At 36.0% G+C, this 144179-nt stretch overlaps 1 protein-coding gene and 1 long non-coding RNA gene across 4 annotated transcripts; one reads left to right on the top strand and one right to left on the bottom strand.

The window, feature by feature from the left end:
- The first annotated feature begins 68523 nt into the window (after positions 1-68523).
- On the top strand, positions 68524-139011 carry LOC148225506 (uncharacterized). Of its 3 annotated transcripts, none has more exons than XR_015807764.1 (5): positions 68525-68781; positions 82897-83029; positions 123111-123291; positions 129712-129892; positions 138058-139011. It is a non-coding gene; the product is annotated as an uncharacterized LOC148225506 (long non-coding RNA). The 3 variants fall into 3 exon arrangements; XR_015807765.1 differs by lacking the exon at positions 68525-68781 and adding an exon at positions 81742-82036; XR_015807767.1 differs by lacking the exon at positions 82897-83029 and having other exon boundaries at positions 68524-68781.
- LOC148225507 (uncharacterized) lies at positions 113688-128862 on the bottom strand. The gene is made up of 4 exons (XM_088176412.1): positions 127577-128862; positions 126246-126327; positions 120700-120794; positions 113688-114023 (listed from the first exon to the last, which is right to left on the bottom strand). The coding sequence occupies exons 1-4, from the start codon at positions 127653-127655 to the stop codon at positions 113923-113925; spliced, it is 357 nt and encodes a 118-aa protein (XP_088032538.1). The 5' UTR covers positions 127656-128862; the 3' UTR covers positions 113688-113922.
- Positions 139012-144179: the final 5168 nt, after the last annotated feature.

Genomic DNA, 144179 nt, shown 5'->3' with positions numbered 1-144179 from the left:
ATCACTCTGCAAAAATAAAGTAATTACATGTAGGAACTGCTCTTCCTAAGCTTTGGTTGTTTCTGCCAGGGTTGTACTTGAAGCTAATAGATACTTCAGCCACTCTGAGTTCCTGGAGAATCCTATACGGTGAGAGAAGGTCTGTGGAATAGGGGTCTTGTGTCTTAGAAGATGCTTGCAACAAAATTATCACTTAGGATTTATCCCAAATAAGTTTAGGATTAATCACCTGAGGGTACCTCACCTATCATCTATATTAAATAAAACAAAAAGTCTCTCCAAAGAGCAGTTCAGTTCACCTAAGACTCAAGCACTCTGAAGGTTCTTATCTTCCTTCACTGATTACTTCCCTGCCTAGAGTGGCTGGGGTACTAATTCAGTAACCACTTTATTTAGCAACCATTTCAGGTGAATACAATAGGTCTTAATATCCTATTTACATTTTTTCCCCTAAATGCATTGATAAAACTGCTAATATTATGGGGGAAACAAAAACGTAGTGGTTTACTTTTTGCACATCTTTCTAAAGAGAGACAAAATAATGCATAATTTTTCAAATCAGACACCATTCACAAAGTGGGGGTGGGAAGAGGAAGTCTGTGATGAGACTATTGAATGAGAAAGCCAATGTAAGTTTTAAAAGGAGGAACTTTTCTCTTTTACAAAGAGACAGAATGAGTAATTTGGAAAGGTTTATAAGTACAGTATAATTCTCATAAAGACATGTATTTTTTGTATTGATCAGTTTCTTGGTCAAAAAGTCCAACAACAATGTAACAAAGTAAAATCAAAATAAAAAACAACCAGACATCCTTTTCAGCAAAAAAAGGTAAGAAAAAACAGAATAAAAATGAGAAAAAAAAAGAGAAAAGAAAGAAAACAAGGAAAAAAAGGTACCACTGTTGAGAATTCTTGGTTGTTTACAAACTCAAAATTCAAATGTTTTCATCAAAAGCTTATTCCAGGCAGCAAATGAAGTAATCTTTTTGGAAAGTAATAGGATTTTATTCTCATGAGATCCCCCCACAGAGAGGTGGCCACTTCTTTAAATCAGTCAGTCAGGTATGATGATACCTCAAATCCCAGCTGCTTGGAGCAAATAAATAATAAATGAAGATGGCATTTGAGTCTGAAAAATCATCCGTGAGGTCGAGATCCTTCCTTTTGGTGAACTCTGTAAGATGTGTAGTGTGGAAGCAGAAGCTAAAGGTTAGGAGCTTGACCATGCACTGCACTTCGGCTTGTAAGTTCAAAAGTGGCTACTAACCATGAACCAAACACATCATTGAAGGCTGGGGTTTTTGTGTTTCTTTTTTTTTTTTTTTTCCCCCTACCCTTCGGTCCTTATAGTCTAAGGTTTGCTTTCACTCCAGGGGAGTAGAGAGTCAGAAAATGCAGGAAAGAAAAGTTAGCATTCTTTCTGAGCACAAACCTGCTGCTAAGCTGGTATTTTGTATTGATTTTTCCTGAAGCCTGTAATCTTGAAAGCTTGTAACAGAGGATGAGGTAAATATCATTTTATTTGCTCAAATAGGTTTAGATTAGATTGAGATGAAAAACTAGAGACAAGCCAAATTAGGACTGAAAGCAGCAATTACAGATTATTGTTTCCAGCAGTAACTAGAATAGGTTATTTCACTGATAAAAAGGGCTTGCTGAAAGAAAGAATAGGTGATTTTCCTTAGAGCCTTAAAATAATATCAAGAAAAGAACAGACAAGGAAAATATAAACAGAAATTCATAACAAATTTGTTATGCCGCATGTTAAAAAAGTGAGACCACCTGTGGAGCAAATTAGCATGTGGTTTATTGAACTTACTTAAAATGCACAGCTTAACAATATATACTCAGAATACATACTTCTGCATATATACAATATGTGTGCTTAGAAAACTAGTAATATACTTTTCATTGTGTACATTTTTTCTCGTCTTGTTGAAAAACAAAGCACACCATACAGCCTGGAGGATAATAATAAAAATCAGCTCTTAAAAGTAATTCCTTCGATAAAATAGTTTCTGAGGGGGAAAAAAATGTGTACAAAAGCGTTCAAATGATACTGACAATAAGGCATGGAATTTAAAAGGCTTAACCATGTCTTATCTTAGAGTCTGTTTTATTTCTTCATCTTCTGAGCACTTCAAACATATGAGCTGTTATTCCATCTTTAGATCAGTAACTTTGAATTGTTCTACCTGTCATTCTGCAGTGACTAGCACAGCTAGATGTCATACAATGATTGTTTGCACTTTCATTCTTTCACATTAAATGGCAATCATCCGGTCCTTTTGATTTGTTTCTTTTATTTAGCCCTGAAGTTTTTACACTAGAATCTCATTAAAGCTGAACTAGTATATTCCTGTCAAGAAACTAATGGAAAAAGTTTAAAAGAGAAATATTTCACCTATATTGTCACTTACTAGTGGAGTTGCATTTATCAAGATTTGCACAGTTTACTTCCTGAGTATACGTTCTTCTGGCCTTGTTCACTTCTCTCTCCTTCTCCCCTTCACCCCCTTCTATTGCAAAATATAGAATGATATGCTCTAATAAACCAGACACCTTAATAAAATAACAGCAAAAAGAACAACAAATTTTATCTCCTGGAAACATTATTTTTTCTTCATAGGACAGGTATCTCCTGTTAGTCAAGGATATTGTCAGAGAATTTTCCTATGCAAAGAACTAAGCACTTCATTGAACAAACATTGTTTACAGAAGTATAACTATGTCTGAGTTACAGGAACAAATAAATTAAACAAATCCTTTGCTGCTGATATTTCCAGGCATATATGATAATCTTTGTCATCCATGCAGACAGCTAAGTCCCACCCTTGAAAATAACTCTACAGCCTTTTTCCCCTCCAGCAACATTTCGTTTTTGATCCAGGTAAGGCCACTAATTACAGCATCTAAAAAATTGATAGCTGAGCTCTTCATAAGAGTTCTTGAATTAGACAGAAGTTATTTATGCAGAAGTATGGTTTGCTGTATCAGGAAAAGAAAAATCATACAAGGCCCATTTAATCTATGGTATGAAGGACAATGAAAAATATATCCATTCAATAAAGAATCTTCTTTTATCTTATGCTGCTGCACTGACAGATAAGAGAAATATATCATGTGGATTCTGATCCCTCTATGAGTTCCAGAAAATAAGATAAGGGTCTGCAAAATGCTGGCAAATTAATCCCAGTGAAATTACTAACCATTTTGTCTAAAGATCCAGTAGTCAGGAGGGATAACTTAGAGGTCACCTTTACTATTAACGTTAAGGGTTTTCTAGCTGGTATTGTGGCATACATACATTGTACATCTAAATGCCCGATCTAAAAATGAATTCCTCAGCATTTCTGAATATGCTCCATAGATTTAACTCAAACGATGCAAGGATTTTTCCTCCCATGTAAAACGTGCTGTTTTAAGCCCTCTGTCTCCCATTTGCCTGTGCATAACTGACGACCTCTTCCTTAGAAACTTAAATGATGTGCAAGCTGCTAGATGTCAAAGGATCCCTGCGGTTTGAACACAAAGATAAGATAGTACGTATTAATAAAAAATATGAAATTACTCTGACATGTAATTGTTGCAGAAAATGCCTATTTAAGAAATGCATATATAAGAAATAATGACCAAAAGGGAGGGCATTTCTCAGCAGTTAATGACTAGATAGAAAAGTTAATGGCTCCAGGTGAAGCCAAGGTCGCATAACTCAGCCTGTCATTAATAGCTTGGAAATGCCCAGCCAGGAGGTCATCACTGTTATTATGAGCCATAGGAATATAAAAATATAATGAAAAAAAAAATAATTACCCTTTTGTGTTTTGAAGAGTTAGAAGTAAAACTGTAGGTTGCCATGGATATGTTGTTCTGTTTACTAGAGTTATATCCTCTTTGCAGTTAAAGGCCAGGGTTGCAATTCAGCATGGTGCTAGCCAAAACAATTAAAGCACAGAGCCCAAAAAGCAAACCTCAGCATACTGCAAGATCAAGGATCAGGCTTATAATAAGTGGAAAAGCATTCCCTCAGGTTTATTTTCAGCAATGAGTACTTCTGAAGCAATAATTCTAAGGTAAAACCTGCCTCCTAATAAATTTATTTCCTAATTCTCTCCATTTAAATTATATCTGGTTTATAACTATATTTTTACAGTTTTGCAAAAGAAATTGATAATATACCAGTAAATCATTAAATTCTACCTTAGTTTCAAGTTTCCTTTCCTTATTGATTTTCATAATAAGTTGTAGTTTGCTTATTCACTCTTAATATTTTTAATTAAGTGAAATATATCATAGATACCTATCTGTGTTTTGAATCCTGTCAAAATCAGGAGTCATATATCTTTTGGATGGAGTTGCAAAGATTAGGAATTTTTATTTTTATTTTATTTTATTTTAATATTCTTTATATCTGTTGCTTCTTCCCTGGTCTTAACTGTTAAAAGAAGACAAGTAGCCTTATCCAGCTTTGTTCATTATCATACATATTGTGCATGTCTCAATCATATCCTCTTTTTGCCTTCCATATCGGCCTACATAGTATCAAATAAAGAAGAGAAAAACACAAAGACGTGCAAAACACTCCCAGAGTTTTCTAGACCTTGTAGCTTAAAACATGGAATGGGTACAAGTAGGTACATTTAAAATGCAACTCCATATTCTAGGCAAGTTTAACTATAGGAGGTGATAGTGGCTAATTAATCTGTTCAACACAGAGTTCTGAAAAGTACTTTGAAAACATCTAAGCAAATAATAATTTAGAAAAAAGCTGAAAAAATCCAAGTGTGATTTTCATAGAATTCATATGCATAATTCTGCTATCATGCAGCAACATGATGTAGTTTTTTTGTCAGAATGGTTTTGAGTCTACTTGACACAAATGTCTTTCACTCTTGCTGATGGCATAGACAGAAATATGCATACCACAAAAACGTCCTAGAATAAGTACAGAAACAATAAAAATTAGGCTGATTTGTATTGCTCTAAATATCTCAGAAACATATCATTCTGTAGTGGCAAACTATCTCCAGTATTCATACTAAAACACGCTTATTCAAAGACATTTTCCTTTGGATTTATGTAAGACCAATTAAATTACCAAGAAAGACCAAGAATTAGAGAAATAGAGATAGACTGCTCCCAGCAATCATAACACTGTAACTGAGACCAGAGTTGGATACTTGAGAACTGAATATATTTACACAGTAATCAATTATATGATTCTCATTGATGCTAGAATTACTTGGATCAAATTATTTCCCTTTACTGAGGGAAACAATGGTCAAAAACCAACCAAATCTAAAGATAGGTACTTGCATATATGTAGGCACATACAGATATTATGTAAAAAATATTTGAAAGACAACCAAGGATATTGAGAAGCACCCCTTAATATTTACAAATCCTGTATGTTCAGACACTCAGAGAGATTTCAAATTACAAAGGTAATCCACAAATCCTGTTTACCATCAAAACCTTTGTGCAATAATACAGCTAGTTCAATGCAGTTTTTGAATTTCTACTATGTGTCCAGCAGAAAAATGCTTACAGCCACTATCATGTCCTTCCTACCCAAAAGAGGTTTACAAAACAAATAAGCCTTCCAGAACAGTCTCATGATTTGCATATACAGGGGTTCTCAGTAGAAAAATAGAAATAGAGACATTCTAAGAAAGAGAACCCCCAATATTAGTCTTCTTTTTTTTTTAAACCCTAGAGGTAAGCACACTGAAGGGGTCCAAAATCGATGTATCCATTGCAGGCAGGAGTGTAAACCTCATAAGTATTCCTACGGTCAAAATCAGCACTAATTATTCACTTGAAAAGCAAATGGCATCTCAGAACCTAATAGGCTCAAGATCCTACAGGCTTTTCTATACAGACAATGTTTATTCCCAGGAAAATGTCAATGGCTTCATTTATGTAAAAGTGTGCTTCTAAAGAAAGAACCATTACTAAAATAAGTTTCAAGGTCTCAATTCAGTTTCAAGGACTGTTGTGGGTCAAAACCAGCAGACAACTAAGTACTCTGCAGCTGCTCTTTCACTTTCTCCCATCCATGGCCCAAGTGGGATGGGAAAGAGAATCAGAAAAGGCAGGCTAACATAAGAGAGGTTTAATAAATGAAATAAAGTAATTAAAAACAACAGTAATGACAATAATTATTCTAATAAGAAGGAGAGAGGGAGAAATAAAACCCAAGAAAGATTCACATTGCAACTGCTCACCTCCTGATGACAAATGTTCACCCTGTCCCAGAGCAGCGATCAATGTCTTCTGGCCAACTCCCCCAGTTCACACATTGGGCATCACACTCTGTGGGATGGAATATCTATTTGGCCCTTTTGGGTCAGCTGTCCTGGCTGTGCTCCCTCCCAGCATCTTGTGAATCTGCTCACAGGCAGAGCACAAGACACAGAAGTCCCTGATTTAGAGTAAGCACCACTTAGCAACATTTAAAACATTAATGTGCTATCCACATTATTCTCAACACTAAATCCCAAAACCACAGCACTGTACTACATACTAAAGCACAATATTAACTCTATCCCAGCCAAATCTAAGGCATAAGATTTTGAGGAGCTCACTCCATTGGAGGGGATACAGAGGAGGTTGATGTCAGTCATTTGGAAATGAATGGAAAGGAAGTAAACATTTCTTTGTTGAAAAAGCCCAAAAAACAACGAACACACCAGCAAGACCTGTTTGATTCTATGAAGACAGATGCAAGTCTAATAAAGGTTTACATTAGACTGAAAATAGATTTTAACTTCATTCAGAAGACATTCATCTTAGTGCATGTCCAAACACAACAATCATTTACTCAATCTGTATTTTTCACAAGTGGATTAGGATAAGACTACAGAAAGTCTTGAATATGGGATAAGCTAATAAATCTGTATATTAAACTGACATTCCAAAACATAGCTGGTCATAATTTAACAGAAATAAAGCTACTATCTCAAATCAAGGAAAAAACGAGAAAGGCGAATAAATCTGAAACCATCGAGAACACTTGTCATTATTTGCATTTTAAAAAGTTATATTGTTGGGATTAATATTTATAATGTGTTTAGGCAGTACTTTGCCAGGAAAGACTGTCCTATAAAAAGGTTAATTTGAGACTATTGGTCCGAATTAGTGAAAAAGTATTTTTGCCAGTTTGCTTAGTATCCTTTAGTAGCAAATATATCTCAATCCTCCAGTCAGTATGTGAGGTAATTTAAAAATAGTAAGGCACATCATGATGTGACAGTGCACTAACCTGAACCCTGAAGTGCAAGTGTTTTACCCTCTTACAAATGAATATTTCAGAAAACTTCAAAATAGAGACTGTCTATTAGAAGCAGAAAAGAAATAAAAAGAAATTTAAAAAAATAAATACATGAAACAGGAAAAAATAATCAAAACAACCATTCTCTGTAATTTAGAGAGAAAACTTGAATCTTTTTGGTGAGAGATTAAACGAAAGCTCTTCAGCTAGCCTGCTTATCTGGTCCTTGCAGGTAACCCTTTTTCCTAGTCTGGTTTTCTGGTTCAGCTTACTTAGAATCCACCATTTCTTAATTCTACAATCTCAGCCTCTAGAAAAACTTCCACTTTCCAGAAGAGCATATGAAAATTTTGTTCTACCATTTTTTATAACTTGCGGTGTTCATAAAGCCACAGCTTCTGGACATCTGATTACTACATGTCTTTCAGAGCTTTCCTAAAAAACCTAACAACTCTCCCTCACAAACAAAAAACCCCACCAAGCCAATACTCTTCCCGCCACAAAATAAATTAAAATAAAACCGAAACAAACAAAAAACAAACAAAAAAGAAAAAAACCTCTCTTACAGAATTCCTCTCCTCTCTATTCTGGCAGCTCCTGGACATAAACAGTCTTGATGCATACTAAGGTCAGCACAGTACTGTTCCTCATTAATATCTCTCCTCATATGACCATTTCTGTAGCATCAAACTGTTGAAGTATGGTTTCTTACAGTGAAAATTATTTCACAATCAAAGCATATGAAGCACAGTTTTTTATCTCTCTTATAAAGATTACATGCTTCAGATGCAAAGACAGTGAAAAGGATTTGAAATATTTGATATTTATTTGATGAGTTATTATATTTGAAAAGGGACATTTTCACTCACAGATTTGAATTTTACATGTGGCTCACATTTTATTTAGGGGATGGAGACAAAATGAAAAAGGTGAAATAAAATCCTGTGGAAGGGTGTTCCTCAGGTCTGTGTTTCATAAAATAAATTCCCTTATTTTTTACATTGCTCTTAACAGGTCGTTGCTAAGATTTGCATCTTCTCTCTCAGCTGACCTCTTTCAAGATACTCTGGCATTTGCTGCATTTCTGGAAGAATAGCTTTGTGAAATCAGAAGTCTGTGTGATCAGACAAAGCTTTCCAGCCATGCAGTTCTGTTGCTCTAATCCACACCTACTGACATGCCAACTTACCTTGATATGATTCCTGTATGAGAATTTAATCAGTTAGAAAGATGCAGAAAGAAAGGACTTAGAAGCTGAATTCTACTTAACAGTCAGGCAAAAGGAAGAATTATAGTGCAGACTAACATTTTTTGTTCTGTATTAAAGTAACTAAATGAGTTGGGCAATTCCTTTCAAGGCACCTAGAAACATTTATTAACCCAGTCTTCACAATACCTTAGTAAGTTTATTTATTATCAGAGAAAAACACAAAATGCATTTTGCTTTTAATTAATGACAGCTCTTGCCCCTAATATAAAAAAAAGAAAGAACGAAAACCACCTGTACAGCGTCTCTTGAATTTTACAAAGCAGAGAAGCAAGATTAAATCTGTACAGCAGATCTAAAGAAAAAGGAATAAATAACCTGGGGTAAGACCTCTGGAGACCAATTTAAATGGAAACTGAAAAGCAAAGGGTTCAATTGGCCTCCTATACATAAACATATCTTTGGATTTATTATAATTACTTTTAAAGCCAGAGAGGATCCCAAACTGATTTATGAACAGTGTAATAGCTGGGATTGAAATATCAGGATGGGTTATAAAAAGAAGAATATCATCCACATACAGTATTCATTTATGTTCCTGTTTGTGTGCATCAGTAATGATACAGTAAGTTTACGACATTTCTAAAAGCCTCAGGAAGTGTTTTGAAAGCTAATGTGAAGAAAAGAGGAAAAGATGGACAACAAAGCATAAGTACAATACTCAGGAAAAAAAAAAGATTCAAAAAGACTGTGGAAATTTTATTTGATTTTATTTTTTCCTGAGGAATATTAAAGTTCATAACCAAATCTCCAAATAGATGTCTAAGCAGTTCAGTTTCAGCAACACCCAGAAAGTGTAGCCTTTTTATTCACATCAAATACTATCATTGCATCTAGGGAGACTGCAAGGGCATTATTCTTAACCTTGTCTGACCAATGCATTAGATTACTCTCATAAAAATCTCAGAAATACCGGACCTTTATGTAACAGCCTGCTTAAAAGCTGTTTCTATCTTATGGCAAGCTGAGTTTGAATAATCCTGTTTACAATGCATTTCCAATTGCCTATTTTTATTTCAAGTATAGTAAAAATGTGATTTATATTCCTTTTTTTTTTTTTGTTACATTGTAAAACACAATGACCCTTGTAAAAATGCATTAGAGGTGCTTCTAAAAGAATTCAGTCATCTGCATGTACCCTGAGTCTTGATTAATATTCTAGGAAATCTAGCTCCTCATAATAAGGTTCCATTTTATTTTTTAAAAGTTCTGGGGGAAAAAGAAAAAAGCAGCATAAGAACTTAATATTTATTTCTATTTTCTTCAATTCCCCTCCCCCCACAATTCATTTAACTGCTTCTTTGTAATTTTCATATCTCCACTATAAGAGTATCCATGTCTGGCAAGATTGGCCTTAATCTTGGACAGATGGAGGGAAAAGGAGAGAAGGGTAAAGAGGAACATGTGTGAGCATGTGTGTGTGAGAAAGGCCACTGCAAAATTTCACATCAGTATGGACTATTCAAATGGATTTTCGGCACCTGCAGCTACCATTGAAGTAAATAGGAGTTCTGGGAATTGGTAGGAAAAAAAATCCTTTAAAAACTGCAAACCCACAAGAACACGAGTCCTAACATGTTTCATATTAAATTACAATCTTCATAATTACTCACAAAAATATTCTAATGTTTCTTTAAAATGATTGCTTTCTAAGTATCTATGGTCTATACCTTAGGCCTATGGACTGGCCGTTTATTTTTCTTCATATTTGAGGAAAGAAGAGAGAATCTAATTTCTGAGAAAAATAAAGCGGATTAAGGAGCAATAATCATCCATCCTTAAAGTAGAGATGGCCGAGCTTCAGAAGCAAGTTTTCCTGTTTCTGGTATTAAAAATAATAATAATAATAAAAATATATATAAATAAATCCCCATTCTCATTTTTCCTTATATATGTTTTTCATCTGCAGGTAACACAAATGCTATTCTGGAAGAAGAGGTTAAATGCATTAGAGGTTCTGTGATGTTAGTTGATCTAATTTAAATCCATGAAATACAGAATTTCTGAAATTATCTAAAAAAGAATTATGAAACATGCTTCTCTATTTCTCACAAAAAGAGTGATAAAGTCTCACTGAATTTTTCTTGCCATGTAACACGCTACTAGAACTTTGAAATAGCAGATTTCTGTTATTTATAGTAAATATTTAAAGTTCTCTATTTTTATATCATTATATGGTGACAATTTAAGGGGCTGATGCCCTTTCTTATTTTTGATGTATAAAAAGCTGTCCAATTCAAAATATGTGTTTACAGGTCATTACCTATTTCAAATCATGAAGGCCTTCACAAGTTTCCAAAAATTCCTCTTCAGTGCTTTTCTTCAGTGTTTTTCATCTACTTTGGAAGACAGCATCTTATTCTCAATTAGATCAGTAGAAAGTCTAAAAACTTACTCAGGCTTTCACAGAGCAGAGGAAGCTGTCTCCTTTACCCTGCATATCCTTTGTCTCCATTGGCATGGGTGGTCACTGTTGCTCACTTTCCCCCTGAGTCTTAGAAATACACATCTAGCAAGGCAGTTGGCCCTTAGGAGTTTCTTTGAAAAAGGGGGTTCCAAAGAGCAAGTCCTTCAAAAACTGGAAACCCACAAAAACACAAGTCCTAACATGTTTCATATTAAATTATGATCTTCACGATTACACCCTTTTGCAACTCCAAGTGATAATCATATTCTGTGACTCTCTTTGCTGGGATACACCTCATGATCAGTACAACATATTGTACCCCTGTATAGAATGGGTTTGCCTAGTTTCTGCTCTGTGCTGATTTCCAGATCCTAGGCCCAGATCCCGAAAATAAGAGGAATTACAATTTACTAGGTTTATCACTCTAGAACTTACTCCCTTTAGCTAAGGACAAAGGCAGATTTGTATTGAAAACTAGCAAAAGGAGAAAAATGAAGGTATAGCCACTTGAAAAGCTTGCACAATTTCAGCTTCTATAATGGTGTGGTACAGGCATTGAATACATTTCTCTGTGTGGACTGATACTCTTATCTGAAGGAAAGAATGAGCATTTATAATATCTTGACCAGGGACACTGGAGTTTTGTTACACCCACTGGTCTCTAGAGTTTGTCTCTGGATGAAAGTAAATTATATGCATTTTAGTTAACATGCTCTTATCATTTCCTATAACTACATGTAAAAATTAACTCTCAAAATATGTGTTTATTTTTTACCCTATGATGATCATTAAAAGATAATTTGTGACTACTGCAGTGCTTAGCAGGCAGAAGGGAATTGAGCGAAGGGGAAGAGCAAGTTTTGCTGAGTAGTAAGAGAACAAAGATGGAAATACTTGTCCCTCAAACTGTATGATTTGAATATAACCATACATTTACTTTCACATTAGGAAAACAGCCGTTGTTATAATACTGAATTCAGAAGACAGGAAAGGGCAACTAACAGGGCAGTGTGCAATTTCTGTGTCTTTGGTACAGCTGCGTACGTAGAATTCCAAATGGAAAATTATCAAAGGAACATTTGTCTCCAGCCTTTTTGTAAGAGTACAAACCTATGAGAGCAAACATACACTAAGCACTGACATTTCCCCACATTTTGTAACCGCTTTTAAAACATCTGAACTTGAGCGAGATGAACTATCTACCTGTATGTAGGTAGGACAAATTTGAACTACTTAGTGTGAGAACAGCAGTTTGTTTAGCACAACTGTGTTATTTGCTACTGCTAACTATGCCCCATCTCCTACTTTACCATATTTATCATCACACACATTTCTAGAGTGATAGACACCACAGTGTCCGCTCATTCTTTCTTTGCCATCCTGTGATAGTAGCAAGCATTATCTGTTTCTCACATTTTTGAGATGATGAATGGATCCAAAATCCTTTCAGATTTTCAGAAATAATGAATTAAAAATATTTTTCTTGACATTATAAGTGTTGAAAGCATAAAACCAAGTCCTTTTGCTTTTCTCTTGTAGCTGTGTGGTCTGGATAACCTAGTGAAGTACAATTAACATTGAAAACTTCAACATGTTTTCCTTGCCTTTTACGGTTTTGTCCTTCCTAGTTCATTTTGCAGTCTGCACTGGCAGGGTCAGTCTACGTAAGTTGTCTTCTTGCTCCATATTAGATCTCAGCAGGTGGATAGGAAATTAGGAAAGATAAAGACTGGAAAATGCAATATTTTTCTGCACAGTAATTAAGCATAGAACAAAAAAAATAATAGTTTTTGGGTTTTTTTTTAAGATGGCTTATTCACAGATTTTCTGTAAATAATTCAGCTTAAATATGAGTATAAAATTATACAAATACTGGGAAGCAATGTTGTGGAATATGCTGATTGAAACCAAAATTAATAAATTCAATCAATTCTAGATTTTCAATCAGTTCTAACTTTTTCCACATTCCATTATCTTTGACCTTGCAAAAACACTGTCTTTTGTTTAACTTAAAGTGTAATACTAATTCAGTTGATTTACTCATGATCTTCAGGTTGAGAAATGTATAAACATACATAGAATTAGAAACTTAATTTATTTTCCTGGAAACCAATTAAGTTGCAGATAAATGAACTAGTCAAAAACAAAACCCTTTATGGAAAACTATTTTGAAAATTGAAATGGTCTTCTGAAAAAATTTCATTTAGAAGCAGTCTATACCAATGTGATTCTGTTTCGTGTTATAATGTTATTATTTTTTTCCACCACTAATGAAAATGGGTCCAGTTTTATAATACCAAATTTTGCTAATCTTTATATACATGGATACCAACACTTTTCTCCTTATTGTTTAAGAAAATTTATCTATCATATAAAATAAGCAATTACCCCATTCTGATTATATGGTTTCTGAATCATCCGAGTTTAGCTAAATTATAACATACAGTCAAGAATGAATTATTTTGATTTTGGAGAGAGGGTAAGTATTTTCCTAGCCTTCCAAACCAGCATGCAATGTGATGAAATGCATGGTGATATTTCTATCATCTGAAGTCCACAAAGTACATCAGTGTTATTCTCCTTACATGGTAGCCATTAAAGTATTCTTGGACAAATACTAAATAATATTTAAAAGAACTTATATTAAGACTGTTCCCTATGGCATTCCTACATTAGTGCATAAGCTGCAAACTGTATTAGCCTCTTCCTTTGCCTTAGCTGACTCTCAGAAGACAGAAAATTAACACTAAATGTAGTTCTTGAACCTGAAAGATTCTTTAGCTATGTGTAGTTTTTAAAGACTTTTAGTGCACTTATCTAATAGCCTTTATGGTGGGGGAACTGCATCACAGTTAATGATTGTTCTTTTGAATGTTATTTATGCATATGTGCCATAAGTACCTCAGTAAAGAAAGGAATGATTTCCTGGGAAGGACAGATAAAATGGACAAGATATTAAACATGAAAAAATCAGGAGTACTTCCAAATTATACTTGAAAAAATCAAAGGAAATAAAAAGAAGAGAAAACAGCATTAACAGCATTAGGAAGAGCTCCCTGTATGTTATGATTGTCCACTTAAAATTTGCTTCACATAAGTTACACTCAGGAAAGCAGTTTACAAAAAGGAAAAAAAAAAGAGAAACAACTCAAACTCTATTGAATTAACTGTTAAAAATCTCTTCAAGATTACACAGATGTGTAAAGATTTTCTCAAAGACAAAAACTAAGTGCCCCGCTAACAGAAGCTCTCTAAATTGTATCAAAACTCAGTTTATATTCCCACAGATGTCTAACAAGCTGTGTATATGGTCTTGGATTATAGACTGGGAAAAATCAATAGCTTGCTGTCTCAAAGGCACCAATATAGATTATGAATCACAGCCAGGAAGTTGTCAGTGATCTCGGCTGCCAACAGTGCTTCAGTAAAGATATTTGCTAGCTCATATTCTTTTAATGTGCACCTTTCATATATGAAACAGAGCAGGTCACTTTTTTGATGAGGAGGAAAAAAAAAAAGAACAAAAGGGAATTTTAGGCAAAGATGTAGCTTATCACACAGTAATAAGCATCCAGTCCTGTATAAATAATGGCCTTTTACCCAAAAGTTGAGGGGCTTTTCTTTGTGGGGTTGTTTTGTTTTTTTTGTTTTTTTTTTTTTTTTCCCAGAGTAAAGATACTCACACACCCATATACCCACGCCATTTTTCTCTGTTTAGGGTATAAATTATTTCTATCAGTTGAAACTAGTTCATAAGTTGAAAGTAACAAAAGAACAAGGAGAAATTAAGTTTTTTTAAAAAATCATATTTATCTATAGGAATATAGAAGATCAACTCAAGGAATGCAGAGTTTTTAATGTGAGAAAGCCTCTTGCATTGCAGCTGCACAAATTGTCCATGAAAATAATACACTGTCACTGCTTTTCAAAGTACTATATTTAGTAAAATTATAGAGCCTGTAAATAGAGAGGATTTTGCCCCATTTCATTTTTTCCAGATACATTTCAATTAAATAATAGGTACAGAAGGAATAATCATGCTTCTTGTAGTAAAAGTATATTTTGAGGTATTCCTAATATGCAGTTAGGCATCTAACCTACATGCACAAACTACACTCCACTGGCTATGTAGAGAATGGAATTTATAAGTTCTAAGCCTTCAATATAATATAAACTAACTATTTCTGTGACCAAAATAATAACAATAAAAAAACCCAACAAAAACCCAACCAAGCAACCAAAAAAAAAAGAAAACCTACCCCAAACCTATCTCTCCAGCACGTGACCATTTGTTGCTACACTAGAGTGCTATTGTGAGTGAAGGCTCTGGGGTTTGTCAAGTTATGACAGCTGTAAGAACTTGAATATACCAATAAATCAGCCCTTGGAAGATACACCAAGTTAAGAGAAATCAGCTGCAGCATTTTAAATTGCATGGGGAACAATGTCCAACCCAGAACAAGTGATCATATTCAGATAAAAATTTTCCCATAGGCTTCCTTATTTGGAAATGGTATAGATCTGGAGTGAGCATGTGGGGAGGCATGAACTTCCTGTGCTGTCCATATTTCTTCTAGTTTTCCTTCCTACATTACATCTGAACCTTTTCTACTATGTTGAGGGGTATAGATCATGAGGGTTGAGGAAAAAGACTGTGAAGAACATTTAAATTCAGGGGTACTGTATTTTCCTTTGATATATTTTCTGATCATAAATCGAATTTTTTTTACAGTATCAATAGCTTGGGGACTTTCTTGTGGTTGATATGTGTTGTGAAGTGACATCTTACAGGAGCCTTCTGGTACTTAAAAGAGGCCTACAAAGAGGCTGGAAAGGAACGTTTTACAATGGTATGTTATGACAGGACAAAGGGCATGGTCTTAAACTGAAGGAGGGTAGGTTTAGATCAGACATTAGGAAGAAATTATTTACTCTGAGGGAGGCAAGACACTGGAACAGGTTGCCCAGAGAAGCTGTGGATGCCCCATCCCTGGAAGTGTTCAAGAACAGGCTGGACAGGGCTTTGAGCCACCTGGTCTAGGGAAGGTGTCCCTGTCCCAACAGAGTAGTTAGCGCTAGATGATTTTTAAGGTCCTTTCCAAATCAAATCATTCTATGTTTTTTATGATTCTAGGAAACATTGACAACATTGATTTCCAGAGTAAATCTATCAGTAAAAGGTAAGGAACCATTCAAACAGGCTGGCATAGAATTGATTAATCCACATGTAAGAAAAATATTGCAGGAATAGTTGTAATGTGGTTAACCAGTTCTCTCCTCTAACTACAGTTACGGTAAACTTCACAGATGTTCAACTCTGGATCAACGCATTAGCAAATGGATCAAAACTAAAACTAATTTTTGACTTGCCTATTTGAATAGGACAGAAAATTGATGACAGAAACTGGACAAATCAGCATAAGTTTTGCACTGCAGGCAGTGCAAGCAAAAAGAGTGAGAATAATTATTGTTATACAAATAAGATAACATTTCTGACAGAGGAATTCAGACTAATTTTCTGCATGAGCAATGTTCCTCAGGATCCTGCCCATCTTGTGTTTTGCATCAACTGCCTTATCCAAGGGCATATTTCATCATCACTTATGCTTTTACACTACCCAAAATTGTGATGGCAAAAATATTTCTAAATAAGACTTAGTTCTTGGTCTGTGTATGAGAAACTTCTACCTTTTAGTTTTAGGACTTTTTAATCCTAAACATGTGGTCTTAGAATTCCCAAAATTATTTGGTCTAAGGACAAGTTTAATTAACAAATTAGGCTGAAAAATGGTGTGGAATAAATCAGAAGTGATGAAAACAGACTTCAAGTATTTATTGAAGAAAACAGAAAGTTCTTTAGATGAAACTGACAAGTAAACTACTCATTTTCTCTTGGGAATAAGAATATGGAAATTATGCCTTTTTTCAAGTAAAATAAAAACTGTAAAATAAATCTGTGTTAAATTGTATTCTTTTAATGATCTTTCAAGCAACAATTTGTAAATTTTTAGACTACAAGCAACATTCTTAGTAAAAATTGCAAGTATTTAAGGTAAAAAATGAGTCCTTTCTTTGCTTTATTACAAGCTTCTAGGATTCACAAAACCTCCATTAATGATTATTTAATAACTAATTATTCATTACCTAATGAAACAGCAGGTTATATGGCTCTGTAGCAGCTGTAGAATGATTTTGTTTGGAAAAGACCCCTAAGAAAACTAACAGTTACCCTAACATTGCCAAGTCCACCACTAAACCATGCCCCAAGTGCCATGCCTACATGTCTTTTAAATATCTCCAGGGCTGGAGACTCACCAGACTTATGACTGGCCACCCACTGGAGGTGACTCCATCCACCACTGCTCTCTGGCCCTGGCCATCCAGTCAGTTTTCTACCCAGCGAAGAGTGCACCCATCCAAGCCACGAGCAGCCAGTATTGGCAGGAGAATGCTGTGGGACACTGTCAGAGGCTTTACTGAAGTCCAGGTAGACAACACCCACAGCCTTTCCTCATCTACTAAGCAGGTCACATCATAGAGGGAGATCAGGTGAGTCAAGCAGGACCTGCTTTTTACCAGCCCAGGCTGGCTGGACCTGATCATCCCATATCCAGTCCACCCAGGCTCCTCCATCCACGTCTCCGCTCACAGCTGGGTGATTGCAAACGTCAGACACTCCCTTGGACTACAGGTTTGTCCCTCTCTTGGACTACAAAGGCCCTAGTGGGGGGTGGTATGGCAGGGTGTGATGGGCACCTTTCTGGGGACTGGGATAGCCAAGGCTGCCAGCCTGAACGTGGGAGCTGGGATCATTCCCAGCAAGAGGAATCAGGGTCAGACATATACCCAGGATGGCCAGAAAAGACTAAAAAACCTCATGGAGGATAATCAATATAGATTCTCTGTGATTAACAGGCCTCCAACTTTTCAGACATCACAGCACAATTACACTATTCAAGACTTCTGCTGACTTTGGGAAAAGTCTTGCTTAAAGACTTTCACTGGAATAAGACTCCACATTTTGTTGGAACATGAAAAGTAGTAACAAATAGCTACAAAACTCTTCATTTTGTTATGTATAAAAATAAAAAGACTTTCAAGTACAGGAGCACTGCTGGATCATCAATACTAGAGCTAATTAATGCAGAAGAGACATCACTGATGATGCAGGTGAACTGAATTTCCTTCCCAAGGAGCTAACAGTCTATGTTACTGCCACTGACAGAAATCCCCTCCCTTGATCATTGCAGAGCTGCTCACAACACAGGTGGCAGTAAAAGACTATCCACCCTTCAAGCACTCATTAAATGAACCTGAAATATGTCCTGCAGCCTAGGAAAGACTAACTCCATTCTGCTCTAGTTTCTTCATCTAGTACTCTTGTGAGTACTTTGGATGAGCCTATGCCTCTTAATCTTGATAATACACCTTTCTCTTTGTTTTTTAGGACCTTCTTCATCTCTAGCTCTCTTGCCAAGAATGAACAAATTGTATGGTAAAAGAGTAGCTGGATCTTGGTAGAGCATATTAATGTCTTCAAATAAGTTACTAGGAAGTGTGTTCCACTATGACACAATACTTTACTAGATCTGATATAAAAAAATTAATCAAATACATATTTAGATGTACATTTTCCATTTGATCAGGTCTAGCATTTTAATGTTTATCTTTTAACACAGTGATGATGTTAGCCACTAGTTTTAATTTGTGTTTGTTCATCATAGTCCAGTCTCTTTCATGTGGTAAGAAATACACATTTCTCTAGAACTCCTCTCTTTTCCTGAATGGAATGTAAAAGCTGGAATAAATATTTTTTTGCAGCTGATTTTTCTCCCTAACCCTTATTTTATATGCATTCTGGTTTTGGTTTTTGTGTTGGTTTTCAAAGTTGGTTTTTTTTTTTTTTTTTTTTTTTTTTTTTTGTGATGTCTCCAAGTTCTTTCACCAGCTTTCCATTAAAGAAGATGTTGAAGTCTTTAGATCTATGATGCTGTACAGGCTCCATTTTTAAAACATGTAAATTTTTTCTTTGTGTTTGGCTTTATTTTATTTTTCTAGACCAGTGACTTTAGAACTTTTAAGTGTGCTGAATAAAGAATCTACCTTACAGAGCATGGGATCTAGACACCTTGTGTGAATCCACACAGGCAGGTGACCAGAACTACAAAACTATGGCTGAAATGCAGAGTAAATTTATTTAATTTCCTCTCTGACTGGAGGATCCTGAAACAACACCTGGACAGCAGAGAGACAAAGGGAGGGGGCAGGCACCGTAGGTTCTGGTCCAGTCCCAGTGGGTGGCAGGGCTGCTGTTTGCACCCATTTATCAAGGACCCATGCAGCCAGTAGGTTGCCACTGTGCTGTGATCACCCCTGAGCTTTTTATGATCTCTGAGCTTTGATCTCTCTCCCAACAGGGAGCTCAAGCATGTCCGTGAGAGTGCCTCCAAGTTTCTGTAAACACTCATGTTATCTCTGCACAGAAATTCTACTTCTCAAAACAGACAAAGGATAAACAGCAGTAGGAATAATATATGGTTCCCCACACTGATATTCTCCAGGCCTTGGTATTCCCAGCTGCCAGGTCATTTGAGCAGAGCACACCCTCCTTGCCAATCTTCACTTTTAACCCTTTCCTCCCAGCAGACCTGAAGTGGTGACTACACTGCATATTGTATACTAATTGTACAAACTTTAAGTAAAATATTTTTTGTTCGGTTGGTTTATGTGGTATTAAACATAACCAGTGTGTATGCATACTACTTTTTAAAAGCAGGGAAGAGAAGAATGAACATTACAGAGGGAAAGAGCACAGAGCACAGGAAGATTTATGTTTATATTCTTACAATATAGGAAACTCATTCTGCATCATCCAATACTGAATTATCTGTCATATTAAATTGTGACATCAACACCAGAAGTGATTTCTAGAGATGATTTTATCTTTAGTTGAAACTATTTACCTGATTATAGAATTTCTTTGTAAGAAATGTTATGCTGTTATGTACAATAATACTGTATTATTGGTCCATAGCTATAAAAACCTATGAACCAAAAGATGTTTCTACTTCATCCAGTTTCATTTAAGATTAAATATATCTTAGACAGTTCTTTCCAGAACTGACACTTTTTCTGCAGGAAAATAGTGTCATTAGTATCTTTTGATTTTACCCTGACTTGGTATTTTCTGCATTTTAATTTTGCCTCTCTCTATTTCAAATATCTATCTAAAAATAATGACACAATTTTATCCAAAGATAGCTAGGAGATAATTTAGGGCAATTCTTCGCTAGCATAATACAGATGGATTTGGCATGACCACATCTTCATTAAACATCTCACTGCTGCTGGTTGCACTGATGGGAATGGAACAGAGGGTGTGATACTGTTTCATCCTCCATAAAACGGTTTCACAGAAATCTTTATACCTACCTTATTTAATATAAGATAGAGTTATTTCTTTGTAACGTGTAATGCAGGAAATTTCAAGAGACTAGGAGGTCACATGAAGCTTTGAAAGACTGCCTTCACTGCATCCACAGGTCAGGTGCAGCTGAGTATCTGACCCATTTACCTTTTTCCCCCCAGTGTTTCATGCACTATTTTTGTTGGTTTCCTACTAAAAGAGCTAGTTTTATGACATCACTGATGATGGACAGAAAGATACTTCACACAAGTGCCTTTAGAAGTAGACTTCCTATTTTCATCACAACAGTAACATTAATATAAACAAGAAAACCAACCTAAAAAATAAACGTTGAACATCTTTGATTTTTTGTTTCATGAAGAATTTATGATTGGACTGCATTGTTTTCAAATGTCATCATAGCTTTTCCTTAGTGGACTCCAGTGATCCTTGTGGATCCCGTCCAATTCAGAACATTCTGTGATTCTGTGACTATTTATAAAAAAAACATTGATCCGATTAGAAATCACTTCTGGAATGAAAACTACGGAATCTAATGAAAAACTACTCAAAACTAAAACCACTTAGAGAAATATTTTTCTCTTGCAAGGAGTGTGTCGTGCCTCTCCTATTTCTAAGTAATCATGCATTTATGAAAATATCCCAGCAGAGAACTCGAGAGTTCTAGGTAAGAAGAAAGCTAAATATGAAGAATCTAAGCCTAAGCAGGGGAAAATAAATAAAATAAAAAATTATTATTTAAAAAATTATTATTATTATTAAAAAATAATGCCTTTGTGATCTTGTTATAACTGTCTCAGAAGACCATGACTTTGATACAAAATTAACTGCAATTATTTGCCTGAGAAAATAAAATTTAATCCTGTGGAATAGAATTTCCAATAAAGGAGTATATTGCCAAGAATTGAAGATAGCTTATTCTCTTTAGCTAAAGCCTTTACTTTGTTAAAAATTGAAAGGAAAAATGGTATCAAAATTCTCAAATATTACCTAGAAATGAACAGCAAATAAAATAAAATTCCATTGAACTCATCTTTTGTATAGCTAAATTCACAAAACAAAATTTTTAGCAAAATTTGGATGGGAGTCTTGATTTGTTTCATCCAGAAAGACTGCACAGTAATTTTCTCTTCTAGCTTTCAGATGACTGGAATGAAGAAAATGTTCACAATATTTGTTATTATTCAAATATATAGTTTTCTTTTCTCCTTGCTGAATCTATTTTTTAGAGGTCAGAGCAATTTGAGGAGTTCTTTGTCCTTCCTTCAGCTGCTTTTCTAGATCTTTTTCTGATATATTCTGTTATGTAGTCAGGAACAACTCTGTCAGTTGTTCTGTAAAACATGTAACATTAAAAGCACATAAGGTCCTGCCAGTATAATGTAGTCATCCTTGTAGGGAGCAACAAAATAATTGTGCATGGGAATGCTAAAAGCTTTTTTGAGTACGAATTTTAAAGGTCTTTCTTTCAGGTTCTTGACAATATCTACGGAACAACTGTATAAACAAGAGTTCAAATTAGTGATGTTATGCATTTTTTCAGGGAACTCTGACTCTCATTGTTAAAATAGCTGCTAAATATTTACTAAAAGGAGAACAAATTTGATGGTTTTACATGTGATAAATTATTTAACTGGCTATAACTTTCTTAATTTGGAGTCAGGATAATGAAAGTGAGTTACTCACAAACACAATATGACATGCCATCCATCTATTTCAGAAGGGCGAGCAAGACAATATAACTTGCACCACCACAGAAATTTACAAGCCATCTCTTGGCTTTTGACATTATATTTTTGCATAAAGGTGTAAGAGAATAAATTAAAATATAGTTAATATGTAATTTTTAATTTTAATATTCTCAAGTTTCCTTTTAAAATTAATAAAATATATGAGAATTTATTGGTTTGTGGATTAGCTCCTAAATCCCTTATGTGTTGAAATTCAGTTCTTGATAGAAGCTTTCACATTAGCATTTTATTACATTCTTTTGAAGCAAATTTCCTAATTGTCCCTACTTACTATACATGTATGCATATCACAGACAATTCTCATGTACCATAAACTGGAATTGTTTTGGATAAAATCCAGCTGTAAGATAGAGTCCATAAAGCACCTGGCAGACTCCAACACCAGTCCCTGGAACCAACAGGGGCTTTTTGAAATCAAATTCCCTGAAATCTTGTGCAGTATGAAAGCGCGTTCCTTCACATCACTGTTCATCGGTTCTTACTAAAGGTTTTCTGCAAGAATTAAGAATGAAAGAGCACCCCAAAAAAGCCACAAGAAGGCTTCCCCTTTGGGGGTTTAATTATTACAATAAAAAAAAAAAGAATTCTTTAGTAGGAAATTTTCACTTGGATGCAAGGCAAAAATGTGGGATTTTTTAACTCATCTGAACTCATGTTCTGCATTGTAATGAACTTTACATTTAACTTTCACATTTAGCTACATTCCAGAGGGAGAAAAACACTCTGTTCCTCCTGACACAATTACTCAAGCTCAAACTAGACAGCCTATGTTGTGGAATCTGGATGACTCCTTAGGGTGATAATGAAAGCAACACCTAAAACAGAGACATCAGACATTCTTCAGTACTATGAATATTCTTTGTACTATGAACAAATGATTTTTTTTTTTTTTACAAAACTTGACAGAAAACCCCAAAGTATCATATTAATGAAGTAATAAACATAAAAATATTTTTAAAAATAAATCAATAAATTAAAAAGGGAAAGAGATTTTTTTCTCTTTAAGATAACAAGGGGCAGTATTTTCAGAAATCTGAATAAACAATTCCAATATTACCTCAAAGTGATGAACTTAAGTCACAAAAGGCAAGTTTTCAACAAATTCTGTACATCAACTGCAAACTTCTATGGCTGATGTTACAGCTAACACATATTTCAATATCTTGGATCATTTCAAGTTAGGTCATATATATGTATATATACAACAATCTCTCCACTGTACCATGCAGGCTTACCTTGAATGATAAAGGGCAATATTAGCATAAGATTTCTCTTCACTGCCTCACTTGACTTAGATAGTGTGTTTGAATTACTGGGGCTGAACTTCCCTTGAGTGAAACTACAAAAAGAGGAAAAACTCAACACTTTTAGTTGCTCAGAGTGACCTCAGGAGAAACATAAGTATGTCAACAACTAGGAACTCGATGGCAGGTTGTTCACACTGATGCATCCTGGGAAGACGAGGAAAAATGAGGGTAAACAGAAAGAAGAAAAGCTCATACTGGGTGTAAAGAAAAATTGTTCTTAGTGAAAACAGCCAAGCACTGCAAGTGACTTGAGCAGTCTCCATCCTTGGAGGTTTAGAGCCGACTAGATAAAGACATGAGCAACCTGATTGGATCTCACAACTGACCCTGCTTTGACAAAAAGGGTGGACTAGGTACTTCTTGAGGTCCCTTCCAGCCTCAAATATCCTATGATGAACCTATGGTTCCATACTATATTGTTTTATCTCAAATGGTTAAATCCCTACTGAATTACAAGTTCTATGTTACAGCAGTGCTTATTGTTCCATCTGTCTACCCCACTGCAACAGTCCAAATGGATCCAATTAAATAAAAACTTATGCTAGATAACACACTATTTATAACTGGGAATTTATAATCTTATGCAAGATATTTTTGTGGGTGCACTGAATCATCCATCACAAGCAGTCATTCCTATTTATCAGTCAGTGCTATTACCTGAGTGCTTATTTTTATGAATACTCTTATGTGGAAAGAGAAGGCCCATTCATACAAGTTTAAATATTACCACAAGATTCTACAAACTTATAGCCTAAAAAAAAAAAGAGCCTAAAAAGAATGCAACAATGTAAATTATATCTGGAGATTTTTTGTTGATTTTAAAAAGGTAAGTATTTTCTGTTAGCCCATTAATAATGCCAGTCTTTCTTTTAGTATCTTAACTCATCAGAACATTTTTGTGAATCACTTTAAATATTATAAAGGCTACTTATTTATCTATTTTCAATATTTAACATTGTGTTCTTCAAGGTGCAAGAAATCAAGATCTCAGGTGTTTGTGCACAGTTCATTTTTTTTCTATACACAAAGAGGAATCTTAAATATGAAAATTGCCCCACTGTGATCTCTTTTGTGCTTCTGCTTACTAGGTCAAAACTTGCACTTCTACTATGGTTAGAGAAATACAAAAGAGACCTAGCTCTTATCACAACAGAAATTACTGTTTCTGTTTATAGTGCAGCTGTATGTGCTATGCATACATGTGTACAAGTATATGTATATATATATATGTATACATAACCATGCAGTTTGCAATATTGATCCGTTTCTGTAATGGTCTAATGCTGTTTTCTGCTAAAATGATGAGCATGATAATTTAGTATGCCACACATAGTCTCCCTCCTACCTTTGCTAAGTTTTAGAGGACATTGACTTTGTGCAATTTTCTTTGACACCAATTCAAAGGACTCTACAGTAAAAGGCATCAGGAAAATCAGGTACAGAAACATTAGACAATAATGCATTAAGTCTGATTTCTTGCTAAAAGTAAGCACACACTGTTTTTCAAATCAAGATGTTTCAAAGGGAATGGAAGGGTATATAAAAGAACTGAAAACGTTATAATATCATGGATATAACTGACCAGATTAAAATTTCTTATAGAATAGGATATTTGCTATTATTTTAATTATATTGCAAATATAAATAGAAGAGACTGGAAAAAATTTCCAAATTTGTTTTCCGACCAAATGTGTTACTTCTAAGTCTGAATTTTTCTCCCTTGATTGTAGGGAAATTGGATGTATTCAGAGCATCTGAAGATTTGGTTTTTGATCAAAAATAGTAAGACTTCAATTCAGAAAAATAATGCTGTTTAAAATGGACACTTAAACATTGCATATAATGAAAGTACAAAGTACAGACATTTAATAAAATTAAATGCATATTCTCTTTCAGAATTAACCTGTATGCAGCTAACACAGCTCTTACTCTTAATTACAATGCCTTCCACTCTGTACCCTATAATGGCAAGTGAGATTGACATGGATGTCTTTACTATTAATACCCCAAAATGGATCATTCAGCCATGGCATACAGCTTTTCTCAAATGGAGGCCTTTGCTTTTCCAGTCTGACAGGATTTTAGGAATATTTACTCTATTTCATACTTTACTCTTAAAAATTTTCCCCTTGCTTTTTGCCAGGGTGATTGTATAAACGCAGTAGTGGCAGTTGTTGCTGTGCTACACAATTTGCCCATAGATCAGACATCCTCGTATCTTTTAAAGAGTATATTAAAAATTAATATGAGATCTTTCAGAAATAATCTAACCATTTCTATGTCAGTTCTCATTACATGACCTATAACAATGACTGTTCTAAAAGTTTATATACCAACTATTAGCAGTATGCATTACGTTAATTAAAAACATTTATCGTAAATTTCTTGGTAAAATTTATTTGGAAGTGCCATGTTTCTGAAATTATTCTGGTGGCTAAACACACAAGTTCACTGTGGGAGCTTGTCTGGACTGAGAGCATGCACACAATGTAGTAGATTTGACATGAAACCTATGGACACCTGCACTTTTCAGAACAGATGCTAAAGGCAGGCCAGAATTCACTAGTGAGTCTAAAATGCCATGAGGCATCTATGCTCTGGCACCTGAATCACTCTCTTCAGTTCCAGAATCATGAGAAAACAAACAAACAAACAAACAAACAAACAAACAAACAAACAAACTTTTCTATGTAGCTTTTCTTTTGATTAAAGAATGCTTCAGCAAGCATGAGTAAGCACTTCAAAATAGGGAAAATACATAACCAGGTTAACTATGAGCAATTATAATCTTTATTTTGAGATCTTTATATGCCCAAGTAAGACGTCTCCTACCAACACACTAAAATATTTTATTTCAAGTTCACATATATTTGTCTTTTTTATGGTAACTTAAAGGGTTTATATTTCTTCAGTAAATCAGTATCATATGTGAGTCATGAGTCACAAAAGCAGTGTGTCATATTCAAGAGACACTTCTTTATAATCAAAGAAATGCACTATATGTTTACACTGTTAGTGGACATCCTTTGGTGTACTTCAAGGTGTAAGTTACCTATGAAACTAATTGAAGTGCACATCATGTCCAATGTAACTTTCTATTAATAACTAGGAAAGGAAGTAGATTGGAAAATAGGATGAAATGCATCTTGGGTTCATCAAAGGCAGATCATGCCAGACTAACCCAATAGCTTTCTTGATAAGGTAACTGATTGTCCAGACAAGGGAAAATCAGTAGATCTAATCTGTCATGACTTCAGAGCACCTTTTGGTACAGTGCCACTTTCAAAATTATTTGTTAAGATGGTAAGGATGGGAGTTAATCCAGGAGTTGTAAAGTGGAAATAGGTAGGTAGGAAATAAGAAAATAAAAGATGAACTGTTCTAAAAGGAAAAGTGTTGTGCTGAAAGGAGTTCTTCTGAAAATAGTACTGGGTTCAATCTTTCCAATGCTGATCTTGATGCAAAAAGCTCTGCAAGCACGTGTATACATTATCAATAATCATCATCATCAAGAAGAAAAAAAAGGAGAGAGATGGGACTTCTAAGGTAAAAACAGTAAAGATGAGGGACTAAACTGCATTTGTCATTGAATATTTGAAGTGTTCCCACATCACAACTGGGGACTCAAGGCTCAGGAAAGGCTCAGAAGATCCAGAAGAGGTGGCCAAAGGCCAAGATCCAGAAGAGTTTAAAATCTAATCAGAAACAAGGATGACAAGTTGTTTACTTTAAAAACCATGCAAGGACAGACATGCCTATCAGTAAGTTCTCTGTATTAATTTTAAGTATTAATTTTACATGACTTAAGTAATATTAATTTTCCGCAGTGGAAATATAAGAACATATTTAAGCAGAGAGAGCACAAACCTTATGGCTCTGCAGTGCATTTCCCCCAGTTTTCCAACAGCAACAAATTGCTCTTCAGCTGTCTCGTATGCCTAGCCAATAGATCTGTTTTCCATGCGGTTTTTTAATCTCTTTTTTTTTGTATGTGCTGGATCTCTGCCACCACAATCACCTGTGACAGGAGGATGTCAAGCTTACTACTTGCTTTAAAAAAAAAACCATTCTTTTCTACTTGTTTAGAGATATCTCCCAGGCTTCATTGAATGCAACCTATTTGTAGTATACCAGGATTTTATGAACAGCATTTATGCATTCAGCCTTTGTAATTTCATAAAATAAAGCTAGATACATTCAATGGCTTTGAGAAGTTTTAAGATCAATCTCCTGGAAGAAAAAAAATGGTTTTTTCCTTATTATTATTTTAATAAATGACAATGCAGAATAGTAATTATTGAAAATTATGAATCAGATAAATATTAAATATTTCTGGGCTTCAGTTTAATATTGTTGTGGTTCAATATCAGCTGGCAACTAAGCACCACAGAGTCTTCTATTCAGTTCCCCAATCACTCAGATTGGGAAGAAAATGAGAAGAGTGAAAGTGAAAAGTGTCATGGGTTTGGATGAAGTCGGCTCACCAGGAAAAGGAAGAGCTGTACATGCAAGCAAGGCAAAACAAGGAGCTCATTTACCACTTCCCAATATTCAGCCACCTCCAGGACAGCAGGACTCCACCACGCATGACAGTGACTTGGGAGGACAAATACCACCACTGGGAACATCCCCTCCTTCATCCTTCATCCTTCATCCTTCATCCTTCATCCTTCATCCTTCGCCCTTCATCCTTCATCCTTCATCCTTCACCCTTCACCCAGCTTGGTCCATGCAGCCTGCTGGCTGGTGGGTGGTGGAGAGGCAGAAAAGGCCTTGACTCTGCATGAGAATGGCCCAGCAGAAAGGAAAACTCCCTTGAATTATCAATAGTGTTTCCAGAGCAAATCCAGAACACAGCCACATATTAGCTACTAGGAAGAAGTTTAACTTTTTCCCAGCCAAAACTAGCATGAACATATTTCAGGAGTATGGCACTTGCTTCATGTTCTCATACCACTTCTATAATGCTGTATTATATAGTTTCATTTTTTATGTGACAAGTGACAAAGACACATCAGTATTGTTTGTAAAGCTATTTGTAACTGTGCAAAGATACAGATTGATTCTTTTTACCTTTATTGAATCTTTATGGAATAGTAAGTTGATTATTAGATAATAATTTCCAGCTTCCATCTCTATGACTAAATTCCCTATGTAATCATAGATAAATACTGGGTTAATAGACCCAAACAAGTCATGGCTGCACCCATGCATAATGCTACAACTGCCATTCTACAGTGTCCCACTTCTTGTTATCATAACAATTGCTATTGATTTATTGAACTTTTTCGTAGCCAAGTGTTAGTCTTTTAAACCATGCTAACAAAAATTGTGCTTATATGCACTACAGCAGAAAGAAAGGTCACTGAAACAAAAAACCTAGTGATGAAGTATACAATTTTATAATTTTTCCTCTCTATGAATACATTTTTCTAAGGCTCATACTAATCCAGTATGGTACTTACCACTGTTTAAAATGCATCCTGAGCAGATCTCAAATGTTTGTTACAACCTTATTTCTATTATTGCTTCTAAAATGATTCAAAATTTATTTACTATTATCATCAGTCAGGACAACTCAATAAAGAGATGGAATATTTGTTTTCAGTATTCAAACATACTTGGAATCTTTCACCCTAAGTATTCTACTTATTTTCTTTTTTAATTTGAGGGATGAACAAATCTTCAATATCTTTATAATGTTTTAGAGATTAAAACTGTTTACTGCGATATTCCTATTTTTAGCTGGGGCAGTGTTTGCTATCTCCATATAACGTCTAAGGTATGCAATGGGTTTCACAAAAATCTGGAAGAAAAAAGCCCCTTTGCTCAGAATTTTGTAGCCTTTCATGCACAGTCTAATAAAATCAGGCACTGAGCTGTAGAGGAAAGAAAAATTTGCAGAATTATACATTTGGAACAAGAAACATGCCTTTTAAACAGCAACAACACAAGAGCAAAAAAAGTCAACAATATTAGAATTTAGAAAGTTTCACCATTTACTGCAGCACCGAATTTGATGACCTCATTTCTCTAGTAGTTATTACTATAAATAACTATAAATACTGTGGGACACAGTAAAATAACATGGAACAGTCAGGTCCTCTTCAGTGTTTAATACTAACAGAGTGTTAAGGATGACCACTGAACACACAACATGCTGACAGACTTGATATGAAAGAGGCTGTATTGGTTGTGGTGTTAGTGGAGAATATGAACAGAAAGTCATGAAAAAGTAGTTAATTTAGAAAGAGTAAAAGATGTCTTCCTAGGCTGACAGAAAACTAACTTTACTGAAAGCCAGGTAGGGAAGCTTACCAGAATATCAAGACCCTATCTAGTATTTAAATAAATGTAATTTCACACTCCAGCACTTAAACAATTCTAATATGACAACATTACATAGTGTAACACCAGAGTAATTTCTTATCTAGGACAAAACTCAGCAACTCTTCCATTTCTGAATTCTCAAAAATCTCAGAAGTCCATTTAGAGCATTCCTGCATTTTTCAAATATTTTAACATTTCTGCTCCAGATATTTAAAGGCCTAAGCCTTTATTTCCATCAAATAAGGAATGTAAAAAAAAATAAAATATATATGTATCTGTCACCCTACTACTCGTACAATCAACAAATCTACAACTACAAGAATTTTTGTTCCTTAAAGGAAGAAAACAAACTAAAAAACTTATGAACTCTTTGAAATAACTAGCTGTTGAAGAAAATATTAATTTATATCACACATACCTTGTTCTATTTATTATCCTTCCTGGAAAATGCATACTGAGCATATTCTTTTGATATTATATAGATATATATAAATATATCTTACTTGCATACTACTCAACATGGCTAAATTAGACCAGCCATAACTTGATTTAGTTTTTAAATAGACACATAACGTTGCCTTAGGCTGACATAGTAAGGTGCTGGCAGAAAGGAACTGCCATGAACTGGCCACAGCCCTGGTTCTGCATCCTAACTGCACCACTTGGAGTAGGCAGTGGGGAGGGAGGTGGGATAGTTGGAATAAAGGAGTGAAGCTGAGCCTGGGAAGATGGGAGCAGGGTGCAGAAGGCATTTTTATTTGTGTCTTTCTTTCCCACCACCCAATGATATTTTTAATTAACAATAAATTAATTTTCTCCAAGTCAAGTGTGTTTTGACCATGACAGTAATTGATAACTGGTCTTCCTGTTTTTATTTTGACCTATGGGTTTTCCTCCCCCCATCCTGTTGAGGAGGGGAAGTGAGTGTGCAGCTCTGTGGGTATTTGGCAGCCACTCAAGATTAACCCACCACAACCACTCAATTTAATTCCATTGAACGAGATATGGCTTCCAAATACAACAGTGAAACTCAACCACATAAGGGTATGAGCTCTGTGAGGGCATGAGCTCTGTGAGGAGTTCTGTAGTTGTAACTCTTGCAGCTTAAGTTACTTCCCTTTATGAATTTAATTCTAGAGCCCTGGATAAAATGCATAAAAATTAGGGGGGGCCTGTAACTTGCCTTGACTATTTTCATTGCCTTTTTTCAAATTAACAAATTACATTTTCTATTTTGCATTAAAATAGTAGAGTTGTTACTTGATAGATTTAATCTAAAGATTTAATGCAAGTTCTTGAAATTTCTTGTTAGTGCTTTCAGATTTCTACAGTTACATCACACAATCTGATTTGATTTTAGTTCATTATAATGCCTGAATTTTCTTTAGTGTTTACTTAATTCACTAGTGAACCTTTAACAGTTTTCATGTTCAGCATTGACAAGGTCATTAAAAGCTGCAAGATGATAATTTAGTTTGTTGGACAGATTTATCTTTTTTTTTCAATACTGATTCAGTAACATTATTCTCTTGTTATCTTTGCATTCAAATAGCTAAATAACTGGGGCTTTTTTTGTTGCTTTTGCTTGATTTCTGATGCCAGATCACCTGAGTACATGGATGTTTTATGTTAAGCTTGTGTATCTTGATGTTTAAACTTCCCTCTTATTCCTTGTTCACGGATTACTTCTTTTAATAACAATCTTGATACAACTGGTCTTCATTTAGCTCCAGACTTATCTCCCTTCTTTTTACTCCCTTATGACTCAGACCAAGTAGATTATGTATATTCTGAGTCTGTCACACAATCCTCCTCCTGAAAGTCCCTATTTTTCTCCATGAGGCAGCTTTGACACAGGACGTGAAATCTGCCACTTGTTTGAATGTTTCCATTGGCTGAAACCTCCCTCTCAAAAAAACCCAACTGGGTGCAAATACAGAAGAGCATAAGGGTAACTTTTAGCTGCAACGAATACAGAAAACTGTTACTATAATAGTAACAGAAGCTCAGGGCTTCTCTGCATCTTAAAGAACTGAAAATAAACCACCTATTTATTTGGACTGCAAATGGAAGAACATTTGCTTAGAACACTCACAATGTTAATATAAAATCATGGATGTGTCAGGAACTTACAGACAGGTAACAATGCATAATTCCTGAACTGATTTGCAAAATGATGAACTGTGTTAAATACATCTGAATTTTTATTACTCTGTCACTATGAAAATTTTGTGTGGAACTTAAGCCCTCATACTCAAGTAGTTTGCTGAGTGTTTTATATCGTGTTTAGTTGGGAATATGAGGAGATTAGAGCTCTTCTTCATGCATTATAGAAGTACCTCTTTATAACTACAGCTTTACATATTCCACAGTATGGTGGAATACTAATCACAATCTACAAATATGGTGGTCTACAAATCAAAATGCAGCCTCCAGACTGAAGAAGTAAAAGAACCTGAAAAAATTAAGTAGTATTAGAATTTTTATGCAGATTAGTACCAAAATATCAAAGGCAAAAAGCCTTTCAAATTTAGGTACAAGGGTCTGGGAGGGATTGTTGAGATCATCAATTTCAGGCCTCTAGTATTCCAGGAAGTCACATCATATAATCTTTTTCATAACCTTATTAAACTCCATTTAAAACGCAGTTCATTATTTTTGTCAGCCTTACTGTTCCAGGACCTCACTGCACTGATAGTTGGGAACTTACTGAACATTCAGCTAGAGTGTAGCTGAATACTGGACACAGAAACACAAACAAAAAACTTCTTTCTGTATCTCTCCAAATCCCTAAATAATTGTCAGAGTTCTGTGGAACTGGGTATGATGACTGTTAAGCATCTAGTGCCCAAAAGTCATATATGGCACAGCATATTTTCTTTGTTAGGAGAAAATTTAAAAAAATTATAAAGAATTTCCTACTTTCAGAATTGCATAAATACACTCTTAATTAATCTGAATCTAAGTCTTTCGTTGCTTTTAAACTTTTAGACTTGGACAACATTAGAGATGAAGCTAAAATTACCACAAAAATTCTTTCCTGATCTGAACAATTATAATGCACAAAGCTTCTCATGCATGAATTAATCTGATTACTGAAGAGGAAGGGTCTGTCAGAAAAGAAAATCTGAGTTTTTCTTGATACTGATGGAATAAGTGAAGGACCTTATCTCCAAGTTTTCTCCAGGCTTCTTCTTCTTCTATGGATGGGTTCAAGGGTGTAGTATTAGAAATTATATCCTATCAACTGGTCAAACAGATAAGACAACATTTTTATCAGCAAAACCCTTATTGCTCATGAAAGAGTATATCTTTCAGCACAGTTCTTCTACCATGCCATTGTTCAGATTACTGAGCTCTGTGTATATTCCTTGTCTGTTTGCCCCCCCAGGACATCCTTGAAAATGAGACATGTTGTTTTAAGGCCGCGAGGGTTTTATCCGTGTGTAAAAAATTAAATAAAATAAATTCAGAACAAATACAGCATTAATATTTTATACATATATTGCTTTAATATTGCATCAGTAGCAAATTAGAATCCAGGCCTAGATTTTCATGTTTTGAATATTAACTGCTGAAGTTTCATCAGTAGCCTTAGGAGGGTTTGTTGGATCTTAACGAATCGTGACAGAAATTATGGTTGGTGTTCACACGAAGTGTGAAGTGTCTGTTTGAAAAACTGCAATAAAGTGATGTCAGAGAAGGAAACTGTCTGCCTGATCCTTAATCAACAACAGTCAAAGCAGGCCTGGTACTGCACACTTACTAAATCTCCCTTTGCTTTCACAGAGTGAAAAAAAATAGAAGTACTGGGATGCATTAGACACACCCTTGAATGATCATTACCCTGAAGGTAGCAGAGATAGGACTATCTCACATACAATCTCCACTGCTTGATATAATATTGCCTCATGTATATTGGCTGGATCTTGCAATGTGTTTATCATACAAGTAATCTACAGTCCTTCAAGCGTTCTCATTAAATTCACTAGGATAAGTTTAGTGGATAATAATTTGCATTCAGGAACATTTGCAGGAGGAGATATCCAAATCTATAAATTGAGATTTGTATCTCTTGTCCAAGCTATCACTCCAGCAAAACTTTTCAGTGCCCCTCCTTGATCTTAGGACATGGGAAAAAAAATTAATTAGTTAGTACATACTGACTGATGGCTGAAAATCAGCATTTGCCAGAGTTTTGTTATACAACTTGAAATCAAATAGCTACATAAACAAATATATTTTTATAGAGATAAAAACCTGGAAAATCATATTACTTATATTTTTAAAGAACATCTGAATTTCAATCTTGGAATTATTAAAAAAAAGAGCCATACTAGCAAAGGCTTTGGTCCCAACTGAAAGCTGATGGATTAATCTTTCCAGTAGAGGAACTCTTTGTCTTGTTAGGAATAAGATAATAGACATATTTAAAATGGTTAAGCCTAGACCTGTCTTTTAATTTTTGTGGAAAAATGTAAAAAACTTAATTTGAAAAATAATCACTGAAAGTTACAAGCAGTGAAGTAGAAATGATCAGTGTATTTGTGATAATAGTCTGCGACAATGCAGGAACATGAGCAAGGCAGAGCAGTGGCAAAGAGGGCAAAGTCACCCAAAAGAAAAAGGACCACACAATTTAATATGCGTCTTCTGCATATTTTTTTGGTAGTTTTCCCAGTCCTTACAATGTAACGTTCTGTTCTGGATTTAACATCTTGTTTTCATGGGGCAGACTGCTGAATTATCCCTAGCAGTTGTACTCTGTCCGTCTCTGGAGATCAGGGACTGAACCATGACTCAGAGAGTCACAATATAGTCCCTGATTACCCCTTGCTCCAGGAAGAAAATAAACTGCATTAGCCTTTTACCTGGTACAGATGATTTCTCCTCTCTGCACCAGACAGGCTGTGCTGGTCAGTATGTCGGGGCAAGGGTCATAGCCAGACATTACTCACTCCCCATGCATCTGCAAAGGAGTGGGAATAGCTGCCTTGTAGAGGCCATTCACCCTTTTGTAATGCAATCTCCACTCAGGGTAAATTGCACTGTGTAAGAGGGCACTTTAAGCTTCTCTCTAGGAGAGAGGTGTATATGACAAACTCCTTTCTTGTCCTGTATCTATAGTAGGTGTTTAGGCAAATGACTGTGAAGCATCAAAGCTGCTTATATTGATCTTTAATCCCTGATCTACTGCAGTAGAACTTGATATAACTTCCCACATTTCCTAGACAGCTCTCTTTACAAAATGAGGCGAATGGAGATATATTATTTAGCACCTCACAAGGTTTAGTCCATGTACGAACAATTGTGACATTCATAGGGACGGCCAGCAATGATCTGAGTGTCCATTTTCCCTATATATATATATATATATATATATATATATATATATATATATATATATTAAACAAACTATTTCTTATGGTCAGCATATTCTTGTTTGTTTATTAGAAAAAGAAAATTACAGCCACTAAGAAAAAAAAAGATTCTTGATCATGATGGTAAGGAAAGTGGTCTCTCACCTATAAGCAGGCTAGCAAAGGAAGCATGTGAGAAAGATGCCCTGTATTTGCCCCTTGTGCTTCAGCATGCACAAATCAAGAGTAGTTTGAAAGGGAGAGAGAACATAATATCTATAGCCTTCAGTTCTGCAACATGAAAGGGAAACTGAGACCCAGTTCTTGACCAGTTCAAGTTGTGCCCTTTTGGCAGATTGCTTCTTGGTCCAGGAAACTGTAAATCTGGATAGTAAAAAATCAAGGAAAATGGAAAAAAAAATCATGCACGGTGTCAGCATCCATTATTTCTTTGAAGTTCAGTTTGTTGTCTGCTGTCATGGGACTGCCTTCAAAGAGTGCATGGAATATTTAAAAAACAAAGTGATAAAGCAGGCAGCACTTTCCTGTTACAGTCTGCAGATATTTTGACACTCCAAACAATAATCATGGGTTTCTCAGGTGCTTGATGTTACATAATTTGTCATGATGTCTGCAGTGAGTGCCCCTGGACTTCATGTCTTACTATCCTCTCTCTCTTTTTGTGTCATTTCAGTAGGAGTAGGTGTCATCACGGAGGTATATGGTGGTGATATTTCAGTATTTTCACAAAGAGGGATTTTCTCTAGAAAAACTGATATTCATTCACACTAATAAATGAATGAAGGCAAGTTTTTCTGAGTAGACTAATACTGAATAAGCAAAATCATCTTCGAAAGAGGACTTCAAGGAAAATGATAAAATTAGCCTTTGTCACAAGACTGATACTGTGCAATGCAAAGGAATTTTAAAATGCTTTCACATTATTGAGTTACTAGGAGTACACTGAGGTTTTTTGTAGATATACAAAAAGGAATAATATATTGATACAGAAAGGAAAATTACAATGTGCTAGATATATGTAAGAGATAGGGAAAGAACAAACCACCTCCCCTCCCCAAAAAAAGGAAAATATGAACTATACAGGTCTCTATTAGATACACCAGGTTTGATCATTACCGATGCAAGTGTCTTTTATTGCCTTCAAAGAAAGATTTTGGACTCAGTAACTAACAGAAAGATAAAGTATTCAGAAGCACCTCTCCCTGAAGTTACATATATATTCTGTTTTCTACTCCTACTTTGAGAATTAGAGAATGTGGAAGATCTCACTCTAAAATAAACAGTGATAGATCCCTGCCTGAAGGAAATTATAATCTGAATTAGTCATAGTAAGAAAGTAAATGCCATGGAAAGTCTATTTTTTCTGACTCTAGAAAAATCTAAAACTGTGTTTTTGCTCACCCTGCAGCTCCCTTGGTGCTGACACTGGGTGCAGTGTATGCTGAGGAAGCTCAACTGAAGCTTCTGAAACATCCAGGACACCCCAGAAAGGACTTAGTAATTGTGAAGCTAAGTCTTCAAATAGGGAATGCTTAATATTACTGAAACAAGGGCACATGCCACAAAAGCGGCAGTCCTGAATTTTCAGGCCCATCCTTACCCTAATAAGAGTTTGAGACTTCCTACTCCTTGTTAATTTTGCTTTTCAATAAACAAGAGTCCAATTCAAGATATTATTCATGTGCACACACGCAGTGAGGCAGAAGGAGACAGGATGCAGAGCTTCTACATAAGTGTATCACAAGGGGACAAAATCGCAAAATTCTTGTCTTTCACAGATGTGACGTGAGACCAGCTCTTTGTGCTTTGTGCTTACAATTGTCTGGCTACACAGACTTTCTGAAGTGGCCTCCTGTTGATAGCAAATGGAGTGACCTCTACTCCTGTGTTCAAGCTGCTGTATTTTAGGCCTTAGTCTAGATAAACTAAGTAGCCAAAGTAGGAAGTTCATATTTAGTTGTCTGTAAGTTTGCCAAGTTCTAGGATTTCCCTTAGTAACTCTCAGCTAACTAACCTCACCTCACAGTACAGAAGTCTTTGAATTTTGAATAAAAGGAAAAATTGACTAATTTCTCCCTAAACAGAGCTGGATCTCTGTTGGTATGAGATTTGGACTAAAACGCAATGACTCTATTGAAGGACTTCAGAATAGTGTTGTTTGTCCTGGAGTCAATGTTACAAGTTTGACTGTATTTATATGAAAACCCTTGACTTTAAGAGGAGAAATTGCTGGTTCATGAACACATTATAAAACCCAGAAGGGTTACATATTTACTTAATGCCTATTTTTTCTGCTGTTTGTTCCACCACTAAAATCATAACCTTACTTATAACCCCAGTAATTTCTATAATAATCACTCATGATGTAATAAACAGAGGATTAAGACTTTGGGCTGGGAGTAATCAGTAGGAAACTACAAAAGAGTCTGTGGTTTTGCTGATGTTTCTTTTAACAGCAGCAGAAAAAGCAAAAATAAAAGATAAGGAGATTTATCTGTAAATGAAATGTTTTCCTAAAATTTTCCCCGAGGTTCTAATCTCCTTTAATGTGACACAGACAACATCAGTAGAGCTTCAGCACATTGAAGGAAGAAACCTATTTCACACCTCCCCTAATCTTGGACAGCTTCCTCCAAATCCCTATACAGAATTAACATAACTCTTTGGGTCTGAATTCTGCATCTTGCAAAATTAATGAAATCAATGGGACATGTGTGAATGGATCTGTTTGCAAGGTCCTGGCTTTAAATTAACATTGAGACATCATTTTTAACCTAATGGTTTCTTAAATGACACCACAGGCTGGGAACATAAGCATGGGAATGCAAGTCATAGGAACTTAACTCTGTGGGATGGCTTGGCCAGTGAGACCTTTCCCCTACAAATACATGGCAAGCATGAAGCACCTATGTATAATACTATGGTATAGTTCCCAATTTTTCTTGAGGGGAAAAAAAAATCAAACTTATTGTAAAAGCACATAAATTACATGGTTAGAGTCCTAGCTCTAATCAATGGCATGCTGGTATTTCACTTTGGTGTGAAGAGATTCTAACCAGGTACCATGCACCTGCTGCTGTAAATTTCCACTGTGCTACCATACAAAACATATTCCTTTATTTGTGGGACACATGAAGTAATTGAGAGACTGCTTTCCCAATTTATAGTTTTCCTCTCTTTACAGATGAGAGGAAAACCTACCAGATCAAAATAGAAAAATATAAGTATTACCATTCCATTAATTCATTTTCCCTTTTATATGAAATTACGTTTTTGAAGAGGCTCAGTGTTTTCACTAATATTTGGAAATGCCAGCTCAAAAGAAATAAAATAAATTGGTGATAACTGAAATATACTACCTTCCAACTTATCAAGAAACATTCCTTGTAATTTGCTGCAAAGTACACATAATGAAATCAGACAGCAAGAACAGAATATTTAAAATGTGTGACTAATCGAATTCATTAAGTGATGCACATTTGATATTTTCAGTTGGCTAGTAATACACTAAACAAACTCTGCAACTGTCTATCCTGAATTATGTGCATGTGCACATTTATATTAAAGCAAGTAAACAAACCAATAGGAATATTCCCAGTCAGTATGACATACCTTTTTTGAACCTGCTGGTTTCAAAATGATAGAACTAATGACAGAACAAGTGCAGGAGCTCAGTAAATCACTTATCTTGCCCTATAGTTGCCATAGCTCCTCTTTTCTTACTTTAATGGAGGCACACTGTCTGAGAAAACATGTAGCAGAAGGATATTTTCAATGTACTGTCAGTCCTAAATTACATCTCTGTGAAAGTAGCACTAGTCATGTCATGCCATTTTACTAAGACAAGGACTCATGAGTGCACTGCCCACAGCAGAGTCACATTTCACCTGTCCTTCTGTGGCCTGCACTATATTGACAGGATCTGTGACAAGAAGCTGAACAGATTTGTTGTTCTCAGGTTGACGGGCTTATATTTGTAGCAGTCTCATCTTCTGTTGGCAGCAGTCTCTGCCATAGATGTGGCTCGGGGAGAACACTATTATTCTCTGGTACCCCTAAGATCATGTTACCCAGGTAATCTTCTTGTCTTTCTTCTCCTGAACTGTTGGGACTGTTCCAGGAAAAGTAAGAGGTGCTGAATTACTATTTTTATTATTGTGCAGAACTGAAACCCAACTCCAAACCTCCTTCATTATCTCCTCAAACCTTCAAGCCTAATTGACAGCAAGTCTTTATATCTTGATTTGTTCCCATTAGAAGTCCTTGTGCCCTTGAATAAACAGGTAAGGTAATAACTTTAATTACTGCTATAATTAGGTGTATCTGAAGCACCTGTGCTTTGGCATGAGAAAAAAGGCCTAAAGCTGAACTTTCCTTTCTGCAACATTGATATGTATTTTTTCTTAATGCCATTCATTTGGCAGGTAAAGGCACCCAAAGTAGACAGCTTAAGTTTGGTAGCAGCTAAAGTTTAAGAAGAAGAAAAAATAGCAAAAAAAAGCTATTTGTTTGAATATCTGCTAAATGAACTTATTTATTACTATAAAGTAATACTTCAAGCAAAAGGCAGTAAAATTTATGGAACTACTTTAAAAAGCCAGATCATCTTTGTGATACAGTCATTAAAGAAATCAAACAAAAATAACTGAAGCATCAATAGAATAACACAGCAGGGCAGGCCTTTTGCATTTCTCTTCTTTGCATTAGCAAGACTCTTTACTGTGTTAAGTATACATAGAAAAAAAAATACAGAAGTATATTTACGCATATGTGTGAAGTTATGCATGTAATATAAACTATATGTGTATGGTTACAACTATTCTTCCAACCAATAAGTTTGGCTCTTTTATTTTTCATTTTAACCAGGGATAAATAGCAAAATAAAACCATTTTATAGCTTATGAATATATGTGTATGAATAAAATTAGATGTTAAAAAGGAACAAAGTGATTCTAGAAAACGTGAGTAAATAGATCACTTTTGACTGAAACTTCAGATACCTTCAAAATAATTTTCAAATGCTAATTGAAGTAGAAAAGCCAAGAGTGTATGGTTGGCATTCATGCCATTTTCACGACAGAAAACAAAAACAGTAGGTGATAATTTATAGTCAGAGACAGAAAGCTTCACTTCAATTATGTTAGAAAATTCTTCTATTCAAAAAAACAATGAAATTCAAGATTATTTTTCTGAATTAATGTACCTGAGTATTTGGAACCCAATGAAAATCAGGCTGATTTTAGGAACTGCAAAGTGGACTCAGTATCCAGGAGATTATATGTGCTCTACATGCAACTATCTATACTCTGGAACTTGGGTAGTCCAGCTTTGAAAATTTGGATTTTGTTTTTATTCAAATCTAACTGGTGTATTTAATTGGAGCAACTTGGTCACAACATGTCTGACACATGACATCACCACACGGAGAGGCCTGGGAATACTGAAAATTGGGGCTTTTTCCATTTCCATTGCTTTAAATAACAGTATACTCATGCTCACTGTTTCATTGCAACATGAGATTTGAAAACAAAATCAAGTACTTTAAAAATTGAAGTAAATATTTGTTAAATTGTGCAGTTTTCTTTCAATTCTGGAGCTAAAAAAGAATTTCTCAAGAGATTTAGAAATACTTTACATGCACATGACAATCTGTAAAAGACATGACGATTTTTAGAAAATGGATACTTTTCTTCTAGAAAGGGACATCACTTCTTTGTTTCAAGGTGGGAATTCCAAGCCAATATTCACTTTTGAAAATTCTGAACTACACAGTTTTCTAAAATAAATTTTCATTGGGAGTAGTTAGTCTAGTTACCAAAGAACTGTCAGACAATCAAAAAGAAGGGAAGTGGTCTATGTGACTGTGATTTGGGAGAGGTAAGACAGATGCTAAATAATCTCTCTATTAAAATATGTTCCACACTATAAAAGATTGAAAACTTACCATAAAGTAAGGCACAATGGGGGGATAATATTGGAGAACTGACTTCCAACTAACCACATGGCTGTTTTTCTTTAAATAAATAGAAGACTTCTGACTCTAGTGCTGTCCAATATATACTTTCCTGGAGCATTGAATTTCCATAAAATCAGTCACTATGACCTGAAAAATAGTTGATCTGTGGGTGAGGAATATTTTCTAAAGAAATTCCTTGGGAATTTTTATTAGATGTGTAGATATATGTAACTATAAGAGATAGAGACAAACCAGTGAAATAGCTGAACTTAAAAAAAAGTTCCAGTGTTTGGAAAAGAGTTAAAATCTTTTGAGGACTTAGCAGTTCTTTAGTTTAATTCCCTCTCACTCAGACATCTTCATGACTGTGGGAGAGATGTGCTTGGTTCAGTTTTTACCATTTCAAACTTGTATTTCTACTTTCAACGGGTTCCATCCATATAAGCACTTCCACAAGATGTTTATGGTCCCAATTGTAGCTTGAGATTAAGTACCTTCCAAAGATTCTCATCTTTCTCCATTGACTGCAGAAGTAGCTTGGATGCCTAAATTCTGTTCAACGACTCATTTTTAGCTCAAGTTGAGTGAAATAAGTTTCAATGTGTCTAAGGAAATCTGTGAAAACAGATGAAGCGTAGGTTGGGATTTCTAAAGAAAAATGTTTGGAAGCTGCAAACAAGACCTCAGAGGAGCTTTTTGCCTTACTCCACTGAGTGAGAAAAGCAAGACTGTAAAGCATAATACAACTTAAATTTTTTGTCTATTTGTAGAGCTCCTACTCCAAATATTTCAGTGTTTTTGGGAGATAACAAGGATGTAGAGTGCATATGATATTAGTCCGAAGCAGGCAACTGAATGTTTGCCAGATTTGTGATGATGTTCTTGGCAAACTCGCATTCTGAAGGAAGGAGAGGGGAAAAAAAAAAAAGTAATGTTATTTCTTTATTCTTTCCTTCCAAAGAAAAATATTTGTTGATCAAAATTTGTATTGCTTTAATAGGTGCCTGTTGATTCCTTTTAATTTTATTTTATATGCATTTTTGCCTTTAAGTTAATTTCTAAACTAGTCCAGAACTACAATATAAGTGATAGTCATCTATTAAATGATACCACACTACTTTTTTGTTATATGAAAGGGACTGAAAGTAACAGCATCTGCATTTCTGTAAATAGTCTGGTATGACACTAATAACAAAACAATGTATTAAATGGCTTCTATTTTTCCTCACGTGGGAGATAAATGATGCAGAGTCAGCTGGCATGATAGTTGCTGTTCGCCTAAACTTGCTGCTCAGAAAACATACAAATAAGTTATTTTGATCGTGGTACAAAAGAATTACTTGGCTTGAGACATGCAGGCGAAAAATGATCTGGTCTATCATTAATCCAAGACTGTGATACCCAATTATTTGGGATCCAATATAGGCATTCCTGTTACTTTTCTAGGGCAACAATAGGCTGCCACAACATTTCAGTTCTCAAAGCTAGTGCCCTTCTGACGACTGCAGACTAGGGATCTAAGTGAAACAAGCAGATTCTCAGTCTTGAATCACTCTTATTTTTCCCACAGACGTTCACTAGAATAAAACAAAATAAAATATAATCTCAACAAAATTAAGATATTAGCAAATAGTATTACGAAATAATGAAAAGATTGACACAAAGGATTTTGAATACAACACCTTCATCGATTTATTCTAGAGGTTTTTTAGAGATGTTAATATATGCTAGTTTAAATAATGCATGGTCAAAAATGTATTTCAAAGGCTGGTATCTGCTGTATCTTTTTAATAGCATAAGATGCTAAAGATAAGTATTGGCCTCAGCTTGAAAGATACTATTTTTCATCATTTGGGTCACCAATTTAATGTGATTTAACATTAAGCCTTCTGAATTTTGTGATCCATTGTAACAGTCTCCTTTTACAAAGAAAGGTAACTCTATCTGGCATTCACAACCCAGCATGACTCCAGCATTTTAGAAAGCAATGACTCCTAATAGCTTTTCAACTGCAAGTAGAATACAGGCTAATTGCAACAAAGCCCTTCAGTTTAGTAAAACTTGAATCTCCTGACCGGTCAGACAAATCCATTAGGATTTTATTGGGTCCTAAAAAGAGTTATGTGATTCCCTAGGATCCAATCCTTGTCAATCAGGCATGGTAAATTGGATTCTTGAATAGGGAAATCCCTAAGGGAGAGAAGATGTTATCTAGATCAGATGCAGTGATTTTTTGACTCTGTGCTCACTAGGTTCTGTTCTCTCTTTAGTGAACCAATAAAACCATAATAAGTATTGATTAACCCATTACTGAGCATTATCCACTGGCTTCTGCCTGACTGTATTTAAACACAACACAGTGCCTCTCTGCTGCCATTGTACAGCTGTTTGCCTTTACATTGGCAGCCTTGTCAAGCTCATGACAGGTTTACTTAGTTTTCAAAACATCTTCAGTCACTTCATGTTCATTTCAGATGCACTATTAAAAGAGAAAAAAAAAAAGTCTTGAAAACAGCTATATTTCCTCTGAAAGAACAGGGAAAGTAAATAATGACCAACATTTTTATTTTTTGTTGTGTATTTGGAAGTGATTGTGTTAGCCCTTAAAAAAATCAGACACTTCAAAAGTAAAATGTTATACAGCATTCAGTCCTGCAGAAGGAATATTTGTCCTTAGGAATAGCACAAATTGTGGTTTTTTGATGACTTACGTAATTGTGAGCAATATATGACATCTGTGTAGGTATCTTTCATTTACACCCACCTGCATTTATTAGCTGTTGAGTGTGTCATAACACTCCAGACAGTGGACTACAGAATATCTGAAGCTAGGACATTTTACTGGTGGGTGGATATGTAAGATTTGCCTCAAAATGGACTGTTCATGCATGAAGTTAAGTTTGTGTGGGAGCTGATCCACAGTACTTTTGAAACTTCCTACTAATCATTACCTTTTGGAAGAGCTTTCTAAATTTCTTTCTGAGTGCTACTCAATACTTGAGAGTACCATGATCACCTAGATAAATTAACTTTGATTACAAGGGACAAGGTCAGGACCTGAATGGAAGCAGGTCGAACTGAGGCATCACAGAAAGCTCTTTAAAAAAAAAAATCATATGAATCATTGAGTTTTTAGAAACTATTTTATCTTATGTTCAACACATGCAACATTTGCAAGAGGAAAGTAATATGTGCTTTGAAAAATTGATGTGTTTTTATGTCTTTTTTTAGGTGTAGTTTTCGAGGCTATATGGTGTTTTGTGTTCATTACAGAATAGTCATTTGATCAAGTGATTTTCAATACATTGTCAAAATAAATTACATTCACTTCATTAGATGTACAGGAAGTATAGCTGAAACAGGGACAAGTATTAATTTAGGACTCTGCAGAAACTGACACTCCATCTTATGACCCTGAGGCTGTATTATTCAAGATACCCCGTGATGGAAGGAAGTCTGTCTCCATAGCAATTACCTAAATCTTTTATCAGTCATTTCTGGAAAGAAAATTAGAGCAATTGTGTCAGGATGGTCATATGGGCAGAAATTGCACACTCATTCAAACCACTTATGTCTCTGACTTTGTCCCTGCTTGATGGCTGCTTTTGTTTACTACTACGCTTTTGAAAGTTTGATTGGACATGAGCAGATGTGCCATACTGTAACCACAAAAGGTTGTCCTTTGTTTCCTTTCCATTTCTTTTATTTTTTTTTATTCCGAGAACTGTCACTGAATTACACTGTGTTTCTGTTTATTAAGCAAATTACTCTCTTACGTCGAGAAAAGCCAGAGAAGAATCAACTGACATTAGTTAAAATTAACAGCAGCAAAGTTCTCATTGACATAATTTTAATTATTACAGAACATGATAGTATTTAATGGCACAGGTTAATTTGATTGAACTCTTTAAAAGTGCTTTTAAGAGCAGTACCTATTTTTATCACATTATATCAATCATATCGCACTTGTAGAATTTTATTGACTAGATAATTAGTGCAGTAATACAGGACTACCTACTTTTTGAAAATGAAATCTGGCAAAATTTTAGTGTCCCATTGTCTTTAAAATTGTTAAACCAAAATAAAAGGGGAAACCTGATGTTGAACGGATAAGTCTGTGTCTTTAAGAAATAGAACAAAACAAAAGATGCACCCTCTTCCTCCACATTTAGATTTTTTTTTCACTGTTGGTTTTTGAAATAAGAATAAAAAGCTTAACTGTTGATCAATAATAGTTGCAGCCTACACTGAGTGGTATGAACAACAGCCTAAGCTCTCCCTTCAAGTTCCTTGTTCGGGAAAATTTACAATTAATGGCTTTCTTACAACAGCAGAGATATCCCCTTCTTCATGGCTCAGCTAGGGACCTGCCAGACTAATCTATTCCCAGTTTGCTGGCCATGGTCCTTTACTCTATCTGTCTTAGCATATTGATTTCTGAGCTGTCTTATTGGTTCCTAACATAATTATACCAGGAGTGGGTCTCTTAGTACAGCTAATACATTTACACCATGGCATCTAGGGAAGCTTATTACAGCAGCATCCGGTAGCACCGCTACAGTTAAGGGTCAGTTGCCATTTCCATTATAAACCCCATTTTTCAGGGGTTTATACCTTAGCTGTTTTAATCTGTATCAGGCTATAACTTGGCATAGGCATTGTCAGTCTGCATAAAAATTGCGTTATTAAAAACGTGGTCAGTTAAAGCTGTTAAAAAATACTCCTGTTGTTCATATAGATATGAAGATACTATTAGATAGAATATTGAAAGATTTTATTTCTCTCCCTTGCCTCTCTAAAACTGCCAGTTTGTAAGCTGAAATATTTTGTTAGAAATGTAAACATTTACTTTACAAAATGGATCTTCTTTAAGCTTTTCAAAGAGAAAAATATCTCCATTGCATAAGGCATTGATAAAACATAATAAAAGTGTAATGATTCTTTTGACACAGCATCATATCCAGAGGACAAGTGGCTCTGATGCAATGCCAATGAAAATGCTGCGTACAATGTATGAATAATTGTTTTTAGAATTTTAAATCAATTTAATGCTGTGAAAGGTGTCAGATTAACAACTCTGGAAACTTAAACCTTCTATTTATCCTCAGAGTGAGTACTCTTGGGTATGTGAAGGCAGGGCAAACTGTTACTTAGCTGGAAGTGAAGGACTAAAAGTAGAGGTAAGAGAATATTTCAGCCTCTCTTCTAATTCATCTCCCTGCTGACATAATAAACAACCAATAAATGTACCCATTTGTGCTACTTCAGCTTACACCTTATTTTTTTTTTCTGTAAAATGGTGACCAGTCCACACTCTGCTTGAGTGAGACCACTGATCCCTTCCATAAATTCTCACCTCCCCGGTACAAGAAAGATATGGACTTACTGGAGCGAGTCCAGCACAGGGCCACGAAGATGATAAGGGACAGTAGCATTTTTCATGTGAGGAGATGCTGGGAGAGATGAGACTATTCAGCCTGAAAGAGAGAAGGCTCAGGGAGATCCCATCAATATGTATAAGAACTTGATGGGAGGCAATGAAGAAAAGGGAGCCAAACTATCAGCAGAGTCCACTGACAAGACAAGAAGCAATGAGAACAGTTTCAAAAATTAAATTCTGGCTGACCACAAAACACTATTTTCACTGAGGGGTGGTCACATAATGGAACAGGGTTTCCAGAAACATTGTGGAGCCAGAGACATCTGTAGAGATATTTAAAACACAACCAGACATGCTCCTGAGCAACCTGCTCTACAGGATCCTGACTGAGCAGAGGTCTTGAATCAGATGAAGAGGTTTCTTCCAACACCAAGCATTCTATGGTCTTGTGCGTCTGTATTTCCTAAAAACATCCATTTAAACACAGAGAATGAGGTAAATAAGACACTATATAAAATAAACATTATACTTTTAGGAAGTTTACTGCAACACGTGAAATGATCAGCCAGGTGAGACTCTAGTTGTCAGAGCTAAAGAAAGTTCTCCAGAAGCAGTGGACAACTGTCTCTTTATACTATGTTTCATAATATTTGCCTAACCTTTGGCTTATTGAACCTCATTACTGCTATCAAAAGAACTGATGAAATTCCAGATTTAATATTTGATCAAGAGAGTAAGCCACTGAAGAATTCACTATTCTGTCCTGAAGGGGCCATTAGGATACTAAATTGGGGCAAATGTTTGTTCAGCTGTCATAAAATGGTACAAACCACTGCCTCTGTATCTGAAGCCACGGACAGAAAAGCTCATGGTAGTTCAGGAGGCTTAATGGATGAGGAAAAATGTTTCCCCACATCTGAAGGAACACAACAACCACTGTTATTGATGTCTGCAGGATTGTGAAGCAATTCTGGGCTAGGGGCTATAGCACAGGACAATTACCACAGTCACTAGAGATTTGTAAGTGAAAAGGTGCTTAGATAATAAGCTGGGGGAACCAAGAGTAGATGCACTAAGAGTAGTAACACAGATATGAGCAGCTGAGTTTAAAGAAGCTGACTAGAGTGTCTAAAAATGATGACACTTTTAGTGTCACTTTTAGTTTAATTCACTGGTCACTGTTAAATCAGAGTTTGGTTTGGTATGAGGGGGCATTTGTTTTCTCTCCTACCTTTCTGGGTCTGTTTCCCTCACTTTCTCCTAGAGAACTAAGAACATCAGCAACAGTCGTGGGAGTGAACCTGACTTCATTGGGTCTAGGAACCAAAACATAAGATTATAGCAAGAAGAGCTGGTGATCCCAGCTGTGCCTTCCCCTCACTTGAAATGGAGGGCAAGTTACAGATGCAGAGAGAATGAGGGCATTTGGATGTCTCCTAATGAAGTACTTTACAGTTACAGAACACAGACCAATTCCCAACATCTTTTCCAGAATTAAAACTTACAAGATTAATTTCTGCCCCTGCATTTTGAAAATTGATTCTTCTAAGTTTTTTTCACTTCCACTGAGTATGTGTTCTGGATTTCTCTCACACCTCCCCCCCCTCCCCACCCTCAACAGTTCTGCTTTATACTTTCAGTTCCAGTTTTGATTCTCCTTCCAGTACTTCAAAATTTTACAGGTTAGGACTTTTGTTTAAGTCTTTAAACCACTTGATGCTACTTATGTGCAACTCCCAATATGAGTTTAGAGGTTTTTTCTGAGTATGTAAACAATACTTCAAATGGATGGATATCTACCAGAACGCTAGAGAGCTGTCTCCGGAGCTTCAAATGTCAATATAAACTCTTCTAAATTCTTCTGTATTTTGGATTAAGAACTTAAGAGATTTTTCTGTCACTTTTCCCTGTTCCACCAGCACTCATTCATGTTCTGTTGTGTTTGTGTTCACGCACATCAATCTATATCAAACGCTTGCCATATTTTTAAACTATTGAACTGTTAAAGCACAAGACCACCACCCTTAAAATCTGCAATGTAAAGGGTTTAGGCATTTCAAATTTTAAATCTATTATCAATTGGACAAAGAAAACCTATACACCAAACTCATATTTTTCCTAAGTCTACAACATGTACGATATATTATTTTTCTTTCTCAATTTCATGATGCTTCATGAAACTACATTCAATCTGATTGAGAGACTGTGTTAGCATTAATGCTGATTTATCCAAAACCTGTACATAGTCCACAGAAATTTATATTTTACCAATATTCTAGACACTATATGTGTGTCTATTTTCATACATGAAAAAATTTAAAAGTATGCAGAGTTATCAAGCATAATAAATCTCAAATAATATTTGTATTTCTTTAAAGTAAGCACCTTCAAAACATCATTTTCACTTCAAAGAGATGTTGAAAGTGTTGTGTCAACAGGTTCTGTAATGAGATGACTTTTCCACATCCAAACACATTCAGGAAGTGGAAGACAAGAACTGTAAAAAATTCAATGAAACAACTAAATATTATTTTTTAACTTACAAAATCGTAGAATATAAATCTTGATTAAAGTTTGATGAAAACAGTACAATTGTCACCAATGAGCTATTCACATTTAAGTTTCAAGGATGCAGCCCTTGAAAGTAGAAAATACCTATTAGGTTATCAATCCATTCCCCTGTCATGGCTCTTGCATTTTTTAGTGATTTATATGGTCTAGTTTAAGTGTCTTAATTGATGAGCCATTCAAAGCTTCATTAGAAAGACTGAAGGAAAAATGTTCAGATTGAGTTTTGAGTAAGAGATTTACTTCAACAATGGACACTACTCCAGCAGAACTTAAAGATATATTTTTATCCATCTGTGTAAGATTTCATCAAGTCCCAGCTGAATGAGATTTGAAACAAAAAGTCATGCTGTGAAGGGGGCATAACAGTACCGACACATACAAACTAGCAGACACACTGTAATAACATAATTCATAGTCACAGACTGCTGTATTATTTGGCAAAAAAAGTCCAGCTTTGCATAGCCTGTCATAAAAACGAATTGCCAACTATTTATTTTAGTGTTCCTAATTGTTGTCAGAATACGACCAAGGTCTGTGACACAGAATTTTTCAAAGTCAGCCTGGGAAAAGGGGCGTACATTTATCAATGTTTTTATTTTATTCACCAATGCAGCAGCACTTGTGAAGGTCTGTTTTTATTTAATTTTCAGGATTTTGTTGTTAATGGAAAAGCTGTCTCATAAATTAGGGAAGTACTCAATTACAGACCTGACAAAGATTGATTTAGTTCTGTGCTTGGTCACTACTGGCAAGTGAGGGCCAGTAAACAACCAGTCGAAACTAATGGTACATCACCTTAAAGGTGATCAGGGAACAAGTAGATTTAAGAAGAAAAAATGGCTATATAAAAGCATATTTTGTGAAGGCTTGGTCAGAAGATATCTGAAGTCAGTCTGAAACTTTTTATTGACTTTACTGTGTTTTGTCTCAGACACCACGTACAAAACTTCTGTTGTGTGGGGGCACAGAACACTGTGCCCCTCTCTGCGAGGTACAGGTAGCTTGTGTCTTGCTAAAGTGGTACTTCTGGACTGGGATTTCACATGCTCATCAAAAAGAAGGGAAATAACTTTTGAAAATCCTTTACTATATGTGCACTGCCATTGGTAAGTCCAGCAGTCTTACATTGTTTTTATATTAGCAGTTTCACCATCAAATTCAGGATGAGTATTATTGGTAGAAATCTAACACTCAAGTGTCAATGCTGATAATACCAATATGAAGAGAAAGCAAATATAATTTGAAGCAGTCATGCCTCATTGAAGGAGAATTAAATTACCTTACAATAACTAGAGCTAAGGTATTAAGAAGAAGTAAGGATGAAAATCACATCAGATAAGAAGCAAAGATGTGAAAAAAATGTCAACAAATGTTTGCAAAACACAGTGGACAAAAACCCAAGATGTCACCTCCTTTCTGAGGCAGAGCAGCTAATAGTTCTAGTCTTCTAATTCAAGTGGGAAGTCTGGTGGGTGATTGTGTGAGCCATGAGTTCACGATAAACTATAAGATATGCATGTATAGATATTGAAGTACGTAATGTGATTCAGTATGTTAGGAATACATGCAATTAAAGCTGCCCATACCAACAATGCAATATTGTCTTTGTTTTTATAATCCTACAGTATTTTTTCATAGAAATGCTGCCTGATTAATATAAAAGGTGACTTTAATAGATTTTAATTTATATGGAAACTGTGTTTGTCTTTTTTTAAATATGCTGCAGAAAAATGGAAGATGTGGGTAGTGGAACTACAGAATTTATCCTCCTATCTAGTTTGGGTGAATAGAGCCTTGAGGAATTCGGTTGTTGTGAAACAACAAGCTCTACAGCCTGCTGTGCCAAAAAGTCTTTGGATGACAGCTGCCAGGTTGCTCAATTAAGTGTTTTTATAGGTAAAAATGTATTTTCTTTTCATTGGGCATTTAATTTAAGAATACGTATTTCATTCCATGGATGAACTGAACCCCCTGATTTCAGCAGATTTAAATGTGCAGAGACCTGGCCAAAAAGCCAAAATACTGTGAAAGAATCAGACAACTGATGCTTGATGTTGGACCTTTGAGAATGATAATTCTGATAATTGCTTTGTGTTTCAATTCTTCTGATCTCCACAATACTTCTTCCTCACTTCAGTAAAGTGTTCTCTAGTGCATATGATGCATTTAAACACAAAAATGATGACAAATAATTAGACGTCTGGCTTAATTAAGAGATTATTCTTTTTCTGTCCAGACAAGAATATATAAATGGGAAAAAAAGTTGGTGGCTTGTGCCAAACAGAGATCCTAAAGTAACTTTTCATTGTCTTAAACCCTGTTTAAGACAGACAAAAAAGAGACAAAAAAAATCCAGACCAGATGTTTTTAGCCATTTAAATTATTTAAGTTCACCCATTCAAAGTGAATATAAAATTCACGTGTAACTCTAACCTTGAAAGTAACCATTGCTGTTCTCAGCCATCATCCTCTTAGTCAAACAATTAACTGTGCTGTTGTATCATTAGAGGTGTATGGATCATTTTGCAGAAGTAGAAATAAGTCTGTCAACCTCCTTTCCCACTGAAGTCAATACAGTTAGTCTTGATTTGCAACGATATAATGGAGAACACAAATTGGCTTTCTTACTGTAGCAACCAACCTTACTTTCAGTCTGAGTCTTCCAACTGACACTTAATATTTTGTGCCTCACAGTGAATTAAAGAAAATTAAGCACAAAGTGTGCAATACAATTCATGGCAATAGTGAAAGCCTGATGTGCTGCAGTAAATGCAGAAAACAAGACTTTCAAGTGTTTTCCTACTATGGGAGTTTTCATCATAGGCTGCTGATCTTCACGTCTAAAAAGGTGAAAATTTTAACATGGGCGTGAAAACAAAGGGCAAGTAAGATTTTGAAAATACACTGATATTAAGAGAAAAATAGATCAACTTTGTTATGAAACATAAGGGAAGAGATTTGCAATTGTAGTGAAAGTAGCTACTTGGCTTAATTTCAATCACCTACAAGAAAACCACAGCTTTGCTCCACTGGCACGTGCTGCCACAAAGGTGTGTCCAGCACAAAGCTCATTTTATTCCAGTTTGTAGTAGGGAGTCAGAAATAGTTGGATCTCAAAACACAAAAATTAGATTATCGTATATTAACTCAATTTATAAATTGATTTGTATGTGATTAATGCCTGAAAAGGTTGGGATAGGTGTTGGATGGCTTGAGTCTGGTCTCTGTAGGCAGTACTCAATCCTACTCATTGGCATGATTAAAAAAACAGATCTTCATTGGCTTAGTCTGTGGTGTAAAGAGTGAGGAAAGATGTTAAGTTCCTGAAACTTCTACGTTTCACGAAAATAATTGTAAGGACCTGTTGATATGAATATTAGTTTTTTTAACAGAACTTGAGCAGAAATTAAAACTATTAATAGCTTTTCAGTGTCACTCAAAATTTAAGTAAAAGAAAATATCCTGGAGCTTTTAAGTCAAATCAAGCAGGTTTGTGTTTACCAGAATTTACTTCCCTGGCCTTAGTATTTCAAATTTTTCAAGCTTATTCAAATCAAAAAGTATGGTTACTGAAAAAATTAAAATATTATAGAGTTTATGAAAACTGCTCAGTGAAGAATAAAACACTCCTTTGCAGAACAAGGCTTATTCATAAGTGAAGACATGGCCATGCCCTCCATACAAGTCAGATGCACATAGGTTTTCAAGGATAGCTTCTGTGCAGAATAGAGAGCAGACAAGTTCATGGCATTTCAGATCAAAACTTCGAAAAATGCTGATTTGCTAAAAGGAGAAACTATTTTCTCATACCTCAAAATATTCCTTTTTAAATCGTAATATTTTATTTTCATTCTTCCTCTTCATTGCTACAAAGAAATAACAAAATTATTATTTCCTACCACAATCAACAGCAACGAAAATCATCATTACCACCTTTCCTCCCCTTGTGTAAAAGAGGGAGCATAGGATTTTGGATAAGCAAATAGAGGCCAGATGGTCAGATAGAAACATCTGCTTGTGCTTAAACCAAACTGGTCATTCCCTACACCAAGCAAAGAATTGACTTTACATGCAGTGACATCTACATTGTTCACTTAGATGTATTTCCTGCTAGTTTTCTGTAAGAGGAAAACAAAAAGGCACAAAAAAATAGCCATCAGTTTCCCCTTGTCACCAAAACCTACATTTTCTCTCAGTATCAAATACCGCTTTCAAAGTTTGAAAACAACAAATAAACAACAATAATTGGCAAATTGAAAAAGCATGTGGTTTTGTTATTACACATGTTCTGTGAAATCACTCTTTAAAAAATTAAAGTTTTATATGCTAAATTAGTGTGTGGTTGTGTGGCTTTTAAGACTTCTGTAGCTTATAGATAACATATGTATTATATAACATGGTAGTTATTAAATAAACAGTAGGCATTCTCATGAATGGTAAAGGAATAGGGTTATAAAATGTGTGCAGTGTAAATTATCAATGCATAAATATAACAGTTTTGTATAGAGTATTTAAAGAAATTGTACAACTATTTTATAGGTTTAATTAAAAGTACAGAGTTGAGTAAGAAACAAATACCAATGACAAAGAGGAATTAAGGTAAGGAAGAAAGGATATGTTCTCAGCTGACACTTAAAACATGTAGTGTGTAGAGAAGCATAAATATTGAAGATTATTCCAGATGCTTGCAGCTGTGGAGGGAGTTCTGGCCCCAGAGGTAAAATCACCAACCATATGAAGTTCAACGAGGGAAAGTGCCAGAATCTGCACCTGGGATGGGACAGCCTGGATGTACTGGGAAATGAGATGCTGGAGAGCAGAGCTGCACAAGGTGAATCTGAGTCAGCAGAGCCCTGGCAGCCAGGAGGGCCAACCCTGTCCTGGGGGCATCAGGCACAGCATCACCAGCTGGGCAAGGGAGGGGATTGTCCTGCTCTGCTCTGAGCTGGGGCAGCCTCACCTCCAGTGCTGGGCACCACAACATAAGAAAGATACTAAGCTACAAGAGAGCATCCAAAGCAGGGCTACAGAGATGGTGAAGGGCCTTGAGCAAAGAAGGGCTCCCTGTCAGGATAGATGTTCATTGGGACCATCAGTCCAGACAGAGAGCAGAACTTAGCACAGAGAAGGAGAGCTGCACTGTGGAGGATTTTCAGATCCTGGAGCTGTCACCATAGCATAGGTTCATGTCAAGGTTAAAGTGATAGAGAAAATGGGAAGCACAAGCCTAGAAGAGACATGAATGAGTGTATCATGGTCTAGGAACAGCAGCACTGCTCCCCTCTCCCCATCCCTCCTGTGAGAGAGATAATGGGCAGAGATTATGGGCTGAGATTAGAAAAAAATTACTACAACCAGCAATCAGATAAGAAAATTAACAGTAACAGCAACAATATTAATAACAACCATGTACCAAAGAGAGGGTGTTTTACCATCTGTCCACATTGTAACCTCGACTGCAAGCCATGGCCTCCTTCCCATAAGTGAGAATCCCTTCCTTCTTTCTGTCCCTGGACAATGATGCAATGTGCTACGGAATAACAACCTAGACACGCCCACATGGCTCCAGGCTCCACCCCATCACAGATAATGAGAAAAATTCACTCCTCCCCTGGCTGGACAAGCCGGCAGGTCTGAATTTCATGCTGCTCATTTTAGTAAAATCAGAAAAGAAAACACCTCCTATGCTGTCCTGACAAAATTTGATCTAAGTAGATAAGACAAACACATTCATAGATTGTTTCCATATGTAAATGTAACAATATTTATACTGCTGGTACTCAGGACAGAAGAGTGACGACTTACTCACAAAGTTATGAATGAACACTGAACACGCCTCTGGTGGTAAAAATTTAGTGCATCCTTTAGTGGGCATCTTCTCTTCTCTGAAGTTTAAGATTGAATATCTATATAAGACTTGGATATACTTATTTTACTCTAACATTTATAACATTGCATCCCATAATGATATGCAAATGGAAGTCCCTACATGAGTCTATAATGCAGAATATTAGAGAGACTAAATTTTGTTTTAATGGAAAGATAATTAAAATCAGACTGTTTTCCAGAAAATTCAGTATTTGAAGAATTCACTTCATGGTTAAAAATATACAAAGACACATAGTGAATTCTTTCACATCAATGGCAGTTTGCAAATGTTTTATATAGAGCATGGAGCTTCCACAGGTAAAAAAATCTTTAGTAATCCTAAGTTATCTTTTCTGTCCCTCTGTGCAGTTTTTGCATTGAATCTTCCCTGATTTGATCACAAAAGCCCCATAAACAGCGTATTACAGTTATGAACTTTAATAAACACTAAGAATATGGATCAACTCTGTTATCCCAAGCCCTTTGGACACCAAAAAGAGGTACCAAAAAGGACTGCCTCTGTTTAACCCCAGCAGGCAACTAAGCCTCACTCAGACACTTGCTCAATCCCTCCAGTATGAGGATAGAAAGAATCAGAAGAGTAAAACTGAAAAAAACTTGTAGGTTGACACAAAGACACTTTAATAAGTTATGCAAAAGCTGCATGTGCAAGACCCAAAATCTAAAGTATCTTAAATGAGTAGAATGATAGAGAGCAAATAAATTCTAGTAGCTGAAAGAGACAGAACGATATTTTACTCAGCAAAAAGATTTTAAGGATCACAAGGCTTTCTTGCATCCTTTTGTGTCATTCATGTGGAACTTATTTATGGTTTGATTGATGCCAGTCTACCTACTCAGTGCAATTATTTACAGGCATGGTTCAAATAAATCATAAACTGGGTCCCAGTATTCTAAACATGATAATTAACATATTATAGATAGACAATAACTGTAAGCCGAGTAGATCTTGAGGATGTGCCAAATTACCCTCCATTAGTTCAGTTATTGAACTACAGATACCCGCTGCCTCGTTTGCTGGCAGTTTTGTTATTTTGCCTTTTGTATTGGCTGCTGTCTATTGGATAGTTCATTCTGAATTTAAGAAATCATTATTCTCTCCAGGCATCAGTCTATAATTTGTACATGACTCTTCAAAGTAGATACTCAGCTACTGACAAGTCAAAGTGGATAGCTGGTATTTTGCTAACATTTTAGAGCTCTACTGATGCATAAGTAGGTTATCACACACGCCAATTAATTAATTAAAAACTCCCAGGTTTAATGTTGAGTTGGACAGAATGCTGTTATTCAGCAAAAAGAGGTGGGTAATTATGAATAAAATCTTGGTCATTCTATTCAGAGCTGCAGTACTGAGCAGCTCTGAACTGCCAACAGTCAATTGCAAAACATGAGTTACCAACCAATAGCAACCAAGAATAGCATGCTGTCCTCATCAAGCTAAGGCTTGCACCTTGTCCAAAGTGTTGAACTATATTTACTAATATTTTATCAGCTTTAATTGCATTTGGGATAATTAATTAAATAAAACAACTATTTCATAACATTTTCCAGTGTGGTTGAGAACAGCACGTGAAGTTTGATCTATAAAAACTGAGCTATGATTTATGTATTTTATTCACTAAAATTAATTTGTATTTTACAACTGTTAATCACTTCAGATTTTGCACAGTTTATATAATCAGAGAATGCATAAACATGCATGACTTATACACTTGTTTTCCCAAACAATATGTTAAGAGAGCCTTCACAAACTTTAAAGCCAATAAAACACGCTTACAAAATTATTCTTCATGTTAGTGCAATCAAAGTTACAAGATAATATAGTGTTCATTCTTTAGATTTAAGTTTCTTCTGACAACAGATTATGCTGGAATAAATTCCAGTTACATCAAAGGAATACTGAACAAGTGTGAGAGAGGAATGAGTTATTTTTAACCTCATTTTGTTTTCTAATTGATCAATACGTCAAATTTCATGCCTACAAGGAAACTTTTTTGTTTCCGTGATATTTGTTCATTATTTTGCAATAGTATTTTGTGTCATAATTTTGTGCATGCACCAGAATAGCATAATTTGCTTTCATTAGCTTTCAGAAACCATTGTAATTTAAATTCTAAAGGAAAAAAATGCCTTATCCATTCACATAAAACCCCTGAGTCTGTTCATGACAGCAAAAGTTCAAAATTACTTGATAAATTGGCCTGAATAATTAACCATATTTTGTATGGGAACTCAGCAAGGATTTAGATAATTTTAATCTTCTCATTTTTCCTCTAATAGGCTTCTTCCTAGAAAATCTACATCAGGTAATTCCAGGAGAATGCCTTGCTTTCTGATCTACATCACCAAAACGTCCAGAGATGAACTTTTATACTCTCTGAATCTCCACAAGAGTTTTATTTTTCATGTTACTCAAGAAATTTTCTTTAACCTTGAGGTCTGAAAGGCATTTTTTTCCCCCAAAGTTTCATTTTTGTTCTAATTCCACATTTTTATTATGCTAACATATTCTTTTTTCTTTTCCTTTTATCCCTCTGGACTTTTATCCTTCACTGGTAAGTTACTGATTCATTTTATTCCCAATTGTCTGCTCTCCTCCTGATCCTGCCTTGACCCACAGGTTTTACTTTATAATGTACTATATTTACTTTATGTCACTCTAATGACTTCCTGCATTGTATGTTTGCATTCCTGGCAGAAACTCTGATGCATTACCTGAAACTTTGGTACTGTTCAAGATTTTCTAACTTAGTCTGATCAAGTTATTCTTCTTAAAAAAAAAAAAAAAAAAAAAAAAAAGAAATCCCTCCTTGCAATCCATTGATTTCACTATGTGAAATCCAGATAAATATGCAAAGCTGAGAGACTGTACAGGTTTTGACTGGGATAGAGTTAGTTTTCTTTGTGGTGGTCAATATGGCACTGTTTTAGTTTAGTGTGTAGTGACCAAAATAGTGGATAGGTTGGATATCAGGAAAAGGTTTTTATGGAAAGAGTGATAAAGTACTGGAATTTTCTGCCCAGGGAAGTGGTGGAGTCACCATCCCTGGCTGTGTTTAAGAAGAGACTGGATGTGGCACCCAGTGCTATGGTTTAATTGAGGTGTTAGGGCAGGGGTTGGACTCGATGATCTTGAAGGTCTCTTCCAACCTAGAGATTCTGTGATTCTGTGATAACATTGCGTTGTTTTAGCTAATGTGGACCAGTACTCCTGTTTTTCATGCTGTCCTGACAGGAAGCAGGCTGAGGGCACCCAAGGATTTGGGGGGCACAGCTGATCCCATCTGCTTGAACCTACACGTACAGGTAACCAAGGCAACCATGAAACCACAGCAGAAATACAAAGAGTAGATTTATTTCATTCCCTCACTTACTGGGCAGCACAGACACGTGGGGACACCGGTTCCATTTATTTCAGTTCATCCTGGCCAGCGGCAGGGTGGGGGGCTCCCTGCCTTCCTCACTATAACAAAAGGCTTTGGGCATGTCTGTGACAGTGTGTTACCTCTGCACAGCAGGTCTGCTTCTCAAAACAGGCAGAGGATGAGCAACACTACACATAATAAATAGAGCTTTCCCACACCAATCTTTTTAGCATTCCCAGCTGCAGGACCACTTTGAACCAAACTATTCCCTCCTCCTTGCCAAATCTTCTGGTTTTAACTCTTTCCTCCTGACAGCATCTTACGTAACAATACCTGAAGAAAAAAGGAGGAAGGGGATGTTGTGAGTTATGACCTCTGTCTTCCTAAGTAACATTGCATATGATGATTCCTGTTTTCCAAAAATGGCTAAACATTTGCCCACCAATGGGAAGTAGTGAATGAATTCCTGGGTTTGCTTTGCTTGTGTGTACGAGTTTGCTTCAGTTGTTAAGCTGTCTTTATCTCAATCCACAACTTTTCTGCTCGTGGCCTTTCAATTGTCTCCCCTCATCCCACTGGGGGAGAGCGTAGGGATGGCTGTCTACTGGGGTTAAGTCACAACAGGAAGCTGAAGAAGAGGCAATCCACCACCTTTACCTCCTTGATTAATATGCTCATAAAATATTTTTTTTTTATGGATACAGATTGTCTATGTGAATTGGAGAGCCCAATAAATATTTAAGAGAAGAGATGGGTGACTTCTTTTAAAATTTATTTTAAGATATAGACAAAATGAACACTTAAGAAGAAGCTGAGAACCTGTAGGAACTTGGAATTAGGAATCACTGCTTGCTTTTTGGTGACCTGGAGAACACAGGAACAGTTCAAGACACTACAGAGACTGGTGTCCTGCACAATCAGTACAGAGGTTTACAAAAAACCTAAGTTAAAAGTGACATCCATTTATACACAGAAGTTCTGCTGATTCTGTAGTACTTTAGTGAAAGACTGCATAAAACGGAATTTAAGGTAGGGGTAGAAAATGAAAAAATAAATGTAGTCTCAAAGGAAAAACTAATACATTTCAATCCTTTATGAGAAATCAGTGGTGTTAAATTATTAATATGATGAAAGGTTAAGGAGCATCTGTTTCTGTCTATGGTCCATGGTCCAGTAGAGCCTGATTCAATGGTGATCTTTCAGTTTACTTCACTTGTCTTAGACTTGCTTTGTCCACTACAGCTACATCATTCACAATAGTCTCCAATGAAAAAAATAAAGTAGTTTCTCACAATGCACTTTAGATTAAGGCTCAAGTCTATTTCCACTACAGTGAACAAGTGTTAGATGCACAGTTTCTATTAACAACAGAGAGAAATCTGTGCCTAATTCCCACATGCATCCTTAAGTGCTTGCCTGTTTGCTGTGGTTTTTAAACTCAGCTATTTCTTGAAATAGGTACACAAAAAGGGAAATAAACCAAACACAAAAACCCTCTCCTAAATGTTATTTTTTTCCCTATCACCAAGCATAAAAATTATATCAATCAACATTGCCCAGACTTATGCAAACTGACATTGGTTTCAGGAATAAGAGCTGTATTTTCTCCAATTTCATGCTTAAAAATTTGCCAAAATAAGGATTATATTGAAGATAAAATTATTTGTCAATTATACAACTTTTTCCTCACAATTTTCTGAGTAGTATTGAAGTGATAGCATAATTTATGATTACTGAACTACTTACCACAATTTCTAAATTTACTTCAGAAGCCACCACTCTTAATGCTTATCTCTTAAAAAATATTCTAGATGACATGAATCCTCCTATAGTAGTTTTGAAAAGTATAAAATGAAATAATCAAATATCCTGATCTAATGAACCTACCATTAGTTCAACAACCAACCTACACAGAATTTAACAAAATTCTCATTTAACAAACCACTGCTTACACACTGGACTAGTTTTAAATCACTGGCTATACCCATTCTCTCTGAAAGGAAGATATTCAGGCAACTGAATACTGTCAAAAGCACAGAAGCATTTTCTTCTACTTTCTTGTGTCTTTCCCGTTTTTCTCCTGTGCCTGGCCATTCCTGTATGCTCAGAGACTCAGGAGTTCCTGGTTGCAAAGGTTACTGACCACCCTCCTTGCTACTTAGTGGAGCTTGGTAGGGGGATGAGCATTGTTTGGAGGACATCTGAACAGGGCTAGACCGTGGATGCAAACAGTGGGAAATAAGTGTCCTTATTGTTTAACTGTGGGATGCTCCCTGGAATGATTTTATTCTGCTCCAAGTAGGTCTCTCACAGGTATTTCCTTACCATAGTTTGTCTAGTTGTGATGTTCCCAATTGCTCCCAACAGGCAGTGCTGATAAATCCAATACCCTTATGGAAGGGAAGAGAGTTCAAACATTTGTGTGGTGACTAAGTCTTGCTCTATTTTATTGACACGTATAGGTGGCACTTTCAGAACAAGTGTGCAGCAGAAAATAGTACTGCAGTAAGACCTTAAAAATCATGAAAGCCCCCTGCTTAGAGAGAGTCATGCTAATAAACATGGTCATCTGGGAACTAATAACAGAGCAGTCATATTAAACATAATAAATGCTTATAAAAACCAAGCCAAATGTCTACCTAATAGTTTCTTTGAAACAGGAGAATTCCTGTCTGAACACGGGTTTTTCTTGTAATTTTGTTTGAAATAATAGGTCTCACAGTATTTGTACAAGTGTAAGAACCTTCTGCAGCTACTTTCTTTGCAGCTTCTATCCTCAGCTTTCAACTGCTATGCTTTGTTTAGGGTGGGGTGACTTGTTCATTTAATTCTTTCGACAGATGTTTTCTAAGCTTAGACTCTCTTTCCTCCTCCCTCTTTCACGTCATCTTCTGCTTCCAAGCACTTCTGGGGCTGCATGAACTTGACTTAAGCTGTTTGCCTGTCCTGCTGGTGCCATTTGCCATTTCCTTTTCAAAGGGCTATTGCTATTACAGCTCTATTCTACGCAGGGAGTGTGAAACCTTTGAAACTGATGCAGCTTCATTCCAGGGACTATCAGAAAGAAGTAACATTAAAAGAAAATCACTTCATACCTGTTTAACTGCTATAGGATTTAACAAATTTTAAACAAATGAGAAGTAGATAGATGTTTCTAAATGCTTACTACTTGGCTGCAGAACCATGTTGATTTCAAAGGCATTTTCTCCCTGCACAGAATAGAGGGGCAGCAAAAACTGTTCTTTGAAGAGAAAATGCCACCATCAGGAAAGGAAGACAGCTCAGGCAGCTCAAAGAGTCCCAAAAGTGTTAGGGAGCCACGGAGGACATCTAAAGGGGAAAGTCCAGGCTGTGAGCAGCCTGAGGAATTAGTTTAAAAGAACCCCTTTTCCCCACAGAAATCCTTCAGATGAAGCGGCAACTGCTGGATTCTTTCACGGCTAACATAGAGGGATCAAGCTCAAACAGTTCTGTAAGTCCTACAAAACAGCAGAGGATAACTAAAAGGTCTAAGTAAAGAGCAGGTCGTACATTAAGGCATTTTCCTCTCCTGGCATGTAAAATGAAGAGGGGGAGGGAGAGAAGAAAAATTAATAATAAGTCATAAGTAAGACTTGAGTTTGAACAACCACATTCTTTCTAACTACATGTAGCTTGTAGCTTTAATTAGATAATAGTGTTTTCCTTTTGCTATTAAAAAGCTGCTACCTTTTACTTCAGAGGTGACTACACTGCAGTGGGGGTGAAGGATAAGCTGTTTGTACTTTGTTGTGTAATGCCCCCAAGCACCATATAAAGAAAATGACTATTGTACAAGCTTGGTAGCTTGTAAAATCCTTTGAAATAAAATGTGGACTATAAACATTATATAAAAAGGATGACTGATGAAGAACTATATATTCTTGATAAGTATGTGTTTATTGGCAGGTAATTAAAAGGAGTCATCAGATCAGGGAAAAGCTTTTATCCCAAGAATTTTATAACCATATTTAGGTCATTAGTTTGTGAGGTATTTGGATAATTAAAGATTGAGAGATACTAATGAAAATAAAGACTTTACTTGATTTCTGCATTAACAGTATGCAAAAAGTGTGTAAACAAAGATAATAGCAAGGAAGTAGTTTCTTTGTCAATATAAGCTTTTTCATCTAAAAAAATACTTAATTGAAGGATGTGTCTCAGCAGGAAAACAAGGGTTATTTAGCTATAACAGGTCTTTGAAATGTATTTTGAACAACTATATTCACACTGCATGTGTAGAGGAGATACTTTGGGGCCAGGTAGCTGGTGTTGTGATGAGGCCTGTTAGAAGGACTTGCATGTACATCCATCTGTACAGCTTCTTTATTAAAGCAGTATGAATATATATATAGATATATATAACACTTTGATTGGCCTACATGCAATTTGTCAGTTACACTCACCTGTTCATAGCTCTGACTAGAGCATCAGCCAATTGTCTTTCGAACACAGAGTCTTACACTGCAAATCCTACTTTGTTGTCAGCTGCTAGAAACCTTCAGAAATTAGAAGGCAGGAATAATGGCTTGTGAGTGGAGTTTTAGGCAAACAAGTTAGAAGTAAACCTTTTTGACCCCTAAAACTGTTGCCTGTTTACTCCTTCCAACTCTACATGACCCCAAGTAATGCTCCTTACAGAAAGAACACCATCTAGTTAGAGGAGAGTCACTGACTGATGAGTCAAGCCTGAGGGACAATTCTACTTTCCCCATTTTAATAAGTATCCCATTTGTTAGGATTTTAAATCACGAGACTGCAGCAACAGCAAGTATGAACTGAGTTCTATATAACAGCTTGAAAACTCAAGCATGAAGATGGTTGTTGGTTAATCTCTGGTTTCTTAGGTAAAGTGGCCTCAAATTAAAGCAGTAATTTTTCCAAGGTAACCTTATAGAGCTAGCTATTCAATGAGAAGTACTCTAAGTTTAGATCACTAGGCATACAACCTAACTGCAGATGCAGGGTGATGAACAGCCAATGGCCTCTTTTAATCCATACACAAAAATGATGCACACTGAAAATTGAGGACAGAGAAAATGGTTTCAAATTTGAGGACATGAAACTGAGATAGTTCAGTGCACATTGGTCTCTGGATTCAAGATAAACTCTGATACTACTTTAGGTGAATTACATTCTTCCCAAATTTGGAATCTAAACAGAACCAGCTATATAAACTAAATGCTCCCTTATATGCTTCTGTCAATATCACCATTTAAATGAATCTGAATGGCAGAGAAATCAACGCACATTTTTTTCAAAAGGCCTGCTCCCAGGTGTTTAGTCCATTTATGATTTAAATTTCTGATGTAGATAGTGACCAAAATATTTCAGCAACTGCATGAAAGAACATCAGCAATGCTTACTCTGAGGAAAAAAAATAGATAAATCTAAACAGAACCCATAGAATCATCGAGTCATAGACTCATAGAATGGTCTGGGTTGGAAGGGGCCTTAAAAATCATCTCATTCCATCCCTCCTGCCATGGCCAGGGACACCTTCCACTAGACCAGTTTTCTCAGTGCTCCATCCAGCCTGGCCTTGAATGCCTCCAGGCAGAGTGCATCCATAGCTTCTCTGGGTAACCTGTTTCAGTGCATCACCACCTCACTGAACAGAATTATTCACTGAAGAATATGAAAATTCTTCCTAATATTTAAGGTAAACCTGCTTTTTCAGTTTACAGCCGTTAAAGCCCTTGTCCTGTCATATGCTTTTGTAAATTGTCTCTCTCCATCTTTCTTGTAGGTTCCCTTCAGGTACTGGAAGCCTACGATTAGGTCACCCTGAAGCCTCCTCTTCTCCAGACTGAATAATCCTAATTCTCTTTGCTTTTTGTCATAGGAAAGCTATGGTTGTAGGAAGTGTAGGAACTTAAAAAGACAAAACTATTGATTTCTCACTTACTGGAAAATAGAATCCATTTGACTGAAACTTTTGTGATGTTAGACTCTCAGAAATTATATAGTACAGACTTAAGATCCCTGAACCATCCACAGGAAGAAGTGGAAAAGATTGACAGGTCATGTAACTGACCCAAGAAAGTCTAGAAATAGAGATGTAGTTACCTTGTGTTACACTGCAAGACTTTCAAGATTTTAACCATAACTCATTCATTCTGGAGATGGGACCTGGAGTTGCCACATGACAGCCTCTCCATTACCTGGATGACTTCAGATACAGAAGAAACTTGAAACTAGAATTTATCAATTGCTCTGCCAACAAAAAAAAAATAAATAAAAAGCAGGAAGACACATGTTTCTTTTTGATTTCTGTGGGAAAAAAAAATTATCACCCATAGCATACTCCCTTTCCTGGAATGTATCTTTTAAGACATTATCCCATGTTTTATTTTCTTAAAATGTCTGAATGTAATATATTTTGGGCTATGGGAAGACAAACTGTGAGAAGTTGTTTCAATGAAATATATCAATAGACTGGCCATATTCCTGCAATGTGGATGAGTTTCCATTCCATCTTACATTTCCATACAAAATGTGTTCATGATATCATCTGCAATTGTCTGCATGTCATGATGTCAATGCAAACATAAAATACTGACTCAAGAATTTGTGGCTGAGGGAAACTGTTGTCTATTGAACAGGATTCAACATCGTGTCTCAGAGTATTGTTACATGTGTCTTTTAATAGGATGCTATGCTATGGATCAGGTATTAAACTAGTGGGATTCAGTAAAGGTAAATAAATCACGCTTGTCCAAACTGATTGCTTTCTATGATGAACCAGCTACCTGGCTGGATGAGGGCAGAGCAGTGGATATCATCTAGCTTGACTTCAGCGAGGCTTTTTACACTGTCTCACACAATATGCTCACAGGCAAACTCAGAAACTGCAGATTTGATGAGTGAACAGCAAGGTGGTTTGAGAGCTGGCTGAACACCAGGTCCCTGAGGGTTGTAATCAGTGGCACAGGGTCTATCTGGAGGCCTGTCACTAGTGGTGTCCTCAAAAGATTAATAATTGGTCCAATATATTTTAATGTATTCATCAGTAATTTGGATGAAGGGGCAGATGTCTCCTAAGGAGGTTCATTGATGACACAAAGCTGGGAGGAGGGGGCAATACCCCAGAGAGCCGTGCAGCCCTTCAGAAGGACCTGGACATGTTGGAGAGATGGGCAGAACCATCTGAAATTCATCAAAGGCAAATGCAGGGTCCTACACGTGGGGAGGAAAAACCCAGGCACCAGTACAAGCTGGGGACTGACCAGCCGGAAGGAAATTCTGCAGAGCAGGACCAAGAGTCTTGGTGTTCATGAGCTGTTCATGAGCCAGCAGTGTGTCCCTGTGGCCAGGAAGGCCAGTGGTATCCTGGGGAGCATTAGGAAAAGCATTGCCAGGAGATCAAGGGAGATGATCCAGCCCCTCTACTCAGTCCTGCTGAGAACATATTGGGTGAGCTGTGTCCAGTTCTGGGATCCAAGATAGACATGGAGCTCCTTGTGTGAGTTTGCAGACAGTGACAAAAGTGATTAAGGGAGTGGAGCATGTCCCTTAGTGAGGACAGGCTGAGGGAGCTGGGCCTGTTCAGCCTGGAGATGGCTGAGAGGGGATCTCATCAATGCCTGTGAGTATCCAAAGGGATGGTGTCAAGAGGATGGAGCCAGGCCCTGCTCAGTGGTACCAAAACATAGGACAAGAGGCAATGGGCAGAAACTGAAGCCCAGGAAGTTGCACCTGAATATGAGGAAGAACATTTTTACTGTGCAGAAAAGTGAGCAGTGGAACAGGTTACTCAGAGAAATTATGGAGTCTCCCCCACTGAAGATATTCAAGGACTATCTGGACACAATCGAGTGCAATGTGCCCTAGGATGACCCTGCTTGAGCAGAGATCAGAGAGTCCACTGTGCTTCTTTCCAACCTTACCCATTCTATGATTCTGTGATCATGAATTGTCCAGATTATTGGTTAAGCCCTCAAAGCTTCTTACATCTTGAGATGTTGTGGGGTTTTGGTTACCTTGTTTTTTTCCTTTAAAATATAATGAAACAACCATTGCAGAATGTTGTCCCTTGAGATGAACAGAGATGTGTATCCAAATGCTTTTTCAGCATGGTTTTATAGAAAGCATGGCCAAAGAAACACCAGAAGAATTTGGAGGTGGTAACTAAAATTTTGGTTAGTATAGGTTTATGATAATTGCATCTATTCACCACTTGTCAAAGTACTATTCCATATGGAAGCATGACAATTTGTTCATTAAAAGATACAGAGCAGGGAAAGATGCTGGTGAGGAATGAAAAGCAATATCACTTAGAGCCTTTTCAATGGACCTTTCATGAAGATCTTTCTCAGTGCTGACGAAAAGGGTGACAATGACCCTGAACCAGAAGGGTTTTTTGGTACAGAACATTTTTCCTTTAATTAGTATGACAAAGAAAAAAAGCTGAAGGAAATTAGTCCACACAAGGCACTGATCATACTTTTGCCTTCTTTTGTTGGTCCAGTGAAAGATTTACATTGATTGCAAAGTTGCAGTTTAATGACTGTAGCACTTCATCACTGAATAGATTATTTTACCCTCAGATAGAACATTTTCAGTTGTGGATTGAACCTCTTTTGGGAAACTAAAGCATTGAAACCATGATTACCTCTGTAACACAACAACAGTGAATAAAATAGTAGCATCCATTCACAATATCAAATGGGGTTCAGAACACAATTCTTGTATTCTGAAACATTTTTCCAGCTATTAACATGTCAAAATATTTGCAAAACTCTCAAGAAAAATTAGAACATGACAATTGGTCAAGTACATGTTGACAAATGAACAAGATATGTGAAACTGGAAAAGATAAATTCTTTCTGAAAGAACTATCGTGCCTGTAGTTTCTAAGGACTAGCAGAGGACTTTTTGCATATTCCTTGCTATCCAGTTCCATAGATAGAGCTGTCACAAGTTATGATGGATCTGAGTATCCAGATATAAATTAGTATTTCTTTCAAGACCTGGAATTTCCTTCAAGCATGCCTGAATGATGGTCCAGAGGAAGAGACCTGGGGAAAAAACATGGCTATAAAGGTCTTCTTAAGTTAATGACTATAAGAAAAGGATGATAAGAAGTCAAAAGCCAGTAGGGTAGGAAGAAAGTCCTGAACAGACATGCTCTAGTCAGCCTATTCTATAAATAAGACTTGAACAGCCTAATGTCAAATCTGTTATCTTGGCTGCACCTTCCAAGAGTTCAAAGTGGTTATTTTCAGGGAATTTCCAGGAATACCATGGTGTGATGATAATTAGCACTTTTCAGAGAGCTAGTTCTTTCCTACAGTGGAGATATACAGAGTTTCCAGGGTGAAAGCTGGAAGCAGGCCCTCTGCTGTGCCTCTCTAATTGCTATGAGAGACCAAGAGGTTTTGGAATAAAAGGAGTGGAAAGGGTATGGAAGTTTACTTTTGGTACCATATAACTCCACTAGTAAACCTTTGAAATTCATGTAATTGCTCACATGGCTAAATACTGGCAATTTTTTTGATTATTTTTTATGTAACAGTCAGGAAAGTTAATGAGCACTTATTCCTTCACATTCAAATGATTGATAACAACAGAGATGTAGGTTTACTTGTAAGCCCAGCCACCTCCGGAATCTTTGCTTTTGTTTTGTTTTGTTTCCTTGTTTGTTTAGTTTGGATTGTTTTGTTTTGTTTATTTGTATTTTTCACTTTGGGAAAACCACATAAGGCAGGAGAACCCATAGCTATCTGCCAACCACAGGATGTCAGCCTACAAGGAAAAAGAAACTAAAACATAACAATGTGTGAGAAACTGTTCACTGGAGAAAAGGCAGAATTTTGCAGAAAACTTGTATAAAGGAATTTTATTTGAAAAAATGCTTATGCAAAGTAAAATGAGCCAGTCAAAAACATATTCTGAGCTCTGTAAACTGGAATGTGAACAATTACTCTCAGAAAGAAAATTGAAATATGCAGGAATGACTTTAAAAGAGCTCAAAATGCTGCTCATAGAATGAGGCCTGAAAGAAACTGTTGAGGCAAAGTTACCCTCAGGCAATCAGCCCCAACCTGACATAGACATAGGCAAATTAGTTGCACAAGTACTGTTAACTGAGCTCATTCTGCAGCAGAAACAGATGTATTCCAAGATGGAAAAACACAAGCTGAAAACAGCAAAGAAGAGGTAGGAGGCAGACTGGGTGGCAGGGAGAGCTGCTGATGCTGCTCAGAAAGCTTCAGCAGCAAAGTCTTGGGGCAGTTTGTACAGGTGGGGCAGCCGCAGGCAGACAAACGTCTGAGACTGTGCACAAACAAGGCAAGAGTTCAAGTCCTTATTTCTCAATACCCTCTCCATGGAGACCTGTCTCAGTCAAACAGGTCTGTGCCGTGGAGAAGGAGGCTCTTATAGCAAAGAACTTGGGTTAATTTGCCAGGCTGTGACAGAGCGTATATGGTGATGTGCATGGGCAACTAAAGGGGTGAGTAGGTTATTAAGCTTTTATGTAATACATAAGATGAAACTTTTCTTATCTTTAATGTTAAGTATCAGGTTTGCAAAATACATTTTGAAAGCATTATCTTCTATATCAATACTGTTTTAGGGAGAAAACTAAAATGGAGCTCCTGATATAATAACAGAAAAAAAATCAAAAAGAGAAAAATATTCTAATAATGTGAAATTATGTGAAATAATTTATGTGAAAACAGAAATCTTTAATTCTTTGATTTAATCCTTACATTTACCGCATAAATAAAGATGAGGAGAACAAGTAAGAGTATGAAGATGCATTGCAAACAATAAGGTAATGCACAGTACAACTTTTTTGAAACAAAAAATAAGTAAAAGGAAAACACTTAACACTTAAGTTGAAAAATATGCTTAAAAAATGTTTGCAGTTTTTGCTTTGCATCTCATAAAATAGACCCATCTGTGATTGGTTTGCATTTTTGTGAGGTTATATTTTAGCATGCAAAAAATAATTTTCAAATAAAACCACTGTCTGAAGTGACATACAGTAAAATTCTCCTTAAAATTGCTTAACTTATGAACTCTACATATGTGCGGTTTGTCAGCTCCTTTATGTATGGCTAGGGGGCTTTCAGTGCTATGAACATACAGTAGGTTCTTGCATTTTACTGCATTTAATGTAGCACTGCTCTTGTACCAAAGCTATTAAGCCTCTTGATCTTACAATCTCCTGCTGCTGCAACAACTTAGCAGTACGTTTCAGTTCTAAGGAGGCATATCACTCATCTCCTTCGGGGTCTCCAGAACTGCTATGCTGATGAGTATAGAGACTTAATGCTGCCATAAGTATCCAGTACAGACAAACGGCACCATTTAATTAGATGTGCAGTCCAGAATGTATTGCAGTCAAATATCTAGGTTTTTAAGGGTTCTATGTTACCTTTGTGGCTTAATAGAAATCCTCTCAATACAAAATGTCAGGTGCCATATATAACTATTTGTCTTCTTCTGTAACTGATAGCATGTTTTCTCATAAAGTTCAGTTTAAGAGATTTGCTTTGATCCATTTTGGTTTCTCTGATGTTATTTGCACATATCTGTAGGGATGCCATTGCCATTCTTCCAAACTCACTTTGTAGATATATCATAACTAACAAAAGTCAGGGTCCACTTACAGGCTTATGTGCTTCCTTCTAGGCTTTCTTCATGGTTGATATATGCTCCCAGAGAATTCATGCTGCTGGGAAACACTAAAGAGGAAAGTATTCCTTGGAGCATTTATATATTCAATCTTTAGCATGCTTGACTGAGATTCACTAGACCACCTACAGCTAACCTATAGATGTGCACAGCTCATTTAGCTAGTTTGCTTATGTGATTTCTAGAGAGGACATGCACTTATGCAGTGTGATTCACCAAATCATTCCCTAAAAGTCCATTTTCTTCTCCATTGGTGACACAGGGAGGCTGAGGAGATTAGCTCAGATGCAGGCACTGAAGCCATGGCTATCTACAGTCATGGTGTTCCAGCAGCTACAGGGATGACTCCAGCCTGCATGAGGTAAAACCACAGTATTACAAGGCATCAGCCCTCGCTATTTGAGACATCAGGGCTGAGGAAAGGAGCCTCAAGGTCTCTTGTAACTAGCTACATCCAGAGCTTGCAAGCCCAATGCACTACTACTGGGCAGGAGGACTGAATGCATCCTTTAGGCTGAGTGTCAGATTCCCAACCTGTGCATGTCAGATCCAACAAAAAGAGCAAAATAGTTTTAAAAACCCTCTGAATTTTGCTTCAGAATTTTCCTTAGTCCTCCTGTTGGGGACTCACATCAGGAAAGACCAGATGTGAGATGGTTTTGGACATGAAACACCAGGAAAAATAAGTCAAAATATCTTGTTCAAAAATACAGCAAAATACTATCAATTGAGATTAGAGATTTGAAAATAATAGAAGGTAGATTCTCCCTTATTTTTAACCCTCTGTTCAGCCAAAATCATGACCTATTATATGTAGAGAGAGACAATCATATTTAGTGCTGCTTAGGAAACATTTTTGTATAAGAATATATTTGCAGGCTATGCAATGCACCAAGCATAATGATAACCTCTAATGAGTATAATGTCAGGTATTCTTATGCATATCTCTTTCTAGTAGGTATCCAGCGTGGATAAAAACTTTTTATGCTATGATGAAGATCTTGGAGATTCTCCAGTTAAATGACAGAGTAGTTCGGGTTTGGAGCAAAATTCTTGCTGTACCCTTCCTACTTAGGATTTGTGAATTCCATATGGTCACATTATGCATAACTCTGCAGTGGCAGGAAGTGGAACAGTTCACCACCAAGTCCTTTGCAGGCACAGAATGGTTCCTTTCTTGAAGCAATTAATGCAATTTTCCCTGCTAAGGAGGGCATAATCCATAGTAAAATGTGGAATACTAGTTTTATGATATTATTAATTCACTTAATTTTGCCTTAATTGGAATTTTTCAGTACACAGAAGGAAGTCATCCACCAGCCATCTGTTCTTATATAGAGCAGTCACTGCTAAATTATCCTGTATTTAACTTCCGTTAATAAGGTTAACATGGGAGCTTTAGCATAACACCATGGCTTCTCTCTGTACTATGTCCATTTAGGAATGTAGTTCATTTCTTCCTAAGATGACTTCATAGGCAGAATCAATTTCTCTTAAAGGGTAAAAACCTGACGCTGTTCCTTACTAAAACTTTTTCTCATTGCTTAGGATACCTTGGCAAAGAAGCAAGAACTCTGCTAGTTGACAATTTGGAGAGTACATTAAGTAACAAGTTTATAAAGCTGACATACTATATCAGTGAATTTTGAATACTGTCAATCTCTTCTTTTATACCCCTAGGGTATTTCAACAATTAATGAATATATGAGTAAGGTTCTCACATGGACTACAGAAGTTTTAAACAACTGTGGTAGCATAAAATCACAACCAGAGCTTGGGATCTGGTAAAGTCTTTTCTGTCATAGGTTTTTTGCAAAGGAACTCATATCAACCTGAAGGAACAAACATTTCCCAAAGTCTTGACATTGTATTGAAGAAATCTAAGATAAATAATTCTGCTGAAGTAGCAAACTAAATTACCATTCACGAAAAAACCCCAACAAAAACAAACAAAAAAACAAACAAAACCCCTCAAAACCGACAAAACCCAGTAAAATACACACCTCCTCTACCCAAAATCCAAAGCTAAGCTCATACCATTTGTTGTAGTGAAGGGAGCTGTTAAAATTACACAATGGCTCAACTTTACACACCACCCTGCACTCAGATTGGAAACTGAAATTAGAGAGGTGGCTGAAATCTACCTTAACTCTTCCTTTAGAGAGAGTTGAAAAGTATGGCAAGTCCAAAGTTACATTTGCTGTACCTATACAATACATTTCAAACTTTGTATCTACCTTAATAACAAAACTTGTTTCCAGGATAGATGAATGACAAGTGTTAGAGAATGAGTTTCTTTATAAAGAGCAAGCTGGGTTGAGACCTGGCTGAACAGCAAATCCCTGAGGGTTGTAATGAGATGATCAAAGGTGATTAAGGGAGTGGAGCATGTCCCTCAGTGAGGACAGGCTGAGGGAGCTGGGCCTGTTCAGCCTGGAGATGGCTGAGAGGGGATCTCATCAATGCCTGTGAGTATCCACAGCGATGGTGTCAAGAGGATGGAGCCAGGCCCTGCTCAGTGGTGCCAAAACATAGAACAAGAGGCAATGGGCAGAAACTGAAGCCCAGGAAGTTGCACTTGAATATGAGGAAGAACATTTTTACTGTGCAGATAAGTGAGCAGTGGAACAGGTTACTCAGAGAAATTATGGGAATTATGGGGTCTGCCCCACTGAAGATATTCAAGGACTATCTGGACACAATTGAGTGCAATGCGCCCTAGGATGACCCTGCTTGAGCAGAGACCAGAGAGCCCACTGTGGTTCTTTCCAACCTTACCCATTCTATGATTCTGTGATCATGAATTATCCAAATTATTGGTTAAGCCCTCAAAGCTTCTTACATCTTGAGATGTTGTGGGGTTTTGGTTACCTTGTTTTTCCTTTAAAATATAATGAAACAACCATTGCAGAATGTTGTCCCTTGAGATGAACAGAGATGTGTGTCCAAATGCTTTTTCAGCATGGTTTTATAGAAAGCATGGCCAAAGAAACAAAGAAGAATTTGGAGGTGGTAACTAAAATTTTGGTTAGTATAGCTTCATGATAATTGCATCTATTCACCACTTGTCAAGGTGCTATTCCATGTGGAAATGTGAAAACTTGATCATTAAAAGATACAGAGCAGGAAAAGAGGTTGTGGAGTCTCAAGATCCATCTGGACATAATCCTGTGCAAACCACTCTGGGACAAACCTGCTTGAGAAAGGAGGTTGCACCAGATGACCCACAGTGGTCCCTTCCAACCTGACCCATTCTATGATTCTGTGGTTTTGTGATTTTGTGATTTTTTTTTTTTTACGTAGTTATAGTACGAAAAGGCTTTTTTCAAATGTTTCAGAAGATATGCCAGTTTGCAAACATGAGTGTTCAACTGGGAAAGGATTTGGCGTGTCTTAATTGGTGACTTGAATTTGGCCTGAAATTAGTTGGGTGGGGAAGAGGTGAGGTAGAGGTCTCAAAGAAACACATGCTGTTTCTATTGACATAATATACCCTAAATTTCCTTCTACTCTAAATTTTATTGGCATTGAAGCCAAACCACTCTACATGGAAAAGTCATTAAAAAAATCAAACCCTTCTGATTTCACTTCCAATTTAAAAAGCTTTTAAACTACAAAATTGTTCCTCAGAACCTCCATTATTGCTAAGACAGTTTCATTAAATAAATATGTATCACTGTAAGAAATAAATGAGAAGCAATAACTGACTTGAAAAGCTAGATTCAGTATAGACCAAAACACATTATAGGTGTTCTGGGTCTTCTATTTTTACTTGTAACCAACAAAAAATTCACTAAGTAATATGAGCATGTACATCAAAGGGATCTTTCAGGAAATTAATAACTAAAGAAAGAGATAAATAGAAGAGGAATGTGTCCTCCTCCCTCCCCTCACACACCACCCCCCAACAATAAGCAAACAAAAAATCCCTCAGCAAACAAACCAAAACACAAAACAACCCAAACCAGAAAAAACACCACTCTTCTCATAGCAAATTTGCTTGTAATATGAGATGGCTTGTTCAAGTATCCTTATAAAAGGGGCTGATAGAAGTGGGGCTTAAGTATTGTATTTATTAACTCCTTTTCAATTTCCATGTCATGTTTGTTCAGGTTACTTAGCTGAAGATACTGCTTCTGTTGCTATCATCTCTGCAAAGTCAATCCAACAGATTAAATTAAACCTTCTTTCTTTCTGCCTCACACATCATAAAACAACCACAAGAAAAAACTGTTTCAGAAGGTACATGCTGTTTCTGCTATCAGCTGGTAGTGATGGATGAAACAGAAAGAATGGAGTTTGATTTAATCAGATAGTTTAACCTTGCAGGGAGAAGAAAGTCACCTATATAAAGTATTCCTGTGTATATTTTATTTTCAGACATATGTGTCCATGCATAAATATATATTCTAGACATACAGGTCAATCATGTCTCACTTTTTATATTACAGTGAATGAATATATAGAAAAGGTAAGGTTTACTGTATTTCATGCATAAGCCTATCAGTGTTTTATTCAGATGACATTTTGTTAATCTTACATTACACAAAGTAACTTCTCTGCCCAAAGAAATCTGCAGAGAAAAATCTGGTCAACACATTACAGAGGGGGAGGGGGAGAGAGTACTAAACATTCTGCTTTTCAAACAAGGCACAGGTCACAAACATTCAACAAAAGGGATTTCTCATCTCTTCACTATATTTTCTGCATCCTTTAGTAAGATAATTGTTTCATTTTAACAAGACTTGTCTTTTCACAGTTCTCCCTTTACCTTCTCATTCCATTAAATGTAATGGACCACATCCTGCAAAAAAATACACATAGAAAAATTAATCTCATAATTAGGTATTAAAATCAAACATATATAGAATTCTTTTTAGTAAGAAATTCTCAGTCGAACACTATCAAAGCAATCACAGTGTTTGTTACCTATTTTTCTTTTGTGAAAAGTTGCTTGACTGTCTGCCTCAATAGAAATATTGTGTAGAGCTAAACCCTGAGATTTACAGAAAAATGCATACTGTGTGTTTCCTTCATTTGTTTGAAAATGGAAAGGGGATTGCATCATGAGCAGGCTGTTTCAATTATATTTTGATATTTTTTTGCCATTTGAAAGATAGCATGTTACAAATCATGTCAGAATATTTTTCCTACTGGACTTTTATATCTATCCAACAGTCAAAATATTATTTGTGAAGCATGAACATTTTAATAACTATTCTTCTGGTTTTGTGAGCTAGTTGACACTGTATAATAGCAGAAAAATGAAACCATGTTGAAGATTTATCAGAACAAAACACTGGAAATGATGAATCACAAGTAATGAAGCAGCAGCTAAAGAAGAAAAAAAATGTGTTAAGTTTTTGCTTGATTGAAGAAATGCTAATACATATTGGTATGTTAGTTGTGACACCCTGATACAGATGTACAGATACAACAGTATTTTATAATCGAAATAATGCGGTAGGGAACAATCCCTGGAAACAAAATGTGAAGACCTCATTATCTGTGTGGTGTTAACCAGATCAACAGAGGCACGGAGTGAGTGCCTGGGGTCGCAGCAGTGTCGGTTTAGGAATAAGAATTGCACATGAGGTCTGGGCACTGCAATGCATGGCTTGGAAGTGTGGCTATTGGAGAAAAGCAGGAGAAGGCAGCATGTGATTTACTGAGAAAGTTCAGGATTTGGTGGGAATTCGTAAAATGGCAGTTGCAGTTACTATAAGCTGATTGCCTAACTAAAGCACTGTGCAGCAATGAAATGGGCAGGTTTCAGCTCCCCTGCTACCAAATATCCTTTGAAATTGAAGATTGGGGTCAGAGCTGCAGAGGACAGACTGGAGGCATAAGTGGCTAACCCTGGGTAGGAGAATTTATTAGGGTCAGATATCCAAAGGGAATTAAATCCATCCATCCTCTTATGCACTCAGAAGAGAAGTAGTCTGACTCTCCACCATTTTATATAATATTTACCATGTGCTTAGAAGGTGTGAAAGATCTAAGGGGAAAGAACTTCATTTATTTGCATTTTAAATCCACTTTTATGTGACATAGCAAATGTTACTATCTTCTCAGTATGAACACATACTCTGAACCAAAATATTATGAGAATGGCCTAATGGATTTTACATCCATCTTCTATTTTGAGACCTTATTTTGAACTGGGCATACAGGAAACGGGACTGACAGCTTCAAACATAAAACAAAATACACAAGCAGGAAGGTATTTGTCTCATTCCTGAGATATAGGACCACAAAAAAGATCAGAGAACAGATGGAACACCTCTCCTATGAAGAAAGCCTGAGACTTTTGGGATTGTTCAGACTGGAGAAGACTTTGGGGAGACAACATTGTGGTGCCTCAATGCTCAAAGGGGGTTTATAAAAAAGAGGAGGACACAGCTTGTACCAGGGCCTGTTGCGATTGGACAAGGGGTAATGTTTTAAACTAGAAAAGGTAACTTTAGACTAGATCTAAGATACAAGAATTTTATAATGAGTGTAGTGGAACACTGGAACAGGCTGCCCAGAGAGGTGGTGGATGTTTCCTCCATGAAAATCTTCAGGGTCGGGTTGAACAGGGGTCTGAGCAACCTGATCTAATTGGAAATGTTTCTAATTGAAATGCATGGCAGAGGCATTGGACTAGTCGACTTTGTAAACTCCACTTTCCATTCCAATCCATTCAATGATTCTATGATGCTATAAAATATAAAGACTCCATCTGCTGTATATTTTCTTTCCAAATAATACACTTTATACCAGCAAAACCTCACCCTTAGGACTATTGCATGTACCAGGTGTATTATGGTCTATTTGTTACTGCCAGGGACATTTTTTTCATCTTCTAAATAATATCAATCCACCTTTCCCCGAATAGAAAGGTGTTCCATAACTTCTCATTCGTACTAAAGCCAAGACAAATGCAGTTTAGAAGTATGGCTGAAGTGAACCCATCAAAGCAGTGTAGCAGTGTCAGTCGTTACTGCAGCTGCTACTAGATCTGACATTCAAGAGGCACAATAGTTCAGAATAGTTCAGAAGTTGTTTGTATCTGCTGAATCTAAAACTTCATTACTGATTGCCAGTACTAACTGAAACAATCAACTCAATGAAATTATAAGGATAGTTTTCCCAAAAGGTCTAAAGGATTACTGTAATCAGAACATGATACACACAAACTTCATGATGCTAATCAATGCTTAATCAATGTCTAATGTCCATTGTGCCATATACTCTGGTATCTGAAAGTTATTTTATTACCAGGAACTAGGCACAAAGTAATACTACTGCTGCGAAGTGAGAAAAAATTTCCTATTATACCACTGGAAAAGCTAGAATGACAAAGCAACACATTTTTCAAAGTGACTCTTGGATTAATGTTTATGGTTTTCACATGTCCGACTCTAAAATATGCCTGGGAAAATATCATAAAAGTAGGAAATTCTGATAGGAGAGAAGTTTCAGGTTCTGAAAAACTTGTGGAGGAAGTTATGATTTCTACCGGTCAGATGAGACAAATTTTTCTGCATCAAAACTATAAATCTGTGATCTGATCCTCTGTTGACTTCACTATATGCAAACAAGTTTTTTGGATGAATATATTTATCCATTTAAATGATACGTGCTTCCAGTTGATTCTCTCTTACACACTTTATTAGCATGTTTGCTTGGCCTTACTAATACCTACATAAGCCAAATGAAACTGGGCCTTCAGTGTGCTAAATACTATTAAAATTTATACTAGAGACTATCCAGCTTGACATACTCATTGATACTCTGAATACATCCAAGAGATATGAGGTGACAAAAAATCACAGGGACACAAAGAAGAGCTAAGTCATCCCCAAGCCCTTTAGAAAGATAGTGATAGACCTGCAAAGAGAATATGCCTTGAAGATCCCCAATAAAGAAGTCTGGTCACTTAACTACTTGGCTGTTCATTTCACAGAATCATAAAATTGTTAAGGTTGGAAAAACCTTAAAGTTAGTCAAATCTAACCATCAACCTAGCACTACCACCTTGTTCACCATTAAGTCATGCCCTCAAGTACCACATCCACAAATTTTTTTAACACTTCCAGTCTTTAATTTCTTTTTCTAGACAGCTTATTTAGGGAAAGGTTATTGAAAAGAGACTGGTTTACCTTCTAATACATTAAGAGATAGAAGAATCAACGTGTGGAAAGCGACATTAGAATATAAGAGATCTGCAAGAAAAATACTAAAAAGTCATGATATGGGAGAGAGGAATTTATGTGATAATTGTTTTTCATTCTTATGTAAACACATGCTGGTTTTGCCTTCACTGTTGAAAGAAAAGAGTATTTAGCAGTACTTTTTATGTGGATTGTGAGTCCTGTACTTCATGCGGGCCGAGCCCTGCAATGAAAAAATATTTTAGTGTCTTAGATTTTCATTTGATGCTCTGTTAGATTTTAGTTTGCTTCATAAAGCTTTATACACTACCTATTAAGAAAACCTGTTTGACCAAGGAGGATTGATCCCCCACTTTACTAATGAGTAACTGAAATGGAGAAATCCTTCGATCTTCCAGCAAATCATTTACCAAGTCATTTGGCAAAGAAAGGGATGAAAGCCAGATGTCTATGAAAGTCATCTTTACCTTGCAGCTGATCCTACATCCGCTCATTGCACACTATATACCTATTTCAGTACAAGAAGCAGTAGACGTCATTCTGTTTCACAAGACATCATTCAGACATTACAAAGTGTAATGCACAACACTTTATATCATGGCAATTCACTGTGCAGCTTAGACATAGGCACCAAGTGTGTTCAGTGAATGAGGCAGTGATCCCACAAAAATAATACACAGTTGCTGCACAATTAAGAATGCTACTGCAATGCACATTCCACAGGTGTCTGTATAAAATAACTGAAAGAACTTCAGTTTTGATATTTTTTGGCTTTTTGATGATTCATTTGAGTTATGTCTAAATATTACAATGAAGCAATATGTTAGACATCCCTGAGCAGGTAAGTTTACAATTATTTGGAGCAGTGTAACCTCTGAAGCGTAGCACTGCACCTGGGCAATTAGCTCAGGCGTAACTTCAGTCTGAAGCAGCTTTATTGCTTCCAGTTCCAGAGTTAGCTCATTTAGTGCCTGTTTAGGAATTGCTCTGACAGGTACATGCTTACATTTTGTTTTCCATGGAAGGGAGGAAAGAAGAAAATACTCCTTTGTGCCAAGCCTGATGTAGGTAGCCAGGTACTCTCACCTCCTTCTACAGACTTTGTAGGGAATCAGGACATCCCCAAAGCCCTGTCTCCTCAGAACTTCATATTCCACCATTTCCTGTTAAAGCTAAAATTCCACTGAACCTTCCTGCATGTGCATATGCACATCTAGCAGAATCCTGAAACACCATGGGTTCAATGGAAATTTCCCGTCAGTTTATACATGCTGTCAGAGCCAGCTATAATAAAGAAACCACAAGTTACTTGCTTTAATCTTCAACAGAACACCAGGGTTTTGGCAGGAGACACTTTCATCAGAAAGTTTATAACTAACAGTTGGTGATGTTTTCCGCTAACAGGCATATGTCAAAGGTAGATACAGTTTAATTATAGCTTGTGTGTTTATTCTTTAATAATGAATTTGATTTTCACTAAACATATTTAGTAATCAGGGAAAAAATATACTCTCCAATTTTCGTCATCAACTTACAATTAATTCAGTTAACTCTCAGCCTTCTTCCTTGGAAAATATTTTCCCAAGCAACTCATATCCACAACTTACTTTTTCAGAATAAAACACTGGAGTAAGCAGCTGACACAGAACGTGCTTATTAAGTAACATACCTGAAAAATATTTTGCAAGGATAGGTTGTCTTTTCAAGGACCAGAGCTCTAACTTCCTTGGCAGTTTTGTTGCTGCTTCTTCATCTTTGGTTTCTACTGCTTCTACTGCTACAAATTTTTCTAGCTTTACAACATATAATTCTATTAAAAAAAAAAAAAAAAAAAAAAAGTGCCCTGAAAGTGAGATGTGCCCTGAAAGTGGGAAAAGAAAATTACTTCAAAAATTCATATAAAAACCTTGAAGCTCATATTGGAGATTCCTTCCTGACCATTTACTTTCTTCCTTATATTTCCAAAAGAAAAGTATTGCACCAGTGCACTGGTAGAATGACAAAAACAATGCTACATTCTGTGCCTTCTCAATTATCCTTTTGTCCTTTTATAAAGAACAAGCCAAAGAAAATTGATCCATACAAAAATAAAGGAAACTTTCAATCAGCAAAATAATTTGCCAAAGACAACACTATAGTCAGATCAGTTACAGCTTTTCAGAGAACTGAAGATTTCAGTAATGTTATTTAAGTTTTAACATTAATGAAAAAGCTTAATTCAACCTTTTTGTTGGATGGGCCAAGTGAGCTATTTTAACAGATCTGAGTCATCTGCTTTGTGCCTTGAGCTTGCTGTCTCAATCAAAATATATATTTTACTAGGAATTTTAAATTTAATAACTTGCATCAGTTCTATACAGGAAGGGACAATCTGGCTCATCGAATCAAGTCCCTGCTATCACAAATAGATATGACCTTTTATCCCATTAATCTGCTGGTATTTATATGCTTCAGAATTTGTGAATATTAGAAATCATCTGACATTTTCCAGACCATTCTTGTTTAGGGCCAGTTAACAATGTTGACATTAGTTATAACAGTTCCTCTGTCAGCCTGGTGTTTTAAACTTCTGATATTTTTATGTCATGGTGTCCTACAGTCAGTCTTCATTCTTCTAGGCTAAATAGTATCCAAGCTCTTTCAGCACCTCCTCTTTTCCTTCCCCTGATCATCCTAGTAGTCTTCCTCTATACCTGATCCACTCACAATTCTTTCCTGAACAGAAATTGATCCTCAGCAATTGGTTTTATAGATCTTTTATGGTTTAGGTCACTGTCGTCGTATGTAAAATCTTATTATTTTGTTTTATTTTTTATTAAGAGACTGCCTTCTTTGATTTGTTATTCATTCCTTTGGTGATACTTACAGTTCTAGGTGCTACTTTTTCTATTGACTTAATGGTTCCTCAAATTTCTAGACAAATGCAGTGTAAGACTCATATCTACCTTGGAAGGTACTTCTGACCCAGGCAGTACAAAAGCAGAATCTGAGGAGAGGAAAATACATATCACTGCAAGGTGGCTTTTAAGGGAAGTGAAAGCTGCAGGATAAACTAGCTATTGAACAATACATACAATTTCTAAAAAATCCTGAAATTGTGAAAATGCTCTCTGTTTATGTCCCGTTTACAGATTTCTGCAATCTTTTCCCCAGAGCAGGAGTACAACACCTGCAGGAACAGTAGTAGGTAGTTTCTGGGAGGAGGGCCAGGCACAGAGACTTGGAAACAGGCTGAAAAAAACCAAGCAGGAGGCAGATACTGCAGTGTAGCAAAGATACTCTCTCATGCTTGTTTTTATAGGTTCAGGCATCTAACCTTTTTCAGCTGGATCACAGCTGGCCTCTCTAAAACAACTTTAAATCAATGTATCGGTTAACAGGTTCAATGTCTTAGGGAGGTAAAAGTACCTGAAGGTTTGGAAGGCAAGATCCACACAGCAATCCCAAAGCAGTGCAATCAAAAGTCTTGCAGCACCATACCCTCTTACTGACACCCCCAACAACCTCTGCCCTTAAAACATTTATCCTTACATTTTCAAAGTCCAGCAAAGGATATTAGGCTCTAGCAGACAGGCATTAAAATGTTGCATGCCTCTTTGAAAGCCTAAATGGTGGAGTTTTAGTGTCAATAACCAATTTTTATTTCTGCATTTTCTGTAATTGCACTAGTCTTTGGAACACAGCTGAACTATTTCCTACATCTTCATTAATTACTTATTATAAATTTACAATTTATATTGTCACATTGTATGAAATACAGTCTGTAAAACCCTGCTGCTTTTAAATCCAGCTTGCATCAATTTGTACTGTCAAATGCTTGAGACTCAAAATGAATATATGCTTTATTTATAGGAAGAATCAATACTTTTCTAACTTGCAAATGTTGAGAATCACACTTTTTCCACAGTTAGTATTTTGTTTATTTTTATACAGTTATTGGCTTTTGTTTCCTAAAATAGGATTTGCCCAAATCAAGGGGAAAAAAGAAAGAATTCTATTTGTTCTTTTTATTTAATAAAAATTTAAAGCTAAAAGCTGCTTAGCCACAAGGGAAGCAATGCAGACCAGTGATAAAGCCAGTAGTCTCTATTTTTAAAGCTGTCTTTTATTTCTGTAATGCTGATGGCCAAACTCAAGCTTTAGTAACACTTCCCCTTGTGACCAGGCTGCTTTCAACTTTTCCATTTTATTAAAAGAGCTAAATTGAGGGTATTCCATGAGACTAATTTGGAGTTCAGCTGTTGTTGTTGTTTTTAAATAAAAAATGAAAGCCAGAACTGGTCTAGTCATCAGGGAAACAGTACGTGAAGTTGAGTTGGGAATAACCCATACTGTGCTGGGACTACAGAGTGTTTGTATAATGTTTGTGATGTGGGAAGTGTTTGATTATTGAAACCTGTCAGAAAGTGAGAATATGCATGACAGTAAATACTGGCTTTTATCTCTTTGCTTATTTAATTGTTATTGCAAAACACTTATTTTAAAATGTCATTAAAAGTATAGTCTTAAAGTGTTGCTGAGATGTGTTTGCTATCATCTGATTTGCCTTCTTCCTCCTCTTTGAAATACTGTAAAATATATTTTCATCCCAGCAATTTGGATCTTGCCATTAAAAAACACGTTCTCAAAGTTTCATAGTCACTTAGATAATTCTGTATGAGAAGTATTAGTTTAGGAGATAAAATGAAGTTGTAAGTAACAGTTTTTTCATCATCCTATAATTTCAAAATAGCTCCTTTAAACAGCCGACTTTGCAATGGTTTTAGGCTTCAGCTCACACATTGATTCTGAGCCAGAGAGCACAGAAATGGACTTCAACCTCACCAAGGACGTGTTGGAAGTAACTGTGCAGAGCAATTCTACAGATCCCACTGAAGTTCAGGAAAACATACTTAAGAAGTAAGCAAGAACTATGATTTCTTTTACTTTCAATGGTTTACCTATATTGTCTGCTTACCTTGCTTGAAACATCTGTCATCAAATGTACAGTGAAGCCAGGGAAAATTTTGGTATAAACAATTGCTCCTAATAGATGCATTTCCCCCATGTAACAATTCATTGGTATCTAAAACAGCATACTAAGAAGAAGCTGCAAGCACATTCTGTTAGACACAGGGGTGACACGAGTTAATTTCATTGCTGTCAGGAGATATCTTGATGGGTATATATTGTGCGTTATCATGAGTTACCACAGCTGCAAGGGATTATGTCTTCTACTAATAATGGCATAATAGAATACCATAACTTGTCACAAGATTTCAAGTCAGCTATGAAATTAACCTATTTCATCACTGAAAAAAAAAAGCCTCTACTGATTCTCCCCCCTCCCCTTTTTTTTAATGGGACTTTGGTGCTCTTGTAAATAGGAAAGTTTCAAGGAACTGTGGAATGGCTTCATTTGTTGAATAAACCTTGCATGTACTTTCTAAAATTTACTCATAATATTCTGTGTGCACAGATAATGTGAACCATAGCACAACTTTATAGAAAATGAACAATTAATATCTTAAACCAATGGCAAATAAAGATGTAAATTCTGCCCTCTGGCCTATGTCACATTCCCCACATGACAAAAGTTAATGTCAGTGTTTCCTGGAGCATTCTTTGGAGGCCATCAAACTTCACAACACTGAAGAATGACTTTACTAAGAAGTTCTAAAAACAGCATGCCAGACTCAAATTTATAGTTCTTAATTCCCTTTTAGGAAGAAACTTTAAACTGCATCAACAAAGTAGCTTTTTCTTAGGGGATAGGATGGTTTTCACTCCTGGATGAATTTTGTACCCATTTAGAGAACCTAATGAGCTCAGCAAATAACCAGAGGTGTGCTACAGTACACACTAGGGAGGCTCTAGAATGTACCTGAGGGAAGAAGAGAGCACAACTGCTTCCTCCAGTGGCAGTAAGCCATTAGGCTGTCATTCCAGCTTGTCTAATCAGTGGCTGTTTAAAACAGAAGTGACTTTTGAAGTTGGATGGGTCCAAATTGCTACAGGCCACCAGGTGAGAAACTGAAAGAACTCTGTATGTAGCCACAGCTAAAAGGTGCAACACTGAAATTCCAGCATTGAAGAGGCACACCAGGTATTATCACAGTGAAGTCCCCCACTCAAAACGATATTTGAAAACCACTTAAGAAAAGAATAACTGCTGCTGGCCATTTAAAAGTACCCAGACATTTAAACAGGTTGGTCTTACTGTGAAAAGCAGGTTAAAAATATTGACATTAACATTATTGAAATTATTGACATTAACCTCCAAAGGTTTTTCAAATAATTTGGCAGCAACAGCTCTGTTTTATCTGATTTGAACTATAGTTCCACTTTCACCATGGCCGTGACTGTACAGTTCAGATCAGATCCAAAAGCAGTGTTTACAACATTCTGCTGAATCTCTCTAACAATGCAGTGTGCACATGAAATAGAAGGAGCAGAGTATCTTGCATAAGACCACATCGAGGTAAAAGAGCAATCAGCAGCTACTACCCTCTGGTTGTTTCCTGGGGGAAAAGAATAGCTCGCTCAAGTGCCTCTCAATAATTCTTGCCAGGGTTTCCAGCAAGGTCAACAAAGCTTCATGGTCAATGGCTAGTGAGAGTGAAAGGATTAGCAAAAGCATTTAATTTTTGTCCATTGATGACAGCAGATCACTGAGCCACAAGATTTCCTTTCTTACGCTCAGGGTCATGCAGATGAGCTGTTCCTGCTGAAGTTGCAGAAATTAAACTTATAAAACATGCTTTACAAAATTTAGGGGAGAAGTTAGATTTGATTTTAATTGTTTAGCAAACCCCAAGAGCTATAGTTCATAAATTAAAAGGTTTTGTGAGCACAAACATTAATTGAGTTATATGTGCTTTCTGAAATGTACTGTCAGTTGGTTCTTGAAAAGATTAATGTTCTTGTGATTTCTTTGTATGCATGTCTGAAATCTCCTCTTGTCCCTGTGGGTTCTGTTTAGTGGCATTTAGGTCTTCTGATGGAACAGATGACTTTTTGCAGCTGACAGTGTTGCAAGAGGGATCAGAAAAAAGCTTATTGCTCTGACCCCCCAGTCTGAAAGAGGAACTAAAAACGCAGGGCAGAAAAAAAATAGGTAGAAACTGCTATTTAGTGTTTTCATTCCGTTGATAAAACAGGCTTATTTTCTCTGATGAGAGAGGTCTGAGCCTTGCCAGAATCTTCCTAAAGCCTGCTGAAGGCATAGATTTCCCTGATGGGTTTTGTTTTCTTTCTTTGTTTAGCAGATAGAATAATATGTCTGGGGAGGGAGACAGGCAGAGGTAGGGAAATGTTGCTTATGGTGGTGGTGTTGGTGAATACATATGTGATTTTTCTTTTCCCATCTTCCCATTTATAACCCAGGGCTTGCTCCAAAACCCCTTTCCTTTGGTAGTGAAAGGAATTTCTACCTTAGTAACAGTTTGTTCCTCTGCCTCTTCACAGATAGTCACAGACACAGCTTTTCGTATTTTCATGATTTTTCTGTATTAACAATCTGGGAATTATAAATGCTTTATAGATTTTTCTGGCCAGGTCTGTGGAGAGAGCATCAACAGTAACTTTGTTTAGAAAACTCTCAGGAGACAGGTTGAATGCTGCTTTTTTAAGACTTGAAGGAAGTCTGAGCTATCATGAAAAGTTTCTTTTTTTTTAAGGAAAAGAAATAGGGTCTCTTCACCTAAACTTCCTCTATGTCCCTTATTCTTCCTATTCAAAAGCTGCACACAAATAATTACTTTTTAAAAGGCAATTAAAATTTATGGTTTAAATTTTTAATTAATATGCATTTAAATTCTTTGTGTTTGCTTAAAGGCTGCAAGTTATACTTCTTCATCTATTGTTTGGTCATTTGATTTTTAATTTTTTTTTTTTAATGAGTATCTTGCAATAAGTGTTTTATCTCCATTGTAGCAATGGGAGATATAATTAAGAACAGAATTCAACATTGTAAGGACTTCTCCTGGGTAACTTAATTGAACTGACCACCTTCAGCTGAGTTCCCAAAAGAGAAAGACTTCAGCTAGGTCAGTGAAATAATTTGGGTGGGGAATTGTGGTCTGCAGGGCCTTCAAGTGCTCAGTGGGACTGTGTTGGAAGCAGAAATTCCCTGGGCTCTGCCATCTGTATTCACACTGCAAGATAACCTTCTTCCCAAATACATAAATTACAACAAGAGGGAGTGAGATCAACCTCAGATAATGCTAGGAGAAGAGAAGAAATGGGCCCTCCTGTGAGAAGCAAGAAGACTAATTGTGCAGTAAGTAAGCTAAAAGCTACCTAATAGCAAAATTTAATAGAAAAAGTACAAAGGCCTCTTTTACCCATCAATATATGTTTAATCATAAAACAATATATACAGGAGGGTTAGCTGCCAGTACAGAGCATTATCTAGAAATATAGGTCATGTATATCCACATTTCTGCTCAATGGACTTATACCATGTACAGAAGGCCCTTAGATTCATGCTGCTTGCCAAATCTTTGAGCAGCTTACTTTCAGCAGAAACAGATCAATTTTATGAAAGCAAAATGCAAGTCATCCCAACTGACAAGAGGCCTAATGGCAGAGCATGGCCCTTTATACTGGCAATAGTAATATTCCCCAAATATTAGAGTTAAATTGAAATACACACATGTCCAAATATGTAATTTCTCAGAGTTTAAGACTGTTAATACCTATGGTTAGGTATGGTTAGGTCCCAGTCAGTAACTGAGACCACACCCCTGAACAGCATTTTAAAAGGAAGATTTTAATTATTAATGCAGGGTAGATATAATTTATTGTTACCATTGGCACTCTTAGAAGCCATTTCATTAAATTTCAGGTATCAACAACAAAATGAGTAACGACCTAATTAAATATAGTACAACACAAACTCTCAGTGGGTCTAAGTCCTGTATGCCATATAAGGCTAAACAACAAAGCAGTCAAAGGAGTCCCTGAACACAATCGTAAGGTTGTAAGGACCTGTCAACTCAGAACCATCAAGAAACTCAATATTGTTTTCTAAAATGGATTAAGCAAACCATATAATAATTTCCTTTCTCCCCTGAGGTTTAATATATTTTAACTGATGTAATTCTGCATGTGGATGTCCAAAGAGGACTTGAATGTAGTTGCACTATTTTATTTAAAAGATGTATCTTTAGCTGAATTCAGATTGAATGACTTGAATGTCCCTCTTTCTCCCCATAAGAAGCTTTAAATAAGCAATGTCTTAAAACTACATTTTGAGAAGGATAGGAAATAGCTTTGGGCAGCTCCCTTCCTCTTCTCTTCATTGTATCTGGTGCTGATGTGTCACTCGAGTACTTTCCTCCCTTTCCCCTGCTAGGACCATTGCAGAGGGCTGTCAGAAGCTTTGCTGAAGCACAAGCAGAATCACCTGATTTCTCCTTGGGGTGTCAGATGAGGCCCATTGAAGCAGCCTTTTATTTTGTTTATCCTGTTGTGCTGTACCTGAAATATTGCAAAATTCTTAAGAGATGAGCTAAAGTTTGTGCCTGTTCTTTTGTTTGAATTGCTTCACCTCTTCCCAAGATTCAGCTTGTGCTGAGGTAATAAGAATGTATCCTTTCCTCTCATCTATTTGTGAAGCAAAACACAAAACAAAACAATACCATTAGCTAGATCACAATACATGTGTTTCACATATTTCACTTTCGCCTCAGTCAAAGTACCTGAGAAAGCAAAATAAAAGAGCAGTCTGCTTCCACATGCAGAGGCAATACTGATATTGCAAGATGACAATTGAGGGATTTTTTTGTATACTATGTGAAAAGGGACAAAATTTGCAAGTTAAAAATGAAAAACCTGATAATTTTTTGTTTTTTCTCAGACGCTGTAATATGATTGGCATTCAAAGCAATGCATTCCCATTGATCTCCTGCCTGATGGAGAAAGGCAGGTATACACATTTCTGGTCAGACAACCTTGTAATTTTGTAGATTAATCTCCCCCACCCTTTTTTTTTTTTTTTTTTTAATTTTTAAATTTTCTTCTTTATTTCCAGGAGTTTATGTTTTTCAGCAGCATGCTCTTCTGAGAAACCCTGATTCTAGATCAACCATTGCAACCTAAATGCATTTACAGTGAAAGCTGTGTGAGAATTCTCCCTGGGCTTCTGGGAATGCCAGATTGATTTGTGTTACTAGTGTTTAGTAGAGCAGTAGGTTACTACAAAAAGTGATTTTGAGATACGATCTCCAGTCGAAATCCATAGCTGTAGGGAGTGATACTTTGAACTAGATATTTTTCCTGCATTTTGGGACCCTTGGATTGCAATCAGTAGTCAAAAAGCACAGAAAGTCCTAAAGTAATCCTAAGATGTTTATACTAAGTAGATGTGGAAACTCAGTGCAGGCAAGATATTAAATTAAATGTTAGAGCATTTTAATTTTTTTAGATATTATTTACTGAAAGCTGGGGTAAGAGAATGCAGTGAACTGAAAATACCAAGCAAGGGACAAAAATCCATTTGACAAATCAGGTCACTAAGGAACTCTCTGAGGCTTTAGCTGTTGAAAAGACTTAATTTTTTAAGACAAGCTTTTTTTCCATCATGCTGCAACATAACCTTTTCTTTCTTTCTCCTCTGTCCCACTCAAGCTGCTATACTTTAGGATCAGTTCACTCTGTTGAAAACCCATTGTAAAAATGTCAGGGTTCATATAGCTCATTGCTATAGATGACCTTGTAGTACTCTTTGCTCTTACATCACTTCTTTTAATTTCACCTCCCATTAATCATCCCTATTTCTCTCTAGTTACAATGCATCTATTATACTGTTGTTGGATTTTTTTTTCTTTCCTCTGAAGCTTCCTGGTCTGCTGTTTTTCTTGGTCTTTCTAATGTTTTCCTTTTTTTTTTTGTTCTTATATAATTTACTCTTTTTTTCTCAGACACAATTATGTTTTCTTGTAGACAATGCCTGTAGCACTGTCTTACAGACAATGCCTCTAACAACGCCTGATTAAAATTTGTGCAAAAGTTATTTATGTTCAACCTACAACACAGAGTAGTTCTTGGCAATGTTATTGCTGTATAAATTTTACTTCTACCTGCCTTACTTATTTTCATGTAGATTCCCCAGTGTGAAGCAGAATCTGTTGTTGTACTTGCCACACTTCCCACTTAGCCTTCTATTTCTAAGCCATTTTTATTTTTCCCATCCTATTACATGTACATCCTCAAAGTCATTTTGTATTCTTGAGGAAACTCTTTTGGACCTTTCTTTTCTAGTTAACCTAAAACACCATTCCAAATAATATTCTTTTAAACATCTTTCTATTTTCTGTTATTCTTCACTAACATAAGTTTTTACTAGGTATTTAAAAATTTATATCTACAATTTTGTTACACTTTAAAGCTGTATTTTTTCTTTCTCCAATTCTAACTATCCCTTCTATCCTTAAATGCCATAGTCTGACATTTTCCTTGACTTTTTAGTAGTTATTGTATCTCTGCTTTTAGCTAAACACAGTTTAATTTTTACTTATAACTCTGATAAAAGTTCACTGTGTTTGTTCTCAAAATCTGAAATAAAATGATATATTTTTATTAATTTCCTGAGTATATAATTAATATTTCTTCCATATGATTAAATTGATTTCACAGGTATCTACCAGTGGAAAAATACCAGTCAAAAAATAAAAGGAAGGAGTAAAATATATAAGATTATGCATTTTGTTTTAAATTGTTGCAATTCAGAGGTTACCTTATCTGAGTCATATCCTATTTTTAGAAAATATTTTTGTCAACTCTAAATTTACCCCAATATTAGGGCACAAAATCAGAAGAAACTGTAAGTGCAATTGGAAATATACGCTGTCATTCCATTGGATAATAATCTTTAATTCAGATGATTTTGGGTTTATATGTATGATTTTCATCACCCTTAAGCAACATATAACTATTTTCCCCTGCTAACCTCCTAAATATCAGTGTAAGATTTTGATCATAGTGACATAAAAACTCAGTGTGATATGTAATTTATTTTCCAATCTGAAACTGAGAAATCCTTTTTAATGTTGATACTCTGACCTATAAATCTATCACCTAGAAAGTACCTTGAAAACTTTTTCTTCCTTAACATAGTCAGTGTTTTAAAATCAATTTGAATCTTCTTTTTAGTGAATTATAAATGGAACTCTTTTGATTATAGAAAATATTGCAGCACACATCTAATGTGATGCTTAGCCCAACTGTATTTTCTTTCCTTTTTGCAACTCTTAATTATCCTTGTCTTATTACAAGTCTAGTTACTCCCTGGTCTGCCTACACAATTCAATTAGTATCTCCTTATATAAAAACACAAGCAGTTTCACTCTACCTTATGTTTGATGTTTTTCCTTCTTATTCTCCTGTCACGTAACAGTCATTATTAATGATCACTTCTTCGGTGCCACATTTCCTGGAGATTTTAAAGCGGTTACTTCCTCAGCACCCTTCCTTAAGAAGCTTTTATGTGGTTCAAATTCCATTGCTAACTATCATGCTATTTCTAACCTTCTGTTTCTTAGTAAAGTTCTTGAAAAGATATTCTGTTCTTAACTTCCCAAACACCTTGTTAATAATAATCTCTTTGATTGTTTCCCAAGTAGGGTAGATTTTCATCTCCAGCATAGAACGAAACTGTTCTATTCCACTTACAAGAGTTGAAGATCTCTTGAAATCTTACCTAGTGATCATAGTTCTTTTCCCTCCTCATTATTTTAGATGACAGTATGGCATTCGGCAATAAGAACTTAATATTTTATTAAAGTGTTACAGATCGTGAGATATTTCCAATTCTTGACAACTTCATTTTAATGGTAGATCTTTTTACCTCTAGTTGTTATTTGTCTATTTTTTGCTGCTGTCATTTTATTTTATCCACTTTTGTAACATATTTGAACTGTTAACTTTTTTTTTTAAATTTTAATTTATTTTTTTAATTTTATATCTTCATTTGTAACAGTCTTGCAATTACTGGAATAATATTATAATGGTAATAACATCACACGTTGACATTTGAATTTTTAATTAAATTACTGATCAACTCTTAACTGCAGTATTTTTAGCAAGTGCTACTTAGAGATGCTGAAGAAGTTCAGCCATTGATCTCAGAACTTAATTTTGTATAAGCTACTTTCATTTTCATACACTTCAGGAACAGCTTGTGTTCCTCAAAGAAAATTCTGCAAATTAACATACTGTACTTGCATGTCAGCTCACTCGCACAGCTAATTAAATATTTCTCATGTGCATTACAGATGATGACTACTTCAGTTTATGTTTCAGAGATGTTTTCCAACATTCTGTGATTTATTTATAGGTATATCTGTGGCACTAATCATTGGAGTATTTGAGCACATAGAAATGATTAAAGATACATCAAAATTACTCCTGGAAGGTACCACTTTTCTTTCTCCGCTTTGAAGCTGTTTCTTTACCATAATCTTCTGGAGAATGATTCCTCCTGTGTTCAGTGTCATTACTACATACTTATTGGGGAAAGCCAGTTAATACAGATATGCCTTGTAGTGAGCTTGAAAGTCATGTGAAAGAGGCTCCACTTGTTTGGGATCAGCTTTGTAGGAATTTGTTTCTTATTATTGGCCTGTCACTGAGAATGCCCTCCCTTCCATTGTCACAAGATGAAAACCAGGGATCTATCAGCCAAGTATCCCAAATGAGTGTAGCAATCACACTGGGAAATTGTGAAAGACAGTGCTTGAGATAAGTGGGCTTCAGCCTTTCATATGTCTGATGAGGGAAAGGAAGGGAGGAGAAAGAAGCAGGACAAGGTTTTCAAGTTACATACTTTTAGTATGAAGAACTCTCTAGTTTCTCTTTATCTGTACTCACATAGACTTCAGCTCCATTTTGAGGCAAAATTATTCTCTATAAATATTTACACAGTCAAGATTTTGGCCACAGTACTTAGGTAAAAGCAAAACCTATTTAAGGAAATTATAGACATTGTTAAAAATTAATTCCTCAAATTGGTCTTGTGATGCTAATTGTCTACTTCTGAGCACATTGCCTTGAAGCAAAACAGAACTAAAACTCAAGTATTTTTCTCCTCTCTGAAAAAGACTACATTAATTGTAAATTAAAAAAATAATATTGTACTTATATCTATTTTAAAGTTCTCATATTTATTTTCCCCTTCTTGAAAAACCTTCTCTAAAATTCTATATCAGTTATGGTCCCTCTGGAGTTTCCATATCCCAAAAAGGAAAAGACAAAACTTTTTGATCGGGACTTGAATTTTACTTGTATACTGTGTGCAACTTATTTGTAGAGGAGAGGGAAAAAAACCCCAACCTGATAAAGTTCAAATTTAGTTGTGTGTAAATTTATTTTAACTTATAAAACTACAGATTTTACACATGGGCAGCAAAAGGTGTGCAGGCATATCCATGACTTTATTCTAAAGTCCATAGGACCCTGAAATCCCTTCAAAACTTTTCAAGATTCTATTTCAGTGTAGCAGACAAATAAGAAAAAGCAGTAATAAGAAAAAGAAGTGGTAAAGTTAAGCAGGTATTGCAGGTAGATTTGCCAACAGTATTTCCTCCCACCATTTTTCCATGCCACAGCTCACTGCACATAGATGCAGGATTCCATAGTTTTAAAGAACAGCTAACATACTAATGTGACAACAGATGAGCAGGCCTTTTCAAGAGGCAATTACTGCAGAGATCTCAAAAAAACTAAGGTAAATTTCACTGAAAAACCATAGGTATAACATAAATCATTAAAATTTAGAGGACCTCTAGACAAAAGGCAAAACAACATTAATTCTTGTGAAGTTTATCTTTGTAAAGATAAGCCAAATACAGATTTTATTCAAATGTGTAAAATATGGGATCACTTGGAATGGATTGTTCTGTTTCATTTTCAAAAGGGCAAACACATCCTGCTTTGAGATTTTGGTCTTTGTTTGGCTTGCTTTTTTTTTCTTTTTTTCTCTGTCTAGAAGTTTTAACAACATGAATAGGTTATTTATACTTCTTATTCACAGGCACCCCAAAATGCAATAGTACTCTTTCCCTACTCCTCCTTCAAGAACCATACAGCTCTTATCATTAATATAACAAAAACTGCATGTAGGAATGCATAAAAAACCAGTTTATTTCTTGGAGCTCTACATATTAGACAAAAATAAGTCACAGATTCACTGCAGTAAAAATGTGTTGAAAATAATGTAGTATATCACTTTCAAGTTTGCATTATTCATAGAAAGTATGACAGAATCAAATACACTCTTAGAATAATGAGCCTTTAATCTGAGCTGAGGGGAACTCCTGAACTCCTGGAGTTTTGTTGGGTGGAACATCCGAAACCTGTAGAGAATGATTTAGAGTGATGGAGTAGGACTGGTCAGTAAGGAAGCAGCCTGGAAAGAATCTGGGTAAAGAAGTTTTAGCAGAGCTCTAGTACCTGAAAAAAAGTTCTTACTGGGACCTAGTATTTCAGAGGCAAGCATTAACCTGGACAAGGTAAACAAAATTTAAGGCAAGGAGACAAGAAAAATGGCATGAAGTAGCAACTACAAATGATTACACTCCTTCTAGTACTTGGGGGAAAAGCAAGAAACCAGTAAGTCTGAAGAAATAAAGAGTTTAGTGTTATGCTAAACACAGTAGGGAACATGTCCATTTGGCATGAATGAGAGTAAAAGTTTACAGGAAAAAACAGAGTGCAAAATAGCTCATCTAAAAATTTGAGGATTCTGTAAAGTATTTGGACTGAGGGCAAGAGACATTTTTGTTTGCACTAGAATACTGGAGTACTAAGACTTGGAGGCTTTATGCATTTTTTAAATAATATAGGAAGTAGAAGAGCATGGTGGCTCACTCAGGGTAAATTCAGAAAGAATCAAATCAAACCCAAGAGAGTAAAATTTCTTTTTAAAATACAGGCACAGACATACACAAACACAGACACACACAGAGCATTGCCCAGAAAAAAGACCTCGAGAATATTTTACAATATTTTTTGGCACTAAACTATTTAGGTCTAATACACATATTTTAAAATTTATTGTGGCATAAATGTACAAAAAATAGAGATTTCCGCTAAACAGTCACACCGAGGAAGTGCTAGATACCAAATATTATCTGGATGAGCACCCTTTGTTAGGAAAATATAAGGCTTTTCTACAACATTTGCTATAGCAGATACTACCTGCACTTTGGTATGCTCAATTATCTGGTCTTAACAGCAGCATACTTTATTTTAATATCAACCTTTTCCTACAGTCAGCAAATATTGTGTATTTTGTTTAAATTGACATGTCATATGTTATTATAAAATATGAAAAGGAATGATTGGGTTTTTTAGAGTTAGGCAGAATCATTTTACTGTGGTTTGGCTCAAATGAATAGCATATTTTCTTTTAGACAAGCCTCAAAAAAACCTATGAGAAAATAGAGCAACCAATAAAACAAACATTAAAACGTGAAATACGAACTAATGATTAATTGTTTACATTTTTATTAAATTACTTACAGATCTGACTGCATCTTAACCTCCTCTTGGACTGGAAAATATAAATAATCTTTTTATGAGATGGTTGATAACTGAGATAATACAGGTATCAGTTTTCATGCATATACACAAATCTCCTTTGCACTCTGTATACCACTTTATGTGTGCTACCCAAAACTGGTTGTCAAGATTTGTGTTTAAAACAATAATAACCAAAAAAAAAAGTAGCATTCTTTAAGGGACCTCATTGACTGTGTTTTATTATACAGTTATCTTAATGCTGAACTCAAGAGTAAATGGGAGTCAGTCATCACAATCTCCTTATGACATGAAGACAGTGAGATTAAAGTTGAAAAATCTACTATACTATTGAGTGTAGTTACTGATTATACCATGGAATCAACAATCAAAATACAGTGTAAAAAAAGGCAGAGATTTTAAGATAAGTATAGCTTCCAGTTGTCTGAATGCTGTTCTAAAACTTCATTCCATTATCTGCTTTTGTTCAATGTTCAAATGCTGGGCAAATATAGACATCACTTGTGAAAATAGTAGCTGAAGAAATATTACTGAATTATTAATTGATGTGACATTTACTCTAGTCTAATATCAAGAAAGTTCTTTCTTGGTGACTTGCTTCACACTGGCAAAGCTGTATATATTTGTTATCACTAGAAGATGATTTGAAATTCTTTTACTTCCAACATTTATGTGCTAGAAAGATTGGTAGCTCACAATATTTTCCTAACAGATGAGACATCCTACATGATCCAGCTACTTGTTCTTCTAGATATTTTAAAAAGCAGAGAGAATAAAAAGTGCTGCAGCAGGGAGCAGGCACAAGGACACGATGGAGATTGTTATGGAAAACACAAATCCATGATTTCTCTATGAGATAATATGCCCAAAGGACTGGAAAGCAGTAAGCAAAAGACTGAAAGCCCTAAAAATAGGTGAAAATATATCATTGTCTTTGAAAAGAAAAAAAAGGAAAGAGAAGGAAAAGAAAACAATTTTTTAGCAGGAAATTGACAAAGATAGTAAAATAAGCCTTTAATATATGCCTTCTTTGCTGTTTTTGTTTGCATACTGTTTCTCTGAGTTTTTGGCTATAATTATTTACTAATTTTGAGCAGTGGACCAGCATGGTTTATACTCTAGTACTCATCCATTCATATTTCTGTATTCACTAACATATTAATAGGGTATCCTTCCAGATTACACTGATCATTCCGATAAAAGTGATATTTTTCTAGAGACAGACACCTATTTTCCAGTAGTACACATTTAATTTTATTTCTGTAATAAAATTTATCATGTCCTCAAAAACACCATAGGCTTATTGAGCTTGTCTCTTACTCACAATTTTAATTCTAATAGATCTCCTTTATCCCATAAGAATTTGTTGTTGATAGGGATTTTGTTTGTAAAGAACTTCAGATAAGTGTGTGTTGAAAGATGTTCCCATACACAGTGTTCTGTTTAGGAAGCATTTTCATTTAAAGGATTATCACACCACTGGGAATTCTGAGCTTTGTACACTTATAATCAAATCAACTCTGCTTCCTCTGAAAGTTTTTATCTCTCAGAAATATCCCTTTTGAGATTCATATTAGTGATTTTATCCACAGAGATTTTTTACAGTTAAATTAAATCTTCATGAAAGTGTTTTTTCCTCACTGGAGAGAAGAACTTGAAGGAACAGAAGACCTAATGCTCTTATACATCCATTTCTGCCCATTTGAGTCAAAAGTGCATGAAAGCAGTTTGATTTCCCTATAAGCTTTCCATACAAGTAAAGTATTGTACTCTGGAAATAGTTAGGAAGCATATTGCTTTATTTTCATTTACTACTTCCAGTCTAGTCTATTTACTGCCACTGGTGGCCCAGAATTTAAGTCCAGGTCTCAATTAGTGAAAATATTGCATGAAAGAATACCTTTAAGTCACAGGTGGGGGATTATTCCAATTAAACAAACACCACTCGTATCTCTCCCCAAATAAATGTATCTGTAAAAACAGCTATTTCAAATACACATGTGGTTTATGCTATTTCTACACTACACTATTTTAAAGATAGGTCTAACATTAATTCTTGCTTGCTACCTAAGAAATAATTTAGGCTGATGAAGATACTAAGGAAGGAAGGAAGGAAGGAAGGAAGGACATACAGATCCTGCAGTAGTTGGGAGACTGCAATGCTAACATCAACATTGTAAAAACCTTATTTTTTCACCAAATTGCAGTGTAATCTTTAGAAAAGAAGTTGTCAGTTTAAAACAGTTTAAATTCTTACATTATCTGACTCAAAATATTAAGTGTTTTGTTATCAAAAAGGTCTTATTAAGACAGACTAAAACCATCACTACTGATTTGAAGAGAAATCAGGCTTTCTCCTACATCTGACAAAAATACGAATCATGTTGCATTATTTAAGTTGCTAATTTTGCCTATGCACATCAAGCTGTATTGTAATTAAATACCTTTCATAATCACAAACTGTGATTTGACTAGTCCTTTATAATTCAACTTGTTGTTCATTTAATTTTTTGCAAAGTATTTTTCTTTTCTACAACACACCCTTACCACTCCATAATATCAATAACTATTATATTGTCTTTGTCAAATTCCAGTTTCTCTCAAGTATAAAATTAGCTACATTGCTCCTTAATTTCCCAGTACCGAAGAGTGCTGAGAAACTTCAGTTGCTATGAGATGTAAAAGGAACAGAGAAGACACTGTCTTCTGGGAAAATGAGCCTTCTAAATGTATTTTAAGTTATATTGGACATGAATTTTCCTATTGTGACACCAACTGATCAGTGAAGACAAAAAATACCCCAAAAACAAACAAAAAACCCAAAACAAAACAAAACAAACCACAAAAAAAAAGACAAAGGCACTTGATGTCATTTTCTCCGGTTCTGAATATCGATATAATTTCATTGCACATATTAATCAGAATAACAAGCACTGGAAAAACTTGCACTGTCCACTTCCCTAATTGAAATTTTTCTAAATTCTCCAGAGATGCTTTCTGTAGATGAAATCCTGCTTAGACTTCTCCTGCAGTGCTGATTAGTTTGACTAGTTTGTTGCAGTAGAGCTACTCTGACTTTCAAAGTCCCCCTCACAGAGAATTAAGTAGACCCTACCATAATTCTGTTCTCAGATATCTCACATGGAACTAAGAACCAGAACAAGATCAAACGCCATAAATGTATTATGATCCATCCCAGCCTGATTTACTGCATAATTCAGATTGTCTGTCCAAATAAAACCTGACAAACACAGAACTTTTTAATATCTCTTTTTACCCTTACCATTGGATTCTCACCTGACATAAGCCCAATCCAACACTGAATACAAAATTATTGATGATATAATGGCCCTCTGTGATGTTCCTCCCACAAAACTAAAATGCTGTATGCATGGGGTCTTATCTTCACAGCATGTAGGAAATATACTGCTATTCTCATTTTGTAACATCAAATGCATAAAGCAGCATCAAAATAAACCACTAAGTTTGGGTGCTGTACCTGACAGGTTGAGTTTTTAGCAATAATAGCATTTGTCTAAAATATCATGTTCTCACAACACAATTCTTCTTAAAATTACTTGCAGCTAAAAGCTCTCTTAGTTCTGAAGACAGGAGCAAAAGTTTCTCAGATTGGATAAACTCAATTGACAGCCAGCTCTAAAAGGTTTTGCTTTAAAGAAGTACTCAGAAAAACTAAATTATTTTGTAGTGAATCGAATCCTACAGAGGCCTTAACATTGAGACCACTTTTCCTCTTCCTAGATTGTCCATTTTTGTTCTTATTTCTTACAGTGAAGACAGCAGATTTTTGCCTCTATATGGGCCAAGATCCATTTATATGTTTTTTACTCTATTGTATCATGAGGTAGTTTGGCTATATCTGTTTTCAAGATCTGCCTGGAATGAAAATCTAAACAATAGTAAAAACAGAAGTCGTCCATTTCTCACTGGTAACCTATTTCAACGTGATGCTTCTGTGATATTGGAACACTTGATTTATAGCATCCTTACAAGTATTTAATTTTCCCTAAACATGAGGAGGAAAATAGCATTTTTCCTTTAGTGGCATTATCAGCCTCAGCATAAAGAAATTGTTCGATAATTAGAGTGATGAGTAACTAGATTTGGCCATGTGTTTCTACTGATTAAATAAACTATGTTCTAGAATAATGAAGAAAGCTTCAGACTCATTAAAAATTATCAAAGAAGACCACAGCAGTGGTTCTCTACCAACCATATGAAGTTCTACACGAGAAAGTGCTGGATTCTGCACCTGGGATGGTGCAACCCTGGATGTGTGTATAGACTGGGGAGTGAGATGCTGGAGAGCAGTGCCATGGAAAGGGACCTGGGGGTCCTGGCCCATGGCAAGTTGAATCTGAGTCAGCAGAGCCCTGGCAGCCAGGAGGGCCAACACTGTCCTGGGAGCATCAGGCACAGCATCACCAGCTGGGCAAGGGAGGGGATTGTCCTGCTCTGCTCTGAGCTGGGGCAGCCTCACCTCCAGTGCTGGGGGAGTTCTGGGTGCCACAATATAGAAAAAGCATTAGGCTATTAGAGATTGTCCAAAGGAGGGCTATGAGGATGGTGAAGGGCCTTGAGAGGAAGCTGTGTGAGGAGCAGCTGAGGTCACCTGGTCCATTCAGCCTGGAGGAGACCTCATTGCAATTACAACTTCCTCACAAGGGAAAGAGGAGGGGCAGGCACTGATCTCTTCTCTCTGGTGACCTGTTACAGGAGCCAAGGGAATGGTCTGAGGCTGTGTGGGAGAGGTTTAGGCTGGATATTAGAAAAAGGATCTTCACTGGAGGGCCGCTGGACACTGGAAAACGCTCCCCAGGGAAGTGGTCACAGCAGCAGCCTGGCAGAGTTCAAGAAGTGTTTGGACAATGCTCTCGGGTACATGATGTGACTCTTGGGAATGGTTCTGTGCAGGGCCATGAGTTGGATTTGATGACTCTTGTGGGTCCCTTCCAACTCAAGATATTCCACGATTTTGTGATTCTGCAAAACACAAAGAAAGAGCAGCAAGAACAAAAACTTTTATATAAAGAAAACTTTTTATTCGTGCATAAAAATTATATCCTGACCTTTTCAATGATCAGTTTATGTCCAGAAGCATAAGAGCTGATAAAACTTATTTTTGCAATATAACTAGAGATGTTGTTATTGGCCATAAATTAATCTGCCCTTTTGAAAAATTCAGCTATAATGTCTGTATTCTATACTGTATAAGCTTTGTAAGTTTTAAAAAAGCAAAATGGCATACAACTGATGAGCTGTGCAGTCATATTTTTCATAACGTTGTATTTCCAACATGACTTATTTATCATTGCTTTAGTACTGTACAGAATAACAGAGTATAATGCTTCCTAAAGTGTAAGTACTTACATAAACTCATTTATGCAGGACTTGCTTCTCCAATAAGTATATTACTAGTACTGCATTAATTCCAGTATGCTGCTAAAATTATATCATGATAATAATTTGGAAATTTGAAATAGCACTCATAATGTTTCAAAGATATTTTTAATGCTACCTGTCATTCATTTTAGCCTAGTAATAATGGGTTGGGAAGTATCATCTGACATTAAAAATATTCCTGAAAGTGAAATTATGAATATAATGTCTTAAGCAGTTAGCCTTGGTACTTAAGCACACATTTCAAGTTAAATTTTTTGCACGATTAGTAGGAGTCCTTTTCAATTTTTATTTTATACACTTCAAGAAACCTCTGGTCGCTGTCCTGCTGCTCAGGTGTATAATCTCCTTTTTTTTTCTCTCAATTATGCAGAAAATGTCCATTCTGGGGGTGCTTCTCCAAATTTGAAGTTGAATAGCCAACTTAGCAGACTAAACTTCAAAATTATAGCATCAGAGAATCTTCTAAGATGGTCAGAGGCATCCAGAGAACAGCTAGTTAAGAGAAGAGGCAGAATGTCTTCTCTAAGCCCTCGATTCAGAAATCATAGCAGTAAGTTGTCCTTGTAAGGCTGAACCAAGCCAGTTCTCTCAGCCTGTTCAGCTGCTGACTGCTTTGGTAGGCTCCCCTGCTCTCTGGCCAGCTTTTGAATGCGTTCCTTGTACTCACAGTTCTGGATTTTATTTTTGTTCATATGTATCCAGATTCTCTGTTAGTCATTTCTATTGCCTATATTTGCAGTAACCCGGATGGCAATGGGCAAAGAAGCTGCATTAGAGTTACTTTGGACAACAGACTCAGTAGGTGCTTTCAGGGAAAACACACCACTAGTTTGCTGTAGCCCTCTTGTTCCAATATGCAATTTTGTCTCCCAAAACACAAAGTATTGCATATCCACATACAGAATATGTGTGTCTTGCAGCAAAGACACAAGGCAAACTGAGCAATAGCCAGGGAAAATAAAAAGATAAAGGAAGTGGCAGGCGTGGTTCAAACTCTTCATAAAATGCTGGAGGCACATCTTTTACATCTTTCAGGACAAAATCCCTACAATTTAGAGAACTGTATGCTTCTTATTCAGCAACATAAACGTTATAAGCTTACAAGCATAGACTATTCACCTGTTGTACAATATTCATACTCAAGGAAGCAATAAACTAGCTTTTGCCTGGAAAGGGGAAAGAAGGTACAGTGCAAAGCTCTACATAGAGCTCCATCAATGACAAATGCAAGGATTGTGTTCTGTGTTTTGATGCATTTTTCTGCTGGTATATAATAAACATCTTCTAGATACTCATATCAGGTTCCCTCATTAACATTAGACCACCTTAATTTAAGGACTGAATAGGTACTGTAATCAAAAACAGGTGTTTTGTGATTAATAAAAATGAAAACAAAAGAGAATTCATTTTTGACATGAGGTTATATTAACTTTCCAAGCAAACTATTTAAAATAATATCTCTTCTGTGATTTGTAAATGGAAACAGCTAGGCATGGGTAAATCTACAGAAGTTCTTTCTTTTAGATCATTTTTGAGCTCTTTTGGTAGTGAGGCTCAAATGGACTGTGTGAACAGCAGCAGTAAAATACTAAGTCAAAATCCTCATACTTCATCCACTATTGGGGCCAAAAGTTATATTTCTTATATGTAAATGGAAGTTCTGTGCACATGAGTAATATGTCTGAATTCTAGGCAGCTCCTTTAAAATAATGCTGAAATTAATGTCAATGCAATTTGTAACATGGCAATGGGTGGAGTCAAAGAATGAGGGTGAATTCCTCTTTCTGACTCAGTAGTTCTTCTCAAGAATCAGGATTTTTTTTTAAATCAAACTATACATGGTTTCTAGATCACCTACTGACTAAAGACATGGGTTTGCCATAAAAGCAGCAATGACAGGCTCTGGGGTTATCTGAAGTCAAGTCAAATTGAGGGTGGGGGGCATCTTCATTAATTGAATCCGTGGCAAAATGAGACATTAAAATTTCATGTTTGATTAGGAGTATAATCTGAAATTATTTGTTACATAGCATAAGGTCTTGCAGTGGGAAGTAATTTCATCATATTTTTGTATTTTGTGTTAGTTTCAACTGCATGTAGTTGTTTACACAGAAGTAATGCTTAGCACAGAGCTTAGAGAGTTGATGGTAAAGCCAGATTTTGATGTTCCTTAACTGTTTTACAGACCATTTAAAAAAAAATCTGGCTTCAGAGATGCTTAAGTAACTACATACAAGGACCAATAACGTCAGCATGCCATAAGAACAAGTCACCGTGGTTTGGTTTCAAATACTGCTGTGCATTTTATAGCTTCCTGCATGCTTTGGGCTTTTGTCCTAACAATGATTGTATTTTGGAGAACAAATTAGCAGATTATTATTGATAGCTCGTGTACTCAATAAAAAATGTTCATATTGCTTGAGACTTTAAAGTAAAATTTTTCTTTCCTCTGAAAAGCATACCACAATATCTAAAAAAACACACCCAGAAATAATCGGTCCAACTGTGTTGATGTTAAGATCATCATTTTTCCTTCGTTGCTTCCCTGACACTCTCATGTCAGGCTGTGTCCTCACAACAATAGGATTTTTGATTAGGGATTTCCAAACTGTATGTAGAAAAAAAAAATCTAGGTTCCAAATTGGTACTGGTTCCTAGTTTCTATTTATTATAAGTCAGTCTTTAATACTAGCTTGTATGAGGTGTTGTAGAGGACAAATAAGATTAAAAAATTATATGCAACATGAATGCTAAAAACATTTGTCCAGATTTTTTTTAAAGAATAGGAATAAAAAGTTTTACTTTTTCCTTTCTTTCATACTGCCATGTAGTTTTAATTTGGTGACCTTAGCTATGATAAACACAAATAAATTTCAGCCTTTTATTAAAGTCTCAGTTGCATTTGCTTTTACATATTGAAAAATAATCAACAGAAATTATAGTCCTCTGGCACAAAGGGGATGGTGGACAAAATCTGTTATATATATTATAAAACCAACCAAAAGTCTATATGAAACATCTTGAAAGTTAAGCCCCAAAGGGAACAATAAGGCTAACTATTCCCCACGTTTCAATTTCACTATATTAGTGTCAAGTATCCTAGGAGGATTCAAAGGCATCAGCTTCTTTTGCATTTTCAATTGTTATCCATAAACACACAAAACAGGGGTTATACTTGATTTGATCTAGAGTGGATATAGATTAAAAAATAAGAAAACCTTTAGTTTTCTCTCCTATGTTAACTTAAAAATGTCTTCTATATTCCAGTTCTAGGCGATTTTACCTTCTCTTAACCATGCAAAAGCTATAGTGTTTCAAAGCTGCAGATTAGTGATGGTGGCAGCTTATTCCTTTTGGTTATCTACAGCACCATCTTAGTGTCTTGAGGCATAAAAGAATATTATCTGTGTGACAGTTATGGCTAGAGCCATCTATACTGTTCATGCTATCAGCTCTCAAAGAGCTCAGAATAGAAATCATTCAGTTTAAGACATCTTTGGTAGTTTCATTAAAAGCCTAAAATCATGAAGTACCACAAGTTATGACTAAGGTTATATGAAAATTTCAGTAAATCTACGATGTGGAAAGTATATATGCAGTTGGGGTGGTTAGCATAGAATTGCTAATCTTTTGTAAAGGCAGTTGACCATAAGCAAGACAACCTATAAATCTGCTTTCCTTCTTTACTTAATTTTCATCACAAATAATGTGCCACTCTGATTGCATGAAATCATCAGGAGTGTCTTCAATTACTGTGTGCAGCCTCTGATCAAAATGACTTCCTCTATTCTCAATCTGGGGGATGATGGGGAGGAAAACGGGAGGAGGGGGGTGAGAAATGCACAGCTAGTTATGTATTACAAATGTCAGGTTACTGTGAAAGTGTATATATTCATATTTAATAATTTCTAAGCTGGAGTTGTGATTGCAATAATGGCTCATTCATATCTGCATTTCATTTAAATGCACTGTTTTGACTCACCGAACATTTGTCATAGATATTATAGCTAAACTTTTTCACATGACCACTGAGGTAATGACAGCATTACATTACCAGAAAACTGCATGACTTGCTGATACTTCCATTTTCCTCAGCAGCTTATGAAATAATCAAAATGTGTGCATGAAATGGCGGCCTGTTCTGAATTTATTTTAATTCAGATAGGCTTATACAGAGAAATGAAGAAGAGTGTAGGACCTCAGACACAAGAGACAATGACTACGCACAAAGCTGAATTTTACTAGCAGGAAAGATGGATATATGGGTATTAGACTTTTCATAGCTATAGGAAGGATAATCTTTCAATCAGATTAATGAGAAAATATATTGCATGGGCCCTACAGCACTTTTTGCTTTCCAGGCTAATACGTGATTTAAATCCCAAAAGTACATTTTCAGCATTACAATATCCTTTGATAATAATGTCGCTTGCACAAAGACAGATAAAAATAAAACAGTCCCCCTTGATTTCCCATTTTAGATTTGAAGTATATTTTCTGTTCTTTGCCTGCAATGAAGTGAATTCTATTGAGAAGAGTCACATTTAATAAGACAAAGGGAATTTTCTAATTATGCTACCTGTCAAGATTTGAATCTATGGGATTGCAACTGCAATTGAAGAAACAGAGGAAGCAATTGCATATAGTCCAGTTTACTTTGGTGTATGATTACTATTTGCACTTAGATATTGCTAAATGTAAATCAAGCACACACACAGAAGAATGCTTTGAAGTAAACACCAAAAGGCAAGTCTCAAAGTGGATTTTATAGTCCTTATTTCAATTTTCAGTATGCAATTTCCCAAGCTTTTCTAATTTATCTATAGAAAAATAGTGGAAACCTGTGAAAATGTAACACTTTTAAATAACTCTGAGTCACACAAATATACCATGGTCCAAATAGTAAATATAATTAAAGCACGAATTACTAATGATAAGGATGTATACACATCATTATGCTAGGTTAAGCATTTATGCATCTTTCTGGAGGAAAGCAAGTACTGTAGTGGTGCAGAAAAACAAAAACCAATTAAAACTAATGCAATATGAAAAATAAACTTTCCATACTTTTTCTTATAATTTTTGCATAGTTCATATAAGAAACATGCAAACATTAAAGTAAATCTTGCTGTTATAAATGGAAACCTGAAAGTTATCATATGCTGTCCTTTGAGGGTCTCTGGGGAACGGTTTAATGTGCCCCATCAGACATTACTCTTATTTGCAGCTTTGCAGTCTTGGAAACACTATGGCACATTAGACAAGGAAAATAAATATTGTGTTCTTGATGGTTTTCTTCATATTACAAGTTTACACAAATTCGTGATACAAAATCAATTATTATAAACATTTAATGCAAATAATAAAGTGTTTCTTTTAGTGGCTACATAATTTAAAAAAAAAATATTATTAAAGCAATGTCCAGTAGAATAATGCAGATTATGATCATGGGCAAAAATGTGGCCATAATCGGCAAGCCTATTTGAGGATTTTTAAAATTGTTTGTCTATGTGTTTATGTGCGTCTGTGTGTGTGTGTTTGTCTGTGCATACACATATATGCATATGTAAATATTCCTGTGGACGCAAACACATATACCTATAAACATATATGCAAACACACGCACACACACACATATAAAATTTCCTATTGCAAAATGTGCTTTATTTGGTACTGAAACACAACTGGATCTTATTTTAACTCATCTGGTTTTATGCAAGTCACAAACTGACTTTTAGACTATTTGGTTTACATCTCTATTTAGCTGCTTCTATGGTATTTATTCAGAGAGGGAAGAAAGATGGCCACATCACTTTTTTTTCCATAAAAACATTTAAGCTCTGTAGATGTTTTTTAATAACTCCCAAGTGGTGTCTTTTTGAGCACTACTATCAAATATCTTATTACTAAGCTGCAGCTTTAAACATTTACAGTAGGAAGACTACTAAAAATTCATAAATGATTTCAGCATTCTAGTCTGGCTCAGGTTTCTGAATACATAAATATGCAGCATACTCAGTTCCAGACCAAATATTTGGTGTCATCATCCACCCATATGACAAGAGCAAAGCATAAAATTCATAGGGCTGCAATCTCCTTTCACATCCATACCATAGGAACTTAAAAATTTTGAATTATAGATGTGTTAGACAGGCTGCTGCTCTGCCAATGCTCTTCCACCCTGCAAATGGTGTTAGCATTTCCACGTGTCTTCTACATTTGTAATTGGCTATTCAAACAGAAGATGATGGGACCAAGGTAGATTAATTCAGGTAAGTGCCTTTTGTGGGCCAAATTTTTCAAAAGCAGGCATGTTGCAGCAGAAAAGTTGTGCTGACCCTGTGATCCTTATATAGGGTAGATCTTTTCCATCTTCAGCATTGTCCTTTCAAAGGAACACAGAAGGTTCATGTACTGAGCTTCTTGCCCTCTGTCACTTCTGAAGCCTCCTCTCCTTCATGCAGGGATCAGAGACATTTTTGTACCTTGCTGTACGAAAACACCCATGAAGTGACCTTAAAAGGGAACACTGAGAGCCGGGTTGCAGAGGCTCAGAGCTTCACAAAAGTATGAGAGAAGGAGAAGGTGCTTTTTAATGTGCTTCCCCAATACTAGTTCATGGAAGAGGGTCCTTTTTGTCTTTTTTTTTTTTTCCCAACTATCATTTGATTGCTGTGGCTGATATAGCTATGTATTTCCATTCAGTGGACAGGAAAACCATTCAGTTTCTTCAGTATTTATGAGCTGGCCTCTCAAGAGGACTGGTAGGAGGTACTCCTATCATCTGCCACACCACAAAAAAGTAGAATGAAGTAACTCATTCAGTGAACTGCTGCTTTTTCCATGAGAATTCCCTTAGGATTCTATGAAAACTCTGTAAATTTGAGCATAGTCAAGATTAGGCCCATGATTATCAGTGTCTGTACTTCTGCAGATACAAAACACTTAATGCAGCTGAAAATTCCTTAGCCCTTCTTTCTAATTACATGTGGAGATATGCTTTTCATACAGTGCTTGCCTGAAATTCACAATTTTGCTGGGAAATATCACTCAGTAGCTTGCAGAGGAACATCTTCAAAAGCAGCCATGAAGATGTCACAACTTATATAGGTGAGGACAGCTGATGGTTATAACCAACATTTTATTTCTTAGGGAAATGCTGTGTTGATTGCATGACAGTGTAAACCCAAGTATATAGTTTGAATATATTAAAAAAAAAATTTATAGCATTTATGAGTTATTAGGATTAAAGGCACTACAAAATTCAAAATATTATAAAAAGTATGAAAAAAGTAAAGGACAGAAACACTGAAGCAGGTCCTGTAGTTATTTCTAGCTAAGCAAAAGGAAAGGGTATTGAGCAGATTACCTCCCACTAAGCCTGCTTTCAGGTCTTGTGTCCTGGATGTATTCAGGATTAATTCTCTACTTCAAAGGAGGTGGTACTGTTTGCCCAGCAACACATTTCCTTTCTGCTCTCTGTCTATCTGTTTTTATACCGGTGGGACTCTGTGCAGATGGCTTAATGTCCCTCTCCAGAGTCAGTGCAAAAGAGTCACCAGAGTAAACACAGCAGCCTGTCCTCAGATCATCAGCTGCCTCTGCCTCCTAGTTGCAGAGAGATTTTCAGTCTCAGTTCTTCAACCACACATGCAAAAGTTAATGCTGTTTTTCTACTCTTGAAAATAAACAATATCACAAAAATTTGGAGTGATCCTTTCCACCATGGCTCCAGAGGTGCAAGGAGCTGGAATTTGCTGTCCTTGAAGTAGCTGTTGAGTTTGTTGTTTGAACCTCCCAGTTGGCTTTACTCCTCCTTTACTGCTGCACCATGAAACTTGCCTAGTCTGAAGACTTCAGTGTCCACCTCTGATCCTAGTAGGAAAAAACACTTTGTGAACTGTAGTCCTGATCTCTCAAGCTTCCTTAGTCTCATGAGGGAAGTGGAACTATCCTTAAAAGTAACTACCCTAACTACCCCGAGCTGCAGGTTTCTGTTCTGGGAATGAAAGTTCAGTAATGCACCAGCATGGTTTTAATTTAGACACAAAGCAGCAGCTAAAGCATTCAATGCTGGCAGTGGTGGAAGAATGACTACACCAGTCTCTCACTAACTTGTCTTTTGTGTTTCTTGCAGAGGCATTAAATATTAGAGATCTTTTCTGGCTAAGGTGATTACAAATCTTAAAATAAAATTTAGTTTTCTTCCCTATATTCTCTTTAGTAGTTTTGTGGCTTGCATCTTACTTTTAATTTGGTTGCTTTTTTTTTTTTTCGTTCTTTCAGTAAAACGTATCTTCATTATGCCTTTAAAAACAGAAATACTGGGCTCCAAATTTTTTCGAAATTCTGGTGTTCCAGCAGGATCTAACATCAGATTTCTTATGGAACTAAACACTCAAACACGTAAAGTGAAAGAATTACAAACCATAGCAAAGGAAGAGGGAAAATAATGATTTTCAATTCAGTTACAAAGAAGAGACAAGGTATTCTTCCATTTGGATCCTCCTGTAGTACTTTAAGAGGCTGTGTATCAATAAAAAGTTTTGGATTAAACCTTTTTAAGTTCCAATATCCAGGATATTTTCCCTTGGTAATGGAATTGAAATATGCTTTTAGTGTTGACATTGTTTACAAATTACTTTGTGGGAGAGACACAAAGGAAAAAAAAAAAGACTAATTTTCACGCCCAATTTGTTGACTCTGTTTATTATCTCTTCAGGACTGCAGACCATGCCTATGGAAATGATGGCTGAAAGGCAGCCCTCACCAGAGCAAGAACATACTTTTAAGTTTGTACTCATGAAAATTCTTTTCCTTGGTCCCAAACATCACCTAGGACAAGTTTTCTACAGTAAAGAAAGCTGTTCCAAACTACCATAAGTGGCAGCTACTCAAATCACCTAAGAAGTGACCTGGGCTTAATTTTAGTGTAAAGTCTCAATGCTAATTCCAACTGTTGTTTTTTACATGAAAAATGCAATATTCAACTATTTTGCTGACATAGGCACTTTTGGAAACCTAAATGCATTTGCATATTTCAGCTTTGATTGAGTAAATTTTCTTTGTAGTAACTTGTATGGTGCTGTATTTCGTATTTGGGATCAAAACAATGTGGATACCATAGGAATGTCTCAGTTATTGCTGGACATTGTACAATATCCAGGCCTTTTCTGCTTCCCAGCAAACAGCTGGGGGTTCACAAGGAGTTATGAGGAGACACAGCTGGGATAGCTGACCTCATCTGACCAAAAGGACATTCCATACTAAATAGCTTCATACTCAGCAATAAAAGCTGTGAAGAGGAATGGGTGAAAATTTGGAGTGATTGCATTTGTTTAACCATTACATATGATGGCCAAAAATCTGGGAAGTTGTGAATTAATTTTTTATTTTGCTTTGCTTACCTGTGCAGCTTTTGCTTTATTTATTAAACTGCAGGGCTTTGGATTTTATTTCTCTTTTGCCCTTCTGAGTCTGTCCTACATCCCACTGGAGGGCAGTGAGAGAGTGGCTGAGTGAGGCTGAGCCACCCACCAGAGTGAAACCTCAACACTGCAATACCAGTCAGGTATTGTACTCTGGCAATAGTATCTGTCAGGTTCCTTACTCCAATGGCAGATACTGTGACATGTTTCCATGGCAAATGACGTGTGAGATAGTTACTTACTCTGTATGAGAACATTTCTGCCGCCGAGCTTACTAAATTTTTGTGGAGAACATATTAGAAGGTAAGGATGTTCAGCTCTTCCCAAGGAGCACATTGCAAGAAAAATTTTAGCAAAACAAGGTTCTTATGCACCCTCCCAAAGCCATAAGTATATTCATACAAACCAAAATACACAAACCAACTTCTCAAGCACATTTAATTTTCATGAGTAAAGTGATTTCTCTATAGACAGAAATTTCAAAGAAGAAATCTCAAACCTCCAGAAGGATGCAAGCTCTAGTTCTGGCATACACTAGCATTTCTTGCCAATAGTGATTTGGAAGCAGCATGTGGCTACTTCTAATTGAGGACCAAATATTTTTCAAAAGCATTCATAAAAAATGAATGGTTGATATATCTGAAGCACCAGACTACCTCCTGCTCTCTTCCCTCCTACCCTGTACCCCCATATTATGCTAGCACTTCATAAAACAGCAACGTAACAAGTTCTTTTTGACAACGAAACTGCTTTTGTGAAGAAACACATTCATTTGCAATCATAATGAAATGAAAATGCTGATTCCACAAATAGGGGAAGTGCTGTGTATCCCTCCCAAGAATTTAAAATAGTAAGAAATGACCCTTACTATGGCAACAACTAATTGGTTTATTGCCCTGATGGGCTAGTGACAAGAAAAGCAGTTGGTAGCAGTGCCTTCATCACAGGGTATTCTAAGAAATAACTAATTTAAACCTTCTCAAGCACAGACATAACCTGCTTCACATGGGAGCATATCTCCAGAGGGTTCATTAAGTTACTGGCAGTCTAGGTTTTGGAAGCAACAACTAAACACTACATCTCTGTTCTAGTCTTTGCTGATTGCCTGAAGACCTATAGGCTCAATGAACTGGGGTGGGGTGGTGGAAAGAATTGCAAACTGTTCCTGAATATAAATAAATAAAGAAAGTAAAACCTATATTCAGCAGAGTTTTTCTGTTTAAATGCAGTAGCTGAGAAAATATGTTTCCTGTAATAATTTTAGAACAGTTCCATATTAAGTTTTGGAAAAAAGTTGCTTTTCTACAGAGGAATAAATAATCAGTTATTCAGAAGTAAGAGAAGTCAGCATTGATATATTATATCAGGAAATAATAGGGGCTTTGCAAATTTCTTTCTTACTCCTTTATGTTTCTGAGTCCTGTGTACTGAAAAATACCTTTTGATCTTTGGGTCTTTCTTAAAGAGAGAGGAGAGTGAGTAACCAACTTGCCTTTTACTGGAAGTATATACCTGCTGGGTTTTGTGACTCTCCTCTATTGGGCCTGCAAAGGAAGTGCTTGAGATATCTATGCTGTGTTTTGAGTCCATGTTGGGATGTGCCTTGCTGACTTGTTTCACGTGATTTTATTTCTCCCTGGTATTGCTTTGTGATTTTTCGGTACAAACTAACTCCCTCAAAAAGCAAATCTTAGCCAGAATTGCAATTCTAGGTCTTTTAAAATAAAAGCTCCAAGGCATTTGCAGCTTTTAGGCGGTTTCCACCCAAACCCATAAATTAGATGTTATATTCAATCCAGAGTCATGAAACTGTGGTTTGCAGTGACACTTGAAACCAGGAAAATGTATCTGTTTCTGGGCTTTTAAGTTTTGTACAGCTCTCTATAATACCGTTGACAGCTATTTAGGTATCACTGGATTTAAATGTTTGCTTTAGAAAATCACATTGGGAGAATTTTGGTTGGTAAATGAAAGCTAGTTTAGAGCTCTGTCCTATTTTGCTAAAGTTCAAAAGGGGAAGGATAAATTGTTCTAGTTTTAAGCCATTTCAACAGCTAATGGAACAGTACAAATGGAAAAGGCCCATGTTGTTGGAGCAGAAGGGTCTGAGTTACATTCCCAGTATAGCCTGTGTGCAGATTACATGACAGCTGTGGCGTCTGCATTTACACAGTCACAAATCATTTATGAGACTGACAGTTGTGCCACAGTTTGTGGTTTTCTCTGCCACCAATTGAACTAAAATATCTCAAAGGGAAAGGTTAATGCACTATACTACTGTGCTTGGCATCCATTTGAATATTGAAAAGTCTCTTCTAGACTAATGCATAAAAATCAGCCAAACCAAAGTACAGTAAAGAGCAGAAAACTGTTCTTGAGGTTGAATCCTGTAAAAGTGCTGGTCTGTACTGTTTGCTATTGATCCATACTGTCTAGGAATGAGGGGGAAAATGATGTCTTCTAAGTATGTATTTCCCTATTTTGCTGCAATTGAAGGAGAAAGAGGTCCTGAAGGTTATACATAGCTGCTCTCTATTCCCATCCAGCTGGCCAAAATATCGCATACTTATAATATTTAGTGAGTGCAATGAGGGTATGAAGAATGCTGGATCTTTGAAACTCTTTGGGAAAAGAGGTGACTCGCCATCCCAGGAGTAGGGAATGGCCTTCAGTGAAGCAGGGAGAGAGTGTTACTCTGGAGAAGTGCTATGTCAGTAATGATTTTTTCACCTCTCTCTTCTTCCTCTTGCGTTCATGAAGTCCCTGGGAAGTAGGAGGTTTTTTCCTAGTGATGTTTCTTGTGGTATTTTCACCAAGGTCAGGAAAGGTAACACTGAGAGCTCCAATTGAATGATGAAATGGCAGTGGCTTCAAGCAACTGACTGAGGCCTTGGTTTCATGGGGAAATTTCCTTTTGTGCCTCAAGAGGTATAATGGCATCACTCTATGGGGGCTTCCATGAAGAAAACTCTGGGAGTTATTTGAAGCATTGAGTGTCAGATAGATGATTAAAATACAACTTAGTTTTATTGTTCCTAATTGTATGTTCAATTCAAAGTGATGCCTTTTGCTATGGACAATGGACATGCCTAGCCATGTCTTTTTTTTTCAAATTACAAGGTATTCAGTGATGACATGGTATTGGTAACTATTTTAAAAGTGCTTGTTACTTGGGTATGTAGCTTAGGTTTTCAAAAGCATTCAAATTACTTCCAAAGTTAATGGGACTTAGGCATATAGGGAGTTTTAAAGGTTTTGAAAAAGGTATCCTATAATTGCAATATGTTTAATACTTCGAATGGAAATGTGGTTTTTCTCCTCTATTTAACCACCATAAAAATTCTTGACCAACATTCCCTTTTTCTGATCCCCTCTCAGCTGAACAGATTGGTAAGTTTTCACTCAAATCCGTGGGACTCTTCTGATCCAGATCCTGATTCAGGGACATTCTTATCCCCAAATCCAAATCCTGAGTAGATGGTCCTAGGGGAACGTTGCCCCTTTTTTCTTCTAACAAAGTGAGGTGCCTCCCCTTCCCTTCTATCCTGGACACATTCTTAATTCCTTAGAAACATGTTTCTTAAATTAGATATAAACACAATATTGTTCATTCATATGTAACATAAATGCAGAAACTTTAAGAAAATGCTTTCTATGATAATTGATTTAGTAAAAAATGTTGTTTTTCTTACGCAACTATTCTAATGTAAGTAACTGAATTAACAAGCCACGAAGAGAATATGCATTAAAATATTTACTGTCTACAATTACCTAATTCTTTCTGACTTAACAATGCAATCTATTATTAAAACTACATGTTTGATATGCTTTCTTATTCCACTTCTATTATTTCAAATGTTTTAATGATTGTTTTACAAAGAATAAAAATATACTCAATGAGGAAAATGAAATTAGTTTGATTCCTAAATGAATTAAAAGCAAAAAAATTTATAGACTTTTCACCTAATGCATTATGCATGAGCTATCTTTTCCAACATTTCAAGAGTTAGAGAATGGCGGAGAACCAGAAATGTTGAAAAGGACTTCTTATAACAAAGTTTACATTTGAAGTTCAAGAAGAGAGATCAGACATTAAACTCAGACTGGGATTTTTAAAATTGATTTTCTTCTAAAATTTGATTTTTAAATTTATTTTCTTCTAAAATTTGGTAGTATTAGTGCATCAGAATATGAAGATAACCCTTTGGACAGACAGGAAAGAGCTGGGATTTCCAAACAACACATTTCCAAATAACACATTCTCTAATCCTCATAAAGAGACTCTGAGGACAAACTGTTGAGAACATACGCTTCACATCTCCTCAGATAGCCAGATGAGTGCTATTTCTTTCCTTTATTTGTATTTGAAAAGTGAGGTTCAAGCAGTGATTTTCCAGGTTCCAGCATCACAGGTGAATGTCACAGTCCTTGTGTTTGACTGCACTTGCACTGAGTCTTTCTTTTGGGAGTATTCCATTCTTCACAAACATTCATTATGGCAGAATTCAAAGCTGGAATTCCTAAGTGAAAAGAACATGCAATCACCTTAATCCTTTGGTTGTAGAGTTAATAATTCACTTTCTGACACAATGCCTGCTTTGGCAAATGGAACATTTTCTCATAAAGGAATATATGAGAAGTACGGACATAAAGGGCCTGTATAGCTGCTCAGGTTCAAGTCACTGGATCCAACAAAAAAATAGATTGAAATCAGATTTTCTATGCTCCTGATGAACATTGGCTAAATTGGGATATACATTCCATCTCTTATGTATTGACCAAAACCTAAAATTGTACATAGGAAAATCTTTCCCGATAAAAGTTCATCAAAGCAGGCACCAAGAATGAAAGGTAACAAAGAAATTCTTGAATACTTGGAGCACTGCTTTCCTATCTCAGGTCGGCTGGCCCTTGGGAGTTGTGCTACCAGGGAGCAGGAGCAGGAGGCTGCTTTGTAAAGGGCCTTGAGCCAGGGTCCATGGGTGATGATCAGGCTGACCAGTCAGTGCCACACTGGTGGGGTGGCATCCAATTCTGCCCAGTGAGATGTATATGCCAGGATCAGTGACAGGGACCAGGCTCAGCCTCCATCCAAGGATCACAGGTAAGTGATAAGTGATCTGCATTGATGGGCCTGGCCCAGAGTCAAGGCAAAATATCAGGTCAGTTGGTCAGGATCAGAAAAATAAAAAGACAGGCTACAGCAAGGATCTGGGGTAAGCATCTCAGGTGAAGGAAGGTGGGAGACCCCAAGAAGGCTCTTCCTTCTTTGCTCTGACCAAGGTCCCACAGCTGTGACATCTCAGAGATGACCACGAGAAAAGGCAGTCAAAGCCCTTGGGGAAGGTGAAGTGGCAGAGCCTCTGGGTGCACTCTGGGCCAGCAGGTACCTGGCTTTCTGTGGATAGCAGAAATGCTAACACTGCAGGTGTGTACGTGCTAGCAGAATACTGAATCAATGTAGAGTGAGGCTGGTTCTGATGGAACTTCAGTGAGATACTGGAGTTGGCTCAAATATATTAATGTATAAATCTTTTGCCTTAACAAAATGAGATCTCTATTTCAAAAATATTTTAAGCTGTCATATAGATGAACAACATTTTACAATGGCTATTTCAATGCCTAGAGACACATTTTCAAAGCACTAGCACTTTCTTCCACAAATTAATCATTTGTGTTTATGGATTATAATACCTAATGATAGATGTTATTTTAATAACTATTAAGCAGCACCGAAAACTAATTTCATCTCTGATCATTCACATAGTTACCTTGACTTATTCCACTCACATTTCCAAAGTACAGACATTTGTTTATTGACTCTTAATTTGTTCAAAAGGGTGAAATACTGATCCTGGGGGAGTCACTGTCAAAACTCCCATTGGCAGCAATGATTTAAAGATCTGGCCTCCTGGGATTTTCATATTCTTCAAGGGTTTGTAGATACAAAAAAGTGTCAAAAAACACAACCAAAAACAACCAACCAAACAACTAAGCACACAAGTAAACAAACTGCGCCACAAAAAAATGCCAAACAAAGCTGCAACTGAGAACCAACCAAAGTCTACTGAACAAAAAACCCCCAAGCAAACAAACATACTGCAATAGAAAATTCTCTTTCCACTGTGAGATGTTTGTGAGTGAAAATGTTTTGACCTGATGGATTTTTTTAGTGAATTAAGGCGAGTAAAGGAAGAGTACAATAGGCTCCAAGTTAGCCAATGGAAGAGAAAAAGATACTTTCAGGGAGCAATTCTGACTATGTTCTGAAGGGGTAAACCTTTCCCAATAAATTATTTAAGCACCTTAGGACATCTTGACTGTTTAGGTAGGTGTCCTGATGAGATTCCAAAAACTATCAAATGAAAATGAGCCTCATGTGAAATATCCAAAATAATCAGCTGTGTTGACTGTTTTGCATTCAATCTTACAACCTCATCTTCAGCAATTCTTTTAGAGCCTTCCCGTCTAGGAAAGAAAATTAATGAATTTCCATTTCATAATAGAAGGAAGATCCCACTGAAATCCAAAGCACAAAATATTCTTTATTAGGAGGAGTTGAGAGAAATTTGGCTACAAGTAAAAGTTAAAGAGAGCTAAGGAAGTCTCCATCATGTGATCTATTTGTTAATGCAGATTGCAGTAAACTTTATACTGTCTTTTTCAATAAAAAATGGGCATTGGTTAAAGCAGTGACTGAAGTGTGTTATATGGGGTACCTTTGAGATACACTGCAGTTTCATAATGGAACACCAGCCACGATGCATAAATAATAACAACTTTTTATATTTTGTGGAGAAAAAGGGTTTCAAGACAGCTGAGATATTTCTCCATTTCTGTCTGCTCATTTAATGAAACACGTGTTTCAAAACACTGTCTTTCTCTTTCTTCATTTTAAAGAAAATAAAATTATCATGGAGAATGAAATTAAAAAAAATTGTTTGTACATTTTCAATAAAAGATTGATGCCACTTTCTGAAGCATTACCGTTGTCTTCAGCTTTATGCTAGCTCTGTAATTACAGAAATGCAACAAAAGGGGGGTTGTGCATGAAAAATTACAATTGTGAACATGGGATCCATCCTGCCATGGACAAAAAAAAAGACTCTTCCTTGTATTTGCATTCAATTTCTATGTGCATCTACAGTTTCCTCACATCCCCTACAAATCCATCTGTGCAGTTATTCCTTTTCTTTAGGCACAGAATATAATAACACCATGGGAAAATAATAAAAAAATGCATGCTTCACAATTCTTGCTGAGCGGTTATGTGATTTAAGATCAAAGTCGAAAGAAAAGCCAGGTAACAGCTAAGCTCAAAAATTAAATAATGCAGAGAATTGTGCATTAAATGGCCAATTTGAAATATTCCGTATCTTAGCATAATTAAAGTTTTACATATAATGATAGAACCAAAATCCTTCAGCACTCCCTTTAGCTCCTAGTGAAAAAAATGTGGATTAGGAAAAAAATTAAGATGGAACTGGCCATCTTGTCTTTAAAACAACAACAAAAAAAAGCCTTTCAGTCATTTATGGAACACTTCAAAACAGGAATAAATGAAAATGAATTAAAATGTATATATCATCTGCTGTTCTTTCCATCACGAGAAAATTTTCAGGTAGCCAACTGTTTTGAAATAAATTTCCCTGCAGTTGCTATAGTGATGATAATAAAGTTCCTGCCTCAATTTACGTGATAGAGGTTCCTAGCAGAACACTTGAAAAGGTAAGCTAATCATAATGAAGACACTGTTAGTTCTCATGCTCAGAGCAGCCTCCTTGAATTTAGTTCAAAATTACAGGACTCCTCCGTTGTTGTCAATTTTGTTATATGTACATTATCATAATCTTTCTCAAAGTGGCAGTAACAAATTATGCAGCAGAGACAGTGCTACTCTTTTTCTAGGTTAAGTCAGTGGACAAAGAATATGCAGCTTTGCTACAATAAGCAATGGCTGAATCAAAGATATTTCTCTATTAGCTGTTTTTTCCCATTACAAATCTTTGTTTTTTCTAACCATGTAATGACAGTATATTTTTTTTTTCTTCTGTGGTACATATTGTTCAAGTCTCATTTTATCTCAGTGTTGATGCAAACTAAATAGCTTTAAAGCAGTTACCTGTCAAAATGGATGAGTCATCAAAGCAATGTCAAAGATAAAACATTATTGCTCAGATGTATGTTCTACTGCAATAATTTTGTAAAATAACATAATTTACTTTAAAACATTTGTGAAGCTAAAATAGCTCCCATAATAGCTGGTTTAGAAGTAAAATATGCAAAATAGCTGACAAAAAAAATACAATGTCATTAAATATTATTTAGATAAATAAGATAAAACAGAAATATTAAATCTGCCAAAAACTAGCACTAATCATCATGAAAACAATGTTTTAGCAAGGCACTTCTAAAAATACCATTATTTGCAGCTGTGATGTAACTATATATACAAGAATGTTCCTGTGTGAGAATCTCTGTGTGTTTTGATGTGTATGTGTCACTGTCATTAAAGGTGTATGAGCTCCCCTCCTTCTGCTGCTTTATTGCTTGCATATGTATCATGCCCACCAATAAGGAAAAAATCTTATTTCTTTAAAAAAGAAGGCATTTGGGATAAAAAAAGGCTAACCTCAAATTAAAGCCAATAAGATCTCAAGCTTGATGTACAAAGGCACAAATGCTATGATGAGGATATGTCATGTAATAAGAGACCTCAAATAAATTAATGAAAGAGCCTGCCAAACTTAATGGCTGTGATGTCAGTAAGCTTTTAATTAATAACTTTCATTATTTTTAAAGTCCTTTACAGCTGGACTCCTAAGGAGCCAGGGCTCCAACAACCAAAGAGCAAAGCCAGTTATGATGATTTTTTTTCCATGGACTAAAATCCCTATCCTATCTAGAGCCACATTCTCAATAACAGCATATGTTCTTTGGTCAAATGTGTGAAGCCTTAATCTGACCAGTGACATTCAGGTCAGGAGTACACATATGGTATGCCATACTGACTCAATTAACCATCCATCAATTTAATTGCATAATATATCAGAAGATGTATTCCACTACTACTTACAGTTAGATGCCAGCATGGAAATAAATAAGACAAAGCAACAATTTTCTGTTGTTTGTTTACCTTAACAGGAATACTAAGTAGAAACAATAATATATTTTATAAGGTAATTTTGTTCTTGGAAAAAAATAATTTTTGACAGCTAAACTGATCAGAGGCTGCTAGTTTTAGAAATGATACTTCTTGTAATAAGCAAGCGTAGGTGGAAAGCACATGTTACAAGAAAATTATAGCGCTTCCACTGATTCTAATCACATTAATGTAGGGATAAGGGAAAAAGAAGGTATATTATTTAAACATTATGTAAATTATGAAGAGAGTTAACATATTGCAAACTTATAAGTAGTGACATAGTTGAGTTGATTTATGCAATCACTCCAGACATCAAATCCTTCTGGAATAATATACATGACAAAAAATGACAACATGGTGACAAGATTAAAAAAAAAAAAAAAAAAAAAAGAGAGAAAAAAGAAGAAGAGGAGGAGGAAGAAGGAAAAGAAAAGAAGAAGAAAATTAAGCTTATATTTTAAATGTTCTAGGGGAAAAGCTTGAAATAATAGAAGTCAAACAGAAAATCTTTCAATCTGGAATTCACTGAAAGACCAAGACTTCAAGCTGTGGTCATTAACAGTGTTACCTAACATGATGTATTCAGAATTTGTATTGCTTTTAGTGTGTTCATTTCAAAACTAGGCCTTAAAAATGCATTCCAAAACATGCATAATATTCAGAATTTCATAAGCAGAAGCTAATTTTTTTTTCAGCTTGGTCTGCATAGCTGATTTGTAGCCATGGTAAACCCTGATTCTCATTTGCCAAATCTGTGGATATCACAACTGCTATATGGACCAGTTGTCAGCCACAGGGTTTGAGCTTCTTTCTTATACACAAATCAGGGGCATACTGATGAAATCCCTTCTTTTCTGTCTCTTCTTTGGGGTTAGAAAACATTCTAGCATGATGTGACTTTACAGATCAGCAGTTGCCTAGAACTGGATCTTGCTTTCCCATTATTTCCTCCTATGGAAGAATGCCCAGTTTGGAGTATGTTGCTTCTTATCCACCCAGAATATTTAGAGAGTTTTCCATAGTCACTTATTTTTTTATAAAGAAACAGAAATATGGTACAGTTAGACACTCCCAAAGTCTAGAACAATGTGATATTGTCACACTTAAAAGTTCAGCAGCAGCAATATTAAAGTACTTTTGATTATAACACTTTTCAAGGAGACGAGGAAAAGTGTTTCTAAAGCTTGTATTTATTTTTTTTAGCAAGAACACAGTTTTCCACCATAGTATTTATAGATTCTGTGAGTCATAACAAGCATAGGGTAAATACTGTAGTTCTGCAGAATGGAAAAAAATCAGAGTGAACACGAGCTAACACTTTTTATTAGGCATCTCAGATAATTAGTGACGTGGTTTTATGTTCACTTTTCATGTGATTTGCATAATATTCTGATAGTTGTTCTCCATAACAAGTTCTGTGAATTTTCCTCCCCCCCACCCCAGTTTCCTGAAATTCTGGAAATCTTTTATTGATTCTGTTTTTAAGCTCTCTAAAGAGTGAAATCGATTCAAAAGTTTCTTTTGAGGATCTGGCCCCTGAATTGGCTCTTAGAGAGCAATATGATAATTACTGCCTCTAAAGATCCAAGAAGTGATATACTCATTAAAAAAAATGTTAAAATTTTCATATTACCAAGCACTGGGCATACGTGCACATGGTATGTGTGTCAGTGTCACACAAATGTCTTCAACCCCTACACCTGACATATATCTCTGCTCCATGCTGCTTTTCTCACGTACCCAGGCCATTTCAGAGGTTTCCTTTCTCTGATCCCATGCCGTGGTTAGGAAAATCCAGGATCTATCTGGGCCACAGAGAGAGAGAGATGCTGCCAGACAGTACTGCAGTACACTGTGGCTCAGGGCTTCCATGAATGGAAGTCCCACTAAAAGGCACAGCCCTGAACCATGGCCAGATAACAAGAGTCCATCCCCATTTCTTGAGTCACACATTTATCCCTCAAGGTCTTACATCCTGCAGAAAGCTTACAGTTGGGTATCAGGCATGCATATATCTGAAAACAAGTTATTAATCTGAAATTAAAAAATACCTGGCCTTTTTCTCATGGATTTGGGGAAGTATTTTTCTTTGAAGACATTTGCAGTCTGTATTGAAGGCACAGCAGTCAGGGATGAAGGTTTGTTCCTGAAAAAGCAATACATGCTTAATCAAGGAATAGCAAAACCTAGCTTGATACTGAAGGTGCTAGCTCACATCTGTCAGTAAAATGGAAAGGCAACTACTCTAGACATTTCTGTTTCCTTTCTCTGAGGATAGAGTCTTCATTGTGGCACAAATTAGCTCTTGCTTGACTCTGCAACCTAGACTTAAACTGAATGGAAATCAGCCTGAGCTTAAATTTAGCTGGTGACTCCAGTAGTTTAGATGTTACAGGGTATCTGTGACTCGGGGGCAACTTACAGGGGAGGCTGAAGCAGCAGCTGACAAGGGGACTATTTTTTCAAACCTACTCAGAGAAATGAATAGCATAGCTTTAAATCACACACATCTAACAACCAAAATAATACTTTTATCCAAGAATATCTAGCAAATTCAGAGGCTATAGTATTTCTTCATTAAACAGCCATTTGATGAAGCAAACATATTTATTAAAACCCAGAAATTATTCAAGGTCAGCTCAGAATCTGAAAAAGAATATATTTTTCTCAAGACTTACTGTAGCAAATAATTCTCTTTCGTTTATTACTGCTCTGATTTTAATACATCTCATGGATTTAATTATCCAGCTCAGGATATATTTGTAAAGTTATAAAAAAATTGAAAGTACTATAAAATTAATAGTTATTACAACTAATCCATGATTAATATAGTAGCTGATAGTTTTTACATGTCCCAAAATAGCAGTTTAGAGAATATAATTTCTGAAATCTCGTTAGAGATTGAGCCAATTTTCTGACAAAGCCACCAACCTGCCAATTCTTTCTCCATACCACTGGGGTGGTCATGGTGCAACCTAAATATCACAGCATCAGTCAGCCTGTAAATTCAGTCATCCTTTTACCTCAAAAATCATAGTGTCACCTAACCTGGGAAGGTCCTCCATTACAGTTGCCAAGGCCAAAGGGCCTGATGTAGCACAGAAAACCCAAATTAAATTCTTTCCATATCATACTGCCATGTGACAATCTCCATTTTAAACCATGTTGAGGAAGCCCAGACTTTGTACTGGTGTTAGATGCTGTCATAGTATAAGATGATGTGACAGGAGCATATATTGATTAAGAATTTGCTGCTCTCCTTTTAAAAGCTGACTAAAATGGGAAAAAAAAGGGATTGCACAAATAAACTGCACATGTTCTGGGTCATGAGATACTCTTGAGAACCAAAGACAGTATTTTAAGGTTTTGTCTGTGAAAAAAGATAAATCTGGTGTAAGGACAAGAAAAGGCTATATACTAGAGAAACACATTAATTGGGATATAAATTAGAATTACTACATCTAACAGACCAAACTGCTCCTCAGAAAAGGGAGATGTGTAATCTGGTTTATAATGAGGCACTCATCAAAATGGACCCAACAAACACAGGCAAACAAACAGTCTGCAGACAGACCTACAAGATCACTCTCTAAATAACTCATCCACACACAAGGCAGCTCATGTGGGGTTTTTTGTAGCATTTTAGCTTGGCTTGGCTCTGGGTTTCTTGTTTCAAACAAAAGACTGATGCATTACAAACAGGCAAGAGTCTGGATAAATGAGATCTGATGTTTATTCATGACAATTTCAAAAAATGTTCAGATAGTAAACAAAACTTAATTACTTTAGAAAGATATAAAATCTGCTGATATAGGATATAATGCTAAATAATAATCACCAGAAAGCCATCTCATTACTATTGGTTTTGTGTTTGATATGGGTTTGGCCCAAGGCAAAGCCCAGGGCTTTATTTATTTAAAAGGGTACGAAAACAAGACAATATGCATGTTTCATATTAAATATTGTGATGGCAGTACACTATGTGAAATGCAATGAGAAAGAAACATTGTGAAGCACCGAGGAGAATTTAAAAATTTATATTTTGTTGTACTTTTTCTCAGACATAAGCAGACTTTCTGAGGGATTATGGGAATACTAATAGCCACTATGGCGTGGTAATTTATTATAATCTTGCAGCAAGAAAGAGCACATCTACACGTGTATATACACACACCCTCCACATATATACCCACGTCTGATTTTCCTATTAAGTTATCTGGGGTTTTTTTAATTGCAAACTCTGATGAGTTTAAGTCAACATATTTCCTTACTGCTCCTTCTGCTTGTCAGCTGTAGCTGGATTGATAAAATGCAAATGAACAAATCATTAACGAGTACTGGTTATGAATCTCTCAGGCAGTTCAGGACCCTATCAAATCCTGCACCTATTACTTTGTGTGATTGATGTACTATTGTAAGTGATTGTTCCTGATCTTATTAAATCTTATTGATTTTTTCCCAGTTTCTATTTTATGCAGGACCAGGCTTGGACTATTATGAATGTTGCTGAACACTGTTAATCAAGCTTACACAGCTATTTTGATGGCAAACAATTAGAACTCTGAAGCAATACCTTGCAATTAGCTTCAGGGATATGGACCTCAGCACCGTAATAATGAAAGAGACCTTCTCCTTCAAGCAAGGTAATGAGATTTACAATTATGACCCCAAATAACCTCTGAGAAATAACCAATCTGCAAACATAGATGTGTTTATCAATAATTTGTGCCCTTTTTATGAAAATGTAGTTTAATTTTTTTTCATGTATGAATAATTTTTTCTACTGAAACACAGTGTATAAAGCCTTATAAAATGACAAAAATATAAACTGAAAGTCTGTATATATAATTTGAATCCACTGGAAGGTTCTACAGAATAATATGCATCACTAATGTTCAAATGTTGTGAGGAAAATAACATTGAAAACTTGTGAGAAAATACTGTCATTATGCAAAAACTTGGGTGGTTATAATAACTTGAAAATGCTTATTCGTGTTTAGTCAACATATATAAATATATATATATAAACATATAAATTCAGGTACATTATACACACAGTAGGTCAGTAGACACAGGCATCCATAAGCATACAATTTTATAAATCCACTGTATGTATATTTTGTGTGACACAGGCAATAAAATAACCCAAATTTGCTCCTTTAGAAATTAAAGTGATTAACATTGTTCTAGGAATTTTAATGGTCCATTGAACATCACAGGTCAAATTTTTGTTATATCCAAATCCATTAAATGTAAAATTAATACATGGATAAAATACAATGAAAAAATTTACCTTGGAAGTGAAATAGTATGTTTCCAAAATTCTTAACTTCTAGTATTTATAGCTTACACTTGCAGCCTAAGCACATTTTTTGCTGATTATTTGGTAATGCTATAAGCTCTTCCTATCACACTGCACTTGAAGATTAACTCACATACGTTTGCAAGTTAGCATGTTTGCTAATTTCTCCAGCATCTTTTTTTGCTAAAAAGATGTTATCCAACATTTGTTAAATATATTTACATATAAAAAGGGAATTCCTTGAAAATTTGGAAAATTTTTCAGTATTCCTTTGTTTCTGTGAATTTATTACATTGAAAGCAAGGCATTTATACCTTGGTTTAACTGATGAGATGAAGAAGTGTACCAGGCCCAAATGTAAGAAAGAACAATTTTCAAATACGAAAAGTTTGCTGTTCTTACTGTTCCTGGACAATAATTACTTTCAAATGTCTCTGTTGTATATGGCATTTTTATCAGGATGGAAGTAGGGTGCTAAGCACATCTCTAATTCTGCTCTGCTCCCTTTCATTGCTTATCTTATCCAAATTTTGAAGGCCCTCTCAGAGCCCGTTTCTGAAACAGCCTCTGAAGCAGCATGGGTTCTACAAGCAGAGACTAAAACTGTGTCTGCTGGAGATCTGTAGCTGAAAAGGTAGTGGTAAGGATGGTAATTTTTATTCAGTATGTTAATCCAGATTCTGGCTAGTATTCTGACTGAAGAAGAAGAGGGTGAAGAAAAAACAGAATTTCTTAGAACTGTCATTTAAAAATGTCTACTTCAATGTAATATCAAATTAGGAACAGAGTATATTTTTAAGCACAAGATTAACAAGATAAACTATTCCTAACCCATGGAATACATGTGAAAAGTTCATCCAGAGAGGCAAAACTAGGATGTGTCCAAAGATGTATGCAATATACTGTCTGCTCACAAGTTTAGAAAGTGGGAGGAAATTTATGTGCATTCCCAAAGCAGTGTTGAAAGTGTTAAATGGGAGAGCTTAGCGAACAAGACAAAAATTTTAAAAAGTTCATAAGCTAATTCACCATGCGAATTTTTCATGATTCTCTTTACTTTGAACACAACCAATAAATGTGAGTTATTTTAGTGCCAATTTCAATTTTTATCAAATAAATATACATTTATTGCTGGATGTAACTGTTAATGAAATGTACATAATATGTAAAATCTATAAAAATGTTGTAGTTATACATTACTTTCTGACTGTTGTACAACCTTTGTAAACAAAGTATAGTATATCAACTTTGTCATGACAATAAGCAGATTTGTCATCTTGGGGACAGCTAAATGAATTATTTAATCAATAACAGACTACATCTCTGGTGATAAGCTCAGACAAATTAAAAAGTGAATCAGGTAAAGTATGTCACAAGCAAGATACACAGGTAGCGTAATATACCTTTAATATTATGCCGAATAACTTAAAAAAAAGAAAAAGAAAACAAAAAGAAAGTCCAACCAACCAACCAACCAAATAAAAACTCACAAACAAATTCCCCCCAACCCCGGACTTAAACCCCCCCATACCAAAACATAAAGCCACAGTTGGTTGCAGGAGGGGTGGTGGTAGGGGGAGGTGGGGGGGATAGAGGGTGTGTTTTGCTGTTTTGTAGCAAAACAAGAAGACAACTTGTAAAAATCAAACTATTAAAGAAATGAAGTGCTTCCAAGCTACTTCATGAATTAATAAACGCAATAGTTTCAAAACAGTTTTGTGCAAAACAGATGGTGGTATGACACCAGAGGTCAGTGTTTCTAGGTTTGGAGACTTTTAAATATAACACCTGTATTGAATCTAGCTAAAAGGAAGGAAGGAAGGAAGGAAGGAAGGAAGGAAGGAAGGAAGGAAGGAAGGAAGGAAGGAAGGAAGGAAGGAAGGAAGGAAGGAAGGAAGGAAGGAAGGAAGGAAGGAAGGAAGGAAGGAAGGAAGGAAGGAAGGAAGGAAGGAAGGAAGGAAGGAAGGAAGGAAGGAAGGAAGGAAGGAAGGAAGGAAGGAAGGAAGGAAGGAAGGAAGGAAGGAAATATTAGTGAATGTGTCCCTAACTGTTCATAAAATTTGGTCTCTACAGCATTGGACAGAGTGTGCCCACACCTTTTGTTTTCCTCCTATCCACATGGAAGTCACAGTTCGTGTGGTGCTTATCTGGGCAGTCCAGGCAGGGAGCAAACATCCAGACTGCACTACCAAAGACAGCTCTTGCAGGTTTTACCACAGGCAAGTCCCTCTCTTGAAGGTCTCCAGGCTGTTCTTAAAATACATCATATTCCTGTATGTTAGACATACCACTTACCCAGATGGGGATAGCATCCTCATGAACTCCCAAACTGGGTCAGAGTCTGTCCTGCATCTGATCTTCAGACCTTCATGAAAACCTACCAAAAAAAAGGGAATATGGCCATCATACTGTGACAATTTGCCCAGTAACTTTCACATTGTTTAAAAAGAGAAATTGGTACATTTGCTTTTCCAAATGTCCTAGAATTATGGGCAATGAGGGGTTTGTTCTTCCCTAAAATTTTAAATAGGACTTTAAGAACTTTAGAAATCCATACAAATCCTTGTGGCTTCCCGTGTCTGAAGCCATTTCACAAGCTGCCTTTATATTATTTCTAAGGAAGAGTCTGATGATTCTATTATTGCATAAACAGAGCCAAGGTGTGTGTTTTAAAACTGAATGGCATACAGAATAGTCAGAGCAGCTTTAAATTGTATATGTGCAATTTTAAAATGTTTCCAGCTTTTTTTTTTCTCCAATGAATATGCATCTTATAACAAAGGATGTAGCTCTTACAGTTTACTGTTTTCCTTTATGTTTCTCTTTCTACTGTTCTCAGATCTTTTGAATTGCTGAAATCCTTTTTAAGCAGGGAAGAAATTCTCACTTCTCTCTCTCTTCCTCTGCTTCTTTATACACTATGCATAAATCTCACAGAAATAAGTCTAGAATAATATACGTGTTTAGTGATATGAACACTTAGTGTAGCTATAAAGACTAAGTGTTATTTTGATATGCAGGATTAAGTTTGAAACACATAAGCCATATAAAACATTGAAGGAAATAAGAATTTTGTGGTGGAGGACACAAATAGATAGAGATTTGCTTCTGTCCTGTATATGTCTATGTATTAATATAGGGTAATTATAGCTATAAGCCTCTGAATGCTAGTGGTAGTGATGTGTCTCATTGCTGCCATTGGATTCATGACAGCAAATTCCAATTCATCAAAGCAAACGCCTCTGCATTGCACATCAGGCATGATAAGTCTCTAATAACAGTGTATCATCTCCAAGATATATATATTAAAAATATATATATATATATATATATATATATATATATATATATATATATATATATATATATATCAAAGTGCAATATCACACTTTAAAAGTTGTGTTCATGAGAGAATTCAGTATTTCTAAAGAATTCTTTCTGTCTTCTTGGACTTCTGTACATTTACTCTTTTATTCTTTTGTAATCCTTTTAGGATATTCATGTCATTCAGGTATTTATTTGTGTGGTGCAGTTACCACTTACACAAATACTGATCTCACATCTGATGTAACTCCCCCACCATGACACTTATTCATATAACTTATGTCAAAACTGCCTGCACTCACCTCTTAAGCCCTTCTGAAATGAAGTCCATAGTTGGGGCAACTGTAATGAAAAGAAGTGACTTGAAATAAAATCATCCATCCATGAAAGCTCAATTCACAGCTTTAGGATGGCCAGACACAGATCTTCTTCAGCTTAATTTGTAGCAGTAGCAATTTGAGCTTCATTTTATATGTAGTACGTGACATACAACAAGCTATAAGAAAAGAAATCTAGGGAGTGAGTATGCTGAAAAAAAATCAAACCTCAAACAAACCCCAAGAATTTTTGCTTAAAGCTCGTGTATATAAACAAAGTAGTTTCATGTTATGATGCACATTCCCTATGGTGCACTTTCTCCATTAGCATTTATATCTTCATGCTATTTTATTTTGGACAGTGCTAAACATATCTGATACACTCAGAAAATTATAGTCACATGTCATCAGGAAAAGATATTAAAAAACAGTATTAGCATGTAGCTGGAGGTGAATGCATCATAGACAGGCAAACACCAATAAAATGTTTAATTCTTATGCACTAACATTGAATATATAAATCTCAACTGGTTAGTTAGTTTGCAGACATAAATTCACCTCTCTGCTGGGAAAATCTCTCTTTGTTTACTGGTCCTCCTGGTAGTTTCTTTGGAGCAAATTCCTCTTTCCTAATAGTAAGAGCAGCGACATTTAGACAGATAATGTTATATGCAAAATAAAGATATAAAATATTCTATTAAGACGTTTAAGTAGGAAGCAAACTGTACCATATAGTATAGCCTTTATTTGTTTAAATGAGAAAGTAAAAACAAAAACAAACAAACAAAAAAAACCACGAAAAAAACAAAAAAAAAAAATCCCAACCCCCCCAAAAATACCAATTCCTTTTATTTCTCTTCAGATTCTAGTGCTTTTTCTACCAGATCACTTCTTGTTCTCCTTCACTACCCCTCACTCTTCCACAGCTTTTCACTCATTTGTATTTATGATCTCCAGGCTATCATCCTCTATGGTTGTGATACAGCTTTGTCCTTCCCTCCCTATCGTCCCTCTCCCCTGTTGTCACTATGGTCCCTAATTTCAGATATATCCTTCACTTCTTTTCCCCTCTTTGATATCGTTCTGTCTGCTCCTCTGCACCTTAGACTACCCCAGCCATTCATCATCTGCCTTTCTGTCTCTGTCTACCAAAGGGAACCTAGGCAATGCTCCAGTCTTCTCTCTCTTTGTACCATTTTTAGTCCTATATTTCTTAAAAGATACCATCTAGGACTTTTGCTCCTAATTCCTACATCTTTAACAATCTTCAATTTTCCTTCAAGCTTTCTATTGACTTAGCTATGTTTGATTTTATAGATTCTCAATTCCTTCAATTCTTGAGATTGTATTTTTGTTCTATCCTTAGCCTTTCACATTCTGCAGCTCTTGAATTCCAAATCTCCAAACCCAATCTTTTTCTATTTCTTACCAGCTTTCAGTTTCCCTCATTGTTACATTCTCTACCACATTTTTCTCTTTAGTCTTTTCATATTTCAAATGAATAACTATCTTATTCCTCTAAAAATCTTTACACATACCAATGGCAAATATTACTGTGTGTAAGTACTCAATTGTGCCCAGTGCTGCTTATGAACTCAGGATTTTTCAAACCTTCTTGTACACAGTGCCTTTAGTTCCCACTGCAATCTCTTTCACAACTGGAGTGACTTTTTGCCCTTGATTCAGAACTGCCCATATTTTACCTGCATAAGCATTTTATTCAGTCTCATTAAATAACTTTTATTGTGTTGTTGTTACTGTAAGCTCTAAAGTTATAAAAGAGTTGTGCAATTTTTTTTTTAATAACTCTGGTGGATTCCCATCAGCTTCCCCAACAGTGCAATCTAGCCAAAGGACTACCATTTCTTCCAGAAGCCCTCTCACCAGTAGGAATCCTGTAGGAGTTGTTTTTTTCCCTCCCTCAACAGCAAAAGAGGTTACTCATAAGTGTTAGGCACTTCAAAGCCTTCTGTATTCCAGACAGACTCATAAAATTAAAAATAACTATTATCAAGTAAAAAGTAGCAATCGCTGACTTATGTCACTGGAGAATAAAAATGTTATGACCTGAATTTTCCTATTTCCCTATTCCTTTTTGGACTTCTGGAAAAAAATCCCAGGAATTGGAATAGTTTCCAGTTTAGAGAGCTTGGTTCCTGACAGCTCAGAAGAGGAGAAGCCTGGAATTGTATCTGCCCACCAATATTATGTAGAAGTTCCCAAAGGGCAGAGGAAAGGAACATTGTTATCACTCCAGAAAGAAAAATGAAGATTTATGCTCTATTGGCTGCCCGTCATCAGGTACATTTTCGTCTACTTTGTTTCTAATTGCACTCTCCAGGCTCCTTTCTACATTGCTGAATTGTCTTTCACAACATCTGCTGTTCATATTACCTTCCTATTTTATATTTCAGCATTTGTAACTTTTCCCTCTTTGCACCTTCTGCTCAGAGACCAGGAGCATTGATGGCATGCTTTTCTCATTTCCTTGAAGTGAGACATGTCTTCGTGTTCAGGCGCTATTCAATGGCAGCTTTTTGTAAATAAGAAGAAAAATATTGCAATTTGAGCAAGCCTTACTGGGATGCTCAGGGGGCAATTTCATTTAGCATGTGCAAAGCCAAGGAGTCGCAATGTTGATTACACCATTTTTTTTCCAGTTGTGCATGTTGTAAAATTAGAGTTTGTGTTACTGATGCTACAATGTGGGCAATGCAAAAGTTCCTCTTTGGTACAATAGAATCTCTCAAGGCAAGAGAGCTGCAGATGTGAATACAATGATACTGATGATTTGTTTACTTTATTTTCCTATTAAAACAGAAAAGCTTCCTTATCAGTATTATAAGGAAGGCAGAGCAAAACCTCCTCAAATACCTAAACTTCTACTTACTTTTCTGGGAGGAAGTATGTAATTATGTAATAAATATGCTGAGTACAGCACAGCGTTCAATTCCTATAAATTAAATGATGTAATAAGCTGGAGGGCTTCTGTCCTGAGATTTTTTTAATAAATATCCATAGATCTGAATTTTCTCTTTTTTTTTTTTTTTTTTTTAATTAAGGGAACCTTACCAAAAGCAAAGTAAAAAGCCAATGAAATAAACATAGTATTTTACATTATAATATGTATTTACAGTTTATATATTTACCTTTATAAATTAAAAAAAAAATTAAAATTAGGGACGGCATTGCTGAACACATCTCTGAACTCTGAAATAAATGATTTATCTTTGTATCCAGCCTAACAAGGATATATATATTTCTTTCTTGAGTATACATTCAATTTGAACAGGTTGCTCGGTTCAGAAACAAATGAATGAAAGCAACTTTACTTCGGGCATTCACTAGACCTGCATGCATTTTCAGGGATATAGGGAATTATGACACTTAGATAAGAGAAACACCCCTTTCTATAATATTCTTCAGTGTCCATTCTCACATCCTAATACAGAAAAGGATTGTTGCCTGCATATTATTAGCAGTCTTCTACTATAGCTGCAGTTTGATGATGGTTAGTGGCACAAGTTCAGGGACTATGCACAGACAGAGACACAAAGCAAGGAAATTGAGAAAGGAAGGCAACTGGCACTGACAAGAAAAAGAAAGCCATAGCTTGGTATTACTTTGACCAACGGGTGATTTAAAAGGACAAAAGTGCTCATCAGATCACAATAAACAAATACAGGGACTTTAATGACTAAAATAGATAACTCAGGCTTTGGAAGGAAATCTACCTAACCCTTAATCTTTAACAACAATTTTAGCTTCAAATCTTTCCAACTAGCCTTTCATTATATTTTTCTGAAGGAAATATCACAAGAAACTTCAGAAAATTGTAAATTTTCTATATATTTAATTGAACAATATATAAATAACTTGATTGAAAAATCACTTCACTTGGGGTAGTTCACAAATTTGAAATTATTAATGAACTTTTCAGTCAAGTGTCTTTATTTAGGGGAAATATCAACATGAGATAAAAGAGAAAAACTTTCATGTACTTTCTCCTGTTTCCTATATCTCATATATGAAAAGTTAATTCATTAATGTTGTCATCTCATTTTTGAGTGGGTTTTCAAAATTGAGAGGACCTGGAAAGATCTGCAATAGAATTACTCTCTTTTCACAGCAAATTAGAGGGAGAAAGAAGGTAATTGAAATCCTTTTAGGACATGGAAAAGATTAATTTAAAGCAAGTCTTAAGTTTAGGAATATATGGAAGATATCTTGTGAAAGATATGGACAAGTCAGAAAGGATAGAGTCATAATTTTGTTTCACTGTAATTACACTGTCTGTTGGGGCAGAGAACTGTCGGTGCCATCTAAAACCTCTCATGCCAATTCATGATTTTTCTCTGTTCTGTGTAGTCCCAGAGGAATCTTAGTTCCCTGCTGTATTTGGGCTGCACTGAAAATCATAAAGCACTAGCCAACTCTGATGTCCCATGAAGACTTGCTGTATTTGCATAAAAAAATTATTTTTGTTTATATTGTACCTCTACTTTTTTTTTGCACAAGAGTTTAGTGGAGCCTGGTCTCTTGTCAAGTCTCAAAGCACAATGACTCTGAAGAAGGAAGGGGAGTGCATTTTTCTTCACGTTCCTGAAATGCATTAGTATTGAAGTTAAGGTCACATCTTCTGCAGGAATGTCTAATACATGATTAGGGCCAGAATAAGTCCAGAAGAGTTTTGTCAAGAATAGAAACACTGTTGAATGGCAAAATCTACATATAAGGGAAAAATTATATTTTCTGTGATTCTGGAATGCTCTTTTTGCAACAAGTGTGGTTCCCTGGACTTCTGCTGCTGTGAAGAAAATGCGTTTCAGAGAAAGCAAACTTCTGGTAATTTTCTAATATCATGAAATGCAAATTCACAGTGCAGTACATATTGCATTAACATCACCAGTGTAAGACACTATTTTTCTCTGTCACAAACATTTAGCTTATGTTCCCAAATACCCCTTTAATACTTTGAAAATAGTCCTTAAGAATTTTCACTGGATAATTGAGCCATGTGTGTATTTTAGGACAAATATTGGGAAAAGTCATGTTCAATACCAATGTCTATACCATTTAAACAATGAAAGCATCAGGTAAGTAACAACATTTGGACAGCAAGTCAATATGACTATGAAAGGTCTCCAATAATGAGCAAACTCAAACCAATACACTGTTTGAGTATTTGGCCTTCCTATTGACAAAGGTTGCTTTCAATCACACTGTATCTATTACCATATCAATCATCACTCTAAATGAATACAACATGAACATTGACGAAGACATCACTTAGGTAAAGAAACTAAAGGTTCTATAAAAAGAAATAATGAAAATTTGGTTGATCACAGCATGAAAATTAGACCTAATCCTTAATCATTCTTATTTTGTAAAGCAAACAAATTGAAACTAAAAACGTTAACTCTATTTCTTGTCCAGGAACTTAAAATATATGGAAATTGATATCACATTCTTAATTATTAAACATAATGCAATCCAATACTTTGTTTGCTACACAAATTAAGATATGGAATTGGGCTGATGAAAATGATTTACGTGCAGGATTAAAATATTGGCAGCTTTATAGAGTGAAATGTCACTATACTGCTGTACCTTCAAGTTTTACATTTCCTCCTTTGAATCCCTGTCAGCCTTCATGAACACTGGAGAGTTTAATCAATGCATGCAGTAGCCATAGCATAACACTGAATATTTTACCTGTGTAATAATCATAGTGCAGTTTAGTACAAGTCAAAAGCAGAAATTACAAACTTATATATTGCAATTGGCAAGATTACATTTAAAATTACATTACAATTAATTCTTACACATTTCTATGATTCTTTTCTTTTTGCAAAAGCAACCTGTTTTTGCAACAGCTCAATGCACCCTGAGGCAATCAAATTGTATTTAGGATGACTCAGAGGTCATAAAATTCAAACACTTATGAGTTCATGTATTTGAATTACTTTTTAATTTATATGATACAAAACTCTTGTGAAACAAGCATTTTATTTGCTTTATGTACTCCAAAGGGTGGAATTCAGATTGTAATTTGTGTTGCATTTTTTCAAGATAGTCAATATAGACAATAATATCAAAACTGGAGAGGGAAGAAAAGATTATCATCTTGGTATTGTGGCAGTTTGTTTTCCTTATAAAACAACCTTGTGTGAAGCTAAAATATAGGCAACAATGAGGAAATAAGGACAAGGACATGGCATGAAATTGAAGAAGCTAAATAGAAAACCGAGTAGATATAAAGATTGTCAAATACATGGAATTTATTTCAAAATTTTCAAATCAAAGCCATTAGTGCAGTTAATTTAAAAGAGTACTTAAGTTTTTTATTTAAAAAAAAGAAAAAAGTAAGATATTTAACATAATGACATGAAGCAAAGAAGAAAGGCTAAGATATATTTGAAATACATTAGAAATTATTTGCCTTTAAGAAAGTTGAATTGCTATTTTTTACTTTATTTGAATAAAGTTAGGTTTTCTGCCAACTTTCCCAAAGACATTAATCCATAGAATAGTCCCAATACCTGTAAATTACAAACCACTTGAATATTATTGCAAGGATGGAATAGAAATAATAATTTTTATTTAAAAGTTCTTAATTTGTATTTAAACAGTATCCTCTTATGCATATATCAATAAACAGGTGCAGTGCAAGAAATGCATTATGTCATAGATATGTATTTGAAAATATGTAGAAAAAAACACTTATATTGTCAACAATGTTCTTTGTTGCATTATTCCTTCAGCACTGAAATAGATCTTATAAGTATCCATTGAATAAATATTTTGCCTAGAAATTGATTTTGCCTTGATGCATGTTACAAGAATATAGATATTTAAGAACATAGAAAGTCCTCTGGTCTACCTAGTCAATCTCCTTGTTGCTATAACACTCAGCAAGAAGGCTTGATTTTTCCAGCAGGTGTATCGGGCTATATTAAGTGTTTAATCCACCTGTGTAAGACAGCCAGTTTTAGAATATTTATTAATGGAAGAAATTTGCTTTGCTGTCTCCAGTTCTGTGTCTGATGACACACAGAGTTTCAGTTTTATAATACAAAAATATGCAATATTTCAGAAAGGTTCATTAAGCTAACCTCTGTTATGAAGATAATTTACATTTACTCTACTTCAGGCCATTAAGGGTGTAATCTCTGTTGGCAAACATGAATAGAAAGCTGCAATTTTTATCCCAACTTGATCTTCATTTTTCTTACAACCAGCATTCAACAGGGCTGAAAGGGCAGTAGGAATGACTCCACCACATGCCAGTCCTTGTCTAGGTCACAACAGGCAGACTAACATTGAACATTTTGCCTTTAACCTCTTCAACCACACATTGAAAAAAGATAGTTTTAAGAGTTTCAGCATTTAGGTTCAGTTTCTTTCACCCTTTAATTTTAAGCCAAATTAAGCCAAATCTTGTTTAGAGTCTTTTACCTTAAATTTTACTGTCATTTATATGACAATTGCCCTCTCAGTGGAGTTCCCATAGATTGATCTGTTTAGGCATGTGGGATATATCTCAAATGGAGCCATATTCCCAATACATTCAAATTAGAGGGCTGGGTGATCACCAGTAGTATGAAGTTTAACAAGTCCTAGATTTTGCCCCTGGGATGGTGCAACCCTGCTTATACAGACAGACTGGGGAATGAGAGGCTGGAAAGCAGTGCCACAGAAAGTCACCTGGGGATCCTGGCCCATGGCAAGTTGAATCTGAGTCAGCAGTGCCCTGGCAGCCAGGAGGGCCAACCCTGTCCTGGGGCATCAGGCACAGCATCACCAGCTGGGCAAGGGAGGGGATTGTCCTGCTCTGCTCTGAGCTGGGGCAGCCTCATTTCAGGTCCTGGATGCGGTGTTTGCTGCCATAATGTAATGATATTAAACTATTAAACAGTGCCCAAAGGAGGGCCAGGAAGACAGTGAAGGGCCTTGATGGGAAGCTATACAAGGAGAGGCTGAGGTCTTTTGGTCTTTTCAGCCTAGAGAAGAGGAATCTGAGGAAAGGAGACCTCTTATCTGTCAACAAATTCTTTGTGAGAGAAAGCAGAGAGGCAGGCACTGATGTCTTCTCTGTGGTGATCAGTGATGGGACCTAAGGCAATTGCCTGAAGATGTATCAAGAGAGGTTTAGACTGGATATTAGAAAAAGGTTTTTCACCCAGAGGGTAGTTTGGCACTTGAACAGGCACCCCAAGGAACAGTTTGAGACACCAAGCCAGCTTGGTTCAAGTATTAGGACGCCACTTACAGACACATGGTGTGATTTTTTCAGTTGTCCTGTACAGGGTCAATAATTTAACTTGATCATTGTGGATCCCTTCCAACACAGGATATTCTATGCACCTATGATTCTATATTCCTGTTTGTAATTCTGGCCCCATCCAGCTCTGAGAAGACAAAATCCCAGAACAACAGTGAAGGCAAAAGGAATGGCTTACTTCCATTTTGAAGATGTAGAGAAGCTGGACATGATGGATGCTTTTTCGTTTTTTGCCCCCAGAACTCTACATGATGCACCTGGAGTAATAACATGCCTTTTTTTCAGTAATATGTCAGGAATGGAGCAGGGATTTCAGAACCTAGGACAAAAGTGCAAAGAACTGCCTGTTGCCAACCAAACTGAAACAGTTTAAAGCAACATTGCTTCTATAGTTCTGCCTGTGTTCTTTGAAGGGAAGATTTTTAGTGCAGTAGAGGTTTATTTGTATCATTTCCTTAACACTGGCATATTAATAAAAGGGAAAATTAAGGATCATTTATGAAGAGAGGGCTACAGAAGAAGGACTGGTAGAGAAATAATCACTTATACATAAAGCCTTTGATGGAGGCTGAGCAGCTTGAAAAAGCTATGGCAGTATTCCTGGACTTTAGGATTAGTGTATTAGTGTAAAATGAGTTCTGAGGAAGTCAGGGTTACCAGAAGGTGGTTGTTGCTGAGTAAGAAGTACTACATGGTACTGGCTGAAACAAAGTGCTGAAGAGTTGATTGAGATATGGGTAAGGAAGATCACAGGCATTCTGAAATGCTGTTTCCAGCTCTCACCACATACTAGAGCACGTCCTGTGTCCTGTTCTACTTCTTCCCACATTCAGAACACACCTTTGCTTGGCAGCAGGTTGGTAGCTCCTCAAGACATCATCTCACACCATTGACAGCGTTCTGCGTTGCATCAAAACTTCTGACTGATATTCCCTACCCAGCTGAGTTCATCATATATTCCACTCCCCTCTTGGATGAGAGGCGATCTCTCCCTTATCAGCTTCTTCCAAAATAAAGAACCATTTAAAAAATAAACGGCCATAGTACTTCAGAATCTGCTCAGACTTCAATATGTTATTGACATTACAAATCAATCTAATTTCAGGTATTTCTTTACTACAACTTGCCAGAAAAATAATTTTGTTAGTTTGTCTATAGCCCCTTTAAGTCAAATTTTTATTGTAATCATCTGATTGGTCCAGCTTTTTATTAAGTAATGCAGAATGGGACATGCAATTTACTGTGGGAGACATGGAGATTCTTTTATCTCTTTTTATAATCCGAAAACCCTTCAGACTTACAACAGTGAGTGGACTTTGCCATGTGAATTCCATTAAACTCATGGAATGAAATCCCACAAAACCACTGAAAATTAATTATTCATAATAATAACACATTTCTTTTTCCATCTGAGCATTGCAAACATCCTTTCAAAGATAAATAATTATGGTTCAAAGGATGCCCTGTACTAATGAGGCAGGCAGTTTATACCTATTTTTGTATTTGGGCACATAGAGACAAAGTCAGACAATTCTAGCTCTGTTTAAGGAAATTTCAAACAAGCTCCCTGTGCTGAGAATTTCTCTGGTTTTGATGAACTCCTCCTAGAATCAGTGGGAACTAACTATAGTATAAAATTACACCAGAGTCTTATAGACATTTTTCTCCACAGGAGTTAAGGGATAAAAAAGCAGATCTCAGTATAAAATTTATTTAGGGCTAGTGGTCTTTTAAGATTTTCTTTTACATAGCACACAAATTCAAAGAGACCTAAGGAAAATCAAAGTGAGTTTGTGGTCAAGTCTGAAACAGAATCCACTAATCTACTAAAATCCACACTTAATATTAAAAGGTAATCCTTCCCATTGTAAATACCATTATCAATTCAGACTGGTCAGTTCAGCCCAAGACTTCACATCTGCCTTTTGTTATTCTCCATCCTTGACTGTCATCTAAAATACAGAGCTATCTTTGGGTTGATTTTATGGAACTCAAATAATTTTGTATCAAATATTGGCTGACAGAAACACTAAGCTATAAGCTGTGTACTCACAGAAACAATACTGGTTTAATCCTTTGATTTGTGCAGATATCCTTTATGTAAATACTGCTGGCTTTATAAAAGTGTAAATTTCTAGATATCTGGTCCCTCAATTCTGCTCATCTGAAAATCTCTCTACAGCCTCCAGAGAGAATTATGCACTGAGTTAAGACTGGGATTTGATACAACCAAAGGAGGCCCATGGTAAGTATTTGAAAACATTAGAGACAGCTGAATCTGAAATCCCAATTCACCCATGGTTTTAGCCCTTCTGACTAGATGCCTGAATTGGGTTTCCACGGCAAAGTTTCAGTAGCAAGAGCAGCTAAAGGGGTGTCTTCTGTGTGAAGCTGCTGGAAGCATTCCCTGATGCCTGGCATATTCAAGATGGACCTGCTACTGCTCACGACTGACCCCATCAGCCACCAGCATCAGTGGTAGCACTCCTGCGATGACAGATTCCAGAAGAGGAGAAAAAACTTGTGCAACAGCAACTGCAGCTAGAGAAAGGAGTCTGAGATAAACATCCCTGGGTCAGTGAAGAAGGAGGGGGAGGAGGTGGTCCAGGTGCCAGAGCAGACATTCCCCTGTAGCCCATGATGAAGATCACGATGAGGCAGGAATGGAGACCCACAGTGAAGCAGAGAGCCATGTTCAGCCCTGGGAGGACCCAACCCTGGATCAGGTGAATGTCCAAAGGAGGCAGTGATCCTGTGGGAAGCCCATGCTCTGTCCTCATGGCAAGAAGAGCCCATACTGACACAAGTTTGCTGGTAGGAATTGTGACCCTACTGGAGACCAGTGCTGGAACAATCTGTTCCAGAAGGACTGTACCCCATGGAAAAAGAATTCATGCTGGGACAGGGCAAGAATGTGAGGAGTCCTCTTTTGAGAAGGAAGGACTGGCAGAGACAACATGTGATGAGCTAAGCACAGCCTGCTTTCACCTTCCCCATTGGCCACTGTGGGGAAGACATACAGAATATGGAATAAATTTGAGCCCGTGAAGAAGGGAGGGGTAGTGGAAACATTTTGTTTTATTCCTTATTTCTCTACTCTGATTTGATTGGTAATAAATTAAAATAATGTCCCCAAGTTGGATGTGCTTTACTCATGATGGTAACCAGTTATCTTTCCCTGTCCGTGTCTTGAATCATGGGCCTTTCCTTATTTTTTTTCTCCCCTGTCCAGTTGAGAATGGTATTGGTGGGCACCTGGTGTCCAGGCAGAATCAACTCACAACCATGCCTAACACAAAGCCTTCTACTAGGCATCAGAGACCACATTTTCCCTTGAGGAATGGATGATTGGCTATTTTCTTTTTAAACACAGGTGGAGGGAAATGTGAAGGTGACAACAATATATTGTTTCTGACAGCAGTTTAATGGAAAACACATAAACAGTCCTAGGAAGTATGAGGTCTCCCAAAGAACACTGTCCTATTAGCCACTGGAGCAACAGCACTTCCTCTGGAGCTTGCCCTTCCAGGGCCCAGGAGTCCCACATTCATTTTCATCTTTTACTCACAAATGCCTTCTCTTCAAATGAATGACAGAATACCAGTCCTATTCAAGGTTGTTTTGTTATTATGATGTCACTTTAAGAAGGTAAGAAATGATGGTTTATGTCTTCTCAAGTTGAAGAGGACCTAGAACCTGTCACCCACTTCCCATAAATGTAACCTGATTATTGGTTACTTTAAAGTGCAGTCTTGCACTCCATCAAATGGTTTTGAATGACAACAGCTGTGATTCTTTTGTTTCATGTTGAAGTCTGGGTAAAACATTAGACCATATTAGACCATTAGACTAATAAACAAGAATCATAAGGAGACATAGCCCTCCAGACACCTCATCTATAATTTCCAAACAGACTTAGGTATTTAGAAAGTTGCAGTTTTCTAAAGGTATGCAATAATAATTTTCAGCATGACCCGAATAATTTTATTAGCTAAAAAAAGAAGTCTCCAGGTGGTTTATGACAGCCTCTGAAACTTATCTCTCAGATGTCTGTGATTTTATATTCCTTCTGCCTTTTAGAGAAACAAGATAGCATTCAGGAAATCAGGTTTCCCTTGTGAGAGACAACCTGCATGAGTTGATCACTGTGGATTTATCAGAAACATAAATAATATCTTGACTTTCTGGAGACCACACCTCCTAGTTGCTACAAAAGTCAGATGTATTTACTTGCTGATGGAGTATAATTGTGTACATTTCCTTGCTTTCATTGTATAAACACCTAGATTTCACTTTAACACTAATCTATGTTCCTAAGACCTGTACTCAAAACTCTCAGACAGTAAATTTATAGAAGAGTAAAACCTAGAACTCAACTAAAGGTAACCCCAAACTTTTTGGCATCTAGAGCTTAATTCCTCTTCAGCCACTAACACAAAAATTGGAGAATTCTCTTGAAAGAAAACTTTTTTTCTGTTTCTGCTCTCCATATGATCAGTTGTAAATGTCTAATCTCCATTCCAGAACAGCTTCCCCAGTGATGGTTAGGCAATATTTTCATGCTATTTCTTCCCTTTCAAAAGACCTTACACTAGGAGAAGTTTTCATTCCAAATACTTTCTAATGAAAAGGGAATAAGATTGACAGTGTGGAGTCTGCTTTAGTTTGGATGTAATGAAGGAACACCTGTTACAGAAAGACATCAATTTTTTCTAAAACCATCAGAATAACTTTGTCCATCCTTTATAAATAAGGTAGATAATTCAAAATATGCATACTATAGTAGCTTAAGCAGGTTATTATGTTAACTAATTCAACAACCTGAATAATTTTTACTAAATATCCTCTCCTAGAGTAATAAGGAATTCCACCTAGAACTTTGGAATGACAATAAGTTTGCGACAAACAAAGCATAATTTAAAAAGGTAATCTCCCTCGTTTCTGGTAAATAAACAGCAGTGTCACTCGGGTTTGGCAAAACTTCAGCTTGTCTTAAGCACTGCAGTATTTACCTCTGCAGCTACATAATCAAACTTGCAAATCAGGGAGTTTGTGATGAGATTATCTTTCACGTGCAGCTGCAAAGTCAGAAACACAAATTACACCTGCATAAACAAAGGCTAAGCTTCAGAAGGCTGTGGGAAGAATTTGCCAGCCATATGATGTGATTTTGTCTTTACTCATGCTTCTGTGCCTCAGAACATACCATACATTCGCAACAGACTAACTTCAAGGCAGTACATCACTCTAAATAACAATTCTCTTTTTTATTATCAGTTTAAGTCACAAACATAACATTAAACTTTTTTTGTCTCTGAATTATTAGATTTAGAGTGTTGGTGCACCAGTTCAAGGTAACTAAACAGCTTTATTATATCAACAATAGCCTTGCAAGATATCCTCATTGTATTCTGCAGGACTTAATTTAAGGAGAAGATACTGTGAAACGTTCTATTTTTCTCTATTTTAGAGAGCCATAATCAGATAAATAGTGAGAAGACACAAAAGGAGAACTCTGAGATCCTGTGGGAGCAAGAGCAGGAGCCATACTCTTAATCTAATGGGATGTATTTCAGTATAGTGCACAAAAAAATAGGTATCTCTTTGTACTAACAATACAGCAATCTCAGGAGCACTTGTCCATGTAGCATGCTGAATATTTATCCTTATTTGTCAAGAGTTTTTAAACAGCATATTGTTATTGCACATGTGCATAGCAGTTTATCAAATAAAAGAGGAATGATCTTCTAAATGAACCGCCTTTGAATTGAACTTTCAAAACACCATATCCTATCTTCAGTAGAAGCACAAGACCCACTTTAATAACTAATATTAAGTGATAGCATGTAGAACACAACAAAAACAAAGGAAGTAAATCTTCCACTCTTTCCATTTTACAGCTTTTAAAAATAAAGACTAAACCCATAATTTTGTTGCTGGTAGAGTGAGAAAACTCACAGCTCTAGGTGCAAAATGAGAGGAAGCTGTACTGCAATCAAAAATGAACAATAGACTTAAATAGCACTGAAGGCATGAAAATAGCTGGCGATGAGCCCAGAATCTATAAATAGTACCAAACTTCTTCATCATAACTCCACTGATGATGACAACATCATCAGGAAATGAAAACAGAAAAAGCAGGGAAAGAATAAAAGCAATGGACCTTAGGAACGAAAGGCCGAGCTATTTCCAGAGCAAGCTGCTCAAGTTTGACAGTAATCCTAGGGTGGGAAAGCAGCAATGGCAACTAATAATGCCATGAGTCCTACCACATAACTGTGCTAGGGAAGGAGGACAATAAAAGAAATGAACCAGTCTACTGAAGAAATAATGCTATTGGTGCAGATTCCTAATTTTTATGAGAATGTTGAAATGTAATGTTTATCATTTGTCTTGAGCATGATGAATGCAGTATGTGATTTATGCAAACAAAACCTTTTACTTAGCACAGAAGTTATGACATACCCTTCCTTCCCTTTTCCATGTAAATCCCTTTAACTTTTAAACAAAACCAGAATTAACATCAATACTACAGAGATTTTAAAATTATTGTTATTTTTAAATTTATTTTTAGGTTCTCTTCATCAAGCTTAAGAATGCAGAAGTACAAACTCTGGAACAATGGATCATTTACGCAAACAAAAATAGCCCAAAATTACAGCAATCTATAGGGTAACAACTGACTGCAGAGAAAAAAAATTCTGTAAATACAATGTGACTGAAAGAAGAGCTAGAGAGAAAATTCAGTTCACATTGATGAAAGACAGACTGCACAAAATATGTTCAAAATAAAACAAAACAGGAACAAGTTCCAGTGCTATGCTGCTCAGATCTGATCTCAAACCCAGACAGGGAGCATAAAGACTTATAATATACACTCATAAACTTGGGTATGTAATCTAATATTTTATAATTCCGAATCAATTTCTGAAATCTTGCTCCCTTTGATTAGGAATTTATTCTACAATATTTTTGGGGGGTGGGGGAGGGTTGTTGTTTTCACAATGAGACATTGCTTAATATGAAAAAAAGGACAGATTCAGGATGTCAGTATTCAAATCCACATGGTCTGCATGATTGAAACCTTCTCCCCCACCAAAAAATCCTACTGAAAAAAAAAAAAATCAGACCTCAGACTGTAAAGAATATACAAAAACATACTTTTTCCCCATTATTTTGAGCACTCATCCCTTAAACCTTAGAGACATGTAGTTTACCTGAAATATTTGGCAGTGTCAGCAGCTTGGTGCACACCTGCTGAAGGGCTAAGCTGAGCACTGGCATGTCCCCCCCTTTATACACACCTATGGACCAAGTCTAGAGAAGGTAAAAATGAGATATAGAGGGGGAAACAAAGATAAAAGTTTAGCAGACTCATGGTGGGAAACTGAAGATGCCAACATTTTGGACAGTTGAGATTACCTAGTTGGTAGATGTCCTTATTAATTAACCCATCCCACCAAAAGGGATGGGTTTTGACTTTGCAGAGTGCTAGTTTCAAGTTGTGAAAAGATGAAAAAGCATATAAACAGAAGCAGACTTTCAAATGAGAGTTGAAAATAATATTTCTTTTATTTATAATAAATAATTATTTATTTTAGTTTCAGAACACCCACAGCAATCAACCATGCCATTATTTTGTGACACATTACTACAGGAGACTTTTGGATGAGATGTAGCCAGGTAGATATTATATTCTCAAGGAACTTTCTGTTCTGTGTGCCATTGCTTTGAAGATGTCACTGGAGTTGACTCTGGAACAGGAAAACTTTTGTCTTGAAATTTTCAGCTTTAGATACTTTTGCATTCAGAGAACATCAAAGATGTGCATTGTAATACCAAATCAGTAATGAAGCTACTAAAATTAAAAACCAAATTAAATGTCAAATGAAAAAGTTTGAAATAGTTGGTAGCCCACAACATTTGAAAATATAGTATCAAAAAGTATAATTTGTCTAAAAAGGAAAGTTCACTTCACACAATAAAATAATTTTATTATGCCCTTCCCTATTTATTTAAATAATAACTACATTAATAAAAATTGAGTTATGATAAAAAAACTTCTTAAAAAGAATTTTAAAATACTGATCCCATGTGTATACAAATGCAGTGGAGTGGAGTTTGGCTTTCCTACTGGATGAGGGGAAGAGACCCAGATTTCCTGGTCTACAGCAGCATTCTTGATGAAAACATTATAAAAAAGACTGAGAAATATATTAATTTTTCTAAACTTCTGGAGGCAGTGGCATAGTTGAAAGCAGATTTTAGTAAGGTAGAGGCAACAAGGGACAAGAGAACTGGAAA

This window comes from Sturnus vulgaris, chromosome 1 (assembly GCF_052056855.1).
Source record: "Sturnus vulgaris isolate bStuVul1 chromosome 1, bStuVul1.hap1, whole genome shotgun sequence".
Classification (NCBI taxonomy): Eukaryota; Metazoa; Chordata; class Aves; order Passeriformes; family Sturnidae; genus Sturnus; species Sturnus vulgaris.
The sequence above is the reverse complement of the archived record's forward strand: the minus strand, read 5'-3'. Positions and strand labels throughout refer to the sequence as shown.

Bases quoted from the DNA above. Each gene is read 5' to 3' on its own strand.
- LOC148225507 (XM_088176412.1), bottom strand. From the start codon at position 127,655: ATGGATGATTTTATTTCAAGTCACTTCTTTTCATTACAGTTGCCCCAA. The intron at 126,328-127,576 runs GTGAGTGCAGGC...TTTTTTTGGTAG, and splicing joins ATTTCAGAAGGGCTTAAGAG to GTTTTCATGAAGGTCTGAAG. The intron at 114,024-120,699 runs GTATTTTTTAAT...CTTTTCACTTAG, and splicing joins ATCCATGAGAAAAAGGCCAG to GAATTCCAGCTTTGAATTCT.